This window comes from Pongo pygmaeus, chromosome 10 (genome assembly GCF_028885625.2).
Source record: "Pongo pygmaeus isolate AG05252 chromosome 10, NHGRI_mPonPyg2-v2.0_pri, whole genome shotgun sequence".
NCBI classification, from domain to species: domain Eukaryota; kingdom Metazoa; phylum Chordata; class Mammalia; order Primates; family Hominidae; genus Pongo; species Pongo pygmaeus.
The window spans coordinates 41,187,426-41,320,582 of record NC_072383.2 but is presented as its reverse complement, the minus strand read 5'-3'; the positions used below and the strand labels follow the sequence as shown (position 1 = coordinate 41,320,582).

General features: G+C 37.6%; 3 protein-coding genes across 24 annotated transcripts; 2 read left to right on the top strand and 1 right to left on the bottom strand.

Annotated features, from left to right (window-relative positions):
• The first annotated feature begins 12,126 nt into the window (after positions 1-12,126).
• On the top strand, positions 12,127-25,162 carry TWF1 (twinfilin actin binding protein 1). Its single transcript, XM_054443329.2, has 9 exons — positions 12,127-12,530; positions 14,185-14,262; positions 16,407-16,585; positions 18,345-18,440; positions 19,376-19,480; positions 21,049-21,174; positions 21,430-21,580; positions 21,781-21,902; positions 23,128-25,162. Exons 1-9 carry the CDS (start codon positions 12,404-12,406, stop codon positions 23,296-23,298), a joined length of 1,155 nt encoding a protein of 384 aa, XP_054299304.1. The 5' UTR covers positions 12,127-12,403; the 3' UTR covers positions 23,299-25,162.
• A 3,544-nt stretch (positions 25,163-28,706) lies between these two features.
• IRAK4 (interleukin 1 receptor associated kinase 4) lies at positions 28,707-59,381 on the bottom strand. Of its 16 annotated transcripts, none has more exons than XM_054443316.2 (15): positions 59,220-59,331; positions 57,256-57,303; positions 56,082-56,184; positions 54,781-54,935; positions 49,943-50,112; positions 46,859-47,004; positions 45,858-46,040; positions 45,144-45,304; positions 44,182-44,246; positions 40,457-40,571; positions 39,923-40,032; positions 35,764-35,947; positions 34,522-34,584; positions 31,661-31,819; positions 28,707-31,538 (listed from the first exon to the last, which is right to left on the bottom strand). In XM_054443316.2, the coding sequence occupies exons 5-15, from the start codon at positions 50,101-50,103 to the stop codon at positions 31,503-31,505; spliced, it is 1,383 nt and encodes a 460-aa protein (XP_054299291.1). In that variant the 5' UTR covers positions 50,104-50,112; positions 54,781-54,935; positions 56,082-56,184; positions 57,256-57,303; positions 59,220-59,331; the 3' UTR covers positions 28,707-31,502. The 16 variants fall into 16 exon arrangements, with proteins under 16 accessions (XP_054299291.1, XP_063528720.1, XP_054299290.1 ...); XM_063672650.1 differs by having other exon boundaries at positions 58,803-59,292; XM_054443315.2 differs by having other exon boundaries at positions 58,644-59,245.
• PUS7L (pseudouridine synthase 7 like) lies at positions 59,180-101,652 on the top strand. 7 transcript variants are annotated; one of them, XM_054443964.2, is made up of 9 exons: positions 59,180-59,506; positions 62,992-63,917; positions 69,658-69,817; positions 72,540-72,732; positions 76,206-76,304; positions 80,371-80,452; positions 82,098-82,378; positions 99,413-99,466; positions 100,490-101,652. In XM_054443964.2, the coding sequence occupies exons 1-9, from the start codon at positions 59,487-59,489 to the stop codon at positions 100,814-100,816; spliced, it is 2,142 nt and encodes a 713-aa protein (XP_054299939.1). In that variant the 5' UTR covers positions 59,180-59,486; the 3' UTR covers positions 100,817-101,652. The 7 variants fall into 7 exon arrangements, with proteins under 7 accessions (XP_054299939.1, XP_054299942.1, XP_063528719.1 ...); XM_054443969.2 differs by having other exon boundaries at positions 59,452-59,506; positions 62,992-63,036; XM_054443966.2 differs by having other exon boundaries at positions 59,480-59,535.
• Positions 101,653-133,157: the final 31,505 nt, after the last annotated feature.

The following is a 133,157-nucleotide window of genomic DNA, read 5'->3' as shown; positions in this document are numbered from 1 at the left end:
TCCATCTCAAAAAAAAAAAACAGATACAAATTTCAAAGTAAGAAAACTAGGTTAAGGTGGGTGGGATGTGGGAGTGGGGGGAGCAGATTGTTTATAAATTAGAAAAAAAGGTGTTTAAAAGTTCATTTTATTTTCCAGTAAATAGAAGGGAAAAATGTCAGTACTTACTTATATGTACTTTCTATTCTCACAGGAAATTTGATGCACTCAAACATTTAAAGCTTATCACATATAAATGGGTAGAAGTGAGAATGTATTTGTATAACTTTGTTTGCAAGTTTTAACGTGTATGGAGAGGGGAAAAATCAAAGTCCTTTATTTCAATAACAGTATGAAGGTGGACTTAACATTCTACAAACTCATCAGAGAGGCATCCTTGAAAAGTTAAACCTCTCCCACATTTTAGAGCTGCTAAATAAGTGCAAGTATATACCTGTGCTATAACTAAGTACATATTTTCAAGCAGTAGAAGTCAAAAGTGGACATGGAGTCTCCTTGTTTCTGTATATTTTTTAAAAATAGCTTCATCACTCATGAGATAAACTGAGATATGACTCTAAATTTAGTTCGCAAAACTAACCTCTCTGAAGAATAAAGCTTTTATGCTTGCATTAATATAGCTGATATGAGTACATTTTATGCAAGTGGAGAATTATGAAATAATTCATAGTCTAATCCTGAGCTTAGAAAAGAAGTGTATTTTTATTTTTTCTGCATTGATGCTAAGTGGAATCAACTAATCTAATAAAGTGTACCTTCAGAAATATTCTAGGATGACTGTGTTCATACACTACATAATTTATTGCCTGAAAAATAAAAGGTGATTTTTTTTTTTAACTCAAAGCAATGATGTAGTTCCTTGTAAGTCCGCTCTGAAATATTTAAATAGTTTCCTCTGCCTTCAGTAATGGAAGAGTTTCTTAGGTGCTGCCTAAATATATAAAAATCCTAAGCTCATTCCAGTCATTTAAGGTCATAAATTCAAGTTTTGCTTTTGTCAATTCAGGACTCCAAATGGAAATAAACAAATGTATATATTCTTTTCAATCATATAATCAAGGGAATATCTCCTAAATCATCCTCATTATTCTCCCAAGAGGAGTTTTTATTCAATCACTGTGTTTTCAAAACATAACTCTTATAGCAGAAATATATTTCCCTAACTAGCTCATTATCCCTTCAGGTAAGGCCAACACATTTGACAGAGATCCATAAAGGTTATTTTTCTGAGTGTAGGTTAACAGGCACAGTTTGTACCCAAACTGTTTTTCCTGAAAATTGAAAACCCTATGAATTTTTACTCAATTCTGTCACTTATTTCTATTTTTAGAAGAGCATATTAAAACCAATATTTAGATTCATTTAAATGTGGGCCTTTCAAAGGCCCTACATCTGCTCAGAATGCTGAAGAATCCAGTGTGCTCTTTGATGGCTGAAAGAGCTAGGCAGCTAGGATATTTCTGCATTCTTTCACAGTTCCCAGTTTCCAAATAACTTCAATTTATTCTAAACTCCTAATGCATTCAGGTTGTGCGAAATGTTAATTATACCATCTTGCATAAAATTAATATACATCAGATGTCAGATAAATTAATGCTGGCATCATATTATAGTTTGGGTCTCAGGTAGTTTATTTTCAATAACTTCAACAATACTGATGTTTCATTTTAGAGAATGTTTAGTTCATAGCGTAGTTATTTTAAAAGCCTGAGAAATTTGGAGGATTCTGCTTGAATCAAATCACCGAGGTGAAACACTGGCATATGATGGCTAAGCATCTTCTTTCTTTGCAGCTAGTTTCCAAATGCAGGGCCTATCAAAATCCCTGTTCTGCCAGCTACTCAACCATCTCTCCAGAGTTTTAGACTAGGTAGCCGACAGGAGGTGAGTAAAGTCATGAGTAGTGGATAGGAGGTGAGTAATCTTGTGGGTAGTGGACAGGAGGTGAGTAAATTTGTGGGTAGTGGACAGGAGGTGAGTTAAGTTGTGGGTAGTGGATAGGAGGTGAGTCATCTTGTGGGTAGTGGACAGGAGGTGAGTAAATTTGTGGGTAGTAGACAGGAGGTGAGTTAAGTTGTAGGTAGTGGACAGGAGGTGAGTTAAGTTGTGGGTAGTGGACAGGAGGTGAGTAAATTTGTGGGTAGTGGACAGGAGGTGAGTTAAGTTGTAGGTAGTGGACAGGAGGTGAGTTAAGTTGTGGGTAGTGGATAGGAGGTGAGTCATCTTGTGGGTAGTGGACAGGAGGTGAGTAAATTTGTGGGTAGTGGACAGGAGGTGAGTTAAGTTGTGGGTAGTGGATAGGAGGTGAGTAATCTTGTGGGTAGTGGACAGGAGGTTAGTAAATTTGTGGGTAGTAGACAGGAGGTGAGTTAAGTTGTAGGTAGTGGACAGGAGGTGAGTTAAGTTGTGGGTAGTGGATAGGAGGTGAGTAATCTTGTGGGTAGTGGACAGGAGGTGAGTAAATTTGTGGGTAGTGGACAGGAGGTGAGTAACATCGTGGGTAGTGGACAGGAGGTGAGTAAAGTCAGAAGTGAGCTAACTGTGGTGTGGAAAGAAATGAAGTGGTTTGGAGTATCATGAAGCAGAACAGAACACCTTGCCCACAATTACCCCCAACAAGCCAAATGGCATTTTGTCTACCTCCTCCCTTTCCCCAAACTGACAACCCCAGATAACTGCTCAAATGCCATTTGAAGTGATAGCCAAAGACTTTGAGCTTAGAACCCTTACAATTTGTGCACAAAGTAAGTATTTAAAAAAATCTTCACAAAACAAAAACTACCTAATAGAAAGCCTACTCAATATACACGAATATGCAAACAAATGCATGTTTTATTTAGACGTTCCAAAATTTAACGCAAAAAATTTGAAGCCCTAAACATTTGAAAAATACAACACATTTGAGTGTCAAACAAAAGGAATGGAGTTTTATCCTCCTTTCTCTTGCACTGCCTTCCTGCCCTTGTGCAGAGCCAGCTATCGGGTCTCAATTTATCATTGTCATCGGTGTTCAAAATGATGCCACTGATGGCTGACGGTGTTGTTTTGCATGTGTGCAAGTGTGGCAAAAAGACAGCTGCATGACCAGCAGTTCTCTCCATCCAGCATATGTGAAAAGGCAGCCCTTTGGTTTATGGCTGCAGTAGCAATTTTTACAGCCTGTTACTGTTTACGGCTTTGGGTTCTTCACCTTGTATGCTACCTGACACCTTGACTACAAACAAATGACCTACTTTTCACTTCATGATCTGCTGTTGCTGTTTCCTGGTATTTTATTGCCAGGCTGCCTCATTTGAAAATGTACCTCTGTGTATCCTTATAACACCTCTCCTGTGTCTTCAGCAATTCACTCTGCATCAGTTCCTCAGACAACTGATACTGGGGTATTCTATTGACAGAACTAAGACAACTGGTGTTGGTGAGAGGCAAACAGAAACTTCCCTGACTTCCTAAATGGCTCTTGCCAACTCGTCACAAGACTTAAAATTCTTAACTGTTAAGCCACTGACAATTTGTATCCAAAGTTAAAAGCATTAAAGGTCTCCATAAATGATAAGTGAGAAAGATAACCAATAATATAATAACAAGAACTATTTACTTAACATTGACTAGGAGCTAGCCACTAAATATACTTGTCCTTAAAACCCAACATCACCTGCAAGATGTTATTATTGTCCCCAGTTTACAGATGAGGAAAGTGAGACGTCTGGAAAGATTAAGGAATTTTTCCTACACGACACATCTAGCAAGTGACAGGGTAAGATTCAAACCCAGGGCTGGGTGTGGTGGCTCACGCCTCGTAATCCCAGCACTTTGGGAGGCCGAGGCGGGCAGATCACCTGAGGTCAGGAGTTCGAGACCAGCCTGGCCAACATGGTGAAACCCCGTCTCTACTAAAAATACAAAAATTAAATGGGCATGGTGGTGGGCACCTGTAATCCTAGCTACTCGGGAGGCTGAGGCAGCAGAATCGCTTGAACCTGGGAGGCAGAGGTTGCAGTGAGCCAAGATAGCGCCATTGCACTCCAGCCTGAGGGACAAGAGGGAAACTTTGTCTCAAAAAAAAAAAAAAAAAAGATTCAAACCCAGGACTGTCTGACCCCAAAACCCAAGGTTGCTGCATTGTACACTAGTAATGCAGCAGAACAGCCTTGGTCAGCCATTCACACCTCCACAGGAGCTGCAGTGCTCAATAAATGTTTGATGAATCAGTGAATGAGCTCCTCATGGTGAATTAGTTTACCAGATTGGCTTCCAGTTACCTGGCAAGTATTCTGAACAAGCGAGAGTCTGGGCAAGTTAGCTGTACTAGGAGAAAGGAAAGATGCAGCTCAGAACAGAGGGCCAGGACGAGCAGGGTTAGGTGAGATAACATCTAGAGAAGCCAGTGGGGAGAAAGTCACAAATATGCTATGATGTTAGAAGGATGGTAGGGAAGAGAATAGAAAGAAACAGCCCAGCAAAGATGAAACACCAAAACCAATTCTGGGATAACACTGTTGTTCAGATGACCCTGCTGCCGTGGTCCCTTCTTTCTCCCTTTGACCATCTCCCATTCAACATCACACAAGTAGGCAGTCGTGGAAGTGAGCTTTTTCCATAGGGGAAACACTGCTTCTCTGATGTGTACTCAAACTTTAAATTCCTCAAAGTGCAATTCAGCTCACTTACAGTTGTATTTTTTTTAATGAAAATTACATATAATTTCAAACATATTCCTGTTCCAGACCAGAGCTGTAGAACAGAAAGGTCTGTGTCCTTTTCAACGTTAGTCCATCTCCATTATAAACATCTAAGCTGTGCTGTCACAGTATGAATATACCTGAAAATCTACTAGGGATCTTTGCCCTCTACCCCACTTCACTGTTAATGAGCTAGAATAAATAGGAAATATCAGGGCACTGACAATGGTTGTAAAAGAAAGGAAGGGAGGGAGAGAAAAAAAGGAAGGGAGGAGGGAAAAACAGAGTTTAAAATGAAACAAAATTGAGGCTAATGTGAATTGGAGGTTACCTACTAGAGCCAGGGAAAGTGAACTGTGATTTAGCTGGACCTGTGCTATTGTTTGTGAAAGAACAGTTCAGGAGGAAACAACAGTCACTGAGTAAGCAAGGGCCTTAAAATGAGCTTCTTTTGAGAGTGTAGAAAACACTGCCTAGGGAAATGAACTGATGAGACTCATGTAGGCTGGCACAATGTGTGAAGAAATAAACTGTAATGTTATCTCAGAGAAAGGGAGGGAAAAAGAGTTCAGGATTTGAAGGGTAAGAAAGAAAACCAGTTCAGGGCCGGGTGTGGTGGCTCACGCCTGTAATCTCAGCACTTTGGGAGGCCGAGGCCAGGAGTTCGAGACCAGCCTAACCAACATGGTGAAACCCTGTCTCTACTAAAAAACACAAAAATCAGTCAGGCATGGTGGCAGGCGCCTGTAATCCCAGCTACTCTGGAGGCTGAGGCAAGAGAATTGCTTGAACTGGGGAGGCAGAGGTTACAGTGAGCCGAGATTGTGCCATTGTATTCCAGCCTGGGCGACAGAGCAAGACGCTGTCTCAGAAAAAAAAAAAAAAAAAAGAGAAAACCAATTCAGAAAACCTGAATGAAATAGCACCTAGGATCATGAATAAGGCCGGTAGGAGTATGACTATGAAGGCAAGTGGGATGGACCTATGGAGTCAGTGAGTCAGGGGAATCCAATCAGAAAAGTGCTCTTGGGAGCCTGAAGGGAAAATCTAATCTGGAAACTTGAGTGGCAGACTCAGATGCTGCTGGTGCTGCTGCTGCTTTTTTTTTTGGAGACAGGGTCTCACTCTGTTGCCCAGGCAGGAGTATAGTGCACATGATCATAGCTCACTGCAGCCTTGAACTCCTGGGTTCAAGCAACCCTCCCACCTCAGCCTCCCAAGTAGCTGGGACTACAGGCACATGCCACTGCACCCAGCAAATTTTTTTTTTTTTGTACTTTTTGTAGAGATGGGGAGTGGGAGGCCTCACTTTGTTGCCCAGGCTGGTCTCGAACTCCTGCCCTCAAGTAATCCTCCCTCCTCAGCCTCAAAAGTCCTGCGATTACAGGCATGAGTCACCGCACCTGACCTCGGCTTCTCTTAAAAAGAGCCCAGCCTAGTATAGGATCAAAGTCAACTGGCTTAATAAGATTGATCAAAATTGCCAAGTGCAAGGGCTAGTGTGGACCCAGGAGCAGAAACAAGAAGAACCTGGAAGAGTACAGTTAACTTGTGAAACCTTTGCTAACCTGATAATTGAATAGCACAAAAACAAGAATTTGACATTTCTCTCACTAGTGTGTAAATATATCCTTCACTTTCCTTTCTCTCCAAGGTGCACATTAATTGTAGTAAAATGTGCTGCATTGCAGTGAGTAAAGAGAAAGAACAGAAAGAAAAGGTGGGTCAAGCTCCATACTTCTGTGGATTCCTTGATCCCAGCCCACCCAATCCTCTAACAAGCTTGAAACAGGTCAAACATAACTGAAATGAAAGGCCAGAGAGAAATTGTTCCCGAGGGTTTTTTCTTTTAGGCGCTGTCTCTGAGAACTCATTTAAGAGAGAATAGTGTCAAGTCTAAGCCTGTAGGTAACAAAGAATGAAGTACAAACCAGAATTGTAAGATTACATCATAAATTCAGAGACTATTGATGTCTGTTCGCAGTACTATTCAGCTGTTTAGCAAAGCTACTCAACAAATAGAATCTTAAACTTTTTTTTTTTTTTGCAGATGGTGAATACTTTTTGGATTTTTATATAACCTTGGGATGAGTCAATATTTAATAAAAATGTTGAAATTCAGAAGATATATGTATCTCTTACAATGATTTCATTTACTGTAGTAGTGAATCTCATTAAAGTTTTAAGAATAAAGAAATACATGCTGAAAGATATACAGTATTTCTAAATCTGATAACCAAGGCAGATTTAGCTGCTTTTATGCAAAGGAATATTTTCAGGTCTCAGCTGATTTGCTTCTCTATTTAGCAAACTTATAGGAAACTTTTGCCACTATCTAGTTACATGCAAAGAATGTAGATTAATTTGCTGTAATTTCAACTTTAAAACTATATGTGTCCTTTGCTGCTCAAATTCTCACTAACTGCAATCTAAAATTTAGGAATCAAATGAATTTGGTAACACAGCATCCCTGTTGTACTAACCTGCTATGAAAGATTTCACTCTATGAACCAATGAACTGTATGATGAAGGATATTTTTACATAACAGTCTTGGTAAAACAAGGTGCCTCACTTACAAAATATATTTGGCTGCTAGTAACACAGACTGTAATTAACTGTGGCTTAAATAGAATGGAAGTTATTTTTCTAGAATGTAAGACAATTCTAGAAGGAGGCATGCCAGGTCCAGTAGGGGAGAGTGACAATCAACAAGGAGGCAGAAGATTCCTTTCTGTCTTTCTTTTCCACTATCCTAATTTGTGGTTTTCATCATTTAGATAGCCTCGGGTCCAAGACAGCAGCTGGAACTCCAGCCATCACATCTTCATTCCAACAGAAAACAGGAGGAGGTGAGGAAGGGAAATAGAAAAGGATCATCCACTATCTAGCCCCACTTAAGAAGCCTTTCAAGAAGACTCACCCAACAATTTTTCATATCATTGGTTGAAATTTAATCACATGGCCACATCAAGCTGCAAAGGAAGTAGAAATGTGAACTTTTAGCTGAGCACCCTGCCACATCAAATATTAGTTGTTCTGTTAAGGAATAAAAATTATTGTGTAGCAACTGTCTATCTCACCAAAAACTATCATTAAAGCATTACAAACACATATGAGCCAATATAATTATCTTAATAAATTACTTTTGAACAGTTCTTTTTCTGGGATTCATTATATTACTATTCCCATTATTAACATAAAATGTAAGAATTAACTCCTTCATTGGCACACCCCTAAATAAAGGTCACCATACTGACCTAGCCTATTCTGAAAAAACGTAACAGATACATTGAAGCTTTATGATTAAGTATTTGTTACGGAGCAGCACTTAGTGAAAGGGTTAATCTGTTTTGGATCCCAACCATGAGGCTATGATTTTCAGGCAGCTCCAAAGAGTAGTTTAGGCTGGAAGTGAAGGGGCTTTAACTCTCCCATAATCTCACTGAGCATCCCTGCCCTCTCGCCCTGCTTGTCAATTTGCTATGAATGCCTTTCTTGAATTTATTTTAAAAAATACAGCAGATCTGAACAAAACAAACAAATCCTGCTATGCAAGCTCAGCTCACAGTTCCCCTTGCACCATCTTCCCACCAGATTGCAGATTCCAGCCCTAAATTTATCTAATATGGAAAGTCTGGAGTGGCCTGTTAGCGATTACAGAAATACATAAAGGACATGGAAGGTTGTCTCCGTTTGTGGACTCTGTATGAGATAATATCTCCTGTACATGCTATTTAAACGTTAGGGAAGGTTTTTGGGTGTTAATTAGCATCACTAGCAAAGACAGAGAAACAGAGAAAGAGAGCAAGCAGTATGTTCAAAGTGATTTGCAAATATTCCTATTAGGCGTTTAAACCATCCTACCCCACATGACATGTTAGAGATAATGAGAAAGAGATTCAAGATGCTGTTGCTAAGGCACTTTTCCAACCCAGGGTGAAAATCTCACTATAAATAATACATCAAAAAGCTGGTTGCTTTGTGCTTTCCTGCACTTTGATTCCAATATGCATCCTTATCATTATCAACAATTCTTTTGACCAAAGTGTTCCCTGTTTCTTTCATTGGAAAGTACATATCATTTATTAATATTACTTCAGTCTAGATTTTACTTGGGAAAATAATAAAGAAATATCATTTGCTTGAACTATTCCTTAACCCAGACTCTCTGTTCTGTTTTCTGAAGCACCACTGAGTCCAATAGGAATGAAAGAATTTTATCTTATATATTCCATTTTGTGAGAAGTTTTAGCAATCTTGTCAGGTGTTTATTGTGAATTGTTGAGGGTTATAATTACATGCATATAATAAAAGTTAATTTCAGTCAAGGTATGTTGCTTAATTCTTGATCCTCATTTTTTATAACCCAAAGGGTTATTTTTCTTATTTAATGTTTTATAAATCTAAGGATGTGTTACACAAAACACAGCAGTTCACAGGGCCCAGCGATATTGTGGTTTTATGAACCTATATAAGAAATCAACTTTGGATTGCTGCTTTTGAGGTTTGGAAATTCAATCTAACTCCATTTGCTCTGTTTTAAATGACCTTTTATTTTGAAACATACTATATTGTAATGTATTGTGTTAGACCTAATTCTAACAAAATACGAAGCCCAACATACATTGAGCATTCACACATGTTAGAGCTTCATAAAATCATATTTCACTTGATCTTGATGACAACCATGAGACATGGGTATGGCATATAACAAGAGAAAAAATGGACACTTACAGAGGTTAATGTTGTTCATGGTCATACAACTTCTATGTGTTTTTAAAAATTTTACAGCAGGGTTTCTTCTCCAGGAAAATCTAATGCAAATAGTGCAGCTCTTTATAATTACCTCACCAAGTAAAGAAGAAATGAATCTATCAAAAAGGTTTCAAGTCAGAGAAGAAACAAGATGGATGGATGAATGATTTTTTTATAGCTTCCTGTGTATATGCACTATACACAAACATGTATACTGCTCATATTAATGTGGCACACATCATAGTCTCTTCTATCGTAAAAAGACTTTATGGAGGGTGTGATTTTAAAATGTCATTATTTGGCAATTGACCACACAGATGATCTAGGTCAGAAGTCCTAAACTACCATTTCATAGGTCAAACCTGACTTGCAGTTATAGTTCTCTTTTTGTTTTGTTTTCCTACATAATTGAAATAGAGATTTTACATAAAATCCCCGTTTCCAACATCACTTGCAAAACATAAGATTGGTCACCTTGTGCTTGAATTCCCACAGAGCATCAGGCAGTCAGAATTGAATTGAGTACTAGTAGCTCCTTTTTTTCCCCCCCTTTGAGACAGGGTCTGTTGCCCAGGCTGGAGTGTAGTGGGGTGATCATGGCTCATTGCAGCCTCTACCTCCTGGGCTCAAGTGATCCTCCCACCTCAGCCTCCTGAGAGCTGGGACTACAGGTGTCAGCCATCCCACTTGGCCTAGTAGTAGCTCATTTTAGATGGATCCTGTGCTCCCTCTCATTGCCACAGTCTCCATTTATTAGCTTCATTCATTTATGTTATTTAACTGACCCCATAAGCATTTGTGTTTTGTGACCACCATCTTAGGTTCTAAACATTACCTCTACCAAACTGTAAAAAGTAGGAATTCTACACCTGTTTCCCACACCCAAGATCCATCTCCCCTCCTGTGATAATTGCCTTTCACTCATGGGCAGTGTATATTGGGTAAACCAGCCAGCTTGGCCAAGAATGATTTGACACAAGCCAAGCAGGGTCATTCACATGCTTTCTCTTAGGAACTTCTTGGACTTAGAAGAGCTATGTAATCTCTGCATGCAGCTACAACTCTGTCAATTTGGAAAGTGTAGGGTAGCCATATTCAGCCATTTTGACTGCACAAGCAGAGAGATCTTATTTGGAGAAAAAGAAGAGAAAAGCAGAGGTGACAACCAGGTTGTCAAGATCTATCAGATCCTCCAATATCCTTATCATAAACCCTCTTATCTGCATACATTGTCTTCAAATGGTTTGTTTCTTACAGACACTTGTCTTAGCCTTGAAACCTGCTGACTTCCCAACTCTGTGGTTCAATTTCCAAACCTCTTAGAGTTAAAAAATAAAACCTGATATTTTTTTCAGCTTATCACACAGGATTATGTTGCTACTCAAATAAGTCTATTATATATTATTTGAAAACTGTAAACTACCATACAAATCTAAGGCATTATTCTCATGACAGCTCTGGCAAATGTTCACTAAATGGAGACACAATAGATGAAGAAAAGTGGAAAAATATTTGTGGCTACAGCAGAGCAAGGCACCCAAGACCCTTGCAGCTTTTAAGTCAAACTACTGTACTGGCAGTAAATAAGCACTTTCTGGTGGCTGTCAGGGTGGTCCCAACCTAACTAGACATTCCTCTTCTTCGGGACTGAGAATACAGTGGCCTTTCCCAAGCACGAATATGGAAGGATTATATTTTGCTCACCTGTACTTTTGAGCAATGCCAACTTCCTTAAGCAGTTTCCCCGAAGCACTAGGACATGAATCAGTCAAAACACTGCAAGTCAACTCTGCAATTTTCTCTCTGCTCAGCAATGTAGTCAAAAACTGGTAAATCAGGGTGAACCATTGTGTCAGGAAGAATTTGACTAGAATGAAACTCCTCCCTACATTTCTTAAATCCATACGAGTCATAAAACTCAGATTTAGTTTATTCCTGAATATGAGAATATGTCTGAAAAACAGAGATCAGATAACAGGGAATAGAACATAACCTTGTTTGCTGTGATCCTTGTAAAGAACAACAATTGCAGGCCTGTTAATCACTCATGAAAAATACATCGTATAGTATTTGAACAGTGATTAACTTGCACTTATATTATTGACCTGAATAAATTATTTGTTCATTAGCAGATTATAATTTTGTGTATGTGTCACTTCAAGGCCCTAAAAATAGCAGTAGAGAAGCAGTACCAAAAAAACCAAACCCCCCACAAAACTAACATTACCTTTCAGGAAGGAACTACATGTTTGTAAAAGCAGGAAAAGAAAAGATTTTTAAGTAATATCTGCTGCTACCTTACAAATCTGTCCAAGTGAATTCTGAATAATTACCGGATTAAATAATAAACTGCCAACCTAAAGCAGAGCAGGATTTGCAATGGTATAATCGACCACAGAGGGATACTCAAATCAGCTAATCTCTTAGTGGCTGTCTCTTTCTGGAGTGAAGAGAAAGATACACTGAGTCTCCAAATGTGTCCAGCTGAAAAGAAAAGTTAACAGTCTGAGATTAACAATTTAAAATCGTGGGAAAATTTGATGAGAGGCAGTCTATATTAATTCTTTCAAAACAATGGATCTACACTAAACGGTATCGATTATAGGAAAAGTAAACCAAGAAAAATAATGTGCACATCTTTTTTAAGCTGGAAAATGCCTATTTGGTAAAATGATCACTTCCGTTTTTGAGCATCCCTTTGCTCAGGCAGCGAATGGCGGCGTCGGCGGGGTCGTCAGAGAGCAGACGTCGGAGCACTGAGCTGTCTAGATTTTGCGGCATTTCCCCCCCAGAAGAAGCAGGAGGGGCGGCGGCAAGAGCAGAAGCAGGACCCCAAGCAGAGAGCTAGGATCGCGAGGCCGGGGGCTGGACCGCAGCCCGGCGGCCAGGAAAGGCGGCGGGGCGGCGGGGACGCTTGGGCACTCAGTCAACCTCACTGGGCGGGGCGGTCGCGGGTCGCGGGCGGATGACGCGCCGGGGCCGGCGGAGGAGCAGCCACTTCCTGGAGCCGCCGGCCGGGGCCGCTGGTTGCACTCAGCGCCGAAGCCGGGAGCTAGCGGCCGCCGCCATGTCCCACCAGACCGGCATCCAAGGTAACGGCGCCCTGCGCGACCCGCAAGGAAGGGGCTTCCGGGAGAGCCGGGAGAGCCGGGAGGGCTGCAGGACTGGCAGGGCTGGAGTCGGGCCGAGATCTCCGGAAGTCGGTCTCGCGGGGCGAGCCGGGCCTCGGCACCTCTCCGCGCTCGTGCTTCCCGGGCGCTGCCGGCCTGCGTCCTCCTCTAGCCCGGTCCCTGCTGCCGCCACGTTGCAGATTGATCCGAAATTCGGGGGAGCGAAGGAAATTGGCTTTCGAGGCGGCCTAGTTGAAGGGGGCGTGCCTTCCACCGTCCCTGACAGTAGCCCAACTTTCCCCCTTTTGGTCACGTAGGAAAGAGCTGGGACAGTGGAGGCGACTGGGGCTTCCCTACGCTGTCGAGAGCCAGGCGAGTTTTCCTTTTCATGGTCCAAAGGAGAGTATTACAGGACTTTAATTACAAAAAGAACCATGCCAGAATCTTTCTCACATCAGTAGGGGTGCTTCCCAAAACTCTCCCGCATTTTCTCCCCAAATAGGAAAGTGAGAGTTATGTTCTGAGAAATCTCGAGTGTAGCGTGTGTTTTGATCTTTTTCCTAGATACTCCCCAAGGGAAACTGATCTGTATGGTTGCATGTAATGCGTGCAGACAGTTCAATGTGCAGTTATATCTGACCTCCATTATTTCCTGGTTTGAAATTGGGCAGCCTGCAGGTGCTCACCTAATCAAGAATCAAATAATATATCCCCGGGTTACTCGCGATCACTTAACGAGTTCTAGTGTAAACTCAAGCTCTTACTGTTAATAGCGAGTCTTTCTCCCAGATGAACATTTAATTGTATGTTTTATTCGTAAAGATTTTTGACACCACCGCACACATCCCCCTGGACGCACGCAGAAGCAAAATAGTCTCAAATCTGAAAACGTTGTTTTATTTATCCGCATTAATTTCGATATATAAATATGTAGTTATTGACTCTCATGCTTGAGCCTTACAGCAAGCACTACCTACTTGTTCTTGCTGCTAATAGCGGTTCTTGCTGCTAATAGACAACACAGGAACGAAATTAGAACGAAATTGAAGCTTTAATAGGAACACAAGGGTTAGTTATTAAATACATATTTATTCAATGAGTTTAATCTAGCTTTTGAGAAATGCAAGTTAGAAAAATATAACCAGAATTAAGATTGAATGCATTTTATTGTCTTTTTCTTTAAACAAGTTAGTATATTTGATATTTACTGTTGTTTTTAACGGGAAAATACAGAAAGTGAATTTATGAAGGAGTGTCTGTCATAAGCTTGAAACTGAATTAGAGAATGAAAGCAGGTTTTCAATATTTTTGAAAAGAGCAAGAAAAGTTTTTCAAAATTGTAATTTGCTCATTATTGGGTTTGAGTAACTTCAGTATATTCACCCCAGTGTTATTTCTGCACAGAATTATGTAGCTAAAACATTAGAATTATTAACATACTTCTAAAATGCTAATATTTATATTTCTTAATTGTATAGTCTTCATTATTTTATGCGGTAAAGTTTTATAATACTGATAATAAGGATGCTACATGCTCCAGATTTTTTCTTTGAATTCTAATTAATTTTTCCAATATAGATAGGAAAGTATTTATATGTAAGTATAAAAAGTTTACTTTCTTTATCTTTTTCCACAGCAAGTGAAGATGTTAAAGAGATCTTTGCCAGAGCCAGAAATGGAAAGTACAGACTTCTGAAAATATCTATTGAAAATGGTTAGTTAAATATTTTAAAATATTTTCTGTTCCTGGATTAGTGGCTGTTGTATTTTTAAACTTACTGTGTGTTGTCAGTGATTTGGACTATTAATTAATGTGAAGCAAGTTCAAATCTTACCTTACGGTAACTTGGATTCCTCATATTTTGTGCAGGTCCCTATGGGCCCCTGATTTCATTCTGAATTATGGGACTATCAGGGAAACAGAAAGATGTTTTTTGATGTGACTTCTTCCTCTTTTACTTTTTGTGTCTTAGTTTCTGCACCACAGTCCATTTCTAATGTCAGTGCTTCCATCTCTGGAATGGAAATCACTAAACAGGTGATTATCAAAAAAAAAAAAAAATAGTTACTTGTGAATTATTCAATAAAGTTTGTTTTTAAATATAAACAAAGGATTTCAAACTCCCATTTTCTCCATTTGATTGCAACCTTTGCTACAGAAATGATCATTACCCTTTCTTGTTTTGGGAAAGTTCTGAGAATATAACAAACTACAAATTGATTCTTTAAAAATAATTCTGTAAACAGGGAATCTGGTTGAGTAGGAGAATCTTTTAAATCAGGCAGATTTGAATTTGAACAATTACTGTTATAGCTACTCAGTCACAAATGAATATATTAAAATATTCCAGCGGCCTAATTTCTTAAATATCTGAAAATATTTTGCTTTGGAAAAGTAACTTGTTCTTTCACAAACTGGAAGTAAATCTAATTTGTTTTCTATTTTCTGCTTATATAAAAAATAGCAGAATAGTTTGTATTCTGCAAAATATATGTATTCTGCAATATATTCTGTATCTGTATTCTGTAATACAGATAATCTGTATTCTGTAATACAGATAATCTGTATTCTGTAATACAATAATACTTGTATTCTGCAAAAATATATGCATTTGTTTACATATAACATTCTGTAGGAATATGTGTATATTGTAAAACAGCGTATTTTAAAAATACTGAGCTAAAATTTTTAATGCCATCACTTCCTAAGTGACTAGTTAAGGAACTAAAATGGAAAAGTTAATCTAACTAGCATCTCTACAGAAGGAAAATGGCACTACTTCCTAAATTATTATTTTCTGGTTTTACTTTTTTGTTTTGTGAAAATTTTTAAATAAGGAAAATTCCAAAGACTAAAATTGTATCATAAATACCTATATCTCCCCTTTATTAATAACTGCTAACATTTTATCTTATTTACTTCAAGCATTTTAGAAAATTCAGTGTTTTTCTGGTATAAGAGCATCCCCTTTAAACAATTTTGCTTCTGACCTCCTTCCCCTGGGGCAACTACAATTGGGAGTTCTGATACTTGTGCAGTCTGTTTTTACGTGTATCCCTAAATAGCATATAGTGCTCTTTGAGTTCACATAAACTGCTTGATACCCTCTTACTCTGTATCTTTCCTTTTTCTGAAAATGTTACATTTGCAATTAGTTTTGATAGCTCAATAATTCATTTTAAATCTGAACAGAATGTTATATGACTATGCCACACATTATTTTTCCATTCTCTTATTGATGAACATTGAGGCTATTTCCAGTCTTCACTGTTACTGTATGGTGCTGCAGTGAACACTTTTGTATTTATGTATAAGAGATTCTGTATGCATAGTAGATTCACAATTTTACTTGATTCTGCCGAATAGCATTTCAAAGTGGCTATACCAGTGTATGCATCTAGGCACATGTTTAAATCTGTAGCATTATGGCCAAATAAAAAGGAGTTAAACTTGGTTTTATTTAATATTTCTTACTGTACAATTCAATGTTAATGTCAGAAATTATACTTTTGAATGGTAGTTTAAATATATTTTGTTGATAAGCACAGACATTTTGGAAAATAGAAATGTAACCACCCATTATTTGACCATTCAGTTCAACTGTTATGATCATTTTTATATGTTTCTTTCTTAGGCTGTGTATATTTTAAAAATTTTAACCATGTTCATAAAAAGTTAACAGTTTTTATAATACTCTATGTCATAATTACTTTCTATGTTGCCACATTTTTCTTTTCAACTTTTTGATGTGAATGATAGTAACTGGGAAATGACTATATATTTATTTTTCTAGTCTTCACACTACCACTTGATATTTCAAACCATTTACCTATCTTTCTAAAAATAATTTTTCATAGAGCAACTTGTGATTGGATCATATAGTCAGCCTTCAGATTCCTGGGATAAGGATTATGATTCCTGTGTTTTACCCCTGTTGGAGGACAAACAACCGTGCTATATATTATTCAGGTTAGATTCTCAGAATGCCCAGGGATATGAATGGATATTCATTGCATGGTCTCCAGATCATTCTCATGTAAGTAACTTTTTTATAGTTTGTTTAACGTTAAATGCTAGAAAGATGTTTTTGAAATTTCTAGGTCAAATAAAGGTTAAAAAGCAATAATTATTTCCCATAGAAGGGAATGATCATGAGGAAAATCCTTGGATTGATAACGGAGAATCAGGAATAATGTGCTTAGATTCGGGAATTTTGCCCTTGAAATCAAAATAATTATTACTGATTTAAGATTTAAAAATTTGTGGCAATGGCAATTTTTTCTTTTTTTTTTTTTAAGGCAGAATCTCACTCTGTCGCCCAGACCAGCCTGCAGTGGTGCAGTCTCGGCTCACTGCAACCTCTGCCTCCCAGGCTCAAGTGATTTTCCCGCCTCAGCCTCTTGAGTAACTGGGATTACAGGCATGTGCCACCACGCCCAGCTAATTTTTATATTTTTAGTAGAGACGGGATTTCACTGTGTTGCCCAGGCTGGTCTCAAACTCGTGGCCTTAAGTGATCCACCCACCTGGGCCTCTCAAAGTGCTGGGATTACAGGCATGAGCCACTGTGTCCAACCTAATTTGTGGTAATTTTAAAATGACTCCATGGGCCTCTGAAAAATGAAGGAAACTGCCTGGCCCTGAGAGTAATAATTGTAATAAATCTGAGAGCTAATTAAACATAATATTAAATTTTGTTAGTATTATCATACATTTATTAATCGCTACCATTCAAGTGATGGGCCTGCATACAAACAAGTATTTTAGGAAAGCTGGTAGTAGATTGACTATATAGAACAATAGACAGAATTAATATATGAATATGGCCCAATATTTAAAAAATTAATTTGAATTTTTCTTATTAAAAAATAATTATTTTTAAAGTTATCTAGATATTGTTCTCAAAAGATCATTCCATTCCTCTTTAATTCCCCATGTTCTATCTGAAAGAAATACTGGGTTTGACCATGCAGGATTATGAAATTATTTGTTAATTGGTAGTTATCTTTAGTAGCTTGCCATAGATACTAGTTGACTCTTTAATTTTTTTTTCCATCTTTGTGTCCCTCCTAGAGTGGTATGTGCCATCGGTAAGCCGTGAATTTTGATTCTTAACAACTTAATTCGTAATCTTTGATACAGCTTTGAGAAGAATGTCACTATCAAAGTTACTTCATTTCAGTTTTCCTCATGTTTTAATTTTTTATTCTTGAACTTACGAGTTTGAAAAGTGAAGAATTTAAACAATTTATATTTTTTTCAGCTTTAAAATGTGGCCAGGCATGGTGGCTCATGCCTGTAATCCCTAAACTTTGGGAAGCCGAGGCAAGTGGATCACCAGAGGTCAGGAGTTTGAGACCAGCTTGACTAACATGGTGAAAGCCCATCTGTACTAAAAATAGAAAAAATTAGCCGGGTGTGGTGGCGCACACCTATAATCCCAGCTACTCGGAAGGCTGAGGCAGGAGAATCACTTGAACCTGGGAGGCAGAGGTTGCAGTGAGCTGAGATTGTGCCATTACACTCCAGCCTGGGCAACAAGAGCAAATCTGCGTCTCAAAAAACAAAAAAAGTGGCATTATACATTGAAGTCCATCTTAATAGCCATTGATAGTTTAGATGCCCATGTTAATGATGGTTATTTGTACACACGTATTTTACCATATTATAGTGGGTGGACTTTAGCTCAGTTTTGTTTTTAATGTGATTCAGGATATTAATACATTCAGAATGTGCTTGCTTTTGTAATGTTATGTTTTCATCTATAAACTAAGTAAACTTTCACAACTGAATAGGTTCGTCAAAAAATGTTGTATGCAGCAACAAGAGCAACTCTGAAGAAGGAATTTGGAGGTGGCCACATTAAAGATGAAGTATTTGGAACAGTAAAGGTATTATATTTGTATGTGGATTCTATATGTTGCAATTAAAATGATTAAAGAGGAACTCCTAGGTAATGGGTAATTGATACGAATTCAGATGGATAATCTGAAAACATGAGAATAAGAGAAATACTGTATTTCATATGATATTAAAGTTAGCTGTAATGAATATGTAACTTTGAGTTTATTCATTTGTCTCTATTTGACATCGACAATAAGTGGTATTGAAACATGCTGATTCTTCTAAAGTGTATGGTAAATATATGTATTTACACATATATACACCAATTGAAACACTGAAATATATTTTCGAAGTTTTTTGTTTGTTTAGAGCTTTTCTGATTCAGAAAATCATATAATCTAGTGGATAGAGCACAAGACTAGATGGGAATATATTGCTTCTTCACCATTAATTGTAAAGTGGGCCAGTTTCTCAATTTCATGAGTCTCAGTCTTCTAAACCACAAAATTTTGATGATAGGTAGACCTCTTTGTAGTATTTTTTTCTTTTGACATGAAAACTGTAATAATTTTCCATGAATAATTACAAAGAAATTATATAAAGCATTATAACCTAGTATTCAGAATCTGAATATGTTGATTATTGGATAATCATTGGGCAGTTTTCTCCAGAAGGTTAATTACAGTTGTCCTGTAGACGTACGGGATGACCAGGTTCAGTATTTCACTTTGCCAGTATGAAACTCATACAAAATATTTAGTAATTATGAAGCTTCATATAAAATGAACAGTGGGTACTCCCCTTAAAAAGTTTTGAAACTTAAAATTGAGGATTAAAGAAAAGTAAACAGATATTAAAATTCATAATGCTATTTATTTTCATTTAAAATCTTTTCTGTTAATGATTTTGTTTTTCCTAAAGTAACTTCACTGTCGTTTTACTTCTAGAGAATTACTGATTATAGTCTATTCTGTACTTACAGGAAGATGTATCATTACATGGATATAAAAAATACTTGCTGTCACAGTCTTCCCCTGCCCCACTGACTGCAGCTGAGGAAGAATTACGACAGATAAAAATCAATGAGGTAAGTTACAACTACAAAGTCTTTGCAAGATTTTAAGTGTTTGAAAATACTGTATTTTTACTTAATAGATGTGGGAGGATAACTAGAGATTAAAGAAGTTAGGTAGCTTAGGTTTATTACTTTTAGTTTAGAGAGAAGGCTATGTGCTTAATGTCTTTTCAGAAAAAAAAAAGTTAAAATGAATATTAAACTTTATATGCATTTTATAAATAGCTTTTCCTATAATCTTCCTGTCAGAATAGTAAATCTTCCTTTTGAAGTACAACTGTTGTGAACTTTGTACTTTGAATATTATATAGAGAAAAAGTGTATGTTACCCATTTAGTGCAAAGAATGTATCTAATAAGGTTGCCTGAAGCAGATTATTGTTTTGTTGGCTTTCTAGAGAGTCTACAAATTAACTTCTATGAACTCTACTTGAATAGAGATATATATGGAAGATTATTATTTTAGTACCTGTTGAGCATATTAGAGTCAATAAATTTCAGCCATATTATTTTGTAGTTTATCATTATTTTTAATGTGTTTTCTACAGCCATTCTAACATACTGGAATAACTACTGTATTTCTACTGGGACTTTACAGAAAAGAACAAGTGGCTGAAACCACTATTCATTAGCTGAAACCACTGTTCATTAGCCTGAGTCACAGACAGTAGGAATCAGTCTGGAGAATGGTTGAATATCATTTAATATTAAGCTGGTAGCAAGGATCTGTCATATTATTTTAATTCATATTATTTGAGTAGGGCTTTTTATGTGATTTTTTTTTTTTTTTTACAAGTTTGATAGTTTGTTTTATTCCTTGCAATCAGAGCCCAGAGGATCATATTGGGGTATGCATTCGCATATGTTCTATGATGTTTTCATTAACCAATATCATTTATGCTGTAGAATCTCCATTCATTTTTTTAAAAGTAAAATTTCTATTGGACTTTCTGTTGCAACACTGCAAATGAGACTCTCTACTAGCTATCATTTATCAAGTATAAAAATCTTAAACATGTGCATTGAATGCTTTCTTATCTTTCTCCTCTTCCAGTACATGCACACCATGTTCTTAGTAAAGAAATCTCTTAAGTCTGGAACTTCTGCAGTAGTATAACTTGTTGAGCTGTGTTGTCTTTGTACACTGTTTGTACTCCTTTCAATTCAGTGCATGGTGTTTGTGTTGCATTTTCTGTCCAACAGAATAAAGTAAAGTTCTATACATATTGTATGTAGATTGTTGTTTATAAATTCTATCAAGTAAAATTTTATAATCAGTGGTGTAATCTGATGACACTCTAAAGAAATTGTGCCAAACCAAACATAAAAACAAACCCCCCCAAACCCCACTAACTTTGTACACTCATTCAAATGTTCACTTCCAACATTGTCGTAAAGATGTGTCATGCACTCTGCATGTTGACAAAATGCTAGCAGGACCGTAAACAAATGTGAAAAATAATTTTAATTATAGGTTGGGCTAGGGTTGAGTGATACTATTTTATAGAGGTTGGGTTTTCTTATTTTTGCCATAGGATACTGCTAACTGCTAAACTTGTAAGTTAAATCTGTCATACTTAGGTACAGACTGACGTGGGTGTGGACACTAAGCATCAAACACTACAAGGAGTAGCATTTCCCATTTCTCGAGAAGCCTTTCAGGCTTTGGAAAAATTGAATAACAGACAGCTCAACTATGTGCAGTTGGTAAGAGATGTATAATGATTATTAAGTGGCTGCTCTTTTTGGTAGTTTATGGCTCATATAGGGTTTATTATTAATGGATTTTACATTTTAAATAGCTTTCTGATTTCTAAAATTCATTTTGTAAATGTTCATTGTGAAAAAGTCAAACAGTCCAGAACTAAGTTCCTCCTTTATCTCTTAGTCTTTTTATTATATGTTTTAACTTAATTTCCTTATATCTGGTTTTAATGAACATATTTTGTTTCTTATTGGCAGGAAATAGATATAAAAAATGAAATTATAATTTTGGCCAACACAACAAATACAGAACTGAAAGATTTGCCAAAGAGGATTCCCAAGGATTCAGCTCGTTACCATTTCTTTCTGTATAAACATTCCCATGAAGGAGACTATTTAGAGTCCATAGGTATATGATACATTGTTTTTAACACGTTACTTTCAGTTTATTGGTATATCAGCCCTATATTCTTACTTATTTCTTGCCCAGAGGGCTTAGCTGTAGTTTTATGAAGTTTCTGTACTTGTTTTTATGAAGTTTATGTATGTAGTTTTATGAAGTTTATGTATTGATATGCTAATTTTATTTGTTATTATTTGAACTTGCAGTTTTTATTTATTCAATGCCTGGATACACATGCAGTATAAGAGAGCGGATGCTGTATTCTAGCTGCAAGAGCCCTCTGCTAGAAATTGTAGAAAGACAACTACAAATGGATGTAATTAGAAAGGTAACCCACCTAGTTTAAAATCTTCAGTTTTTGCTAAATTTTTCTTTTCATTTCTATGTAGTTTATGATGTACTGTGATTTATAAATGAAAATATTTATTTTTCTTGTTATCATCCTAAATCCTTAGGATCTCCTCTAAGTGCCTGGGGACTACCTATCATGATCCCCATCTCTATATATATCTGTACTTTCTAGTAAGCCACGTGTGGCTGTTTAACTTTAAATAAGATTTAAAGTTCTGTTTCTTAATTCCACTAGCCTCATGTCAAATTCTTATTAGCTAAATGTGGCTACTGGCTACCGTATTGGTTAGTGCAGAATTTATAGGACATTTCCATCAGTGCAAAAAGTCCTATTGGACAGTGCTGCCAGAGCTACATACTTGTGATTATTTCTACTCCATATTAATAAGGAATTACAGTCTCCATTATGACTGAATTATGGGATGGTTGGGAGTCTTTCCAGTTTGGGGGAAGGAAGGAATAAGCATAAACATTTTAATTTTGGGAACTAAGCTACCAATTTTCTTAAATTAATTTTTTAAGTACAGATAAGGCATGGGGAAAGATAGATATTCTTGAGCCCTTAAACTCATAAAAATACAGGTCCTTAAAAACTACCAGTGTTTTTAGGTTCTGAACCCTTCATGCTTTTTAAGCTCCTAAGAATCAATCACTTTATCATGGGTAGCACCTTCTATAGCAGGGATCAGCTGATTTTTTCTACATAGGACCAAATAGTAAGTAAAGGCTTTGCCAAGCCACATATAATCTCTGTCATATATTCTTATTGTTGTTTAACAACCCTTAAAAAATGTAAAACAATCTTACCTTGGGCAAGATTTGGCCTTTGGGCCTTGGTTTGTTTACCTCTCTTGTAGAGGGCTTTCAAGTGACCCAAGTGATGAAAGGGTCATGAGTAAATGTTCCTTGAGTAAATAGTGTATCACAGCAACTTGAGAATATAGTGGTGGCTTCTAGTTTTAAACATTATTTAAACTGGAGCACTAAGAAAGAACCAAGAAGGTAGTGAATGTAGCTGATTATATATTCAAGTAACTCATTTAGCCCCTTCCCCCAAAAGAAGAAAGTGAAACTGTTTACATATGGTCCTTGATTCTGCCTTACTGGAATGGGTATTATTTGTGAGCATTCATATACCTGAAAACCAGCTTGTTGCTTGTATTAGGTTTTGAATGTTGTGCTTCTAATTTTATCTTTTACAGATCGAGATAGACAATGGGGATGAGTTGACTGCAGACTTCCTTTATGAAGAAGTACATCCCAAGCAGCATGCACACAAGCAAAGTTTTGCAAAACCAAAAGGTCCTGCAGGAAAAAGAGGAATTCGAAGACTAATTAGGGGCCCAGCGGAAACTGAAGCTACTACTGATTAAAGTCATCACATTAAACATTGCAATACTAGTTTTTTAAAAGTCCAGCTTTTAGTACAGGAGAACTGAAATCATTCCATGTTGATATAAAGTAGGGAAAAAAAAATTGTACTTTTTGGAAAATAGCACTTTTCACTTCTGTGTGTTTTTAAAATTAATGTTATAGAAGACTCATGATTTCTATTTTTGAGTTAAAGCTAGAAAAGGGTTCAACATAATGTTTAATTTTGTCACACTGTTTTCATAGTGTTGATTCCACACTTCAAATACTTCTTAAAATTTTATACAGTTGGGCCAGTTCTAGAAAGTCTGATGTCTCAAAGGGTAAACTTACTACTTTCTTGTGGGACAGAAAGACCTTAAAATATTCATATTACTTAATGAATATGTTAAGGACCAGGCTAGAGTATTTTCTAAGCTGGAAACTTAGTGTGCCTCGGAAAAGGCCAGAAGTTGCTTACTTCAAGTAGCTGTGCTAGCTCTGTCAGACTGTAGGATCATGTCTGCAACTTTTAGAAATAGTGCTTTATATTGCAGCAGTCTTTTATATTTGACTTTTTTTTAATAGCATTAAAATTGCAGATCAGCTCACTCTGAAACTTTAAGGGTACCAGATATTTTCTATACTGCAGGATTTCTGATGACATTGAAAGACTTTAAACAGCCTTAGTAAATTATCTTTCTAATGCTCTGTGAGGCCAAACATTTATGTTCAGATTGAAATTTAAATTAATATCATTCAAAAGGAAACAAAAAATGTTGAGTTTTAAAAATCAGAATTGACTTTTTTCTCTAAAACCATACATTTATAGGCAAATTGTGTTCTTTATCACTTCCAAGCAAATACTCAGATTTAAAATTACTTTAAAGTCCTGGTACTTAACAGGCTAACACAGATAAACACCTTAATAATCTCAGTTAATACTGTATTTCAAAACACATTTAACTGTTTTCTAATGCTTTGCATTATCAGTTACAACCTAGAGAGATTTTGAGCCTCATATTTCTTTGATACTTGAAATAGAGGGAGCTAGAACACTTAATGTTTAATCTGTTAAACCTGCTGCAAGAGCCATAACTTTGAGGCATTTTCTAAATGAACTGTGGGGATCCAGGATTTGTAATTTTTTGATCTAAACTTTATGCTGCGTAAATCACTTATCAGAAATGCACATTTCATAGTGTGAAGCACTCATTTCTAAACCTTGTTATCTAAGGTAATATATGCACCTTTCAGAAATTTGTGTTCAAGTAAGTAAAGCATATTAGAATAATTATGGGTTGACAGATTTTTAAAATAGAATTTAGAGTGTGTGGGGTTTTGTTTGTTTACAAATAATCAGACTATAGTATTTAAACATGCAAAATAACTGACAATAATGTTGCACTTGTTTACTAAAGATATAAGTTGTTCCATGGGTGTACACGTAGACAGACACACATACACCCAAATTATTGCATTAAGAATCCTTGAGCAGACCATAGCTGAAGCTGTTATTTTCAGTCAGGAAGACTACCTGTCATGAAGGTATAAAATAATTTAGAAGTGAATGTTTTTCTGTACCATCTATGTGCAATTATACTCTAAATTCCACTACACTACATTAAAGTAAATGGACATTCCAGAATATAGATGTGATTATAGTCTTAAACTAATTATTATTAAACCAATGATTGCTGAAAATCAGTGATGCATTTGTTATAGAGTATAACTCATCGTTTACAGTATGTTTTAGTTGGCATTATCATACCTAGATGGTGAATAACATATTCCCAGTAAATTTATATAGCAGTGAAGAATTACATGCCTTCTGGTGGACATTTTATAAGTGCATTTTATATCACAATAAAAATTTTTTCTCTTTAAGTTGTGTATGTTCTGTTGGTTTTTCTACTATAGTTTTGTTAATTGTTTATGTAATTTTGCATAATTCAGTACCTGGTGTTAGGTTAGAAATCCCATTCATTTATTTGTTAATTAGTCTGCCTAAGTCCAAAAAGGATTTTAAGTAGCTTTAAACCTAGGCAGGAATAATTGTGACCATAGAGTGCTTAGATTAAAAATTTGCCACTGTTGTAGCAATAATAAAAATGCCACGAGTTATTCATTTTCTGTAACAGAAGCACCCCAGTACCGATTTACTTGACACTAAACTCTTTCAGACTTGCCACTGTATTCATTCATCTGAAAAATGTTGAATGCACTCCTGTGTGCAATTTGGTTTCAAATCTTTTTTATTAGAGATGTGACAAAAGGGATGTCTTTGGTAGCAGGTTTACAAAAGATGCTGAAATAGCTTTAGAAAGGCTCATCGTTGGGCCGGGCGCGGTGGCTCACACCTGTAATCCCAGCATTTTGGGAGGCCAGGGCAGGCGGATCACGAGGTCAGGAGATCGAGACCATCCTGGCTAACACAGTGAAACCCCTCTCTACTAAAAATACAAAAAATTAGCCGGGTGTGGTGGCGGGCGCCTGTAGTCCCAGCTACAGGCTGGGCAGGAGAATGGCGTGAACCTGGGAGGCGGAGCTTGCAGTGAGCCGATATTGCGCCACTGCACTCCAGCCTGGGCAACGGAGCGAGACTGTCTGAAAAAACAAAAGGCTCATTGTTAAAACTTAAACATTTAAGCTAAGGCATTTCTACTCAGAGCTAAAATAATGTGCCTGAGGTACGTACTGTAAACAGTTTGGTGTATATCCTTTCACATTTTCTTTGCAAATAGAGCCATACATTTAAGGATGGAATTTTTGTTGTTTAGATGGAGTCTTGCTCTGTCACCAGGCTGGAGTGCAGTGGCACAATCTTGGCTCACTGCAACCTCCACCTCCCAGGTTCAAGTGATTCTCCTGCCTCAGCCTCGCGAGTAGCTAGGACTACAGGTGTACACCAACACGCCCAGCTAATTTTTGTATTTTTAGTAGAGATGGGGTTTCACCATGTTGGCCAGGATGGTCTTGATCTCTTGACCTCGTGATCCACCCACCTCGGCCTCCCAAAGTGTGGGGATTACAGGTGTGAGCCACCGCACCCGGCCTGGAATTTTTTTTTTAAATAAAATACTAATTCTGGGCTTCATACTAGATTTTGACCCAGTAGGTGGGTCCAGAATCAAATAGTTCTACAAATGATTCATGGCTAGCCATGATTGGGAACAGTTTACCTTAAATCATATAAATTATAGCTCTCTGCCACCCCAATTCAGCCAACAAACTGAAGTTTTACACTGTACTAGTTATGATAGTGGCACTATCTCATAGAAGAAAGTTTAGGTCTCACTGTTGCCCAGTAGCTCCTACATGGTTTGCCTGTGGCTCTCTACCTTCCTTGATCAGTCTGCTTCAGTTCATTGACAGCTCTCTGTTCCTCTAGTAGACCAAGCACAGCCTCAAGAGCACTGAATGTGTTCCCCACACTGGGTCACTCTAACCCGGTATCTACATGCCTTCCTCACTTACAGTTCTCTGCTCAAGTGTCAGTGTCATCTCCTTAGAGAGGTCTCCCCTAATTTCCCAATCTGATTGTACTCCTTGTTCCTCTCACCTTTATCCTGCTTTATTCCTCCTCATGGCACTTAGGTATTCTATATCTGTGCATATATTGTCTCTTCCACTAAAATACAAGTTCAATGGGGGCAAAAAGCTTAGTTTCATTCACTGCTTCATCCTTAGCACCTAGAAGTTTCTATGACACAGTGGGCATTTTTCAATTTGTTGAATGAATAAATGAATTTACCTTTCCTTGAAGAACAGCTGTGAAAGGAGCACATGCCAGCAGTGGTAGGTCACCAGAGGATCTAGCCTCCATCATTTTATTTCTGGCCACAGGAAAACTCACTAGCACTGGCAAAATCTCTTGCCCTGTGAAAGCCATGGGTTCCACCACACAAAATGCCAGTACTGACCCATTCCTGAGCATCAGGTCCCTTCCAGTAGGGATCCTCATTCAGCTGATTCTGTCCTCCAAAAAGATTGAGACCAGCCTCTACTCAACTGTCAGTGCTGCTGCATTACCACCCTCTTTTGCTAGGATTCAGCCAGGCTGTAGTTTCTTAGTGAACTCTGGATGGTTAATGGGAAAGAGGCAAGCCATGAACGGGGGTTAGATTACCTTTCTTAGTTTTCTAAATTACCAAGCTGTATTTATAATAAGACAAGCTGGGCCACATCCTCGTGTGTGTGGGTGTGTGTGTGTGTGTGTTTCTGACTGCCACTTACTGGCTACATGACTAAATCATGATTTAGTCATACTAATGCATAACAAACTGATTTTCAATGTGATTTTCATGGTAGCTTATACCTGTAATCTTCATTCTAACGAATAACAAACCATACCATACTAATGCATAACAAACTAGCCCCCAGATGTGATTTTCATGGTAGCTTATACCTGTAATCTCACACTTTGGGAAGCTGAGGCAGGAGAATTGCTTGAATCCAGGAGTTCAAGACCAGCCTCAGCAACATAGTGTGAGAGCCTGTCTCTACAAAAAATTTAAAAAAAATTTAGCTGGGCATGGTAGCACACACCAGTACTCCAAGCTACTCAAGGAGCTGAGGCAGCAGGATCACTTGAGCCTGAGAGATTCAAGGCGGCAGTAAGCCATGATCACACTACTGCACTCCAGCATGAGTGACCAAGTGAGACTCTACAAAAAAAAAAAAAAAAAAAAAAGTAGCAGTTTAAAACAACAGCTATCCTCCCTCACAAATCTACAGTTGGCTGACCTCTCATGTCTCATATATGTTTGTGATCAGCTGGCAGGTGGGCTGATTAAGGATGACCTCATCTGAGATGCCTTGTCTCTGTTTTGCATGGTCTGTCATCAGCAGCATGTTACCCTTGGCTTGTTCTCATGTCAGTGGCAGGGTTCCAAATGAGAGAAGTAGTGCATTAGTGCTTTTGAGGCCTCGGCTTGGAACTGACCATCACTTTTTCTGTAAGCAAGTTACAAGGCCAGCCCAGATTTAATGGTTGAGGAAATAGACTTTACTTCCTGATGGGAAAAATTACAAAGCCATATTGCAAAAGGCATCAAATATAATGAGTGGAGAACTGCAGTCTAATACAATGAACAAGGGAAAGAAGTTATTTAATCATTGAGGGTCTCAAAATTTCCTCAACAAGTAAAAGAACAGAACCTACATTGTAGATTTATCAATCAGATCATGCTTCTAAAACTCTTAGTACAATGTTTGGCACAATAACTTTCAACATATGACAGAGAAAATGATTATGATTAATATGATGCACAAACATAGTGTTAGTGGTAAAGATTGCAAACTGATGCCAGATGCTAACTTCTGCCATGCAACTTATTAGCTATATAATCTTGGGTAATTTCCTCATCTGTAAAATGTGAATATTATTACCAAATTCATAGGATTGTTATAAAAATTAAAGCACTTCAAACAGTATTCATAAGTGTTTAATGAAAACAATCTATAACTTAAAAATTACAAATTTACATATTGTTAGCCCATTTTGCATCACTAGCATGGCACCAATATTTGCCTGGCCTTTGATGAAGGCCTCAGGAAGGTTACAATCACAGTGGAAGGCAAAGGGGGAGCAGACTCTTTTAAGCCACCAGAGTCTCACACAAACTGAGTGAGAACTCACTCATCACCAGTGGCTCTAAGCCATTCATGAGGGATCTGCCACCATGACCCAAACACTTCCCATCAGGCCCCACCTCCACCTCCAACACTGGGGATTACATTTAAACATGAGATTTGAAGGAGACAAACATCCAAACAATGTCATTCTACCCCCAGCCCCCCAAATCTCATGTCTTTCTCACATTGCAAAATATAATCATCCCTTCCCAATAGTCCTTCAAAGTCTTAACTCATTCTAGCATCACTCAAAAGTCCAAAGTCTCATTTGAGACTCAAGGTAAGTTCCTGCCACGTATGAGCCTCTGAAATAAAATATAAGTTATTTACTTCCAAGATACAGTTGGTGGTACAGGCAATGAGTAAAACATTCTTGTCCCAAAAGCGAGAAATTGGCTAAAGAAAGGGGCAACAGGCTCCAGGCAAGTCTGAAACCCAGCGGGGAAGACATTAAACTTTAAATCCTGGCACTTTGGGAGGCCGAGGCGGGTGGATCACGAGGTCAGGAGATCGAGACCATCCTGGCTAACACGGTGAAACCCCGTCTCTACGAAACATACAAAAAAATTAGCCGGGTGTGGTGGCGGGCGCCTGTAGTCCCAGCTACTGGGGAGGCTGAGGCAGGAGAATGGTGTGAACCTGGGAGGCGGAGCTTGCAGTGAGCCGAGATCGTGCCACTGCACTCCAGCCTGGGCGACAGAGCAAGACTGTGTCTCATAAAAAAAAAAGCCCCAACATATTCCTTGATTCCATGTCCCACATCCTGGCACACTGGTGCAAGGGGTGGGCCCTCGAGGCCTTGGGCAGCTCCACTCCTGTGGCTTTGCAGGGTGCATGGCTTCCCTCATGGTTGAAGTTGAGTGCCTGTGGCTTTTCCAAGCTCAGAGTGCAAGCTGCTGGTGGCTCTACCATTCTCAAGTCTGGAGGATGGCAGCACCCTTCCCATAGCTCTACTAGGCAGTGCCCTGCTGGGGTCTCTGTGTTAGGGCTCCAACCCCACATTTCAGTATGTACACTATAAGCCTCCCACTGTACATGCTCTGTATAATTTCCACATACCCCTCAAATGTGGGCAGAACCTATAAATATCATGGGAAATCATCATGGGAAAAACATCATGGGAGAGTATCTGTATTTGTTTTCTATTACTGCATAATAAATTACCACAAACTTAAAGGCTTAATGTGACCTATTTATTTATTTATTTATTTATTTATTTATTTATGATGGAGTCTCGCTTTGTCACCCAGGCTGGAGTGCCTGGTGGCACTCCCACCCAGGCTGGAGTGGCACGGTCTCAGCTCACTGCAACCTCCATCTCCCCGGTTCCAGCTATTCTCCTGCCTCAGCCTCCCAAGTAGCTGGGACTGCAGGCGTCCACCACCACGCTCACCTAATTTTTGTGTTTTTAGTAGAGACAGCGTTTCACCATGTTGGCCAGGCTGGTCTTGAACTCTTGACCTCAGGTGATCTGCCCGCCTCGGCCTCCCAAAGTGCTAGGATTTACAGGTATGAGCCACCACATCTGGCCAATGTGACCCATTATCTCACAGTTCTATATATTAGAAGTCCAGCATAGCACAGATAGGTTTTCATACTGAGGATCACGCAAAGCTGAAATCTAGGTGTCAGCCCAGGCTGTGGTTATCATCTGAAGCTTGGAGTACTCTTCTGAGTTCACTCAGATTGTTGGCAGAATTCAATTCCTTGTGGTTGCAACTGAGGTCCCAATTTTTTTTTTCCTGCTTGCTCACAACTGGAAGGTAGGTCTCATCTTCTAGAGGCCACCTTTAGGGTTTAGCCAATGTGGCCCTCGCACATACTTCTTGAAGGCTTACAAGGAGAATCCTTCTTGCAAGGGTTCACTTGATTAGGTCAGGCCCTTTCAACAGTCTCAAAGTGAGTTGTTTAGGAACCTTAACTGCATCTGCAAAATTCCTTCAACTTTGTCATGTAACATAATCTAATAATGGACATATCATTATGGCAGTATCATCAAGGGATATTTTATTTGTGGTTAAATGATTGCTGTGAACACAATCTATAAATATATGACTAATAGGATTTTGTAACTGGCTCTATAAACTTTAAATTTTGTATCATTTTACAATTTACAAAGTGCTTGTATCTATTCTACATCATTTGATTTTCATGACTACCTGTCAGAGAAGCACAGCAGATATTAGCCCAATGTTATTAGTGGCTCACAGCAGCTAAGTGTGTGTCCAAAGCTTTACAGCAAATTAGTAGTGGAGTCAGTTGGGCTTCAGATCAGAGTGCTTCCACCCTACACACAGCCCAGGCTCTTTTTGCTAACCCTGTAATTTTCAAACTGTGTTTGGTGATGCTTGAAGGAGATTTCTCAGGGATTACTGTAAGAACTGGGGGTGATACTAATGGGTAGGGCTAAGTGTTGATATAGTGGCTCTATTTTTATATTTTGGAAGTTCAACCCATGCTTTAATAACCACTGTCCTGCAACAGCCTGTGCCTTGTTAAAGGTAAAGAAGAATATTTAGGAAAAAAATTAGTTAAAAAAATGGTTGAGATAGGTGTATATAAAAAGTCAAGAGTCTATTCCAATAAAGTTTTAAGAAGCTGTCATCTCTTGCAGCAGCTGTTGAACCTTTTAAAAAGAAAGAAAAAAACAAAAGAACCACATTATACAGTTGCTTTAAAATGTACACTCTGGAAAATATGATGAACCCCAGCCCTTTCACTTTTTAAATAAGTATAAAAAATGCATACCTTCTTAATGTCTGGTCTCTTATTTTTCTTTTCATGCAGACATTGACTAGCAACAGAGTACATAGCTTCAACTGAAGTGGAATCAGCATCATTCATCTTTTTATCAATATAATCTTCAATTGTCTTTTCTTCATCTTCAATTTCTTCTTTAATATCTAGCTTTAAAATGAGTGTTAAAACTTTAAGAGCTTCAAATCAAAGTGAAAGAAAATAGAATATATATTTTAATTATTTAAATTAATCTACTTTGTAATAACATGCACTCTCATTTTACTATCTTATCTTAAAACCTTATTAAGAATTGAAGACCCAGCCTGGGCAACATGGTGAAACCCTGTTTCTACTAAAAATACAAAAAATTAGCCAGGCATGGTGGTGCGCGCCCGTAATCTTAGCTACTCGGAAGGCTGGCAGGAGAATCGTTTGAACCCAGGAGGCAGAGGTTGCACTGAGCTGAGATGACGCCACTCCAGCCTGGGTGACACAGCAAGACTCTGTCTCAAAAAAAAAAAAAAAAAATTGAAGACATGCAGGACAAATCCTATGTAAATTAGTACAGCCATCCACCACAAAATGACATTTTGGTCAATTGGTCAATGACAGACCACATATAGATGGTGGTCCCATAAGATTATAATACCATATTTTTACTGTACCTCTTTTATGTTTACATACACAAACACTTACCAGTGTGTTACAATTGCTTACAGTATTCAGGACAGTATTATACCGTACAGCATATGTTTGTAGCCTAGGAGCAATACCATATAGCCCAGGTATGTAGCGGGTCATATCATCTAGGTTTGTGTAAGTACACTCTATGAGGTTCACACAATGAAACTGCCTAACAACGCATTTCTCGGAACGTATTCCTGTCACTAGGCAACACATGACTGGGGGTGTGTGTGTGTGTGTATATATATGGGTGTGTATATATATATACACCCATATATATGTATACATATAATATATATACATATAAATGTATATTTAATTATTTATACCTCCTAGATACTTCCACCCATTTGCCTTCCCATTTTTATATCTACGTTATGAGCTAATTGCTTATATGTTCCCATTAGCAGCATTTACTAGGTGGGCAGCACAGGGTGGTCTGCTTCTTGATGTGCTTCTAATAGCGCAATTCCAACTTTTGGACCCTGACTCCTCCTCCCTGTACCCAACAAACTTCTCTATGGGTACTAAGATTGTTGAATCAAAGAGAAAAAAGGAGGGGAAAAATGGGGAGCAGGCCATGATAAAAAAAATTAATAGGGAGAGAAGTGTAGGAATAAGATAGTGGAGTTGGGTGAATCATGGTCCCCCAAAACATGTCTATGTCATAATTCCTGGAACCTGTGAATGTGCTCTTATTAGGAAAAGAAGGGCCCTTTTAGGTGTAATTAAGTATCCTGAGATGAGATCATTCCGGATTATGGATAATCCTGGAGGTAAGCCCTACATCCAATGAGCAAGGCAAGATTCTCTCTGGAGCCTCCAGAGAGAGCATAGTCTTGCCAATACCTTGATTTCAGACTCTGGCCTCCAGAACTATGAGCAAATAAATTTCTGTTGCTTTAAGTCACACAGTTTTTAGTATATTTTTATAACAGTCCTAGGAAACTAATACAGATTAAAAAAACTATTCATGAGAGGTAGGATGTAAACTCTTCAAAAACACTTTCAAAGATAAATTCTGAAAATGTTTGACAATGGCAGAATCTAGTGACATAACAGTTTTTCACATGATCATTTTTTTTTTAAACTGTGTTTGTATGAAAATCTTATTACTTTAGAGTCACACCACAGTCAAGCCTTACGAATGGGTGAAAGAGTAAAACCTTCTCCAAAGATTTATGATTTTCACTATTATATGATGAAACGCAAAACTTGTGACTGAGATAGAGCTTATGTTTTTCTGCATTTCATTCTTACTCAAGCCAAAGTTTTGAGGCTTTTATATATTTTGAAGGAAAAAGTCTTAGGCAAAATGATGGAAAACTTAGGTAAAGTATATGCTGCAACTTAGTGAATCAATCTGGGTTCAATCTTGAGCCCTCCATACCCACACAGGAGGTCATAGGAACTCCAACTTGAAGGCAGTTGGTCAGAAGTTCTGGAGGCCTAAACTTACGACTGGTGTCTGGTGAGATGGCAGTCTTGGGGACTGAGACCTTAACCTGTGGGATCTGACTCTGATGCTATGTCCAGGAACATAGTGTCAGAATTAAATTGGAGGAGATCCAGCTAACTTCCGCTGCCAAGTAGATTGCCTGCTTGTTGGTGGGGAGAAACCCTCCCCACTCACATTTGGTCACAGAAATCTTCTGAGTTGATTGTTGTTGTGGTGTAAGAGCAAAGGAAAAACATGATATTAATTTTTCCTAACAATAGCAAATTTGGTATGTTTTTTATTGTAACTTTGTAAATAAAATACCCCACGATAGAAATAAGTAGATAACTTTTACTAGCAATTTTATTCTGAAAGAAATCTGAATGAAAGCCTTTTTTTTCCCCTTCTGAAAATGCTGGAAACACTGTTATTAACAGTAGCCACCCCAAAAGTGACAAAATAAACATAAGCTAAAGAGGACCTCAGAAATCATTTAGTTCTATTCTCATTTTACCCACAAAGAAATCAGAACAAAGAATATAGAAGTGACTTTTCTAGGTTTCACAAATGCTTCATGGGAGAGCTGAGAATGAAAAATATTTAATGCTTTTTCCATATGCTATCGTGTAATAGCCAATGGAAAGACTGCCAATAGAAAATGTTATTTCTAGATGTCAAATTTATCCATATAAATTTAGACTACAAAAGCAGAGAAAAAAGGATTGAGGAAAACGAATATTTCAATTACCAATAACTGAGGTTCACGATGTTCATCCACGGCTGGGAGTCCAGTTATTATTTCTAGTAAAACCTATGAAGACAAAAAAAAATCATTAATATAATACACAAGATAGGCTGGGCACAGTGGCTAATGCCTGTAACCCCAGCACTTTGGGAGACAGATGTGGGAGGATAACTTGAGCCCCGGACTTCACGACCAGCCTGGGCAACAGGGAGACCCTGTCTCTACAAAAAATTTTAAAAAAACATTGGCTGGGTGTGGTGGCACACACCTGTAGTCCCCGCTACTTGGGAGGCTGAAGTGAGAGGATCACTAGAACCTGGGAGGTTGAGGCTGCAGTGAGCCATAATTCCACCACTGCACTTCAGTCTGGGTGACTGAGTGAGATCTTGTCTCTCTAAAAAATATATATATTATACATGATACTAATAAATTATATATATAATACTCAAGACAAAAATAAACTAGAATGAATATGAATCTTGCTTACAAAATTTGATTAATCATTCTATACAAAGCTATGTCTTTTAGATATTAAAGTGGAAAGAACATGAGCTTTGGGCATTTCTCACCAACCCTCCTTCAGGGACATCTTGGACCCCATCATGACCATAAGCAGCTCTTTTCTATTGGCAACTTACTAAAGAGTCAGCCCCACTCAACATATGTTCTGAGAACTCCCAATCCTTTTCCTGCCTTTTGGGGATTCTTCACAAGAATAATTTTCTCTGGCTCTTAGGAGAATATTATTTTCTAAACATTAGGCATATTCTATAGCCCTATGCCTTATTTTCACAGTGCTATGAAGTTAAATTTCCATATATGAAACACATATGAAAAAATAAAATGAAGAAAAAGCCCCTGGTTTCTTCAACCACCCACACCTATCTCTTGCTCCATCTTAAAAGTTATTGAGAATAGACAGGTAGATTAGTAAATGTCAAAAAATGTGAGACTAAAGTATATACTGTATGACATGATTCATTTAATGCATTAGGTGTCATGCTAATTCATAAAGACAGATGGCAAGAAAATCATTTCTTGTAGTCATTTCAAAAATCAACTCAAAAGTTTTACACATTGGAAGAAGTTTGTATAAACTTTCTGGTGTAAGTAGAGGTTAATGTGAAAAACTTATATTGTTACATAAGAGAGATAAACAAGATGGGTATATTAAATAATATTCTACTTCATTTTCACAATTATAGCAGAATGATTATTTTTAATAATTATGTATATGGAACTTACCACACCAAAGCTGTAAATATCAGATTTGGGTGTTATTTCTCCTCGCAAAGCTTCAGGTGCCATATAAGCTGTTGTTCCTACAATTCTGCTAGTCATGACTGTCTGGGCAAACTTCTCAGAAGCCCGTGCAAGGCCAAAGTCAGATATTTTAGCAGTGAAAGCTTCATCTAGTAAGATATTTGCACTGAAAAAAATATAAAGTTTGAAGAAAAAAATGTTTTTTCCACCCCAAAAAAGTCAAACAGTTCCTTAGCTAGATGTATGTATGTATGCATGTATATACGTATATGCATACATGTATACGTACATACATATTTACAGAGTGTAACATTTTATAGTATGCATCATAAAAGCCTAAAATTTACAGAAATAAACCTAGAATTCAGATTATAGCTAAAGAGAAGCAACTGTCCTCTTTTTTTATTTTTCTTGAGGAAAACATTTAGGAGAATAAAAATGAAATAAAACTGTCTACATTAGTAAGAGATATTTTCATTATTCCACAAATCATTTATTATAGGGTAAATTACTACAAAGTCTTCCAAGGCACCTTTATTAATTCCTTTCTTAGTATGTATCAATTCATTTCAAAACAAATTTCCAACCAAAGTATCTCAGTTATGCATTTCTTTATTCTTTTGTTCTGTACTATCTGGCTTTTGAAGAGAAAAAAATATGGCCAAAATATCTCAATTAATTCATTATGTGTTTTCATACTTTAATTCAACACAATCTTATTGAGAACTCCCTATGTTGTATAGTATTTAAGCTCACTGCTGGGCATGAGGGAGTCTTAAAATCTTGCCTGTGACAAAGGCATAAATAATTTTTTAAAACAATGGTAATATTAGGTACAAAATGCTGAGAGAACAACCATGTGCCTGGAAAAAGTAGGAAAAATTTCAAACAGAGGGTGAAAAGTGTGCTTAGTATTGAAGGATTATTAGAAGTTAATAGTTATATGAGGGAAAGAAAGGCACTCCAGGCAAATGGAGTAACAGGTACAAAGTGACAAAAACATTATATGGTATACATGGAACGAGTGTCCAAGAAACACGGAGATAATTTGAATTTTATCCTGTGAGCAACAGGATACCAGCTAAAGTTTTCACAGTAGGAAACTGATGTTATTAGACTTAACTTTTAGGACCATGACCTGGTAGTGTGGTAGTGAATAGATGAGAACTGATAGGCTGGATTTAGGTTGACTACGAAGGTTTGTAACAAAGCAAATGAGAGACAATGAGGGTTTAAATGGTCATAACATGGGATAAATGGAGAGTGAAAATTTTGAGGCTCACACAACAGAATTTTGTAATTAGCATGATATAGAGAATGAGAACGTCTCCAGCTTGAGAGACAGAATGAATAGTGACTTCATTGGATCAGAAAGGAAATGTGGTAAGACTTTAGGTTGGGAAGAGCTGATGAGTTTGATTTCTGATGTGCTGACTTAAAGGCTACTGTGGGATACCCAGATGAAGTGTTTTTGGTACAGGGATACTAAAAATCCAGGATTGGAAGCTAATAATACAGAGTCAAAAGACACTCACATATAAGTAGCAGTTAAAATCAACATAATATTACTCAGCAAAAACATACGGAGAGAGGCCGGGTGGATGGCTAATGCCTGTAATCCCAGCACTTTGGGAGGCCAAGGTGGGCGGATCACCTGAGGTCGGGAGTTCAAGATCAACCTGATCAACATGGAGAAACCCCATCTCTACTAAAAATACAAAATTAGCAGAGCGTGGTGGTGGATGCCTGTAATCCAAGCTACTCAGGAGGCTGAGGCTCGAGAATCTCTTGAACCTGGGAGGCGAAGGTTGCAGTGAGCCAAGACCGTGCCATTGCACTGGGCAACAAGAGTGAAACTCGTCTCAAAAAAAAAAAGAACATACAGGGAGAAAAGAGACAATATATAAGAACACAAGAAAGTACCAATCCATGAAGGATAGGAGATGGTGTTTCTTTTCTCATCTAGGGTCAGTTCCTCTGCTTGAGTGCTTTCTACATTCTCTGGAACCCTACTGAACACATCATCTCATTTCTGTCTTCCATAGTATCCTCTCCCTCTTAATCTGGATCCTTCCTACAGGCACATAAGCACAGTTTAATCTCTGCCATCTTAAAAAAAAAGTTTCCTGAATGACATATCTATTTCTAGCTGTCCCCTTCACTAGTAAAATGTCTTAAAAAGACTTGTCTATACTCCTATCTCAGTTCTCTAGCTCTTACTCTCTCAACTACAACATGATTTCTAAACCAACTACTACCTGGAAATGGGTGTCCATAAAGTCACCAAAGACCATGGTGATGCTAATCCAATGATTAAAGCACTTGACTCTTTTTGACTACTCCCTCTTGGGAAACACTTTCTTTCCTCATTTTCAGGGACTCCACACTCTCCAGGTTTTCATCTTACCCTTCTCTTTATGTGTACTTCCTTAGATTCCTTTTTGTGATCATCTCTTCTATTTGGCCATTAAGTCTTAGGGTTCCTCAAGACTTAATCTTGTGACCTTTTCTTAATCTACATCTCCCCTCAAGTGAATACAGTCACTTCAGTTATCACCTGTATGCAAGTAATACACATTTATATCTTCAGCTCAGACCTTCAGCTCCAAATCTGTATATCACACTGTCTAACATCTCTACTACTACATCTTAAAAGCACCCTAAACACAACATGTACAAAGGAGAATTCACATTTTCTAACCATCTCTCTAACCCCAACCTAACCAGGTCTTTTTTCAGTCCTTTCTATATAAGTGAATCATGCCATAATCATTCCAGAATGCAAGTCTGGATGCCATTATTCCAGGAGTCATTCCTGATACTTCCCTCTTCCTGAACCCCTGCATAGCCAAGGCATCAACAAGTTTTGCCATTTTAATCTTTCTAATCTGCTCACCTCTCTTCTTATGAACTGCCACCTATGATAGCCTACTAACTGCCTCTTCTTACAAACTGTTCTCTACACTAGAGTCAAAATCATCTTTGCAAAACTTAAATATGATGCTATATTCCTACTTAAAATTTTCAACGGCATCTCATTACACTTGTGATAAAACTAAAAGCCTTACCTTGATCCATTAAGTCCTATAGGACTTAGCTTCCTACACGTCTCTGTAGTTTTATCTCCAATCTGCCACCCTATAACTTTCTGCATCTCAGTCATACTGCATTTACTTCATTTTTTTTTAGACAGAGTCTTACTTTATTACCCAGGCTGGAGAGCACTGGCACAATCATAGCTCACTTCAACCTTGAACTCCTGGGCCCAAGTCTCCTCCCTCCTCAGCCACCCTAGTGTCTGGAACTGTAGGCATGCACTACCACGTTTGACTAGTTTTTTTGTAGAGATGAGGTCTTGCTATGTTGTTCAGGGAACATAGTCAGGTCTGCTACTCCTGGCCTCAAATGATCCTCCTATCTTGGTTCCCAAAGCATATTTCATTTCTTGTAACTCATCATGCTCCCATATTCTGTCTCACCACTGGTCTTACAAATGCAGTTCCTTCTGCCTAGAATGTTCTTCTCCCCATCATCCACTCTACAGTTACCCTCAAATTGTGCCTACTTATTTCCTGCTCATTCTTTGAATCTCTGCTTAAATATCACTTTCTTGGAAACCCTTCTTTATATTAATCCTATGTGCTATACTATATATAATAATACATATAATATATATGTGTACTGTACATATTAACATTCTATATTTTGTGATTATTTGATTGATGTTGAGCTCTATATATTAATATGTTACTTATAGTAGGTAAATATTTAACTAGATAAATACACAAGAAAGAAAGAGAACTGAAAAGTACTCATGGAGGATGAAGGTGATTCAGAAAAGAATAGTGATCCATAAACTAAGAAAACAACTAATTTCCATAAGGCAAAAGTGTCAAGAAGAACAGAATAAACTACTATTAAAACAAACAAAAAAGGTCAAGTAGGATGAGTACTGGAAGTAGGTCACTGGGCTTGGAATAAAGGCGATTACAGATGTCCTTATTGAGAAGAGCTTTCATGGAGTGATGGGAAAAAAGTCCAGATGCTCTAGGTTAAGACATGCATGTGAATAGTGAATAGAGTGACAGCAAATTATTCTTTAAAGACAGCTTTCCAAAAGCTTTTAAACAGTAGCATTTACCTTTTAATATCTCTATGAATATGATGATTTTCATGTAGAAAATTGATGCCATTAGCTGCATCCTGAGCAATCTTGCATCTCATGTGCCAAGAAAGTGGTGGAGTACCATCCTTTTAAAGAAATAAACCAAATTAAAAACAAGAAAGAATAATATAAAATCTACAGGGAATATATAACACAGAATATTTTTCTAGGCAACAACTGAAGATGATGTTATAGCACTAATAATTTAGGACTACATTTTTAAGTTATTAAAAATAATATCTAAATAAGCTCAAATGGGTGTTTACATTTGTTATTTGAAGATAAAAATATATAAAAGCATCTTCCTAGTATAGTCTTAACTGAATTTTACATTTAAGATTACCACATAATAAAATGGCAACCCACTTGTTGACATATCAACTGTATAATTTTCATAGAGCAGGAAAAATATGAAAGTTAATTTGGTTTAAATAATCCAGTAACAAAATGAATATTAATATTCCAGCATATAAACAAAAAGTCAAACAATCTGATGAATAAATAGCTTACCAAGCAAGAGAGTCTGTCTAGCAATGAACCATTAGGCATGTAAACATATACTAAGCAGAGGTCATCTCCATCACTTGAGAAACCAAGTAGTTCTACTAAGTTTTCATGTTGACACCTGTGACAAATAATTTTTCATGCAAAATTATTATAATAAATACTTATATATTCAATTGTAGGTTGGAAGTTATTCAAAGTTTTAATAGAAAAAAAGAGCAAAAAAATAGTATGTTATATATCATTTCTAACTTGATGTTTATGTTTATATATGTTTATTGTAACTGTTTATAATTTTCTGCAAATACTTCTCTTTTCAGCCAATATTAATCAACATTAGAAGTAAAACCTCTTTTTCTTTTTTTTTTTTTTTGAGACAGGGCCTAACTCTGTTGCCCAGGCTGGAGTGCAGTGGTGTAATCACAGCTCACTGTGGCCTCGACCATCTGGACTGAAGTGATCCTCCTGCCTCATCCTCCCAAGTAGCTTGGACTACTGGTGTACACCACACTCAGCTACTTTTTAAATTTTTTTGTAAAGATGAAGTCTCACTGTATTTCCCAGACTGGTCTCAAACTGCTGGCCTCAAGTGATCCTACCACTTTGGCCTCCCAAAGTATTGGGATTACAGGCGTGAACCACTACAGCTGGCCAAACCTCTTTCTATTTTACAGTAAAAGCTAAATAATTCAGATTATTGGAACTTGTGATAAGTTTGGTTAAGGACTAGGCTGATGCTCACTTTCTTTAGCCCAATTTTCAATGATGGCACAAATAAGATTTCAAGAAGTCCGTTGAATTTTCATGCTAATACTGTCAAGAATTTTCTAACACACTGAAAGCACTGATTTACAGACATGATCTTGAATCACATCTAATTTGCATGTTTTTGATCTTTAATCACACTGGATTATTTATAACCTAATTTGAGTGTCTTTATATACTTGAGAGTAATAAAACTAAAGAGACCTACAGTCTAATAAAGTGGCAGCATCTGTGGTAAGACAAAAGAAAACAGGGTTCAGAGTTATACATCCTAAATTTAAAGTCTAGTTCTGCCCCCTCCTGGATATGTGACCTACAGCAAGTTAACAGCCTTACTGAGCCTCAGCTCCTTTATCTGCTAAATGCAGAAAATAGTATGTAATATGGATGCTGAGACAATTAAATGAGCAAATGTAAACATGACAGCCTAGAAACGTATCTGGCACATGATAAGTGTTTTATTATTTAAGTGCTTATTCATTTTGTTCATTCAAAATAATCCACAATTCTAGCAGTTCATTATATCAGTTTCTCCTAGTCTCATAAATACTTGAAGAAGTGCAAATTAAAGCAGTAAGTGTCCCATTTTCCACCAAACGGGCACATTTTAAACATGAGTAGTTAACATTTGCTGAGTTTATACTATATACGAGGCACTGTGGCAAGTGATTTACCTGTTTTATTTAATCCTCACAATAACTTAAGTAAGTACTATTGTCCCATTTTATAGATGAGAAAATTAAGGAATAGAAAGTTAAGAAACTTGGCCAAGTTCATTCTGCTAGTAAGATCCAGAGATTGGCACTTATTTAAAAATTGTAATAATAGGCCAGGCGCAGTGACTCACGCCTGTAATCCCAGCCGAGGCGGGCAGATCACGAGATCAGGAGATCTAAACTATCCTGGCTAACGTGGTGAAATCCCGTCTCTACTAAAAATACAAAAACAAAATTAGCTGGGCATGGTGGCGGGTGCCTGTAGTCCCAGCTACTCTGGAGGCTGAGGCGGGAGAATGGTGTGAACCTGGGAGGCGGAGCTTGCAGTGAGCCAAGATCGCACCACTGCATTCCAGCCTAGCCAACAGAGCGAGACTCCGTTTCAAAAAAAAAAAAAAGTAATGATATTAAATGAAGGTAAGGAACCAGTAAAGTTTGAAATTGTAATACATTGCTGGTAGTAACTTATCTCAAAAGCCATTTGAATGTGTATTTAGAAAGTCATTAAAAAGTTCATGCATTCCTACCTAGTAATTCTTTTTCTAGGACTTTACCCTAGATGATAAAGTAAGTATAACTGCATTTAAAGATTTATGTGCAAAGAACCTTAAAGAACCTTTATTTTTAATACTGAAAATTAGAAACAAACCTAGCTATGGTTAAATAAAATATGATTTTCACATATGCTAGACTGTTGTACAATAATTTAAAATGTTTTCAAATTATTTTTAATGACATGGGAAAATGCTACACACACATCGTGAAGCAAGTATATAAAAATATTAGCAGTGATTATCTCTGAGTGATATATTTGAGAGATGGTTTGTATTATTATTATTAAGTTCCAGGATACATGTACAGAACGTGCAGGTTTGTTACACAGGTAAACGTGTACCACAGTGATTTGCTGCACCTATCAACCCATCATCTATGTATTAAGCCCTGCATGCATATAGGCTTGTATATTTTAAAAATATTTTCCTGTATTTTCCAGATTACCTACTGTGAACAAGTTACTTTTAGAATTGGAGAGTAGGGGTAGGAGTGGAGAAAACAAATCCTGAAAAAAAAAGTTTGATCTTTTTTCAGCGTGTATCATTTTTACCGTGCATAAATCAGTTCTAGTCTATTCTTCTTACTTGAGGTTAGGTAACTATGATTGGTGATTTACAGCAGTGGGTTTAATGGGTATAATCTGGTAAATCTCATTAGGATTCAGATCAAAAGTTCAGGCTCTGCAATCAAACAGATCTGGATTTCAATCCCATCTCTAACACTTACTGGCTATGTGATCTTGGACAAGCTATTTAATGTTTCTAAATCTCAGTTAACAAACAAAATGGGCAGTTGTTAACAGTTGTAAGGGTTAGACAGACAATGCACATAAAGTACATAGCACAATGTCTGGCATGTTGCACACACTCAAATATCAATCACTATTAATCACTATAATAATTAGAATACATTTCCTACTTTGTCCCTCCTACTTTTCCTGATGATGTCCAACAATTTTCCAGCACACAGGATCAATGCCTTCTAAGCATCCTAACAGATAACATGACTCTAGTTGCTCTATAGATGCTACTTTATATGTAAGGGCCTATTACTCTATAGATAGTTTTTTTTAAGTAGCTCTGCAATTGATCTCTCATGAATTCTGGAAGTGGAAAACATGATAATGAAGGACATGATAGTGAAATTCCACGTAACTTTGTTGTGACTTAAAATAATGACTGAGGCCAGGCACGGTCATGCCTGTAATCCCAGCTCTTTGGGAGGCCGAGGCAGGTGGATCACAAGGTCAGGAGATCGAGACCATCCTGGCTAACATGGTGAAACCCCATCTCTACTAAAAATACAAAAAAAAATTAGCCAGGCATGGTGGCACACACCTGTAGGTCCAGCTACTCAGGAGGCTGAGGCAGGAGAATTGCTTGAACCTGGGAGGCAGAGGTTGCAGTGAGCCGAGATCGTGCCACTGCACTCCAGCTTGGGCGAAAGAGAGAGACTCCGTCTCAAAATAAATAAATAAATAAAAATGACTGCTATTTAATCTCCAGGCATATGAGTATATGTAACCATAGAATTATGGAGCCAAAAGTACTTTCAATTTCTCTAATCTAAACACTTTATTTTAATTTCATATATGTGCAAACATTACTAGTTCATGGCATACTCTAGAGTGAACCAGGTTCCTTACTCCTTGTCTTTTTTCTTTCCACTACACCGCACTGCCAAATTAAGACTTACTTTGCCATTACTTTTATTTCTTGATCAAACTGCTGTTTCAGTTCTTCAGTAGTAATGTCAACCATCTGAAAAAATAAAATATACAATGTAATACTACACAATTCTAAGGTTCTTAATGCTCAGAGGGATCAAGAGATCAGCTGGCTCATCTCCCTTTCTTTAAAACAATAATGTATTATTCTCCCAATTCTACAGAATAACTGAGATCTAGAAATACTAGTGATTTCCTCAAGGCCCATGGCTGGTTAGTGGAATGAAAAATATATATAAATTTCACTGAGTTGTGGAAACAAAATGAAATAACATGAAATTTCACTACACAAAAAAATTTGAAAAAAATTCTAGGAAACAGAAAACATAAGCAATTTAAGTGCAAAATGGAAAAAAAAAAAAAACCCTACAAAAGCCCTGCAACGTATATGACAAACAGTGACTATCTTTATCACATACATATGCATTCTATTGATATTTTTAGGCTCTAACAAAAGATTTGGAATATAACGAGTCAGTAAGTAAAAGGTGAACACCTCAGTAGAAATGGCAACAAAGGACACAGATAAAAAAAAATTTTAATGTTTTTTCTTAATGTATACTCCCTAAACTTTATTTTTAAATGGGAAAAGTAATGCAAACAAGGTTTTTTTTAAATAGTTTTCCTGGTATCTTACCATTTTAATCTTGATTACACATGAAGCACTATGTGGAGCAGGGCTTCTCAACTTTAGTTTGTGAATCTCCCAAAATTTATGTATGATCGTGTGTACATGTACATAACCACATTTTTCTAGGGGTAGGGTCCACAGTGTTCAACAGATTTTAAAATTTTAAGAACTACTATTTAGAATGATGTTTAAAGAAAATACATACTGAAATAATGTATTTCCTAAAGATTAACTTTAAAACCTATTATAGAGCACACTATGAAGCAACTCTTTCTTTTTATTCCTGAAAATATAACTTACTGCTGCAAGCTTCTTCACTGCCACAGTTGTGTTATTTACGTAGCCTTTATATACAACTCCAAATCCTCCCTCTCCCATTTTATTACCACCAACAGAAATGGGTCGTTCATCAAAGTTATTTGTAACATTCTTCAATTCATAAAATGAAAAACTGTGAAAACCTGTAATGTCAAAATAAGAAAAACATGCTTAAATTTTAAAAATTCGTTTTAATAATTCTAATATTTTCTCATTTGAAGATTTCACATATATGCAAATATTTATGATTTTGAATTAGACAAGATGGGAGAAGATAAAACCATTTCTAAAATACAAATTATAAGTTTTTCTTGAGAATTCTGTTTGGTGATCCTACCCTCTGAACACTATAGTCACCCGCCCAAAATTCTAGTCACACATTTGAGTGGGTCTAGTCTACCTACCCAAAACTCTAGTCACATATTTTATTTTAAAAAGTGACCCTTCCAAGTTATGTAAATATTTACTTTTTTTTTTTCATAGCTTCTCTGGTTGTTTGCATTTCCTATTGCCTGTAATCACTGATTAATACAATGAAGATGGTTCTTAATATATCAGGAGGAAACAACTCACAAAAGAGCTATTGCCAGTGTGCCTGTGATTGCTGCACAAACAAAAGAGCAAGAGCTTCCTTTTAAAGCACTGGTAGTCTTAATGACAAATCCACTAGTGGAAAGCACTGAAAATGTTACTTACGTGTATCACTAACTTCTAAACTTTTATTTTCTGGACTTGAGGAGTCAGGTGGCATATAGCTTTGTTCAAGATTCTGCACAGGTGTCATCAATGTCCTCTCTTTGTCATAGAAAGGCATCTGTTTTTGCTGAACTGTTACAGCTTCTTTAGAAGGTAGTGTATTAGCAGTTTTGGGAACAGCATCTAACAAATGAAGTAAGATACAAGTGGTTTTTCAGTAAGAAAAAGTGGTTGTGAAAAAGTTAAACTAGAAACTTGGTTCATTTAGTATCATTCCGGTTTCTACAGGTTGGTCTCATATTCTCATAGCACACACAAGAAGCTGCCTAGTAAGAATCTGTAAGTTATAATGAAGATGGGTAAAGAGAGTAAGGCAGTGTTTTCAAACAGTGATCCATGAGCCACCTATATCAGAGGCACTGAAGCACCTGTTTAAGAATATAGACCTTAAACCCAATTCCAGAATTCTGATTACGTAGATTTGGAACAGACCCTAGGAAACTACATGTTTAACCAGAACTTAAGTGATTCTTATGCATGATAAAGGTTGAGAACCACTGGTGTGAAAGGCATCAAAGGAAAAAAAGAAAGGTTATAAGGAAGGCAACTAGACACTACCACATCAGAATACAATTTTTTAAAATTATGATTATAGAGTCCCATCAGGGCAGAAGTTGAAGATGAAAAAAAGCAAGAACTCAAAATTATAATTACTTTCTTACAGCCTAAGCCAGATGTATGAAGTCTTTCCTTCTAAACTTTCTGTTGGCACAAAACTATCTAACTCTTATGAAGCTTCTATCACCTTAGCAGCAGAGTCCACAGTGTCCTTTGTCTGTGCTGCTTTTTAAAGAGTTGAGGAGTGCTGAAAGAAAGAAAGGGACTCTCAAATGTAAGCTTCATCTACTATGAGAAAAAAGGAAGAGTAAGAAGAAACATTTATATTTCTGCCATTTGTCTTTCCACCCTAATTGTGGACACCCTGGTCACAATCGGTTTACCTGGGAGCAAAAGACTCGCAGGAGCAAAAAATTCATTTTGGATCAAAAGATCCACAAGATCACCAACTGTGCAATTTGTGGTGCCCCAGTCAAACAGTAGTTCAGAAGTGGGACTTTTTCCAGTTTGAAGTAATGCTTCAAATCTCCTTAAAAGTAAGTAACAAAGAAACAAAATTAGTCTATTGTCTTAGTCCATTTTGTGCTGCAATAATAGAATACCACAGACAGGGTAATTTATAAGCAATAGTTAATTTGGCTCACGGTTCTGGAGGCTGGGAAGTCCAAGATCGAGAGGCTGCATCTGGTTAGGGCCTTCTTGCTACATCATCTCATGGTGGAAGGGCAGAAGGGCAAAAGAGCATGCACACGTGCATGTGAAAGAGAAAAAAAAAAGAGAGAGAGAGAGAAAGAAAAATAGGGCCTAACTTATCCTTTTATCAGAAACCCACTCCTGAGATAACTAACCCACTCCTGCCATGACAACATTAATCCACTCATAAGGGCAAAGCCCTCATGGCCTACCTACACTTTAAAGGTCCTACCTCTCAACCCTGTTGCAATGGGTATTAAGTTTCTAACACATGAACTTTTGGGGACATATTCGAACAATAGCATTTATAAACTGAGGTCCTATGAAAATAGGTGTTGATCTCCCCCGCCCATTTTGCTCACAGCATCTCCTATAACATTAAAGAAAAGGGACAACAAGAGAATCAGCAAGAATTACAAAGAGACAGGAAAGATAGGAGGAAAAAAGATGCCAAAGATGATGATAATAATTTACTGGGTACTTACTGGATATTTACTTAGTGGGTTATAGGATGCACACACATGAGCGTGTTCAAAGATATTATGATTATCATATGAATTTACTAGTGAAAAAGCCAGGCTTGGAGAGGTAGAGTAACCAGCCCATAGCCACACAGCCAATATGATGTATCCAAGTTGAGGTACAAATTCAGATCTCATTTGACATAAGAGTGTATTCTTAATCTACTAGAAATATTACTTCCCACATGACTTAAGAATCTGATAGCTATATAATTTTTAACAAATCCGCCTGCTTAATTAAAGAAACAGAACACACAAAAACTTAGGAAATTATTCCTTTGATCTTAACTGTAATTCAATTAAATTGAAAAAAAATCACAAAGTCAGCTTTCAACTCATTTCTTTCCATTTCTTTAAAATCAAAAATTAGTTTTGAAAAGTAACACTTAAAAATTTAACCAATATTGTTTTTTTCTGTTTTTCCTCTAAAGATTTTATTTTAAAAAATTCAAACTTACAGAAAAGTTGAAAAAATTCTAGAATAAACAACCATTCACCTAGATTCACCAATTGAATAATTGATAAAATTGTGCCATATCTGGGCTCTTGTGCATGCTCTCTTTCAATCTGTGTCTGTGGGTGTGTGTGTTTTAGAATACGGGCCAGATGTCTTATAGAATGGGTCTAACAGCCTAGATTTATCTGACTACTTTCTCATGATTAAATTCAGATTAAGCATTTTGGTAGAAATACTACATAGGTATAATGTGCCCTTCCCATTGTATCACATCCAGGGGTACATATTGGCATTTTGTACCATTATTATTGGTGCTAAAGTTTGATCACTTGAAGGAAGTGTACTTCAGATTTCCTCATTAAAAATTTACCCTTCCCTTTCATACTTCACAAGTAATTTGTGTATAATACTTTTTATCTATCTATTGAGGGAATCTTGCTCTGTCACTCAGGCTGGAGTGCAGTGGCATGATCATGGCTCACTGCAGCCTTGGCTTCCTGGGCTCAGGTGATCCTCCCACCTCAACGTCCCAAGTAGCTGGGACTACAGGCGTGCATTACCACACCCAGCTAATTTTTTGTAGAGATGGGGTTTTACCATGTTGCCCAGGCTAGTCTTGAACTCCTGGGCTCAAGCAATCTGCCCACCTCGGCCTCCACAAGTGTTAGGATTACAGGCATGAGCCACTGTGCCCAGCCTATAATACTTAAAATCTTGTGCATATCCTGCTCATATGCTTGAGAACAACCATCTTTCACCTTATGTTTTTAGGTTCAGTGATGAGCCTTGCATGAATCAGTTACTCATTGGTGGTTGCAAATAGGTATTTTTCTCATTCTACCATTCTTTTCACAATTATTTGCAGGTATTATTCTGTAAAGAAGAGCTTTTTCTGTCACAGGAATGAGTCTTCGAAAAAAGAAAAAAAAGGGAAGAGCTTTATCTTCCTGCCACCACTGCCCCAATTATCTTCCATAAGTTTTTAACAGTAATATCAAAAAATTATCTTTAAACATTGACTTAACACAGTTTAAACTTAGCTTCTTTCAAGTAATTTAACATGTTCGCTTTTCTTATGAGGAAACATTTCCTGCAAGGGAGCCAAGGCTTTTAGGTTCTTTCCCAGGTTAATGCTGAAAATAACAAACAGTCTTCTTTTCCTTTTGCTACCAAAGAAACATTTTGACATAAGTTTTAACTGCAATGACTGACAAAAATAAAATCTGCATGCATATTTTACACTAAATCGAGCAGAGATGAGTAAAAAGGAAAAATTGAAATTATCTGAAGACAGCACTGAGAAATCCTGGCTAAGATTTAAGAATTCTGTGCACAGAAGTGTACACTTGCAAGCAACAACTTTAAAACATCAAATTGAAAAACTCCCGAAATACATTGTTAGAGTGCATTAGAGATTCACACACTTTGAAGTTTAAGCTCTAGATTTTTACTAGACATTCTTGTAACATTCTTATTTTCCTTTAATCTGGAAATGAGAAGTGTGAGGCAGAGTGAACTTCACTTTGCTTGCCAAACAGGGAACCACAGAAAAGGTGGGAATCTTCATTCTAACCCAAAAAACTTATTTGAGAGATCACAGTATTAGCCGTATTGACATATTGGACAAAGACAAAACTGCAAAAGGAACAATCAAAAAGAGGTTACCTACTACCAATGTCTCCTCCATAGTGGAGAGGTTTACTTTCTAAACTGCCATATTAGACAGTACTTATACCAATTAATCATTCCATATTGTGATGTAAGAATTTAAAAATACAAAGAATTTTATCTGTTACCTTATGTGAAACTGATTGTATCTATCATCACCAGATGGTTTTTTAATAGCTACAGCTAACTTCTTCCATCCTTCTTGAGGATCAATAAAATCTGACAGCTTCCTAATTAGTCCAACATTGAGGCAGCGCACATATGTTGATGATGTTATGGGTTTGTTCATCTTCTATTCCTAAAATATGGAAAAATCTCATTAAAATTTTACAGTACTTTTAGAGATGACATCTGTAAGCTTATATATCACACTTTGCTATATCATATGAAATGTCAGCAACTGATTATACCATAATAAAGAAACATTCCAAAGTCAAGTCATTGATACCCTAAGATGAAATTAAAATTGTAATTCATTTGTCCAATTATCCTCTGGGTTTGCTTCCTTTTTCCACCTATTAATAGCAATAAAAATCGGAAGACTTTTTTCTGACACTGATATTTTCCAAGTAAAATTTATAGAAAGGGGCAAAAAACTTACCAGAAAAATTCTTCTTAAGAGTAATATCAACAAACTATCAGAATTAGCATATTCAGAAATCAAATCTATTAATAAAAACATTTACCTTTCAATTTAATATATGTTTCTCAATCAGTACTTATTTACAATTAAAAATTTATGCAACATTCTTTGGTAGAAGTAAAAAAAAAAAAATGTACTGAAATGATTTGTGTAGCATTAACAGATATGGTCCACCCACCCACTTTTCACATAGTTTGCTCTTCCTTGACCTCTGCACATTTTTTGAGTCCATGAGATCTGCCTGACCACAATTCATTTGCTACTACGCCAAAATCTGTGCTTCACCATTTCAACTACTCTCTAGACAGAATCTTTATTTCCGTAATCCCCCTTTTCTTCTGCTACTCCACCCTGGAGAGCTGCAGCCAGGGATAAATCTAACAACTTTACTTGTACACCAGAGTTGCTGATGTGAATACAAATTTATGGTAACCCCCTTTCCAAAGGGCCTTCAACACTGCCGTTAATCCTTCCACTTGTCTTCTCTCATAGTCCTTAGTGACTGTTTCATCCTTTACTTCTTTCTATGTGGATTTTACTTGTTCTGCGTGTCCTTCATTCTCAATAGGAAATGATCTTTCCTTCCAATTAAGACAAATAGACTCAGATATTCTTCTGTCAATTATTTTTGCTTCCCTATATATATTTTAAAAATACAATTTTAGAGTAAATAATGTGTTCATATGGAACAACATTCTAAAACTATCAAAAAGAGTAAAAAGCGAAAAGCTTCTCTGTATCATAGGCTTCTATGTTAGTATTCACTTCTTCTCTTTGGACTTCTTTGACCACATCTAAATAGGTCTAGCTGCCCTTCATCTAATTATCTTTCATCATTGCACAATGTATGTGTAATCATATACTTATTTGTTTACCTGTTTACTGTCTCCCATATTAGATTTTAAGATCCATGAGTTCAGGACCATGCTAATTTTATTCATGAATATATACCTAGTGACTTGCATACTGTAGATAATGGTGTTGTTCAGTATTTATTTTAGGAACAACTAAATTATTTCGCAGTACAATTTTATCATCTCCATTTTACAAAGGTGGTAAGTCAGAGATTCAGGACTTACAATTACGTCTGACTCCAAAAGTCACGCCGTACAACTCTGCTTTTATAACACAATGCATTGTTCATGCCATTCTCTATTTCAGAAAGACCATTCCTTTCCTTTCATTCATGAATACATTCAGCAAATATTTATGTCAGTCTTTGTACTAACAAATGGGAGCACACAGAAGAGAAAATCTTTGTTTCCAAGCTGTTCAGTATACCAGGGGACACAAACAGTGACAGGGAGTGATAAATGCTGCAAGAGTATTATGGGGCCCAGAAAAGGGGCATCAAGCAGAGGCAGTCTGGAGTAGGGATATCAAGACAGATTTGTTTGGAGTAGGAGGTTGGAAGGATGAATGAAAGGGAATGAGGATAAGCCCAAAAGAAAATTCCAGGCAGAGGGAATAGTGTGGGAAAAGGTAGGAGCACGTGTGTCTCAGGCAAAGAGCTTGCTATGGCTGGACCACAGGATGCCTGTGATTAAGTGACAAGAGATGAGGATGGAAAGGTAGCAGGGCCAGATCATCATGTACCTCATATGCTAAGACAAAGTGTTTGAACTTATAAACTAAAAGTTACAGGAGAGCCACTTTAGGATTTTTAGGAGGGATGTTAAATAATCTTATATGGTTAAGTGGATTCCTGTGGATAAAAATTAAAGGGATGTATATTGAGGCAAGAAAATTAGTTTGAAAACTTCTGCAATAATCCAGGTGAGCAGAAATGAGAGCTTGGAAAAAAGTATAGGGTGGGGGAATGGAGAGGTAAAACGTCAAAACATTTAGGAGGCCAAATCAAAACAATTTCACTAGAGATGAGCAATTAGAAGAAAGGGAGATAGAATAAAGTTTTTTTTTTTGTTTTTTGTTTTGGCTCATGTTAAATGTGAAATACCTACCTTTGGCACTATCTAGGAGCCTTCATACCGAGTACTTATATATGTGGTCTGGAGCTTAGGAGAGAGGTTTCAGCAAAGAATGCTCATTATGTAAGTATTCTCATATATAAGGGGTTTTCAAAGCGTTCATGGAAAATGCATATGGTGCAAAAACCATGCATGGATTTCCATTTTTTTTTTTGCAAAACATATTTCCAAAATAAACTCATACTAACTTATCATTCATGTCTAAACAGGATGTAGTTTGAGACACTAAGAAGAATAAGACAGTTTGAAAAGAACCTCTACCACAGCAACATGAATTCTGCTAAAAGTAAAGCAAGAACAAACACCACATTTATGGTGGAGGTTGGTTGGAAGAATGGTGAAATCACTGATGCTTTATTTATGGGGACAATGCCCCCCAGAAAATCAGCAGTGTACAAATCAGTAACTCATTTTAAGGGATGAGATGATGTTGAAGATGAAGGCTGCTGCGGCAGACCATCCATATCGATTTTCGAGGAAAACATTCATCTCGTTTGTGCCCTAAATGAAGAGTACCTATAATTAACAGCAGAATCAACAGTGAACACCATAGACAACTAGTTCAGCCTATACAATTCTGACTGAAAATTAAAGTTGAGCAAACTTTCCACTTGATGGCAGCCCAAACTGTTGTACCCAGATCAGCTGCAGATGAGAGCAGAGCTTTCAATGGAAACTTTAAACAAGTGGGATCAAGATCCTAAAGCATTTCTTCAAAAAATTGTAACAGGAGATGAAACATGACTTTACGAGTATGATCCTGAAGCACAATCAAAGCAGTGGCTCCCCCAAAGTGGCAGCGGTCCAATCAAAGCAAAAGCAAACTGTCAAAAGCAAGGGCATGGCTGTGGTTTTTTTGGATGCTCAAGCTATTTTGCTTGTTGACTTTCTGGAGGGAAAAAGAATGGTAACATCTGCTTATTAGAGAGTGTTTTGAGAAACAGTAGCTTTTCCAAGTGTTTCTAAACTAAAACTTTTCTGTTAAAGCTTTAGTCAAATGTTTAGCAGAAAAACACCTGGGAAAGCTTCACCACAGAGTCCTTCTCCATCACAACAATGCCCCTGCTCTTTTCTCTCATCAAACAAGGGCAATTCTGTGAGTTTCAACTGGAAATCATTAGGCATCCACCTTACAGTCCTGATTTGTCTCCTTCTGACTTCTTTTTGTTTCCTAATCTTGAAAAATCTTCATAGGGCACCCATTTTTCTTCAGTTAATAATGTAAAAAAGACTTTATGGACATGGTTAAATTCCCAGGACTCTCAGTTCTTTAGGGATGGCCCAAATGGCTGGTGTTATCCCTTACAAGTGTCTTGAACTTCATGGAGCTTATGTTCAGAAATAAAGTTTACAGTTTTGTTTTTGTTTTTGTTTTTGGAGTCTCGCTCTATCATCCAGGCTGTAGTGCAGTGGTGCAATTTTGGCTTACTGCAACCTCTGCCTCCCAGGTTTAAGCGATTCTCCTGCCTCAGCCTCCCAAGTAGCTGGGATTACAGGTGTGCACCACCACACCCAGCTAATTCTTGTATTTTTGGTAGAGATGGGGTTTCGCCATGTTGGCCAGGCTGGTCTTGAACTCCTGACCTCGGGTGATCTGCCCACCTCGGCCTCCCAAAGTGCTGGGATTACAGGTATAAGCCATAGCGCTGACCCAAAGTTTACATTTTTTATCTTTTAATTCAATTTTTCCACAAACTTTTTGAAATGCCCTTATACAAATTAAGAGCATATACACATATACGGTTGAAGCAACAATAAAATGAGGTTGCCTATTAGGAATGCTTAGAGTGGAAAGGAATGACGTGAAAGAAGAATTTTAAAAAATACTGCTTAGTCATGAAGGCAAGAAAAAAACCAGGACAGTAGCATACCAGAGACTTCTAGAAAAGGTGGCAGGTTGGTATAAAAGACTCAGAGAGGTCAAATAGACACTGATGGATATGTTAGACTCTGAAATCAGAAGGCCATTGGTGACTTGGGAACAGCTATAGTGAAAAAGTGAGTGAATGGCAAAAACAGATTTTCCAAGAAATCTGGTTATGAAGGGAAGGAGAAAGAGAGAGGAGTGTGAGGGGAGGTAAAACGGGGGTGGAGGGGTAGGGAAAGAGAGGGAGGAGGGCATGCAAGAGAGTAGCAGTTTTCAAATTTGGTCTCAGAACCTTTTACCCTCTTAAAAACAATTGTAGACCCCAAAGGGCTTTTGTTTATGTTGGTTATATCTACCAATATTTACCATAATAAATTGATGCAGAGAAACTTAAAAATTACTTATTAATTCATTTAAAATAATCATAAATATACATGTTAGCATATATATTTTAATAAAAATAATTACCTTTTCCTCAAAAACTGAAGAGCAACATTGTTTTAAAGTTTTGCTAATCTCTTCAATATTTAACTTAATAGAAGAGAGCTGAATTCTTGTATCTGCTTCTGCACTCAACCCACTGCAGCATGTTGTTTTGGTTGATGTATATGAAGAAAATCCAGCTTCACACAGACATATAGTTACAAAGAAAGGTGTATTTTAATAGCCTTTTCACAAAGTAGTAGATATTTCTCTTTGATACTACACTAAAATTTGACAAGAAATAACTTCCTAAAGGTAAGCTGCAATGTGGAATCTGAAGCTGTATAAATTAACTTGGAACATTAAAATCCATTGCACTCTGAATGAATCTTTTAACTATACAGGATTTTGACCTTACAAATCTCCTGAAAGAGCATTAGGGACTCCAACCAGACTTTTGAGAACTGTTGGTGTTAAGGGTTTAAGACTTAAGCTGTTTGGCAATACAAATGGGATAATGAATAGCATATAGGGTGAATAAATCAGCCTGGAATAGAGAGAAACCTCTTTTGAATCTAGAAAGAAGGAAGCAGAGGTTTAAATACAGATATATTTGAAGGGAGAAGAGTTCCCACATACTGTTATTTTTTCTGTGAAACAGGAAGTGAAGTCATCTAGGGCCAGGTAAAAGAATAGCCCACGTACCTTAAAGGCCACCTGGTAAATGCCTATTATTCCTTCAAGCCCAATTCAAAAGGCACTGTTAGCTTCCCCTGATTGTCATCTCTTTTGCTCCAAAATGTCACCTAGTCATTCTTCTGTTATAATAATAATTATGTTTTACTGTTTATGTGTCTGCTTTCTCTGTTAGATGGGTGCTCTCCTGGGCTAGGACCCAACCAAATTCACCTCAGCAATGACTCACAACATTTGTGTTGAATGAAAGGCTGATGATTTTTTAATTTTAATTAAGAAATCGTATCTAGGTTACCTATAGACTCTGCAGTTGCTCTCTTCAAGTTATTTTTCCTTACTAAGATTTCTCTCTACTGTAAGGTATATAACATGATTGACAAAGCTAGAAAAGATAGAACTGCTTAGTAGTCTTATAAATTAGAGCTAAATACAAGGAATTGAGGAAAAAACCCAGACTATCTAAAGGCCAGGGATAAATTTGGCAGCTCTCCTGCACCCAGACTTCCAGCAGAGGTGATAAGTGTAGGGATACTAGGAAAAAGAAGGCCTTCTGCAACTCTTCCACACATGTGCCCAGACGTTCAAAATCCCCAAAATTAAAACTTTACTTTAAATGTACATTCATATACCACTCCCAACCACATACTTACAAGAACATAAGCCAAAATATTAATGTGGTTATCCCTTGGTGACGATTTTTATGATAGTTTTGTTTTCATTTTGCTTTTCTGAATTTTCAATAATGAAAACAGACTGTGCAAAAAAAAAAAAGTGTCATCTCTTTCAAACTGTTCAAGATTTACTTTAGTACACTTAGGATTAACACAGGTGGAACAGGATATGTTGCTTACAAATAAATAAGTAAATACCTTCATGACTGTTTCCTCATACCACTAACTCTCATAGTAAAGAAAACCCATTCATATTTTCAAATAAGGCAACTCAGACAAGTATAAAAGGTGGAGTGGTGATTGAGAAATATACTAAAATCAGCACCTGCTTATGGAATCCAATGCCTTCCCAAAGTACTGTGCCCAAAACAGGAGGGCAAAAGATTCTTGTCAAATGTGTTAATAAAGTTTTAAGACTGCTTCATTAGCACTTTGATCAGAGGAAACGATTGTGCAGGGGTGGATGGAAGATGAACTTTGAGGTTGCACAGGCCTAAGTTCTAACCAAAGCCAACTGTGACCAGAGCTAGTAAATACATTTCTCTGGACCTTGCTTTTCTTTATCTGAAAAACAGAGATAGTAATACCTAACAATTGCTGTAGGAATTAAAATCAACACATGCAAAGGGCCAAATCTTGTCACATAATAGGTGGTCAAAAAAAAGGAGCAATTATTATTTTCTGGCAGAAATTATTCTTATGTCACATTATTTTTAAAGATATGTGCAGATTGTATTTAGGTTCAATTTCCAGAACAGTAGTGAGGATCTACTGAAAGCATACAAATAACAAGTCTGAGAAAATAGCTAAGCTTTTGAGATGGTGGCAGTCTTATTTGATCAACCATGGTAATTTTAATATATTTATATCCTTTCTAAAATACACTATTTACTTCCATATATTCTTAGCAAAATATGCTGTATAACCATTAATCTTTATTTTTAGATACTTTAACATCATCATTATGAACAAAAGCTGGTGAGGCCTTCCAGAGCTATTAAATTAGATAGGGCTGCCTATTACAAACTGGGATATGTGCTGGTGTACCATAAATTAAACTTAACATATCTTTCTTGAACATTGATCCAACACAGCAGTAATTGAAAATGCTTTGCATATATTTAAAAAACAAAATATAATACCATTGACTCACCAAATATTTACTGAGTGTCTACTTTGTGCTAGATACTGCTCCAGGCCCCTGGAGATGAAGCATTAGGAAAATTAGAGAAAAAAAAGAACAAAAACCAAAACCTGAATTCATGGAGTTTATATTCTAATGGAGGAAGGCAGGCAATAAGCAAATAAATAAACTCTATAGTATGTTAGATGGTGCCAAGTGAAATGAAAGAACAAAACGAAACAGAGAAAAGGTTGCAATTATAAATAGGGTAGTCAGAGGAAGCCTCAATAAGAAGGTGCCATTTGATTAAAGGTCAAAAAGAAGGAGAAAGCCAGCCACTGGACTATCTGTGGGAAAAGTTTGCGGACAAAACGAAATGTCAATGCAAAGGTTGGAAGTGGGCCCACTGGGAAACAGCAAGGACATGGTGAGACTGCAGAGGAGGGAACAGGCAAGTAGCAGATGAGGTCAGACAGGTAAAGGGGCCAGGTCTCCAAGGGCCTTAGAGTTTTTGTATTGACTTTGTTTAACCTCTGGGTGAGATGTAGAGTCTGGAAGTTTTGAGAAAAGAGACATGCTCTATACTCATGTCTTAGAAGGATACTGGGGCTGCTGGGAATAAAGGATGTTGGAGTAAGGACAGAGAAGCAAGAAAGAAGCATTTAGGAGAGCCTACCAATAAGCCAGGTGGGAGGTGCTGCAGGCTGGGACCAGGGTCGTAGCAGAGCAAGTGCAGAAGTCCTAGGAGTCTGAGGTGGAGCCAATAGAAAACTATGGGCTGATGTGGAGAGTGAGAAGACAGCACCAAGGTTTTTGGCATAACCAAGTTTCCCGATATTTACTGAGATGGAGAAGGCTGAGGAAGGAGCAAGTTTGGCCTGGAATATCAGAAGCTCAGTTTGGAGAGGTAGAAGGCAAACTTCAAATGAACAATCTGCACGAAAACAGAACATATTTGAACTTCCCGGTAGCCCTCTTCAAGGACCACTCCAAGAAAGGGAAAAGGCAGAGTTTAATATCCTCTGCTTACAAGGGGCCTTGGGCAGTTACGTTTTTGAAGCACTAACAGCGCCGTTTGTTCCCATTCTAAATGCTCAAAGTGCTTTCTCGCTTTCTCAGGGTTTGCTTTTTTTTTTTTTCTTTTGAGACGGAGTCTCCCTCTGTTGCCCAGGCTGGAGTGTAGTGGCGCGATCTCGGCTCACTGCAACCTCCGCCTCCCGGGTTCAAGCGATTCTCCTGCCTCAGCCCCCGGAGTAGCTGGCATTACGGGCGCCCGCCACTATGCCAGCCAATTTTTGTATCTTAGTAGAGACGGGGTTTCACCATGTTGGCCAGGCTGGTCTCGAACTCCTGACCTCAAGTGATCCGCCCGCCTGGGCCTCCCAAAGTGCTGGGATTACAGGCATGAGCCACCGCACCTGGACAGGGTTTGCTTTTACCCCTTTGTCTCTCTCTGGCTTCCAAGCTGACAAGTACACTTTTTTCCCCCATCTGCGAATGTACTCATCTGATCCCATAAGCCTCCTCCACTTTCTAATTCCCTGGAAGCTTGGAGGCCGGAGAAACAAGCGAATTACAATCGTGTGGAGGCTCCGCGAGCTGTCCGCGCCACAGGCATCTGTCAGGTGCTGGCCTGACTTCCTGGTTCTGGGGACAAGAGACTTCATTTCGCAATCGGGTTCACGGAATCCAGGGCCTGGGAGCTGAGAAACTTGAGGTCCGACTGCGCCCCAGAACAGCTGGGTGACGTCCCTCCAAGCCTCAGACTCTTCCTCAGGGCCGACGAACTTCTTGATTCCCGGGGACCTACCCAAGTCTTTCTTCTGGAGTAAGCTCTGTCCAAGGAACCCACTTCCTCTCTAACTTTTCTCACGGATGATAAAGAGATTTCCGTTCCGCAACCTACGCCAGCAACCCTGGGGCAGAGGTGCCGAGGCCTGGAAGCGGACCTCGGACGACGTCTGACCGAGGCATGAAGGCGGGGAATGCCTTACCTGCCCGGACGCGGGCTGCTGAAGCCGGCGACAGAAGAACCAGCCGAACTGGGAAGCGCCGCGGAGGGGCGGGGCCTGTCGGGTTGGCCCCGCCCCACTTCCCTGATGGGCTTCATCTTGGCGCCTCCAGGCGGCTCCACAAAGTGAAAAACTCCACGTCTTGCGTAGGGCGCGTCTTTACGTGCGCGCCTGCCCCTTTAATTACGCCCCCGTCGGAGGCTGAAACACTTAAGGCTTCCGGGCATGCGCACAGCGTTGCGCAAATGAATGCCTTCCACTGAACCGAGGTAGACCGGGTCGAGCTTCTTGCGCGATGGTGGGCTTGTATGTGGGGGGGGGGGTGACGAGGTTGGCATTGAGGATCCATACCCTTTGCCCCCAAAGAAAGGTGACGTGGGCTAGTGTCGCGCCTTTGGACAGGCAGAGTTAGGGGAGGGAGAAGAAACAGGGAGCGCTGCTGGCCTTGTCGCGGACACCTTTGGACGTGCTGGAGGGCAACGACGCCCTAGTTTTCTGCGAAGTTAAGTAGCTTCTGCAGGACTGGGTTCAGTATTTCTAATACCTTCTCAGGATCCCTCCTCAGCCAACGAATTCCTCAACCACGGGCCAAGCAAACTACTCCCCAACGCCCCCACTCCCCCCCCGCTCCCCCCCCCCGCCCCGTCATCAGCAGTCTCTGTTGAATGGGAGGGAATACTGCACCTTCAGGCTTAACGCCACGTGGACTCCTTCGCTGTCCTCCAGGTCGGTTCCACTCTTTTACCAGGATGCTGGAATTACATTCTCCCCAAGTTTCCCTACCTGTTTCACTTGCTTAGAATGTCTGTCTTCCTCCTTTTTTCTGGGAGAAAGAAAAGATCATTATTCTTTCGGGGCCAATCCCTACAGCTATGTTCTTGACCATGCTGTTTTGTTTTTGATCTTCTCTAACTGTTATTCCATCGGATACATCCTGCTCATTTCCATCAGAATCATCTTACAATTCCAAAAACTTTTTTTGGAATTGTGTCACTTTTCTACTCAAACACTAACAGTAGCCATCCATTGACTACCCAATAGATTCTAAGTCCTTGTCAGGGCATTCAACATCTTCCGTAATCTGGTACTAACTCAGCTGCATTTTCCAGCACTGTACTCTCCCTGCATTCCCATCCCCACTGCTCTGTATCTGGACTGCTTGTTTTTCTATCACACATTGCATGTTTTGTTTGTACATTACTTGTGAGGTCTCTGCCTCATTTCTATCTCTTGAACTATGGAGGACTTAGATGGCCACTTCTTGCATCATGCCTCTCCTAATTATCTTCCACTTCATTCCTACAGCTCTTATTTTGTACTAGTTATTTATTTAACAGTAGTATTTATTGCAGACCTACCATGTGCTTGACACTGTTCAAAATGTGGGATCATCAGTAGTAAATAAGGCAGACGAGGTTACTCCTCACGTGGAACTAACATTCTCTTTGGAGGAGATAGACAATAAATAATAAAGAAAAACTTTACCTAGAACTGCTATGCAGAAAATTAAATAGGGTTTTGTGAAAGAGAATCACTTGCTGGGCACGGTGGCTCATGCCTGTAACCCCAGCACTTTGGGAGGCCGAGGTGGGTGGATCACGAGGTCAGGAGTTCAAGACCACCCTGGCCAATATGGTGAAACCCCGTCTCTACTAAAAAAATTCAAGAATTAGCCGGGCATGGTGGCGCGCCCCTGTGGTCCCAGCTACTTGGGAGGCTGAGGTAGGAGAATCGCTTGAACTAGGGAGGCGGAGGTTGCAGTGAGCCGAGATCATGCCACTGCACTCCAGCCTGGGCGACAGAGTGAGACTTCGTCTCAAAAAAAAAAAAAAAAGAGAGAATCACTTGCAGGTTCCTGTAGATTATTGGTCGGGAAAAACTTCTCTGAGGACATGAATCCTAAAAGATGCAGCTATATGATTGGGGAGGGAACAATTTAAACAACAGGAACAGTTAGCACAAAAGTGTTGAAGGCCAGAGTAGCTGGAATATAGTGGGTAATGGGGTAAAGGTACAAATGAGTTTGGAGAATAAACAGGGTCCCTAATCTTACACATCCTTGGAAGCCAGGGTGAGTAATTTGGATTTTATTGCAAATGAGACTAGAGGGTTTTAAACTGGATTGTGATATGATTTAATTTACCTTTTAAGACACCATTCTGGCTGGTTTGTGGGCTAGTTGTAGAAGCAGGAGTTAGGGACCTTGACAACATCTAAAAGTTTTTGGCATGGAAGTATTAAAGTAGGTGTGATAAAGGACATTGGGAGTGATAAGAATCAGATGCTTAAGGTTAATGCAGTTTTTGGAGATGAGAAAGTCAAAGTTATGACCATGACAGTGGATGACCAAGATGAAGTAGAGGTGTGAGGTTGAGGTTGAGATTGAGGACTTGAGGGTCCAAGACATTGAATGGATGATCCATATAGATGATCATGAAAATCATTTTGGATAAGAAGGTAGTGAACCAGAGATCAGTGAATGAAGCAGAATTGTCTGGGGATCTGAGAGAGGATGACAGCAGATGGTAAAGCCCAATGTCAGGCTCTTCAAAAGAACTGGGGTTTTTGGAGGTAGTAGAGGAAGAAATGGCTTGCAAGGAACAGTGACAAACATAGACCAATATTTACAGCCTCCAGGTCCTAAGGTAGATGGGTGGGAAAGAAAAAATAGTCTTCACTTGAGATGACTAAAGAAGAAGCAGCCTGAAGAAATAGCCAGGTTTCAATTAGGGTAAGAAAGTGAGGGAGCTGTACAGGGAATTAAGTACTTAAGGAAAGTAAATATATCTTATATATTCCTTAGGAAATTAGGATATGGAGAATTTGTAGTGATTTCTCTATGGCATGATGGAAAGGATTGAGAAGGTATGATTTGCTAAATTAGTTCAGATTAGTAGAATACATTATAGGTATGAGATGATGGTCCAGATGGTGATAAATTACTTGGAGAATGTGGAGGAAACACAGAACTCAGTAGTGTGGGGCCCCTGGGCAATTTATCTTTCCTGCAGCTCCATATGGTATGGTAGCCATGGGTTTGTGTGAAAAGTGAGAGATCAGAGTAGCTATTCTCTTGCATAGTGTTCCCAGGAAGCTCTGTAAGGGTTTCTTCTGTCTGATGCCAATTATATCGTTAGAACTTTCCTCTAGGTCAACCTTGAAAGCTTCTATTTGTCCTAATGGGGGCATTAGAGAAGGCCCAGGACTGACTTAATCCTACCTTGAAATATAATCAAATTACAAATTTGTATTTAGAACTTCATTTACCCATCAGTTTTCCTATTGTCTTTTTGTCACCTCTCCTGTCAGTAACCACTAATAATATAAGAAGACTTAGCCACGTGTTCTCTGGAATTAGCTGGAAATTTTAGGCTCCAGGAATGGAATTTGGACAAATCTTTGTTTTATAGTCCTATGTTCTCACCTCTTCTTATGGGCCTACAAATGATATTTTTAAGATAAAATTGACTCATTTTAATCCTGGATAATAGGTACAAATCTGGAGTGAGTGAAGATACAAGTTAACAAATCTTTAGCTATACCAGAAATAGTTTGCCTATTAATTCAGCTTGGTATAGGAGAGTCAAAGTACACAGGAAGTACATATAGTTATAGATTAAGTTAATGATACCATTTAAGAAGACTCAGAATTAAAAGAGAGACAGAATTAACTAAATCCTGCAAACCTGTTCCTATTTGGTCATCCATAACTTCTCTTTCTGTTAACTAACTACCTCTTTGTTTTGTTTTCTAGGCACTATTATAGAAGAATGGAAGAAGATACAGATTATAGAATCAGGTTTAGTTCTTTGTGTTTCTTTAATGATCATGTTGGATTTCATGGCACTATAAAAAGCTCACCAAGTGACTTTATTGTTATTGAAATTGATGAACAGGGACAGTTAGTTAATAAGACCATTGATGAGCCTGTTTTCAAGATTAGTGAAATACAACCTGAGCCAAATAATTTTCCCAAAAAACCGAAACTAGATCTTCAAAATCTGTCCTTTGAAGATGGAAGAAACCAAGAAGTTAATACTTTGATTAAGTACACTGATGGTGACCAAAATCATCAGTCTGGTTCAGAAAAGGAAGATACTATTGTTGATGGAACTTCCAAATGTGAAGAAAAAGCTGATGTTTTAAGCTCCTTTTTGGATGAAAAAACTCATGAGTTACTGAATAATTTTGCCTGTGATATAAAAGAGAAGTGGCTTTCTAAAACAGAGCTAATTGGACTGCCTCCTGAATTCTCAATAGGCAGAATCCTTGACAAAAACCAGAGGGCTAGTTTACACAGTGCCATTAGGCAGAAATTTCCATTTTTAATAACTGTAGGAAAAAACAGTGAAATTGTTGTAAAACCAAATCTTGAGTATAAAGAACTTTGTCATTTGGTATCTGAAGAGGAAGCATTTGACTTTTTTAAATATTTGGATGCAAAGAAAGAAAATTCCAAATTTACCTTTAAACCTGATGCAAACAAAGACCACAGAAAAGCTGTCCACCATTTTGTCAACAAAAAGTTTGGAAACCTTGTGGAAACCAAATCTTTTCCTGAAATGAATTGCAGTGCTGGTAATCCGAATGTGGTGGTAACAGTAAGATTTCGGGAAAAAGCACACAAGCGTGGGAAAAGGCCTCTTTCTGAATGCCAAGAAGGGAAAGTTATATATACAGGTACTTTAGTAAATCATCATCCATTTTCTTGGATAAGCTTAGTTAAATTTAAAATTGTGAAAATGAATTGAATAGACTTGGCTAGAGAGATTGGAAAGAATATATGATTTACCTTTAGGGAGAGGAATTGCTGATAAGCAATTTAAACAACTCTAGGAATTCTTATTTATTCTGTTACTTACTGGAAGATGATAAAACCTTTCAAATTACACTGAATTTAAAAATTAGCCTTACTGATAACCTGGGCATTTATATTAGCCTATTCACAAATATATAAAGTTGAAGCAGTTGGTTTGTGTTTAATAAGTTTTATTGAAGGTAAATCTTGATTTCATATTTTGGAAGTCATCTCAATTAAAATTAAGTTTTTAGAGATTAGAAGAATATATTTACTGTGCTTGGGAAAGTGAAGAGATACTTTGCAATCCAAAATAAATTATAGTTCCCTACCCAAGGTAGGGAACCTGAAAACTTGGTCCTGCTGGTCTTCTAGACAAGATGTTCTGAAACTTTAGCATGCATATAACCATGAAAAGGTCTTATTAAAACAGATTTCAGAGCCCCATTCTCAATTTCTGATTCTGGGGCTTTCACAGATTTCCAGGCAGTGTTTTTTCCTGGTCTGCTACGTTTTGAGAATCACTGTTTTAGGGTCTGTGTTTAATTCCCAGGGTGGCTGGAACTGATGAACTCTCACTGTAAAAGTCCAGCTGACTAGGTTTAATTGGCCTCAATTCTACTTGAAGGATGAGAACTGTTTCAGATGATCATAATTTAATAAATGTATTTAGCAAGGTATTTTAAGATAAAACCAGGAACCTAAATTTGCACAGTGACACAGAAATAGAATGGTGCCATGTAGGGACTACAAGTGCAGATGAAAAGAGTTTGGACGTTGGAACTATGTGGGTTTGATTTGATATTATGACTTTTAGTTCACAAAAAGACTTATGAAATTTTTAACCTCTTTAAGATTTGATTTCACAAATGTAAAAATGGGAAGAATAATACCTTGGGCAAGTTACTTAATAATTCATAACTTTTGGTTGTACTTGAAAAATGGGGTAATAGGAAAGCCTGACTCACAATGATATTCTAAGGATTGAATGAAATAATGAAATTGTTTACTATGTAATAGTTACTTAATATTAGGCATATAGTAAGTATTAACAGATATATCCATTTTTAAGGAAAAACAATACTAGTTTTACTCGTAGAAAGAGGAATTGCTGGTGAGTGATTTAAGCAGCTCTAGGAATTCTTATTTATCTTATTCTACTTGAAATTCTAACAATATTAATTTGGGTTAATGAGCAAAAAAGTTATAGGACTTTATATGTTAGTTTAAATTCATTTTTCTAAAGTTGTAAATAGTTGGAGGCGTATGTTAAAAGAGGAATGATGGTTCAAAAAACTTTTTATTTTTAATTTTAAATTATGTTAAAATATATATAACATAAAATGTACCATCTTAACCATTTTTAAGTATCAGTGGCATTGAGGACATTCACATTGTTGTACATCCCTCACCACCATTCATCTCCAGAATTTTTTCACCATCCCAAACTAAAACTCCATATTTATTAAATAATTCTTCCTCCTCTCCCGCTCTGAAAAATGGGAACCACCATTTTTCATTCTATCTGTATGGATTAGACAACTCTAAGTATCTCATATAAGTGGAATCATACAGTATTTGTCCTTTTGTAATGGGCTTATTTCACTTAGTATGTTGTCGAGATTCATCCATGTTGTAGCATGTGTTAGAATTTCCTTCCCTTTTAAGGCTGAATAATACCCCATGGTAGGTGTATGCCACATTTTGTTTACCCATTCGTCTGCCAGTGGATGGGATATAATGGTCAGTAAAGCACACATGATATTTGCTTTGGAAGCATTCAGCCTTGGAACTTGGAAAGAATTTGAAGGAGAATGTGGATGTGAAGTGACTTCTGAGGCTAGGTCATAAAAGTATTAAACTTCTTGTCATGTTCTTGGATTGCTCACTCTTGGGAAAGCCAGCTGCTGTACTGTGAGGATACGCAAACAGCCCTTTGGACAGGAACTAGAGCTTCCTGCCAACAGCCAGTACCAGCCTTCCAGGAGCCCCTTTGGAAATGGATCCTCCAGTTTCTTTCAGGCTTTTAAATAACTGCCCATCAGAGTGAACAGGCAACCTACAGAATGGGAGAAAATTTTTGCAATCTACTCATCTGACAAAGGGCTAATATCCAGAATCTACGAAGAACTCAAACAAATTTACAAGAATAAAACAAACAACCCCATCAAAAAGTGGGCAAAGGATATGAACAGACACTTCTTCAAAAGAAGACATTTATGCAGCCAACAGACACATGAAAAAATGCTCATCATCACTGGCCATCAGAGAAATGCAAATCAAAACCACAATGAGATATCATCTCATACCAGTTAGAATGGCAATCATTAAAAAGTCAGGAAACAACAGGTGCTAGAGAGGATGTGGAGAAATAGGAACACTTTTACACTGTTGGTGGGACTGTAAACTAGTTCAACCATTGTGGAAGACAGTGTGGCGATTCCTCAGGGATCTAGAACTAGAAATACCATTTGACCCAGCCATCCCATTACTGGGTATATACCCAAAGGATTATAAATCATGCTGCTATAAAGACACATGCACACCTATGTTTATTGCAGCACTACTCACAATAGCAAAGACTTGGAACCAACCCAAATGTCCAACAATGATAGACTGGATTAAGAAAATGTGGCACATATACACCATGGAATACTATGCAGCCATAAAGAATGATGAGTTCATGTCCTTTGTAGGGACGTGGATGAAGCTGGAAACCATCATTCTCAGCAAACTATCACAAGGACAAAAAATCAAACACAGCATGTTCTTACTCATAGGTGGGAATTGAACAGTGAGAACACTTGGACACCGGAAGGGGAACATCACACACTGGGGCCTGTTGTGGAGTGGGGGGAGGAGGGAGGGATAGCATTAGGAGATATACCTAATGTAAATGACAAGTTAATGGTTGCAGCACACCAGCATGGCACATGTATACATATGTAACAAACTGCATGTTGTGCACATGTACCCTAGAACTTAAAAGTATAATAAAAATATATATATAAAAAAGTAAAAAATAAATAAATAAATAACTGCAGCCCTAGCCACATCTAACTGCATGCAACCTCAGGAGAGCCTGAACTGGAACCACCAAACCGAAGAGTTCTTGAAGTCCTGATCCACAGAAACTACAGGAGATGAATGAATATTGTAAGCCACTAAGATTTGAAGTGACTTGTTACACAACAATAAATAATACATAGCATTTAACCATAGACATGCACAAATTACTGATCAGCAACAAACTCAAGGAACCATTTATGTAGATTTGTGGAACTTCTTCTCTACAAAGCTTTGTCTTATCAGGTACTCTCCCTGTGAATTCCAGCCCACTCAGCCTTCCTGAATTCCAATATCTACCCTCTTAACTCAGCAAAACTCCTGTGCTCTACCTGGATTCTGTCTGTGCTATGTTCCAGAATGTACTTCTAGGCAGAAAATTAAAGTATTTTAGGACTCCCCTCGTTTGTTTTTCTTTTCTTTTAGATTACAGTTTTGTGGTACCTATTCGCCAGTCTCTAAAAATGGCTGTTTCATATGTTTTGTTTAGTTTTCTATTTGTTCACAGTGGGAGGTCATCTGGTATCAGTTATTCCAACATGGCTCAAAGTGGAAGTCTCTAAAATGGAATTTTAAAATTCAGTATAATTGACTTTGTTTTTAAATATGTAATTGTTCCAAGTAATTAAGAAAATGTTATAAATCTTATACATTAAACTTATAAATTTAGTGACCCTTAAGATTTTGTAAATGTTCCCATATTGCTTACTAACTTAAATAAGATTCAATGTAAAAAGACAAATCAATTAAATATTTTAAATTGGAACTACAAGTTTCATTCTCTTAAACATTCAAGTGCATAAACTTTTATGTAGATACAGATTAATATTAATACAATATCATGGATTTGATTCTCTTAAATATATTTCTATACTAAATTCTAAATCTTTATGGGTGAAAAAATGCTTATCCACCTAGGCTACTATCAGCAACAAACTGATATCTCAAACAAGTTGGGGATTTCTTTTAAATTGCTGAGCTTTTGAATGACATGTCCAAAATTGTCAGGGCAAATGGCTGCTGCTGTTGGACCTTCAAGAATGCATAGAAGTAAGACAAATAATAAATGGAAGGAACACATTTTATTTTTTAATTTTTATGTTAGTTTCAGGGGGTACATGTGCAGGTTTGTTACAAGGGTGTATTGTGTGATGCTGAGATTTGGGGTACGATGGAACCCATCACCCAGGTAGTGAGCATAGTACCCAATAGGTAGTTTTTCAGCCCTATGCCCTTCCTCTCTTCTACTTCGTATAGACCCCGGTGTCTATTGTTTCCATTTTTATGTCCATGTGTACCCAGTGTTTAGCTCCTACTTATAAGTGAGAACATGAGGTGTTTGGTTTTCTGTTCCTTTGTCAATTCACTTAGGATAACGGCCTCTAGCTGCATCCATGTTGCTGCAAAGGGCATGATTTTGTTCTTTTTAATGGCTGTGTAGTATTTCATGGTGTATATATACCACTTTTTTTTCTTTGAGACAGAGTCTCGCTCTTTCACCCAGGCTGGAGTGCAGTGGCACCATCGTGGCTTGCTACAGCCTGGACCTCCTAGGATCAAGAAGTCGTCCCACCTCAGCCTCCTAGGTAGCTGTGACCACAGGTGTTTGCTACCACACCTGGCTAACTTTTTAATTTTTTGTAGAGATGGGGTCTCCATATGTTGCCCAGCCTGGTCTTAGATTGTTTGCTCTTGAAATCCTTCTGCCTCAGCCTCCAGAGTGCTGAGATTACAGGCATGATCCACAGTACCCAGCTACATTTTCTTTATCAAATCCACTGTTGTTGGGCACGTAGGTTGATTCTATGTCTTTGGTATTCTGAATAGCGCTGCAATGAACATACAACGGGAACACATGTTTTAGACAGAGGACTTAAATGTATGAAAGTACAAAACTGTTGAAGGCTCTAGTTAATCCAAGGATTACAAGAAGTTCTCTGTGGCAGGGTTATAGGATATGTGAAGGGAAGTGGTGCACTTGGAGACAGGAAAGGTGGATTTGGGCCAGATATGAATACCAAATTAAGGAATTTGGATTTTTTTGCCTGTAAGCCTTCAATGAGCCAACCAGCAGTTTAAAAATAACAGCTGAAATCTATCATGCTGATTTTGTATTTTCATTAAAAAGTACTCCTTACGGCTGGGCACGGTGGCTCATGCCTGTAATCCCAGCACTTTGGGAGGCCGAGGCGGGTGGATCATGAGGCCAAGAGATCAAGACCATCCTGGCCAACATGGTGAAACCCTATCCCTGCTAAAAATACAAAAATTAGCCAGGTGCAGTGGTGTGTGCCTGTAGTCCCAGGTACTCAGGAGGCTGAGGCAGGAGAATCACTGGAACCCGGGAGGCAGAGGTTGCAGTGAGCCTAGATTGCGCCACTGCACACAGCCTGGTGACAGAGTGAGACTCCATCTCAAAACAACAACAACAACAGCAACAAAAACTCCTTACATTAATAGTTTGATTCATTATACTAATCCGTTAGTCAGCTAAGAATGTAATTGATATATGGTAGCTGCTTTTTTTGTGATCTAAGATTTTTTTTTTTGTTTCAGCTTTTACCCTACGAAAGGAAAACCTGGAAATGTTTGAAGCAATTGGTTTTTTAGCTATCAAACTTGGTGTTATTCCTTCGGATTTTAGTTATGCAGGCCTCAAAGACAAGAAAGCCATCACCTATCAAGCAATGGTTGTTAGAAAAGTGACTCCAGAGAGGTAATAAGATATTACTTTATAAGACTGAACTTTGGCCGGGCGCGGTGGCTCACACCTGTAATCCCAGCACTTTGGTAGGCCGAGGCAGGTGGATCACGAAGTCAGGAGATCCAGACCATCCTGGCTAACACAGTGAAACCCCATCTCTACTAAAAATACAAAAACAAAATTAGCCGGGCGTGGTGGCAGACGCCTGTAATCCCAGCTACTCGAGAGGCTGAGGCGGGAGAATGGCGTGAACCCAGGCAGTGGAGCTTGCAGTGAGCAGAGATAGCGCCACTGCACTCCAGCCTGGGCGACAGAGTGAGACTCCGTCTCAAAAAAAAAAAAAAGAAAAAGACTGAACTTTACTTTCATACTTCATCCAATAAATACGTATAAGATCAAAAGCTCAGAATAATACTGGGAGCATATTAACCTCACTATCAATATTCACTGATTACATGCTTATTGAACAGCACATTCTATATTCATAATTATCTTCTAAATAGAGATATGTCTTAAGTTTACATTGAAAATATAAGAAATTTTAGGATAGAAACTTTGAGAAGTGGAAGATTTAAATTGTCTAAATTGTTTCTAAACATCCTGTACTGTATTCAAATATGCATTTATATTCAGAAAAGTGTCTCATAAATCATGTTTTCCTAATTAATTATATTATGCCTTTATTATCATGGATCCTTACGTTTAAAATAAATCCTTGTGAAATAGAATGTAAAGTACTCAAATTTAGCCTCCGTCAGCTTAATCAAATTTTACAAATATTTTTTGTTACTATAAAAGACACATATTTATTATAGAAAATAGAAAAAAGTTTTTTAAAAATGAAGTTACTGGTAAGCCTACTACTCAGAAATAACTGCAATAGGCTGGGCATAGTGGCTTATGCCTGTAATCCCAGTACTTTGAGAGACTGAGGCAGGTGGATCACTTGAGGTTAGGAGTTTGAGACCAGCCTGGCCAACATGGTGAAACCCCATCTCTACCAAAAATATAAAAAATTAGCTGGATGTGGTGGCGTGCGCCTGTAACCCCAGCTACTTGGGAGGCTGAGGCAGGAGAATTGCTTGAACAGGGAGGTGGGAGTTGCAGAGAGCAGGGATCATGCCACTGCACTCCAGCCTGGGCGACAGAGCGAGACTCTGTCTCAAAAAAATAAACAAAAATAAATAACTGCAATAACATTTTTCTCTATTTCTCTCTAGACCTTTTTCAGAGACTACATCACACGGAAACTTTTTTTTATTATTTATTATTTATTATTTTTTTGAGATGGATTTTTGCCCTTGTTGCCCAGGCTGGAGTGCGACGCACAATCTTGGCTCACTGCAATCTCTACCTCCCATGTTCAAGCGATTCTCCTTCCTCACTCTCCCGAGTAGCTGGGATTACAGGCACCCACCACCATACCTGGCTAATTTTTGTGTTTTTAGTAGAGATGGGGTTTCACCATGTTGGCCAGTCTGGTCTCGAACTCCTGACTTCAGATGATCCACCCGCCTCAGCCTCCCAAAGTGCTGGGATTACAGGCATGAGCCACTGCACGCAGCCAACATTTATTATATATATGAAAATCATACTGCATATACAGTTTATATTTTACTTTATAAAATAAAATAATATTGTTAGATGAAAATTTATATCATGAAATAAATTATGTCTATCATATAGACTAATTTGTTTAACATTCCCTGTTTTTGAAAATTGAAATTCTTTCCAGCTTTTCACTGTAAATAATACCATGATTAATATTCTTATACTTAAATCTGTAACTTATAATTTCCTTAAGATAAACTTCAAAATGTGAATAATTGGGTCAAAATTCAGCCTAATTAATGTAATATCGATATATTAATTCTTAGTTAACACATGTTTAAGTATCCACTATGTGCAAGTAGACTTTTCTGAGTGCTTCTAAGCTCTTATATGGGGGACAAAAAAAAGTGTTTGATTTTGCTTTTGTGGTCAAGAAGTGCAGGATAGGGCAGAATGAAGAACTTTAGATGTTAAAGTGTATTTAAAATGAAAGCTCCCATCTTAGGAAGAGAGATTACTTTAATTTAGCTTATGAGTCTGGAATTTTAATTACATTTCAAGTAACAGTAAGATTTTAGCAGATGCAAAAAACTAGAGATATATTTGCGGGCAGTAAACTCAATAGTCTGTCACGTATATAATTCCTATAAGGACTATGGAAAAAATGGGTATAAAGGAAATTTTATATCAGCCCTTATAGGGTCATACAAGTTACTCTAAAAATATTGAAAATATTAATTCTTTAGGTGCTGGGAAGAATTGAAAGTTTGAGTAAGGAAGTGGTCAGGGCAGAATTTCAGGAAGATCCTCTGGTGCTAGTGATTTTTCTTGGTAATGTTGGGTAAAGAGACTGAGAAGGAAAGGAGCAGAGTTGGGGACAGGAAGATCAGGAGAACTGCTAGGAGGTTCTGTCACTCGAGCTAAGGAGAAGTCAGAAGGCCTACATAGGAAGAGTGATAACATTAGTAATATATGTTCAAGTTTTTAAAATAATTCTGTTAATGCAATCCTATAATAATGGGTATTAAGCACACATTTGGTGAAATAACTAACTTCAGAATATTCTTAAAAAATTGTATTAGTATTCTCATATAAGGGGTTGCTTGGCAACTGCCACTTAAAACCTTATTTTAAAGTAATTTTTAAATGTAAAATTTAACTGAGTTTATATGATGTATTACAGGTTGAAAAATATTGAAAAAGAAATTGAAAAGAAAAGAATGCATGTCTTTAATATTCGGTCTGTAGATGATTCCCTGAGACTTGGTCAGCTCAAAGGAAATCACTTTGATATTGTCATTAGAAATTTAAAAAAACAAATAAATGATTCTGCAAACCTGAGAGAGAGAATTATGGAAGCAATAGAAAATGTTAAGGTAAGAAAACTTAATTTTAAAAGAGCATCCAGGGAAATCTTCATACTCTCTTTCTCTACATTGAGGCAAGAGGGGAAACTTCTTTTTCTTTTGTACCTTTTTATGGGATTTTAAAAAGTGATTAATTATTTTCTAAAGTGATAATTAGGGCCATTTGGCTTATATTTTATTTTCAGCTTAATACATTTTTGTATTTAAAACAAAATATGTAAACATGATTTTAAAAATGCAGGGTATGGTGTCCTCCAGAGAAGAAGGGACAATCTACATTCATAAGAGAGATTTTTTTTAAGTATCTGCTATGTAGAGTAGTGTTTAGTCAGGGGAATTTATTTTTTGGAAATTTTGATGTATACACATTATAAATCACACACACTGTATTAGTCCATTCTCACGCTGCTAGTAAGGACATACCTGAGACTGGTTAATTTATGAAGCAAAGAGGTTTAGTTGACTCACAGTTCAGCATGGCTGGGGAGGCCTCAGGAAACTTATAATCATGGTGGAAAGGGAAACAAACCCATCCTTCTTCCCATGGTGGCAGGAAGGAGAAGTGCCAAGCAAAGGAGGAAAAGCCCCTTATAAAACCATCAAATATTGTGAGAACTCACTCTCTATCATGAGAATAGCATGGGAGTAACAACCTTTATGATTCAATCCCACTGGGTCTCTCCCATGACACTTGGGGATTATGGAAACTACAGTTCAAGATGAGATTTGGGTGAGGACACAGCCAAACCATACCATAAACTTTATGTTTTACAGTAAAAAATTACTTAGCATAAGTTTCTAAATGACATTTTCTAGACATTTAAATGTGCACATACAACTATAGCTTTCAAGACTAGACCATCTTAGATCATCTAGACATCAGCAAGCTTTACACTGTAAAGGGCCAGATAATAAATATTTTTGACCTTTTAGACACATGGTTCCTCTTGCAACTAATCTACTGCCATTGTATGGAAGCAGCCACAGACAATATATAAGTGAATGAACATGGCCGTGTTCCAATAAAACTTTATTTACAAAAACAGGTCTTGGACCAGGTTTCATTTTTGGGCTATAGTAGTTTGCTAACCCCTGATCTAGATGAGTAATTCTCAACCTGAGGAGCTTTCAAAAAATTTCACCCATTGATATCTACTCCTGAACCAATTAAAAAGAACATTTGGGGATGCAGGTTAGGCATTAGTACTTATTTTTTAAAAACTTCTTAGATGACTCTACTTTAGAGCCAATACCGAGAAACACTGATTCAAGTTTCTGACCACAAAGACCTTTTTACACAATTTTATACCTCTCCAACAGGGAAACAAACAAAAACTGGTTATTAATCTGCCTTGTAGTTAGGAAAATATCTTCCAACTAAAGATCTTTTAAATCCAGCACTTCCATCCGTATATGGAAGTTATCTGATTATATACTCTTTATATGTTGTGTTAGTTCATTCTCATGCTGCTATGAAGAAATACCCGAGACTGGGCAATTTATGAAGAAAAGTGCTTCAATTGACTCACAGTTCCGTATAGGTGGGGAGGCCTCAGGAAACTTACAATCATGGCAGAAGGCACCTCTTCACAGGGTGACAGGAGAGAGAATGAATGCCAGCAGGGGAAATGCCACTTATAAAACCATCAGATCTCGTGAGAAGTCACTATCATGAGAACAGCATGGCGTAAAACCGACCCCATAATTCAATTACTTCCCACTGGGTCCTTCCCATGACATGTGGGGATTGTGGGGATCACAATTCAAGATGAAATTTGGTGAGGACACAGCCAAACCATATCATATGTTGTTTTACCTTTGTTTTCCTTGACCCACCTAAAATTGTACTTTTTTTCCTCAAAAGCTTTTACAAAAATGATATATCTTTAAAAAGGTAGAAGTTTCTTTGAACTCTGATAGCATTTATTCCCTGTCTTTCATTTGTTATTTATGAATATACAGCTGCCTATTACAAAATTCCCGTTAGAAACAATCTTAGTTTTAGCCAACTTCCATTAGTTCTCATGATGTGAGAAAGGAATTGAGAAAACCTGAAAATAAGGAGTCTTTGAAGTTTTGTTTCAAGGGGTTATATCTCTGTTATAAACCTTTTGTTATATCTAAGTACTTTGAAGGGTTAATTTAAAACTCTTCTGGTTACTCTAGGACATCATCTGATGTTATTTTTTCAAATTTGAAATAACTAAAAATATTTATGAGATTTAATTCAGGGAGTACTTATTCTATCTGCAATTAAATAATTTTTTTTTTTTTTTGAGACAGAGTCTCGCTCTGTCACCCAGGCTGGAGTGCAGTGGCATGATCTCGGCTCACTGCAAGCTCCCCTTCCCGGGTTCACTCCATTCTCCTGCCCCAGCCTCCTGAGTAGCTGGGACTACAGGCGCCCGCCACCATGCCCGGCTAATTTTTTGTATTTTTAGTAGAGACGGGGTTTCACCGCGTTAGCCAAGATGGTCTCCATCTCCTGACCTCGTGATCCGCCCACCTTGGCCTCCCAAAGTGCTGGGATTACAGGTGTGAGCCACCGCGCCTGGCCTGCAATTAATTTTTTAAATGACATGAGATAAAGTTGCAGTTGCTTTTGTACCATGCTGATAACAAATTGGCTCAGCATCTTTTATTAAAAAGTTCTTGAGTTGGTATTCAATAATAATTGTTGACTGAATAAATGCATACTCTCCTCATAAAGTAAGTGTGGGGGACTGTTGTCTTTCCAGAAACTGTCTGGGCCTGGTGTTTTCTTTGTGAGCACATGTTTAAAGACTGACCAATTTCTTTAATGGTTGCAGTAGTATGTTACAGTTTTCTATTTCTTCTGAGTAATGTGACGGTTTTAAAACGTGGCCTGAAGGGTTCACCTCCAGCAGGAAGTAAAGTCTGTATTCCTCCCCTGGAATGCAGAGTTCCAGGTGCTGGAATAGCTGGACCGGTAGAGTACTGCTGAAGTGGCTCCATTGTCTCAGGTCAGCCTTTAAGAAACTGAGATGAACTAAAGAACAAACGTTATGTAGAAAAGAGCCAGGATGTGTGGGGTTTGAAAGTAAGACTGTTCTTGACTCCCAACATCTCCAGACAGCCGAAGAATCTCAAAATAAGAAAGAGCATCAGAGTAGGGATCAGATCTTGGTATTAGGTGATCAACTCATTTTGGAAGCCCAGAACTTTTCTGACTTTAGCACTGAAAATCTCACATCCCAGGAAATCCCTCAGTAACATGAATAGAAAGCTGACATATTTTTAAAGTTTTCTTCATTGGTTTTATGTTCTAACTTCGAATTCTGTGTTTTCTTTCCTTTTCTTTATTGGCACAGCATTTCTCAGACCATTTGGTCCCTATGTGTCTACTGCTGATTACAGAGTTATTCTATTAAAATAATTATGAAGAGAAAAATTCAATTGTGTATTTTGACACATAATTGTATTTATATACTCTTAATTTGTTGATTATTTTGTATACATAGAAAAAAGGCTTTGTGAATTACTATGGACCACAGAGATTTGGGAAGGGAAGGAAAGTTCACACAGACCAAATTGGACTAGCTTTGCTGAAGAATGAAATGGTATGGATTTTGAAAAATGTAATCTTATCTGTTTCTGTCAATTATACTTACTACATAATCCAGCTCCTTGCTTTCTTAACTCTAGCATATAAATGCATGTAAACACACACATACCAAATATATTACATCACTGAACATTTAGTAAGCTGCTGCTCTGTCCTTGATATCACATTACAAGAAAGCCAACTGTGTGAGTGTCCTTGTGGTTAGTACATATTTGAGATTTGACACAGAAATGACCATCACTTTCCAATTTTAGTGAACTGAATAGAAGATTTAGAGGAAATTTTGACCCTACAATCCCAGAAATCAGATATCAGATCATATAAAAGATAGGAATCCACATAAGTCCAGAGACTAAAAGGGGAGCAGCAAATTTGAGAACAAAATCTGACTAATTCAAAATGAAGCTAAAAATGCATGTTACAACTAAGAAGCTGCATTTGCTGAAATATTAAAAGCATATGTGTGTATATCTAGTTTTAATTTATATTTTTATATATAATTACATATTTTTACACTAAAATGGAGTGCACATAATGGAGGAAAACTACAAAACTATAAAAATTATATATTTGAACAAATGCAAGATTATTCTTATGATAGTATGTTGTTCACTCACCTGTGTTCTAATATGATTTCTTGAGTGGAAGAGAAAGAAGCAGTAAAAGATTTTGTGAGAAGCTTAGTGCATTGAACATCATCTTACATATCAAATATGTAAAATGTTCAGAGCTGATGATTTAGACCACATCTGCAAATCTATAATTAGTTCTGGGTTTCACATTTCAAAGGAGATTTTAGCAACTGGAATATAACTGATATGATAAAGAGTCTAGAAATGTTTACCTCAGCAGTGGTTCTTCAGTCTAGAAAACTCTGAAAATTAACTTGTAAAATGTTTAAAATTTTGTCATACAGAAGAAGAACTTAATAGTTTGGGGCCTGTTGGATGCAGCAGATGTTCTACTTGAGTTCTGCCATTTGCCACATGTGCTACTATAGGTACTTAACTTTTCCAAGTTGCTTAACTTTTCCAAGCCTCAGTTTCCTTATCTGTAAAATGGAGATAGCATATATGTCACAAGATTTTTCTGAGAATCAAATGAAAGAACTTTTGTGAAGGCAGCTAGTACAGTGCCAGACAAGCATGCATAGATGGGATGGGCTAGATATTTAAGGGACTTATAGTCCAGCATAAGAAAGACTTTTTCTTAACAATTGTTCAAATAACTGGAATGTCCTGTTTCTCATAACATTTAAGCAAAAGCTCTACCCCTTTCAAACCTCATATTGCATGCTCTTGAATTTTTAAAAAATTTTGCTTTAGTAGTAATAATCAATTATTGCTGTGTAACAAATTACCCCAAAACGTAGTGCTTGAAGACAACAAGCATTTATTATCTCAATTTCTGAGAGTCAGGAATTTGGGAGCAGCTTAGCTGAGTGGCTGTGGATCAGGGTCTCTTGTGAGGCTGCAGTCACACAATTGGCCCGGGTGTGTAGTCTCTGAAGACTTGACCGGGATGGTGGATCTGCTTCTAAGCTCATGCTCATGGTTGTTGGCAGGAGTCTTTATTTTCTTGCTTTAAGACTATTTGTGGCATGGCTTCTCCTAGAGTGATAAGTCAAAGGATGCAAAGGAGAGAGAGAGAGACAACAGATACCGCAGTGTGTTTTATAACCTAGTCTCAGAAGTGGCATACTTTCACTTCTTCTGTCTTCTGGCCACACAGACCAACCCTGATAAGTGTGGGAGAGGACTACAACATGTGTGAAGACCAAGTGATGGAGAGCATTGGGGGCCATCTTAGAAGCTGGTTCCTGCAGCTAAAAAGCTATATCTTCTTTCCTTTGCCTGAAGCACCCCCTCCCCAACCTGTATATTCTTTAGGTCTCAGTTTAAATATTCTCATTCTACTCCCCAAGAAAAAGTGAATTCCTCTTATTTTGTGATCCTGTATCATCTTGGGCTTCCCATCTTAAGTTTTATTATATTTTATTGTTATTGCTTATTTAATTTTGTCAGTAGGCAGAAAGTTTTAGTTGAACAGAGACCATGACTCTTTTACTCAGTGCTCTGTCCCTAATACCCTATGCAGTACCTAGCATGTGGCAGATACCTAATGATATTTGTTTGAATAAATGAATACTGTAAAAGAAAATTGAGTGGGAAATTGGGTCAAATCACCTATTTAAGATCCTTTCCTACTCTAAGACACGTGCTTTAGAAATAAATCCCAGTGCTAAAGACAGTGATAAAATACATGAACTAGTAGATACCATTTTAAAAAAAAGGAACATCTTTTAATCTATTTAGGATTTAAAATATTAAATTTGGCAACTTTTTCATTAAGATTTTGGCAATTATTTTTAAGTCCAAAGAATTCAGGAAATTGAGGGCACAAATGAAATTAAGGGCTTGCCATTCCCCTCTGCTTGCTACTTCCCTATTTTTGTCATGTGTGTTGGTCCAGTCTGAAATTTATGTCTTTATTTTTACCCTTGTGTTCTTAGCTCAATAATAGAGATAAAGGATGACAGAACTGTAGGTTGTCTGTCAATTGCCAATGACAATAGAATTTATACTGTGTACTTACTTTGATAGTACTCTCGATATAACCTCTTCTCCAATTTTATGTCTCTCTTTATCTTTTGTCTTATGAATCCTTTTTGGTTTTAAGGGAGAACCATCTTTTATATTTCCAGCATCCTTTTCTTCTTCAAGGACTTCTAAGTCTTGAGAAATAAAAAAGCCAGTTAAGATATTTGTGGTGAGGCAGGAGTATCACAAGGTCAGGAGTTCGAGACCAGCCTTGCCAATATGGTAAAGCCTGCCTCTACTAAAAGTACAAAAATCAGCCGGGCATGGTGGTGGGTGCCTGTAGTCCCAGCTACTCAGGAGGCTGAGACAGGAGAATAGGTTGAACCCGGGAGGCAGAGGTTGCAGTGAGCTAAGATCACGCCACTGCACTCCAGCTTGGGTGACAGAGCGAGACTCCGTCTCAAAAAAACAAACAAACAAAAAAGATATTTGTGGCTGTGAAATGGGTGAAACATAACATTAATTCATTTAATCCTAACCTGAAAGTTATAGCTGTGTTTTCTTTGGAAACTTCTGAGGCTTCTTTTTTTAATGTTGTCTTTCTGAGCGATTTTCTTTACTTTTGTTCTGGGAGCGAGGCATTCTACATCTTCAGAGCTACTTCTTTTCTTCTTCCCTTTTTTAACTCAGGTAAGTTGGATACTGAAAATCTTTCTTGTTTTTTTCTTTTTCCTTGAGGGTTGCTTTTTGAGTTCACTAGTTTCTACTTCTGAGCCCTCAGAGTTGTTCTTGATCTTTCACTTTACAGCTGCTTGCATTTCTTGTGTCCATATTTAACTCTTTGATCTGGACATTGTCTTCCTTTTTCATTTGCGCTTTTTTTTTCTTTTTTCTTCTGTAACAATACAAACATTGGTTTAATTTTACTTCTACTCTAGCCATTTAAATATTAAGTATTTTCAAATACATCTATTTAAATATTAAAGAAATATTTAATATTTATTTTTAGGCCAGAAGGGGCTCAGTTTTCACTCTTAGGAAATATGGTACGTTTTCTTGGTGCTTCTTCTGGTGGGTTGTTAAGAACCTGAAATGATTGCAAAAAAGTTTTACTATTTATAATACCTGCTAATTTTTTTGCTTTTGGAAACAGTTTAAAAATAAAGGTTTAATACATTTAGCCTAAGCTTTTCAGAATTCTTATACCTTGCTAAGAATGTCAATACATTTTAACTTTAATATTTAAAAAAATGACAAAAGTAAAATTATGGAAGTGATAGGGAAATACTTTTTTCTGTCCATAATATTTTAAACCTATATATAAAATTCTTTCATGCAGAAGGCTTATTTCTACATTTAACATTGACTGTTTAATTTTTGCAAGCCTAAAGAGAAAATTGCAGCATCAAGTATAATTATTAAATCCCTATTCTTTTAGGATGCTAGAGAATTTGCATCTTTTTTTTAAGAAAGTAATTTGACATTTTTATTAACACATGTTTACTTGCTTGATTTTTTAAGATGAAAGCCATAAAATTGTTTCTTACACCAGAAGACTTGGATGATCCTGTAAATAGAGCAAAGAAGTATTTTCTTCAAACTGGTATTTACATTTCTTTATCCTGTACATAGCCATGCAGATACAGATACACACTATAAATGTTCTGTCAGCAGGAGAGCATTTATTGTAACATAAATGTGATAAGAAATAGATTATAGTATATTATATACTGAATACTTTTATTACATGACTTAGGCACTCACTTCGTTTTTGGTCAGATTTGGAAGTTTTTTTTGTCTATGCTAACTCTTGTCTAGGGGTAGGGGCAATGGGAGAAATAGTTTCTTAGTTTTTTGTGGCTGAAATCCTCTGAAGAGAGAGAAGTTCCAAATTCTAATCTGGCACTGATGGCAATATAATTAATTGCAGCTGGGGGAGATACAAACACAAATAAATAAAAGTTCATTTATGATATTCCAAACTTTACACATTATTTTCATTCTAGTTGCCAATTAGCCCTGTCAGTTTTTAAAACTTTAGGTCAATATGATGGAATACATATAGAATGCTTGATGAAAACCACTAAGGAAAAGTGGTTATGAGTATGGCTTGAGTCAGACTGCATGGGGTTAACTCTCAGCTTTAATACTTCCCAACCGTATGATCTTCTGCAAGTGATTTGACGTCATTGTGTTAGTTTCCTTATCTGTAAATTGAAGCAAATCACAGTACCTTAAAGAGTATTATGAGATTTAGATATGCCCTTGGAATAATGCCTCGTGTGTACTGCATACAGATAAATATTACCTTTATTTAAATAATATTATTTATAATATTATAAATATTACCTTTATTTAAATAATAAAAACAGCAACCACACCATTTCAGATTCATTCAGATATCTGACCGACATACTGAATTTCACTTACATTGAAATAAAGGATGTCAGTTTTCAAATATTTATTTATTATTTTTAATTATGTACATATTACATATGTGCAGCTATTCACAGGAAACTAGTATTTTTGCACCACACCACAATGTGTAGACAGTGTGGACACTTCTAACTCTTACGAGTAATTTAAGTAATACTAAGGAAAATTCAAAGTGATTTGTTAGTGTCTGTTGTAGAGTCCCGAGATGATAATTTCCTTATGGCAATGATTCTTAAACATTCATGTGCATAAGAAACACCTGGTACATCTATTTCAATGCCAATTCTAAGGCCATACCTGAATAAGCACCTTTGTGGTAGATTCCAGTCATCTACATTTCAAAGTGCATTTGTGAGGCATAATAGTGTGCCTGAAGGCTCCAGATCTCAACCCTTTCTTAGTAAAAAAAATGTGTTTATGTCCAGAATAGCTCTTTAAAAAACTCTAGTCTCTGCTAGCTCAGCAATTAAATTATTTAATCCTTTAGGTTTTTTGTTTGTTTGATTTTGTTTTAACAGTCCTGTGAATAACTTCATTAGTTTATCTCTATTCTGAGGTAAGGGACTTTAGTAAGCTATTACTAATGTTGGATTCTTGTCTTTTTTTTTTTTAGTAGCAGGGAAAGTGAAAGTAGGGCCATATTATGCTTATTATTTTTTTAAAGCTCTTCAAGTGTAGCTAGGTTTAACTGAAAGTTGAATATCATCTTAATACCCATGTTCATTGCCTCAGTTTGAGATTAGAACAAGAGCCTTTATAACTGGCCTTTAAATAAAAGTGGCTAACTATACCTGATTTACCCTTTGTTTCAGAGGATGCTAAAGGCACGCTTTCATTGATGCCTGAATTCAAAGTGCGCGAGAGAGCATTGCTGGAGGCATTGCACCGCTTTGGCATGACCGAGGAAGGTTGTATCCAGGCATGGTTCTCTTTACCCCATTCCATGCGCATATTCTATGTTCATGCATATACCAGCAAAATTTGGAATGAGGCGGTATCTTACAGACTTGAAACCTATGGAGCAAGAGTGGTGCAGGGTGATTTGGTCTGTTTGGATGAAGATATTGATGACGAGAATTTCCCAAATAGTAAAGTAAGTATCGTTCCATCAGAGTTTTCCAAAAGTAGTTACTATACCAGAACATGAATTTTCAAAAGCCCTGATTATAGAAACACTTTAAACATACCTGTAATTTATTTATTTGTACTTATATTTACTCATCTCCTGCTTCAAGTCTGCTGTCACTTTAGGCTTAACACATGTTGGTAAATGGAAAGATAAAAATAGTGGTATGGAGTGAAAGATATATAGGTAGTAAAGCTTCCTTTAAAAAACCCATTTTAAAAAAGATTACACAAATAATGCACAAAACAGCCCATAAAAATAAAAATCAAGGCCAGGCGTAGTGGCTGACACCTGTAATCCCAGCACTTTGGGAGGCCAAGGCGGGCGGATCACGAGGTTAGGAGTTTGAGACCAGCCTGACCAACATGGTAAAGCCCCATCTCTACTAAAATACAAAAATTAGCCAGGCGTGGTAGCACACGCCTGTAATCCCAGCTACTCAGGAGGCTGAGGCAGGAGAATTGAACCCAGGAGGCGGAGGTTGCAATGAGCCGAGATCACGCCACTGCACTCCAGGCAGGGTGACAGAATGAGACTGTGCCTAAAAATAAAAATAAAAATGTTATAGATGAGGCTGCCATCCCTGCTAGTGTCCTAATGTGATTCCCTGTGCTTCCTCCAGAGACTCAACCTCTGTTGTTTGTTATGTGTCTTTCTAGACCTTTCTGTATGTTTTCACATAAATATCCATTGAAAATCTATTTTTATTCTATTAGTTAACACTGAGAAAAGAAAAGGTAGAACTTAGAGACTCAAAACTTAAAATATGGAGAGGAGAAGAATATTATTTTTATAATGGTATATGGAACATGTAATGTGTGTATTTCTTTTATAGAAATGTGATTTTATCTAAATATGATTCATAATTTCCTCTTAACAATGTCTTAGAGACATTTATATTAGTGAAGTTATAATATAGTTTATATTATAAAGTTTGGTGCTTCCATTTCCTCCTTGTCCAGTTTATTTATTTATTCATTTTTATTTATTTATTTATTGTTATTATTATTATTATTTTTTGAGACAGAGTCTCGCTCTGCCACCCAGGCTGGAGTGCAGTGGCACAATCTTGGCTCACTGCAAGCTCTGCCTCCCGGGTTCACGCCATGCTCCTGCCTCAGCCTCCCAAGTAGCTGGGACTACAGATGCCTGCCACCAGGCCTGGCTAATTTTTTTGTATTTTTAGTAGAGACTGGGTTTCACTGTGTTAGGCAGGATGGTCTCGATCTCCTGACCTCGTGATCCGCCCGCCTTGGCCTCCCAAAGTGCTGGGATTACAGGCATGAGCCACTGCACCCAGCCATCCAGTTATTTTTATCTCTGTCAGTTTGAACTAATGAAACTGTGTTCCATAAATCATGCAAGGAAATTCATTTGATAGTACTGTAATGCAAAAAGAACAAATTATTATTCTCTAACTTTATCATAAGTCAGTCTCAAAAATTTTAAAAATTAGTGAAAATTTGAATAACACTTTCATATGTAACATAATAAAATCATTCAATTTTAGAGAAGAAAAGGATTTTAGAGACACTCTTTTTTAATTCCCATTTTATAGAAATGAAAATTGGGTCCAAGATTGGAGAGTAGACAGATTCAGAGTCACACAGGTAGTGGAATTAAAAAGACCCAGCTGCCTAACTCCTAGCCCTGTTTGGTCTCTACCAGAAAAATCATGGAGTATAGAGAAGTAGTCTGTAGTGAGAACTAGAACATGGTCCAGTTTTTCAAAAATAGAGGTAAAACAGACTCTGAACTCTACATAAAGGAAACTTTATCTAAATTAATGTCAGAATTCTTGACATATTAATTAAGGTTTTTTGGTTTTAAGTAATAGAAACCCACCTCAAACCCACAGTAATTTAAAGAAACACGGGAATTTATTGGCCCTCATAACTGAAAGCCCATGATTGATTCAGGCGCAGCTGTATTTGGGACACAAGTGTCCTAAACAATCTCCTTTTTTTCATCATTCAGGTCTGCTTTTCTCTGTTAGACCCATTCCCAGTCTAGCTTACACCTTTGGTGACAAGATGGTTATTAATGACTCTAGGCTTATTTCTCACCACTCTAGACTTGCTTCTCTGCAGAAAAATGATTTTTCTTTCCCAACAGTGTCAACAAAAGCTGTGTAATTGAGTCTCAGTGGCTAGGAATGTCGTGGCCTGGATCATATGTACAGAACCAAACCAGAAAGTGTGAGCTGCAGTATGTGATTGATTAAACCTGCATTCCTGGGGCTCCTTCCTGGGACCCTAACCCACATCTGGTGCCTGGGAGAGGTCCCCTGGAAAATGAGAGTGCCGCTACTTGAAAAGAGGGAGTAAGGATTGCATAAGCCAGAACATCAGATGTCAGCTTCACTGTTTCATTAAATGGATGAATAGGCAAAAACTGCAATTACTTTTGCTCCAACCTAATAGGAAAGAAATGATAAGAAAATGGTCACTAGGAGGCAGCATATGTTAATAAGAATGGTAATTTAATTGAGATACAGACTCAAACTCTGTGTGAAAAGAAATCTAGTAGCATTATAAGTTTTATTTTACCTCATGTGGGGGAGAAGAAATATGTCAATGATCCCCTTTTGATAAATAATAAAAAATCATTATCATTTCTTAACACCTCCCAGGAAACATGTCCATTTAAATATTGGAAATCACACTAATTAGTAGGTCATCCATTTCTAATTCAGATTTTTGGAAGTTAAAGATTACTTTGACAAGATACAGCAACAATTTTTGAAATGCATGAGTTTTATAAGACTTCTTCATTCAGAATAACATTTACAAGGATAGTTTTGTGATTGGAATTTTAGCTGCTTTCTTTTTGGAGCTATAGGAGAAGAGAAAACATTTTCTCCTACATATTTTGCAGAATTTCCTTTTATGAGCAGCAAAAACAATGTTTCTATATATTTTGAGATCGATCACTTATTTTATTAGTTAGCACTGAGGAAAGAAAAGGCAGGACTTAGAGGCCCAAAATATAAAATATGAAAAGGAAAAAGAATAAAATTCATAATAAATGGTGTATGGGGCATGTAATATGCATCTACAATTAAAAATTATAGAAAACTAATCTGATTCCTCATTTTGATAGGATTACTAGACTAACAGATGTATCTACATTTCAAATCACTTGGTAACTTTTCTTTTTTTGTGTGTGTGTGGGAAAGATGGAGAAATGTGAGTTAGACAATTAAAAACAGGTGAATTTATAGTTGGGGAGCAGCCATACAAGGGAAGCATGTTTGTTCATGAATTGCTGGATATCAACCTGGAGGGAATTCTCTAAAGACAAAGCATGGTGTTTTATACCTGACCATGTTTATTCAATGTTTTCATAAATTACTTAAATCACAGTATGTAGGTATATTTCTGACTCTGTGAAAGAGAAAAGGCTAGAAATCATGATGCAAGAGAGATCATAATTCCATGTAGTCTGTCTCTTGTATTTTGATCAGATCACATCTGGAGCTTTGTATCTGTTTCTGAGGGCAGTCATTGAAAGAGGTTAGTTACCAGTAAACGAAAAAACCCCAAATTAAGAGTGGAGCCAAGATGACCAAATAGGAACAGCTCCAGTCTGCAGCTCCCAGCATGAGCGATGCAGAAGACAGGTAATTTCTGCATTTCCCACTGAGGTACCGGGTTCATCTCACTGGGGAGTGCCAGACATTGGGTGCAGGACAGTGGGTGCAGCGCACCGTGCGTGAGCCAAAGCAGGATGAGTCATCACCTCACCCAGGAAGTGCAAGGGGTCAGGGAATTCCCTTTCCTAGTCAAAGAAAGGGGTGACAGATGGCACCGGGAAAATCAGGTCACTCCCACCCTAATACTGCACTTTTCCAATGGGCTCAACAAATGGCACACCAGGAGATTATATCCCACACCTGGCTCAGAGGGTCCTACACCCACAGAGCCTCGCTCATTGCTACCACAGCAGTCTGAGATCAAACTGCAAGGTGGCAGCGAGGCTTGGGGAGGGGCGCCCACCATTGCCCAGGCTTGAGTAGGTAAACAGAGTGGCTGGGAAGCTTAAACTGGGTGAAGCCCACCACAGGTCAAGGAGGCCAGCCTGCCTCTGTAGGTTCCACCTCTGGGGGCAGGGCACAGACAAACAAAAAGACAGCAGTAACCTCTGCAGACTTAAATGTCCCTGTCTGACAGCTTTGAAGAGGGCAGTGGCTCTCCCAGCACACAGCTTGAGATCTGAGAATCAGCAGACTGCGTCCTCAAGTGGATACCTGACCCCCGAGTAGCCTAACTGGGAGGCATCCCCCAGTAGGGGCAGACTGACACCTCACACGGCCGGGTACTCCTCTGAGGCAAAACTTCCAGAGGAACTATCAGACAGCAGCATTTGCAGTTCACCAATATCTGCTGTTCTGCAGCCACCGCTGCTGATACCCAGGCAAACAGGGTCTGGAGTGGACCTCCAGCAAACTCCAACAGACCTGCAGCTGAGGGTCCTGTCTGTTAGAAGGAAAACTAACAAACAGAAAGGACATCCACACCAAAAACCCATCTGTATGTCACCATCATCAAAGACCAAAGGTAGGTAAAACCACAAAGATGGGGAAAAAACAGAGCAGAAAAACTGGACACTCTAAAAATCAGAGCGCCTCTCCTCCTCCAAAGGAACGCAGCTCCTCACCAGCAACGGAACAAAGCTGGATGGAGAATGACTTTGATGAGTTGAAAGAAGAAGGCTTCAGAAGATCAAACTACTCTGAGCTAAAGAAGGAAGTTCGAACCAATGGCAAAGAAGTTAAAAACCTTCTTTGGTTTTTAACTAAACCAGACCTTCTTCGGTTTTAACTAAAAAAATTAGACAAATGGCTAACTAGAATAACCAATGCAGAGAAGTTGTTAAAGGACCTGATGGAGCTGAAAACCATGGCACGAGAACTACGAGACGAATGCACAAACCTCAGAAGCCGATGCGATCAACTGGAAGAAAGGGTATCAGTGACGGAAGACAAAATGAATGAAATGAAGCAAGAAGAGAAGTTTAGAGAAAAAAGAATAAAAAGAAATGATCAAAGCATCCAAGAAATATGGGACTATGTGAAAAGACCAAATCTACGTCTGATTGGTGTACCTGAAAGTGACGGGGAGAATGGAACCAAGTTGGAAAACACTCTGCGGGATATTATCCAGGAGAACTTCCCCAATCTAGCAAGGCAGGCCAACATTCAGATTCAGGAAATACAGAGAATGCCACACAGATATTCCTCAAGAAGAGCAACTCTAAGACACATAATTGTCAGATTCACCAAAGTTGAAATGAAGGAAAAAATGTGAAGGGCAGCCAGAGAGAAAGGTCAGGTTACCCACAAAGGGAAGCCCATCAGAATAACAGCTGATCTCTCGGCAGAAACTCTACAAGCCAGATGAGAGTGGGGGCCAATATTCAACATGCTTAAAGAAAAGAATTTTCAACCCAGAACTTCATATCCAGCCAAACTAAGCTTCTTAAGGGAAGGAGAAATAAAATACTTTACAGACAAGCAAATGCTGAGAGATTTTGTCACCACCAGGCCTGCCCTAAAAGAGCTCCTAAAGGAAGCACTAAACATGAAAAGGAACAACCGGTACCAGCCACTGCAAAAACATGCCAAATTGTAAAGACCATCGAGGCTAGGAAGAAACTGCATCAACTAACGAGCAAAATAACCAACTAACATCATAATGACAGGATCACATTCACACATAACAATATTAACCTTAAATGTAAATGGGCTAAATGCTCCAATTAAAAGACACAGACTGGCAAATTGGATAAAGAGTCAAGACCCATCAGTGTGCTGTATTCAGGAAACCCATCTCACGTGCAGAGACACACATAGGCTCAAAATAAAGGGATGGAGGAAGATCTACCAAGCAAATGGAAAACAAAAAAAGGCAGGGGTTGCAATCCTAGCCTCTGATAAAACAGACTTTAAACCAACAAAGATCAAAAGAGACAAAGAAGGCCATTACATAATGGTAAAGGGATCAATCCAACAAGAAGAGCTAACTATCCTAAATATATATGGACCCAATACAGGAGCACCCAGATTCATAAAGCAAGTCCTGAGTGACCTACAAAGAGACTTAGACTCCCACACAATAATAATGGTAGACTTTAACACCCCACTGTCAACATTAGACAGGTGAATGAGACAGAAAGTTAACAAGGATACCCAGGAATTGAACTCAGCTCTACACCAAGCAGACCTAATAGACATCTACAGAACTCTCCACCCCAAATCAACAGAATATACATTTTTTTCAGCACCACACCACACCTATTCCAAAACTGACCACATAGTTGGAAGTAAAGCACTCCTCAGCAAATGTAAAAGAACAGAAATTATCACAAACTGTCTCTCAGACCACAGTGCAATCAAACTAGAACTCAGGATTAAGAATCTCACTCAAAACCGCTCAACTACATGGAAACTGAACAACCTGCTCCTGAATGACTACTGGGTACATAACGAAATGAAGGCAGAAATAAAGATGTTCTTTGAAACCAATGAGAAAAAAGACACAACATACCAGAATCTCTGGGACACATTCAAAGCAGTGTGTAGAGGGAAATTTATAGCACGAAATGCCCACAAGAGAAAGCAGGAAAGATCCAAAATTGACACCCTAACATCACAATTAAAAGAACTACAAAAGCAAGAGCAAACACATTCAAAATCTAGCAGAAGGCAAGAAATAACTAAGATCAAAGCAGAACTGAAGGAAATAGAGACACAAAAAACCCTTCAAAAAATCAATGAATCTAGGAGCTGGTTTTTTGAAAAGATCAACAAAATTGATCGCTAGCAAGACTACTAAAGAAGAAAAGAGAGAAGAATCAAATAGATGCAATAAAAAATGACAAAGGGGATATCACCATCTATCCCACAGAAATACAAACTACCATCAGAGAATACTATAAACACCTCTACGCAAATAAACTAGAAAATATAGAAGAAATGGATAAATTCCTAGACACATACACCCTTCCAAGAGTAAACCAGGAAGAAGTTGTATCTCTGAATAGACCAATAACAGGCTCTGAAATTGAGGCAATAATTAATACCTTACCAACCAAAAAAAGTCCAAGACCAGATGAATTCACAGCCGAATTCTACCAGAGGTACAAGGAAGAGCTGGTACCATTCCTTCTGAAACTATTCCAATCAATAGAAAAAGAGAGAATCCTCCCTAACTCATTTTATGAGGCCAGCATCATCCTCATACCAAAGCCTGGCAAAGACACAACAAAAAAAGAGAATTTTAGACCAATATCCTTGAAGAACATTGATGCAAAAATCCTCAATAAAATACTGGCAAACTGAATCCAGCAGCACATCAAAAAGCTTATCCACCATGATCAAGTGGGCTTCATCCCTGGGATGCAAGGCTGGTTCAACATACAAAAATCAATAAATGTAATCCAGCATATAAACAGAACCAAAGACCAGAACCACACGATTATCTCAATAGATGCAGAAAAGGCCTTTGACAAAATTCAACAACCCTTTATGCTAAAAATTCTCAATAAATTAGGTATTGATGGGATGTATCTCAAAATAGTAAGAGTTATCTATGACAAACCCACAGCCAATATCATACTGAATGGGCCAAAACTGGAAGCATTCCCTTTGAAAACTGGCACAAGACAGGAATGCCCTCTCTCACCACTCCTATTCAACATAGTCTTGGAAGTTCTGGCCAGGGCAATCAGGCAGGAGAAGGAAATAAAGGGTATTCAATTAGGAAAAGAGGAAGTCAAATTGTCCCTGTTTGCAGATGACATGATGGTATATCTAGAAAACCCCATTGTCTCAGCCCAAAATCTCCTTAAGCTGATAAGCAACTTCAGCAAAGTCTCAGGATACAAAATCAACGTACAAAAATCACAAGCATTCTTATACACCAATAAAAGACAAACAGAGAGCCAAATCATGAGTGAACTCCCATTCACAATTGCTTCAAAGAGAATAAAATACCTAGGAATCCAACTTACAAGGGATGTGAAGGACCTCTTCAAGGAGAACTACAAACCACTGCTCAAGGAAATAAAAGAGGATACAAACAAATGGAAGAACATTCCATGCTCATGGGTAGGAAGAATCAATATCATGAAAATGGCCATACTGTGCAAGGTAATTTATAGATTCAATGCCATCCCCATCAAGCTACCAATGACTTTCTTCACAGAATTGGAAAAAACTACTTTAAAGTTCATATGGAACCAAAAAAGAGCCAGCATCGCCAAGTCAATCCTAAGGCAAAAGAATAAAGCTGGAGGCATCACGCTACCTGACTTCAAACTATACTACAAGGCTACAGTAACCAAAACAGCATGGTACTGGTACCAAAACAGAGACATAGACCAACGGAACAGAACAGAGCCCTCAGAAATAATGCCGCATATCTACAACTATCTGATCTTTGACAAACCCGAGAAAAACAAGCAATGGGGAAAGGATTCCCTATTTAGTAAATGGTGCTGGGAAAACCGGCTAGCCATATGTAGAAAGCTGAAACTGGATCCCTTCCTTACCCCTTATACAAAAATTAATTCAAGATGGATTAAAGACTTACATGTTAGACCTAATACTGTAAAAACCCTAGAAGAAAACCTGGGCAATACCATTCAGGACACTGGCATGGGCAAGGACTTCATGTCTAAAACACCAAAAGCAATGGCAACAAAAGCCAAAATTGACAAATGAGATCTAATTAAACTAAAGAGCTTCTGCACAGCAAAAGAAACTACCATCAGAGTGAACAGGCAACCTACAAAATGGGAGAAAATTTTTGCAACCTACTCAACTGACAAAGGGCTAATATCCAGAATCTACAATGAACTCCAACAAATTTACAAGAAAAAAACAAACAACCCCATCTACAAGTGGGCGAAGGATAGAAACAGACACTTCTCAAAAGAAGACATTTATGCGGCCAGAAAACACATGAAAAAATGCTCATCATCACTGGCCATCAGAGAAATGCAAATCAAAACCACAATGAGATACCATCTCACACCAGTTAGAATGGCAATCATTAAAAAGTCAGGAAACAACAGGTGCTGGAGAGGATGTGGAGAAACAGGAACACTTTTACAGTGTTGATGGGACTGTAAACTAGTTCAACTATTGTGGAAGTCAGTGTGGCGATTCCTCAGGGATCTAGAACTAGAAATACCATTTGACCCAACCATCCCATTACTGGGTATATACCCAAAGGATTATAAATCATGCTGCTATAAAGACACATGCACACGTTTTTTTTTGGTTTGTTTATTATTAATATACTTCAAGTTTTAGGGTACATGTGCACAATGTGCAGGTTAGTTACATATGTATACATGTGCCATGCTGCTGTGGTGCACCCATTAACTCGTCATTTAGCATTAGGTATATCTGCTAAAGCTATCCCTACCCCCTCCCCCCACCTCACAACAGTCACGAGAGTGTGATGTTCCCCTTCCTGTGTCCATGTGTTCTCATTGTTCAATTCCCACCTATGAGTGAGAATATGCGGTGTTTGGTTTTTTGTTCTTGCGATACTTTACTGAGAATGATGATTTCCAATTTCATCCATGTCCCTACAAAGAACATGAACTCATCATTTTTTATGGCTGCATAGTATTCCATGGTGTATATGTGCCACATTTTCTTAATCCAGTCTATCATTGTTGGACATTTGGGTTGGTTCCAAGTCTTTGCTATTGTGAATAGTGCGACAATAAACATACGTGTGCATGTGTCCTTATAGCAGCATGATTTGTATTCCTCTGGGTATATACCCAGTAATTGGATGGCTGGGTCAAATGGTATTTCTAGTTCTAGATCCCTGAGGAATCGCCACACTGACTTCCACAAGGGTTGAACTAGTTTACAGTCCCACCAACAGTGTAAAAGTGTTCCTATTTCTCCACATCCTCTCCAGCACCTGTTGTTTCCTGACTTTTTAATGATTGCCATTCTAATTGGTGTGAGATGATATCTCATTGTGGTTTTGATTTGCATTTCTCTGATGGCCAGTGATGGTGAGCATTTTTTCATGTGTTTTTTGGCTGCATAAATGTCTTCTTTTGAGAAGTGTCTGTTCATGTCCTTTGCCCACTTTTTGATGGGGTTGTTTGTTTTTTTCTTGTAAATTTGTTTGAGTTCGTTTTAGATTCTGGATATTAGCCCTTTGTCAGATGAGTAGGCTGCGATAATTTTCTCCCATTTTGTAGGTTGCCTGTTCACTCTGATGGTAGTTTCTTTTGCTGTGCGGAAGCTCTTTAGTCTAATTAGATCCCATTTGTCAATTTTGGCTTTTGTTGCCATTGCTTTTGGTGTTTTAGACATGAAGTCCTTGCCCGTGCCTATGTCCTGAATGGTATTGCCTAGGTTTTCTTCTAGGGTTTTTATATTTTTAGGTCTAACTTGTAAGTCTTTAATCCATCTTGAATTAATTTTTGTATAAGGTGTAAGGAAGGGATCCAGTTTCAGCTTTCTACATATGGCTAGCCAGTTTTCCCAGCACCATTTAGTACATAGGGAATCCTTTCCCCATTGCTTGTTTTTCTGAGGTTTGTCAAAGATCAGATAGCTATAGATATGTGGCGTTATTTCTGAGGGCTCTATTCTGTTTCCTTGGTCTATGTCTCTGTTTTGGTACCAGTACCATGCTGTTTTGGTTACTGTAGCCTTGTAGTATAGTTTGAAATCAGGTAGCATGATGCCTCCAGCGTTGTTCTTTTGTCTTAGGATTGACTTGGCGATGCTGGCTCTTTTTTGGTTCCATATGAACTTTAAAGTAGTTTTTTTCAATTCTGTGAAGAAAGTCATTGGTAGCTTGATGGGGATGGCATTGAATCTATAAATTACCTTGGGCAGTATGACCATTTTCACGGTATTGATTCTTCCTACGCATGAGCATGGAATGTTCTTCCATTTGTTTGTATCCTCTTTTATTTCCTTGAGCAGTGGTTTGTAGTTCTCCTTGAAGAGGTCCTTCACATCCCTTGTAAGTTGGATTCCTAGGTATTTTATTCTCTTTGAAGCAATTGTGAATGGGAGTTCACTCATGATTTGGCTCTCTGTTTGTCTGTTATTGGTGTATAAGAGTGCTTCTGATTTTTGCACATTGATTTTGTATCCTGAGATTTTGCTGAAGTTGCTTATCAGCTTAAGGAGATTTTGGGCTGAGATGATTGGGTTTTCTAGATATACAATCATGTCATCTGCAAACAGGGACAATTTGACTTCCTCTTTTCCTAATTGAATACCCTTTATTTCCTTCTCCTGCCTGATTGCCCTGGCCAGAACTTCCAAGACTATATTGAATAGGAGTGGTGAGAGAGGGCATTCCTGTCTTGTGCCAGTTTTCAAAGGGAGTGCTTCCAGTTTTGGCCCATTCAGTATGATATTGGCTGTGGGTTTGTCATAGATAACTCTTACTATTTTGAGATACATCCCATCAATACCTAATTTATTGACAGTTTTTAGCATGAAGGGTTGTTGAATTTTGTCAAAGGCCTTTTCTGCATCTATTGAGATAATCGTGTGGTTTTTGTCTTTGGTTCTGTTTATATGCTGGATTACATTTATTGATTTTTGTATGTTGAACCAGCCTTGCATCCCAGGGATGAAGCCCACTTGATCATGGTGGATAAGCTTTTTGATGTGCTGCTGGATTCGGTTTGCCAGTATTTTATTGAGGATTTTTGCATCAATGTTCTTCAAGGATATTGGTCTAAAATTCTCTTTTTTTGTTGTGTCTTTGCCAGGCTTTGGTATGAGGATGATGCTGGCCTCATAAAATGAGTTAGGGAGGATTCCCTCTTTTTCTATTGATATGAATAGTTTCAGAAGGAATGGTACCAGCTCTTCCTTGTACCTCTGGTAGAATTCAGCGGTGAATCCATCTGGTCCTGAACTCTTTTTGGTTGGTAAGCTATTGATTATTGCCACAATTTCAGAGCCTGTTATTGGTCTATTCAGAGATACAACTTCTTCCTGGTTTACTCTTGGGAGGGTGTCGAGTAATTTATCCATTTTTTCTAGATTTTCTAGTTTATTTGCGTAGAAGTGTTTGTAGTATTCTCTGATGGTAGTTTGTATTTCTGTGGAATTGGTGGTGATATCCCCTTTATCATTTTTTATTGCGTCCCTTTGATTCTTCTCTCTTTTGTTCTTTATTAGTCTTGCTAGCGGTCTATCAATTTTGTTGATCCTTTCAAAAAACCAGCTCCTAGATTCATTAATTTTTTGAAGGGTTTTTTGTGTCTCTATTTCCTTCAGTTCTGCTCTCATCTGAGTTATTTCTTGCCTCTGCTATCTTTTGAATGTGTTTGCTCTTGCTTTTGTAGTTCTTTTAATTGTGATGTTAGGGTGTCAATTTTGGATCTTTCCTGCTTTCTCTTGTGGGCATTTCGTGCTATAAATTTCCCTCTACACACTGCTTTGAATGTGTCCCAGAGATTCTGGTATGTTGTGTCTTTTTTCTCATTGGTTTCAAAGAACATCTTTATTTCTGCCTTCATTTCGTTATGTACCCAGTAGTCATTCAGGAGCAGGTTGTTCAGTTTCCATGTAGTTGAGCGGTTTTGAGTGAGATTCTTAATCCTGAGTTCTAGTTTGATTGCACTGTGGTCTGAGAGACAGTTTGTTATAATTTCTGATCTTTTACATTTGCTGAGGAGTGCTTTGCTTCCAACTATGTGGTCAGTTTTGGAATAGGTGTGGTATGGTGCTGAAAAAAATGTATATTCTGTTGATTTGGGGTGGAGAGTTCTGTAGATGTCTATTAGGTCCGCTTGGTGCAGAGGTGAGTTCAATTCCTGAGTATCCTTGTTAACTTTCTGTCTCATTCATCTGTCTAATGTTGACAGTGGGGTGTTAAAGTCTCCCATTATTATTGTGTGGGAGTCTAAGTCTCTTTGTAGGTCACTCAGGACTTGCTTTATGAATCTGGGTGCTCCTGTATTGGGTCCATATATATTTAGGATAGTTAGCTCTTCTTGTTGAATTGATCCCTTTACCATTATGTAATGGCCTTCTTTGTCTCTTTTGATCTTTGTTGGTTTAAAGTCTGTTTTATCAGAGACTAGGATTGCAACCCCTGCCTTTTTTTGTTTTCCATTTGCTTGGTAGATCTTCCTCCATCCTTTTATTTTGAGCCTGTGTGTCTCTGCATGTGAGATGGGTTTTCTGAATACAGCACACTGATGGGTCTTGACTCTTTATCCAATTTGTCAGTCTGTGTCTTTTAATTGGAGCATTTAGTCCATTTACATTTAAAGTTAATATTGTTATGTGTGAATGTGATCCTGTCATTATGATGTTAGCTGGTTATTTTGCTCGTTAGTTGATGCAGTTTCTTCCTAGCCTCGATGGTCTTTACAATTTGGCATGATTTTGCAGTGGCTGGTACTGTTTGTTCCTTTTCATGTTTAGTGCTTCCTTTAGGAGCTCTTTTAGGGCAGGCCTGGTGGTGACAAAATCTCTCAGCATTTGCTTGTCTGTAAAGTATTTTATTTCTCCTTCACTTATGAAGCTTAGTTTGGCTGGATATGAAATTCTGGGTTGAAAATTCTTTTCTTTAAGCATGTTGAGTATTGGCCCCCACTCTCTTCTGGCTTGTAGGGTTTCTGCTGAGAGATCCACTGTTAGTCTGATGGGCTTCCCTTTGAGGGTAACCCGACCTTTCTCTCTGGCTGCCCTTCACATTTTTTCCTTCGTTTCAACTTTGGTGAATCTGACAATTATGTGTCTTGGAGTTGCTCTTCTCAAGGAGTATCTTTGTGGCATTCTCTGTATTTCCTGAATCTGAATGTTGGCCTGCCTTGCTAGATTGGGGAAGTTCTCCTGGATAATATCCCGCAGAGTGTTTTCCAACTTGGTTCCATTCTCCCCGTCACTTTCAGGTACACCAATCAGACGTAGATTTGGTCTTTTCACATAGTCCCATATTTCTTGGAAGCTTTGATCATTTCTTTTTATTCTTTTTTCTCTAAACTTCTCTTCTTGCTTCATTTCATTCATTTTGTCTTCCGTCACTGATACCCTTTCTTCCAGTTGATCGCATCGGCTTCTGAGGTTTGTGCATTCGTCTCGTAGTTCTCGTGCCATGGTTTTAAGCTCCATCAGGTCCTTTAACAACTTCTCTGCATTGGTTATTCTAGTTAGCCATTTGTCTAATTTTTTTAGTTAAAACCGAAGAAGGTCTGGTTTAGTTAAAAACCAAAGAAGGTTTTTAACTTCTTTGCCATTGGTTCGAACTTCCTTCTTTAGCTCAGAGTAGTTTGATCTTCTGAAGCCTTCTTCTTTCAACTCATCAAAGTCATTCTCCATCCAGCTTTGTTCCGTTGCTGGTGAGGAGCTGCGTTCCTTTGGAGGAGGAGAGGCGCTCTGATTTTTAGAGTGTCCAGTTTTTCTGCTCTGTTTTTTCCCCATCTTTGTGGTTTTACCTACCTTTGGTCTTTGATGTTGGTGACGTACAGATGGGTTTTTAGTGTGGATGTCCTTTCTGTTTGTTAGTTTTCCTTCTAACAGACAGGACCCTCAGCTGCAGGTCTGTTGGAGTTTGCTGGAGGTCCACTCCAGACCCTGTTTGCCTGGGTACCAGTAGCAGTGGCTGCAGAATAGCAGATTCTTGTGAACCGCGAATGCTGCTGTCTGATAGTTCCTCTGGAAATTTTGTCTCAGAGGAGTACTCGGCCGTGTGAGGTGTCAGTCCGTCCCTACTGGGGGGTGCCTCCCAGTTAGGCCTCGGAGGTTAGGGGTCAGGGCCCACTTGAGGAGGCAGTCTGCCCGTTCTCAGATCTCCAGCTGCATGCTGGGAGAACCACTGCTCTTTTCAAAGCTGTCAGACAGGGACATTTAAGTCTGCAGAGGTTACTGCTGTCTTTTTGTTTGTCTGTACCCTGCCCCCAGAGGTGGAGCCTACAGAGGCAGGCTGGCCTCCTTGAGCTGTGGTGGGCTCCACCGATTCGAGCTTCCAGGCTGCTTTGTTTACCTAAGCAAGCCTGGGCAATGGTGGGTGCCCCTCCCCCAGCCTCACTGCCACCTTGCAGTTTGATCTCAGACTGCTGTGCTAGCAATCAGTGAGACTCCGTGGGCGTAGCACCCTCCAAGCCAGGTGCGGGATATAATCTCCTGGTGTGCCATATTTTAAGCCCGTTGGAAAAGCGTAGTATTGGGGTGGGAGTGACCTGATTTTCCAGGTGCCGTCTGTCACCCCTTTCTTTGACTAGGAAAGGGAACTCCCTGACCCCTTGCACTTCCCGAGTGATGCAATGCCTCACCCTGCTTTGGCTCACGCACGGTGTGCTGCACCCACTGTCCTGTGCCCACTGTCTGGCACTCCCTAGTGAGATGAACCCAGTACTTCAGATGGAAATGCAGAAATCACCGTTCTTCTGCATCGCTCACGCTGGGAGCTGTAGACCTGAGTTGTTCCTATTTGGCCATCTTGGCTCGAGACCGCACGCGTTTGTTTATTGCGGCGCTATTCACAATAGCAAAGACTTGGAACCAACCCAAATGTCCAACAATCATAGACTGGATTAAGAAAATGTGGCACATATACACCATGGAATACTATGCAGCCATAAAAAATGATGAGTTCATGTCCTTTGTTGGGACATGGATGAAATTGGATATCATCATTCTCAGTAAACTATCGCAAGGACAAAAAAAACAAACACCGCATGTTCTCACTCATAGGTGGGAATTGAACAATAAGAACACATGGACACAGGAAGGGGAACATCACACACCAGGGCCTGTTGTGGGGTGGGGGGAGGGGGGAGGGATAGAATTAGTAGATATACCTAATGCTAAATGATGAGTTAATGGGTGCAGCACACTAACATGGCACATGTATACATATGTAACAAACCTGCACTTTGTGCACATGTACCCTAAAACTTAAAGTATGATAATAATAAAATTTAAAAACAAAACAAAACAAAAACCCCAAATTAAAAACAAAAAAGGAGCAACATTATTGATAAGACTAGGGAGAGTTGTGGGGAAAGAAGGTAGATTTAGAGGGACTTTAGTCACTGTAACATGTGATGAATGCTTTAGGAATTTGTTAGTGTTGTGAAGCCTTGTGGAGAGAGAATAGCTGCCTTTCTGATTGAGCTTCATGTATAAAAGAAAGCAGAACTGCTTATTCTGTGATATCCTAGAGCAACATTTCATAGAGCTCATCTGTCATGCACGTTTTTTTCCTCTTGTATGCGACACCTGTTACCATTCTATGAAACAAATGCTGAGAAATACCAGTTCTTTAATTTTTTTTTTTCAATTTTATTTTAAAGACAGAGTCTTGCTCTGTCACCCAGGCTGGAGTGCAGTGGCACCATCATGTTTCACTGCAGTCTTTAGCTCCTGGGCTCAAGCAGTCCTCTTGCCTGGGTCTCTTATGTAGCTAGCACTACAGGCATGTGCCACCACACCTGGCTAATTAAAAAAAAATTTTTTTATAAAGACAGCATCTGCGTATGTTGTCCATGCTGGTCTCAAACTCCTGGCCTCAAGCGATTCTCCCAAAGCACTGAATTACAGATGTGAGCTACCACATCCAGCCAAAGAAACATCAGTTCTGTATAGAGTATTATATTTTCAGGGGACAGAGATTAGTGGGGATGTGGAGTGGGTTGATACTATAGAAGCAGATTTTTGATTCAGCCTAATAAAGAAAAACTTTGTGATTTAGAAAAAGATTGCTGGTGATTGAGGTGAAAGTATTGCCTCAGAGTTTTCAGCAGCCCACCTTTCTCCCTGTTATCCAACTTCAGTGATTAGTGGTTAAAGCAGGAAGAATCATTCTAATTTTTATGTAGTATACTCCTCCAGAAACAAATTATGATAAGATCTTGTTTGGCTTTATGTATATTCAGTGTAGGAACTGATTTATATATAATAGAGTTAGGGAAAATTGAAAGTGGGGGAAATTTGGAACATTTGGGAATCATTAATATTTTCATGTTTTTTAAAACTAGATTCACCTGGTAACTGAAGAGGAGGTATCAGCTAATATGTATGCAATACATCAGGTAAATTTGCTTAAAAATTACTATCACTTAGATCAAAGTGTAGACATTGTCCCCAAAAAGCAAAATGTTGACTAGTTCCCCTCCTCTTTTTTTTTTAAACAACTTTTAAATTAAGGTAAAATTTATATACAATTAAATTCACTTAGTTTACAATAGTATAGGCTTTGATAAACATATTTTTGATAAATGTAGGACTGTGTGGACACCACAAACATCAATCATAAAGAACAGTTTCCTCCCCTCTCCAAATTTTCCTGTGCCCATTCCCATCCCTCACCCCTGGCAACCCCTGATCGGTTTTCTGTCACTGTGATTTTGCCTTTGAAATAATGTCATATAAATGGAATACTACAGTATATGGCCTTTTGTGTCTGGCATCTTTCACTTAGCATAGTGAATTTCAATTCATTCATATTGTGTATATTTGATTTTTTTACCTTCTTCCTTTCTTGACTACCTTTTGGTACTGTTCAAGAAAACTGTCTAGAAGACACCAGCAAAGGAAGAATACCCCACAAAATGCAGTGTTTACTCACAAGCAGCTAAGAAAATAAGCATTGAATATGTTGCTATGTGTTTGCTTTCTTGTTTTGGAAGAAATAAGAAAATTTAAAATTGTCCACCAAAATACCGGTAATGTGATTGAGCAGTAGAGGTTACTCTTTGTGTTACAGAAAGTACATGCTTTATTTTATAGAGATTAAGGCTTTATTTTATAGAGATTAAGTCTTTATCAGCTAATTAAATGTACCTAAACTTCTTAAATAGTGGATTGTTTAATAATATGTGATTTGAGTTGGTTACCTTAGTTATTGTGAGTCCTTGATTTTAGTTAGCTATTTTCTTTGGCAGCATAAAAATATCATAGCATATTATTTAAAACATGTTTTAGGCTGATTGCAATGTTTATATTCTGAGACTATTTTTACAAATCCAGGTCCCAGTCATAAAAGTACATTAAAAATATGATCATGTATCTTTTTGAAGGCTATTTTCATATTTTTTCCCTCTTTTCTTTCACAGGTGGTTCTTCCAATACTTGGTTACAATATTCAGTACCCAAAGAACAAAGTAGGGCAGTGGTACCATGACATACTTAGCAGTGATGGACTACAGACATGTAGGTTTAAAGTACCTACTCTGAAACTGAATGTACCAGGTTGCTATAGACAGATTTTGAAACATCCCCGTAATCTCTCATACCAACTAATGGAAGATCATGACATTGATGTCAAAATGAAAGGTTCCCACATTGATGAAACAGCTTTGTCTCTTTTGATCTCTTTTGATCTTGATGCTTCATGCTATGCTACCGTTTGTCTGAAGGAAATAATGAAGCATGACGTTTAAAACTGATACCCTTGGTATAACCATATATATGTCACTCTTTGAAGGAAAGGGGGCTAAAATGTCTTAAGCACCTTCCATGTGTTAGGAGCTTCATAATTGTTATCTCTTTTAATTTTCACAGCATCCTGAGAAGTTAAGATTTGATACTGTAATTTTATAGAGGACATGTAAGTGTCAGGGGTCATGTGACCCCAAAGCCTGTTTTTTTTTTCTATTATATATTTCAGTGACCTTTATTCTGTGTCATAAAGTTACAGTCTTTTAAAACCATTAGGAATATATATAATACTGCAAGATAACGTTTAAGAAAAAAAGTTGTGAATATTCATATCCTCCAGCTCCTTGCTTAGAACACTGGTAAAATTAGGTCACAGTGAAGCAAATGTTGGAGAGAAAGATAGATGAAGCATTTTGCTAATTATTATTGTCCTCCTTTCCTATTTTTGAAATTATTGATCAGAACAATATACAAGGGAAATGCTATACCTCTGTTTGTGATAGGTACCCCGGAGTAGTTATTACCTCTTTGTGAGACAAATAACCTTTGATGAAGATTGAAATACAATTTCTCATCCAATTTTTATATCTTGGCATACGCTGACCCTCTTGACCGTTCGTAATTTTTTCATATTATCTAAAACAGGTGTTAGAGTCAGACAGATTCATTCTTAGATTCTAGCTCTGACACTTACTAGTGATTTTGAGTATGTTGTTGATTTTTGTGTGTGTGGTTACTGATAGAATCAAGACAATTACAACTTCATAAATGACAAATAATAGGATTATCTCCATATTTTCCATTGCTGGAGGAATAAAACATTGTGCCCATTTGAAAATTTTGGTTTTTGTTGGTTTAACTATCCCACATTATAAATCATCCTTCACCATTTTATATCAGTTAAATGTGGAGGTGGGTGGGGGAGGAATGACTGACATGTAGACATGTATTGATTTAGGAAAATCTGAGCATTTCTTTCATTGTTGGGAAGATATAATGATGAAATTTAAAAAGCAGTATGGAGCATTATATATCAGTAATGTGATATATATATACTTTAGCCAGTTTAACCATTTTGGGAAATGTTAGCATAAGGAAATAAAATCCAAAAGAAGGAAGAGAAGCTATATGCAATGCAAAATTTGCTTATTGCAATATTTTCATATACAATTAAAGACACTAAAAACAGTTTTCAAAGTCCAGCATTACGTAACTAAAGTAAGTAAAATGATATGTATCAACTTGATGGTAAAATATGTAGTTATTTAAAAAAGCAATGAACAATTTAGTTTCATGAGAAAATGTTGCCCCCTAAAAGTAGAACACATATATTACAACTGCAATAATACTCTGAATTCATCTTTCACAAATAAGAGACATGTTAGCATAGTGATTAAAAGCACAGATATTGGAGACAAACTAACCCAGTTTGAACCCGAGCACTGCCACGTATAGCACTGAAGCCTTGGGAAAGTTATTTAAACTCATGGGCTTCAGTTTCAACATCTGTAAAATGGGCATGTGAACATTGCCTACCTCATAGGATTACTGTGAGAATTTTCTAAGTTAATATATGTAAAGCAGTTTTAAAAAGTGCCTGGCACTTAGTTATTGTTAAATAAGTGTCTGCAGATGCAAGTTTGGAAGAGAAAAGCAAATAAATGAAAATGCCTTCCTGTTAAGATGATGGAGTATTTGGATTTTTTTTAATACTAAAAAGTTTTTTTTGTTATATGTTTTGGCAATAAATAATTCTCAATACACAAAATTGGATATTGTAGTACCATTGATTTTCTTTGGATTACTGCCATCATTTTAATGTTATATTAAGAATGAAGTGATGCTCTATTAGGTACTAAAAAAAATTTAGAAAAAATGTTTTATTTATATGATAAATCATATCCTATAAATGTAATCATAAAATGAGTTATATACATTATTAAATCCTAGTTTTTAGAAGTTTTGAATAGCAATCAGAAAATAGGAAAGCATGAAAATGTATCATTGATTTTACTTTCTTTGCCTACAGATGGCACTATAATTTTAGACATTTATTTATTTATTTAGTAAATACTTCAGCACTGTATAAAGGATCACTAAGTTTATTTCATCACCATAAAATGTATTGAGATATCATTCATGTGGAATATTATTTTATATGCCAATAAGACGCCATGTTAAATTTTTTTTGTTTAAGGATTTTTATTATTAATAGTATGCTTTGGACCAACTGATGACTAGTCACTTAGGTTTTTGCAGTTTTGCTGGGGCATTTCAGACCTTCATAAGCATGATCTTTGGATTAGTTTTTTTTTTTCTTCACGTCATTATTAGGAGATAATTTATTTTTAAAGTGTCATCTTAAACTGCAAGGATGTCCGTTAAACATCACATGCTAATTAAACATGCCGAAGGAGAAGCTATGTCATCAAAATGCCCACTTAACCTACTCAAACATCTCAAACCCACCCTTTGCTGACCTTCTATAGCCCCATTTCCAAAGTTTTGCTTTATTTTTATTTTTTCTTCCAACTTTTATTTTAGGTTTGGGGGTACATGTGCAGGTTTGTTACATGGGTAAACTGCATTTTGTGGGAGTTTGGCATACAAATTATTTAATCACCCAGATAATGAGCATAGTACCTGATAGGTTGTTTTTCTATCCTCATCTTTCTCCCACCCTCCACCCTCAAGTAGGCCCTGGTGCCTATTGTTCCCTTCTTAGAGTCCAAGTGTACTCAAAGTTCAGCTCCCACTTATGAGTCAGAACATTTGGTATTTGATTTTCTGTTCCTGCATTAATTTGCTTACAATAATGGCCTCCAGCTACATCCATGTTGCTGGAAAGACATTATTTTGTTCTTTTTTATGACTGTGTAGTATTATCTGGTATATATGTACTATATTTTCTTTATCCAGTCCACTGTAATGAGCATCTAGGTTGGTTCCACGTCTTTGCTATTGTCAATAGTGCTGTAATGAACATATGCGTGCGTGGTCGTTATGGCAGAACAATTTATATTCCTTTGGGTATATAACCAATAATGGGATTGCTGGGTCAAATGGTATGTCTGCTTTAAGTTCTTTGAGAAATCTTCAAACTGCTTTCCACAGAGGCTGAACTAATTTATATTCCCATCAGCAGTGTATAGCATTCCCTTTTCTCTGCAGCCTCCCCAACATCTGTTATTTTTTGACTTTTTAGTAGCCATTCTGACTGGTGTGAGATGGTATCTCATTGTGGTTTTGATTTGCATTTCCCTAATGATTAGTGATGTTCAGCACTTTTTCATATGCTTTTGGCTCATGGATGTCTTCTTTTGAGAAGTATCTGTTCATGTCCTTTCTTCCATTTTTAATGGGATTATTTTTTGCTTGTTAAGTTCTTCATATATTCTGGATATCAGACCTTTGTTCATGCATACTTTGAAAATATTCTCTCCCATTCTGTAGATTGTCAGTTTACTCTGTTGATAGTTTCTTTGGCTGTGCAGCAGCTATTTAGTTTAATTAGGTCCCATTTGTCAATTTTTTTTTTTATTAGATGGAGTTTCCTTCTGTTACCCAGGCTGCAGTGCAGTGGTGCAATCTCGGCTCACTGCAACCTCCACCTCCTGGGTTCAAGCCATTCTCCTACCCCAGCCTCTCAAGTAGCTGGGATTACAGGTGGCTAATTTTTGTATTTTTATTAGAGACGGGGTTTCACCATGTTGGCCAGGCTGGTCTCAAACTCTTGACCTCAAGCGATCTACCCACCTCAGCCTCAGAAAGTGCTAGGATTACAGGCGTGAGCCACCATGCCCAGCCTTCACTTGTCAATTATTGTCTTTGTTCCAGTTGCTTTTGGAGTCTTTGTCATGATATCTTTGTTAGGTCTTTTGTCCAGAATGGTATTTCCTAGGTTTTCTTCTAGGGTTTTTATAGTTTCAGGTTTTACATTTACGTTGTTAACCCAACGTAAATGTAAGTTGATTTTTGTATATGGTAAAAAGAAGGGGTCCAGTTTCAATCCTCAGGATGTGGCTAACCAGTTATCCCAGCACCATTTATTAAATAGGGAGTCCTTTCCCCATTGCTTGTTATTGTTGACTTTAACAAAAATCAAGTAGCTGTAGGTGTGTGGCCTTTATTTCTGGGTTCTCTAACCTGTTCCATTGGTCTATGTGTCTGTTTTTTGTACCAGTACCATGCTGTTTTGGTTACTATAGCCTTGTAGTTTAGATTGACGTCAGGTAGTGTGATGCCTCCCTCTTTGCTATTTTTGAATTAGTTTTAATTCCCAAGGTTGTTTGAAGCTGAGCTAGCAGTAGTGCCTGGGAGTCGGTTAGGTGAAACAAATTGAGGTCTTTTACTAATATTAAGATTAAAACACCTTGATTTTTTTTGTGAGTTGTAAAAATCTGAAAGTCATATAACTTTTGATTTAACTAACATTTTCTGAGTATCTATTATGTCAGTATCTCACACTTTAATCCATATTCCCACCCTGTGTGGAGGTATTATCTTCCCTTATTTTGCAGATTGGAAACATACCTGAGTAGTTTACTAACCTAATCAAGGTCAAACAAAATAGCATGTGGTTGAGCTTGATTATGCTTCCTAAATCAGTACTGTTTTCATCTACCTAACATTTGCCTTCTGAGAACAAGTTTTTGGATAATAACTTCCATTTAGGCCAGGCGCGGTGGCTCACGCCTGTAATCCCAACACTTTGGGAGGCCAAGACGAGTGGATCACGAGGTCAGGAGTTCAAGACCAGCCTGGCCAAGATGCTGAAACCCTGTCTCTACTAAAAATACAAAAATTAGCTGGCCTACTTGGGAGGCTGAGGCTGGAGAATCTCTTGAACCCGGGAGGTGGAGGTCGCAGTGAGCCAAGATTGCCCAGCCTGGGTGACAGAGCGAGGCTCTGCCTCAAAAAAAAAACCTAAACTAAAAATTAAAATATAACTTCCATTTCTACCAACTTGACATTACTTGCCATAGATTTAATAGGCATATTTGGGCATGTCTTGGGAGAGACAATATACCTTTTGAGATTCTGAGACCAAAATATAAAGTAAAGGGGATCCCTTCAGGAAATCCCCAAATCATTTTGGAGTTTTCCCAAAGTATTTTGGGATTTGTGTCACAATAATATGTAAAATCATTATAGATCATAGGAGGTGTTTTAGATGGTACCTGGCACAAACATCATTGAAAAAGCATAGTGAGAAACTTGTTCTTTTTCAATATACTTTCAGTCCTCGCATCAATCATTCTGTTTAGGGAAGGAGAAAGCTGATTGATACTATTTACATATATTAACATTTGCTGATTTACCTTTTTAGCCAACTATGCAGGCCTCAGGCTCAGAAACATCAGCAGGCAACAATATAATATGTAGCTAGAATGTAATAGGATTGCATTGTTTTATTGAATTTATCTTCCTTTGTATTTATGGCAATCAATTCTGGCTTCCTGTTTATGTAATGGTATTATGTTTCCTTTAAAACTAAATTTAATTTTAAAGAGGTAGAATCAATTTAAAGGTATTAAATAAATAATAGTATAGACATAGCAGTAATTATGATACCAATACATGAATGATTAGAGTATGGGAAATATACTGGTACAGTTGAGAATCCCTGAAATCAGAGATGGGCTCTACCACTGCTTTAATATGCGGCTTTAGTAACCCACTGATTCTGTTGTAGAATTCTTGGACTTGAAGTACTGTTAGTTATCATTTTTCAGTCCAGTATAGTATTGCATCAAACAAAATTATGAAATATATACAAATTTGAGACATTATGAGCAGAGGCATTGATGATCACATGCTATATCTTAAAATTTTACTGATAGTTGATTTTAGCAAGTCTTATGAAACACTAAGAACAATGTCTGGTGCCTAGCAAATTCTCAGTAAATTTCAGCTAGTATTATTACAGTTAGTATTACGTTACTATGCTCCCTGATAAAATTTTTATAATAAAATGGTTAGTGACTTTCCACTGAGGTCTGATCTGACTTAGTCTTAGCATAAAGTAATTACAATTCATATTTTTAGAGTTTTTTTTTTTTTAGTAGTAGAAACAACTATTTTTAAATCTGGGGATTCAGTAGTTCATTCAAATTAGGATCTTTAAGAGCTGTCTGGGTCAGTGTTCCTTAACGTTTTCTACCTGGGAGCAATCTTTAGTAAGAGAACAAAAAGAAAATGAAACTCTATATAATTTCATGCAAAGTTTTTTACATTAATATAAGGGTAGGAAAAGAGGTTGGAGGAAGATATGGGGAGGTAGGAAAATAGGACTTTTTTCCTCCATTTACTTTTGATGTTTGAATTTCAAACATGAGTATATTTGTGTATTATTTTGCAGTTAAAAACATTGAAGATTACATAAAGATCAAAGAGGGAAATTTAAGGGAATTAATGGGTTATGATTGCATTTGTTCAGAATGGTTTTGTTGGCTCATGACAACATTTTGAGAGAGAGAGATTTTTATGCGTTGTACATTTTAATGGCACCAACGGCAGCTAGGATAACTAGTTTAAAGTTTAGGGCCTGTGTTAATAGATTTTGCTTTCTAGTTTCAGAAAGATTCTGTCTTATAGTACTGTTTTAATCTGTTTTTCTAAGCCATCTGATTTATGTATATTTAATAGGCCTCAAAGTAACGTCAAATATATGGCATAATAACCAACAAATATTTGAATATGTGAAAGGTACTGTACAAAATGCTATGGGAAAGACAAAAATAAACAATATCCCTTTCTTTGAGGGATTAACAGTGTTAATATCCCTTGTTTTCATTTGATTTGAAATGCCACTTGCAAATGGAATATGCAGACTAAATGGTAAAGAGAAAAACAAGCAGCATCTTTTCATTTCACTTACAGCTCACTGTATGACCAATAATATGTTACTTGACCTCTCAGCACTCCATTCTAAATCCTTAAATGATATTTATTTAGCATTTCTAAGCATCTTGAGATCTCCTCTTAAAATATGCTTTGAACTATTCAGTCTAAATGCTGCTTTCTAAAAAGCTACTAGTTTAAAGAATGAGAAATGGTGTTAATGGAGTTAATCTTGTGTAATTTCAGTGTGGGTTGTCAAGAATACCTCTAAGTAAAGAAAATGACTCTAATCTTCTTAAGCAATTCATTTTCTCAGCAACTTTGAGGCAGGAGTTAATTTACTCTGCCTGTGTACATAGGCCGTCTCTTACAAAAGAAAAATTTTACTATGGAAAGAAGTCAGAATAGCCATGAAATTATTTAAATTTAGTCTTTAGAACATATTACAAAATATAAGATATATTAAATTGTCTTTTTTGTTAGAAACTCAGCTACCAATGTAGAAATAAAACTCCTGCTGCAAGGATGGAGTTTAGCCATGGAATCAAAACAAGAGCTATTTGGTTATTTTAAAAGAGAAGAGATCAAAGAGCTGGTCACTCCTTAACTAAGGGTGTTTGGGCAGCAGGATAGGGTGAAGAGTGGAGGGGGTTGAACTCAATTCTTTATGCTTTTATACCAAGCCTCCCTTTTCTAATAAGCCTTACTGGCATTTCCTTAGACTAGTTAAGTCAGGATTCTGAGTTTTTTAGTACAATAGGGTTTTAATCTGAGCTGATCATTGTTTCCAATGCCTCCCCTGTGGCAGGGGAACATAAAGGACTAGAGTTCTTTTCTAAAAAGGGAAGATGGATATTTTTCTATAACCTTTATAATTCCCTTATAATAAAATGAATGATAGCTTATAATAAAATGATTTTTTTGCATATGATTTTCAAAAGGAAACATTTATTTTTCTATAAAATATCGCAAAGGAATCAAACACATTTTTATTCTATGTAAATAATAATGTAATTTTCACATTTAGGAGGCAATAGCAAATCTGGGAAGCAGTTATTCTAAGTTGGAAGAGCATTCTCCCAATGCATTGAAAACATTTGATGACTATTTTTTATATCTTCTTTATTTTGATGATTATAATAATGTACTAATTGGGTGGCCTTCGTTTTTCACTCTAGTCAGTCCATCTTGTTTACTATGTCAATTATTCTCCAAAAAGTAGAAATGTCATTGTTATGGGGCCATAGAACATTTCAGAAGCTTCCCAGGATCTAGGCAGTAACAGTCCAAACCCCTCAACATAGCATGTTTACACCTGCAAGTACGGCCCCAAATCTTCAAGTGGCGTCTGTCACTACTCCATAGTATATACCCTTTCTTACAGCTGTTTCACAAATACAGGTTGAATTCCCTTATCTAAAATGTTTGGGACTAAAAGTTTCAGATTTCAGATATGTTTGGATTTTGGAATATTTGTACATGTATAATGAGATACTCTTAGAGTTGGGACCCAAGTCTAAACAAAATTCATTTATGTTTCATATATACCTTATACACATAACCTGAAGGTAATTTATTTTTCCCTTGGGAACACTGAATAGACTATGTGTTGTGCACCTACATTTTGACTGTGACCTATCACATGAAGTCAGGTGTGGAATTTTCCATTTGTGGCATCATGTCAGTACTCAAAAAGTTTTGGATTTCGGAGGATTTTGGATTTTGAATTTTCAGATTAGAGATGCTCAGCCTAATAGCAGATGTTCCCATGTTATACACCTCAACCTCCCATTCCCATTGGCTGGAACATCTCTGCTTATATTAAATGTCTTTTCTGTGAAATCTGTGTTCTCATATCCTTTTGTATAGTTCTCTACCATCTCATTGCTCACATTGTATTGTACTTATTTGATTAAATATCTGGATCATCTACTGTGAATTATTCAAGAGCATTGATCTTTATACCTCTAGCACCTATCAGTGCCTGACATATAACAGGGTTAAAAATGCTGAGTGAATACTGCAAATATACCTTAGCAAATTTATTTGGTGAATACACATCTCAAGAAAGTTCTGAAATAGTTCTTTCCCCTCATAGAAAGTTTAGAGTATTAAAATTGGGTATCATTATAATGCTCTTTCTTTTGTAATAGTTTCATCTTTGCCTTTTATTGAAATATTAAATGCATTGTAGAATTTCATTTAAAATTTAGAACAAGCTGTCAGGTATGATAACTATTCTTATTTAACAAATGAGGATTCTAGGGCTTGAAGAAGTTAAGTAGCTTCCTCTAGGTTGTAAAGAGAGTTTAACCTGGCCTTTTTTGGTTTTAAGGCCATGATGATAACCACTTTGCTCTACTGATTTCTAATGGAAAGTGCTTCAGTTTTCCACTTTGCCTAGCTAGTGATTAATTTCTGCTTATCTCTGAATTTATCTGCATATTTCTAAAACTTTAAGGAAAGTTGGGGAAAATTCACTTTAAGTGTTGTAATGACAATAGCTATCAATCATTGAGTACTGTGTATTAAGCATTTTGTATTTTATCAACAAGTACTTACATGTGGGATAAGTACTGTTATTATTTTCATTTTATAGATGAGGACACATAGAATGCAGTTAGGAAGCTAGAGAAAGAGAAAACATGGAGAATTATCTGGAACTAATAAGACAGTAAAGTATAGATTTAAGAAGTTCAGTGAATCCCAAGCAGTGTAAATTAAAAAACTACATTGAGATACATCATAGTGAATATGCAAAACATCAATAATAAAAAGAAAAACCTTAAAGGCAGCTTTTACAGTATACTGAATGACCAATATACTCAGCAGCCACAGAACCTCCATTCTTTTAAAGCATCCATGGAACATTTATAGAAATTGACTATGCACTGGACTATAAGCATATGCAATAAAATTTCAAATGACTGAAACCATATGAGTATATTCTTTTGCCACAACACAATTAGGCTAGAAATGAACAACAAAAAGATAACAGGAAAATCTCTATATATCGGAAATTAAGAGATACACTTATTTATTTTTTGTTTTTTGAGATGGAGTCTCACTCTATCACCCGTGCAGTGGCACGATCTTGGCTCACTGCAACCTCTGCCTCTTGGGTTCAAGTGATTCTCCTGCATCAGCCTCCCAAGGAGCTAGGATTACAGGCGTGTGCCACCATACCCAGCTAATTTTTGTATTTTTAGTAGAGACGGGATTTCACCATGTTGGCCATGCTGGTCTCAAACTCCTGACCTCAAGTGAACTGCCAGCCTCAGCCTCCCAAAGTGCTGTGATTACAGATGAAGAGATACACTTCTAAGTAATCTATATGTCAAGTAAGACATAACGAAATTAGAAAATATTTTTAAGTCAATGATATTAAACCATACTACACATCAAAACTTGTGAGATGCACTTAAAGCAGCATGTAGAGGGAGATTATATTCATAAATGCTTATGGTAGAAAAGAAGGAAGGCTGTACATTATGTAGCTATGCACCCATCTAAAGAAGTTAGGAAAATGACATCAAATAGAACATCAAAAGAAAGAAGGAAAGGATAACTTAAAACAGAAATGAATGAAATAAAACCAGAATAGAAGAGACGATCTACAAATCCAAAAATTGGCTTATTGAAAATACTAATAGAGCTGACATACCTGTGGTGAGACTGATGGAAATAATGCAGTTACAACTAGCTAATATCATAATTGGAAAGGGAATCACTATAGGTGCTATAAAAATTAAAAAGATAATAGAATATTATGAACGATTTTCTGCCAATATTATTGAAAGTTTAGATAAAATGGAAAATTCATTTAAAAATATAATTTGACAGTATTATGTTATGTGAATACTATAACGATAATCCTGTAATCATTAAATGAACCAGTAGTCTAAAATTTTTCCATATAGGGAAGGTCAGTCCCAGATGGGTTCAATGGTTGGTTTTACTAGACATTCAAAAAAATAATAATTCAAGTCTACACAAACTTTCCTGAGATTAGAAAAAATAAAGAAGAGTCCTCCCACCTGTTTCTTACTTTATGAGACCACACCTAAAAGATAGAAGACTGCTTTGCATCCAAGAAATCCTTCATGAACACGTCTTTAATCACAAGTCCTCAACTCCAAGGTTAGCTTTATTTCAACTTTTTTAATACTTTTCTTACTTTTCTTGATAGCTTTACCACCCATGTATTAATTCCTAAAAAATGCACAGTTTTGTCTGATTTTGAATTTTATGTGAATGGAATTGTACATGTCTGTGTTTGCGTCTTCCTTCTTTTACTCAATACTGTTTCTGAGATCAATCATATTATTTGTTAATATTTTGTGTAGGATTTTTGCATCTCTATTTCAGTGTGAGTTTGGAATGTAAATTTCCATTCTCAGACTATCTTCTGGCCTGAATTTGGTTACATGAGTTACATATGTTCTAAAAATATTATTTACACTTTCAATAAATTTTAAGGACTTTTATATTGTTATGTATCAAATTTTTTAGAATGCAAGAATAAATATTATAAAACATCCTTTGGTTTGAGGAAACTACTAAATCTGTTAATAATCCTTTCAGCTCTATTGAAACAGATTCATTTTTTAAAAGCTGCCCTGTTTTTGCTTTGGGGTTTGGGGAACACACACACACGCAGATGCACACAAACGAACACATATGTTGAACTTGCATATATATATATTTTTTTTCTTGAGATGGAGTCTCACTCTGTCGCCAGGCTGGAGTGCAGTGGCACAATCTCGGCTCACTGCAACCTCCGCCTCCCGGGTTCAAGCAATTCTCCTGCCTCAGCCTCCCGAGTAGCTGGGACTACATGTGTGTGCCACCACGCCCAGCTAATTTTTGTATCTTTAGTAGAGATGAGGTTTTACCATGTTGGCTAGGATGGTCTTGATCTCTTGACTTCTTGATCTGCCCCCTCAGCCTCCCAAAGTGCTGGGATTACAGGTGTGAGCTACTGTGCCCAGCTGGTGAACTTGCATTTTAAATGTAATAAGGGAGTAGTCTATCCTCACCTTCCCAAAGTGCTGGGATTACAGGTGTGAGCTACCGTGCCCAGCTGGTGAACTTGCATTTTAAATGTAATAGGGGAGTAGTCTATGAGAAAACCCTTGGTGATTACCATGACAACAAAGGAAACCATCCATAGAATGAAGACACAACCTACGGAATGGGAGAAAACATTTGGAAACCATACATATCATAAGGGATTAATATCCAAAAGTAATTAATAGCAAGAAAAAAACTTGATTAAAAAATGGACAAAGGACCTGAATAGACATTTCTCAAAGAAAGACATATAAATAACCAATAGGTATATGAAAAAATGTTCAACATCGCTAATCATTAGGGAAATGCAAATCAAAACCACAGTGACTATCACCTCACATCTGTTAGAATGGCTATTATAAAAAAAGATGAAAGATAACAAATCTTGGAAAGGATGTGGAGAAAAGGAAATCCTTGTACATTGTTGGTGGGAATGTAAATTAGTACAGTCATTATAGAAAATAGTATAGAGGCTACTCAAAAAATTAAAAATAGAACTACCATATGCTTCAACAATCTTACTACTGGGCATATATTCAAAGGAAATGAAGTAAGTATATTGAAGAGATCTTTGCACTCCCATGTTTATTGCAGCAGCATTCACAATAGCCACAATACAAACCAACCATTCAGCAGATGAATGGATAAAGAAAATGTGGTACATATACACAATGGAATACTATTAAGCCTTTAAAAAGAAGGAAATTCTGTCATTTGCTATAACATGGATGAACCTGGAGGACCTTTCAATAGCTGTAAACTTTGGATGACTCTAAAAGAAGACTAAAATTTTCCAAAAAATTTTATATGCAGTTAAATAGCATTTACTATTTGCTAGGCACTGTCACAAACACTTTGCCTGTTATTCTTTTAATCCTAAGTTTAGCCAAGAAGTGTATGTACCCATTGCACACACAAAACCCACTATTAAAGTATTATGGTCAGAAAAGCAAGCTCGAATGTCTCATTAAAATTGCAAAAATACTTTATTTTGAAATTTTATACAAATTCTATACTTAATATCTTCCCTAGTAGTTGTATTTTGTTTTTCTTATAATTATGTAAAGAAAGGTAATCATTTTTTCCCCCACTAATACCCCTAATCCTCTCCAGTCTACTTTAGAGTGACACAATTATCGTTTTCTTCATGTGAGGGGAAAAAGTTGGGGAGCAATACACTATATGGAGTCAGATAAAATAGAGGAAGAAGCTGAAGGCAAGATTCCTCATTATTATTAACCATTCTGCATTTTCAGGGTATATTAAAAATAAATAATGTTATAAAATATGATGTCCATATAAAAATGACATTTATTGCCCCGTGTGTTTCTTCTTTGTTTTTCTCTCTCTTTTTGGTCCATGCCCCCATGCTCTCAGCCTTCACTGGACTTGATCAGTTCCACAGCCACAGAAAGCCATAGGTGGTTAGTTGGCTTCATAAGATACTTCTGTGACCTTTGTACTGATGATTACTTAGTGTTCCCAAAAGACAGCTCACTAGGAGCCATCCTTCAACTTCAATGCCTGCTCTAATTTCACAGTGAAATATATCCTTGCACTTATAACCCCCTCATAGCTTATGTAACTCTACTAGGTATACTTGCATGGCTTAGTGCACTAAGAAAAGCTGGGGGCTACTCTACAGTTCACTCTGGCTATTTCTGGAGTTTTAAGGTGTTTATTTTTATTATGCAATCAGTTTTTAGATGATGAATTAAAGTATTTTGATAATCAGCTGAATAGCTCTAGCAATTGCAGTTGAATAGAATTTCTTTTGGTAGGAGCTACTGGGAAATATTCTGTATATGTTCTTTGATAAGAAAAATTAGCAAACTTAGCATTTTCAATCCTTGACTACTGCGTTTACAATTGTATTTCATGTTATCCAAGAGACTAGATAAAACACTGTCTTATGAGACATGAGTTAGAATTTAGATTTCTGCCAAAACACCTTTAGGTGACTTTGATATGAACATAGCTGTGTAAGTGGGGATTTTTCCCCCTTCTGGAAGTCACACAAAAGTAATGAGAAAAATGACGTTAAAAAAACCCCTACAAACAATGTAATAAGCAAATTTAACGAACATCTATGAGCTACCAAGAGCAGATGAGACCTGAAAATTTGCATAGTAGAGAATGAAAAAAGTGGCAAGACTGTTCAATAATAGCGGATCTCAAAAGCAGCAAAACTGCTTTTTCTAAAGAAAAAGAGTTAATTTGCTTATTGTCAAGGGTGTACAAAATTAAGTAAGCAAAACTGGCAGCAGAAACCCTACTGAACCTGACTTGGGGCTAAACAAAGCATCACAAACAGTGGTGTGCTATATTTGTAGAAGTAGAAGAAGGAATCTTTGAGTTATAAAGCTTAGAAGATTTTCTCGGCCTCTCCCTCCTAATCAAGATCTTCCTACAAATAGCTGGTCTGGGAAATTTAACTCATTGAATTACTAGTAATAAAGGATACTGGCATGGCCTCAATACATAGATACTGTAAGATAAACATGTGGAAGAGAGCAGCAAAATTTACCAACAGACTACACAAAGGTGGCCATAAAGAAGATAAAAAATGTGATAAACATAAATTTTTTGTAAAACAATTTCTTTAAAGGATGACTATAAAAAAGAAATGGATCAAGTATAAAAACACAGGAAAGATATGACAAGACAAAAGGAGGAGGAGATGAAACCTGAGATAGTGGATCTTAGGAAATGCAAAAGACAAAAGCAAAATCATCAGAAAAATGGAAATAAATTGAAAGAAGCACAGGTAACAATAGACAATGAGGAAAACAAATTAAGAGAAAACAAAGACTACCACTAGAACAAAATTGAGCTCTCTCAAGTATGAAGATTTAAACATACAACAGATACCCACAAATGCAAGAAAAACAATAAAATGAAATGTTAATGGGTTAGGATATAAAAGACTACAAAAGACCTTTATGTTTGTGTTAACAAGAATCTCTGAGACAAAGCAAAAATTATACTTTCCCATGGAATTACAGAGGGTATTGAATTTAAGGAAAGCTTGATGGACTGACTATAAGGGTAACATAATTTTTTTTTCTTTTTTAAGCAACACAGTCTTGCTATGTTGTTCAGGCTGGAGTGCACTGCCTATTCACAGGTGTGATTATCATAAGGCACTGCAGCCTCAAACTACTGGGCTCAAGCAATCCCCCTGCCACAGTCTCCAAGTAGCTGGGACTACAGGCACATGGCACTGCCCCAGGCTGACATGAATTATTTATGGCTAAGCAGAGAGCCATATTAGCTCCCATTCTAAGGGTAGGTAAACTCAACCTAACATAATCTGTGTACCAGCCTAAGCTCTACTCAAACTCTAGAAAGAGTCAGAATAAACAGCCTTTCTTCCAACAGCCAAATAAGGAAAGAGCTTGTACTGTTTGGGAAATAAATAAAACAAGACACCACTGATATCTTATACTCAATGTTGGGAATTTAATTTTTAAAACAAGGCATTTAATGAAGCAAAAAAGTGTGATCCATAATGAAGAAAACACTTCATGTTAAAATATTGAAGAGCTTCTCCTAAAAGATCGGAAAGAAGGCAAAAATGTCTGCTGTCACCACTTCCATGATAGTAGAGGTCCTAGCCAGGGAGATAAAGGAAGGAAAAGAAATAGCATGTAAATACATAAAGTTTGGAAAGGAATAAATTTTTATCTTTGGAAGACAACATGATGGTGGACATATAAAATGCAAAGGAATCTACAAACAGCCAGAACTGATCGATGCTTTTAGGAAGTTCACAGACTAAAAGGTCAAAGTGCGAAAGTTAACTTTATTTCTGTATAATAGCAACGAATAATTGAACAATGAAAATTTAAAAACAATAATATTTACAATGGCATAAAAGTATAAAACAAATAGGAGTGTATTTAACAAATGGTTACATGTTCTCTACACTGTTAACAAAACATTTCTGAGAGAAAAATTTAAAAGACCTAAATAAATGGATAGATGTATGATGTTCATTGACTGTAAGACTCAATGTTGTTAAAATGGTTTACCCCAAATTGGTATACAGATTAGATTAAATGCCAACCAAAACACAACCTCTGTTTGACAGCCTGTTGTTTGTGTGAAAAATGGTACAAATCAGCAGTCTCCAGCCTTTTTGGCACCAGGAACTGGTTTCGCGGATGACAATTTTTCCATGGACGGGGCGTGGGGATGTGGGGAAATGGTTTTGGGATGAAACTGTTCCACCTCAGATCATCAGGCATTAGGAGCCCAAAACCTAGATCCCCTGCATGCACAGTTCACATAGGATTTGCACTCCTATGAGAATCTAATGCTGCTGCTGATCTGACAGGAGGAAGAGCTCAGGCAGTAATGGTGGCTCGCCTGCCACTCACCGCCGGTTATGTGGCCGGGTTCCTAACAGTGCAGTGCCAGTACCAGTGGGTACCAGTCTGTGGCCCGGGAATTGGGAACCCCTGGAACAATGATTTGGAAAATTGTTTGTCATTTTCTCATAAATTTCACACACACTTACAATATGATTCAGTAATTCCAAACTAGGTATTTACCAAAGATTAATGAAAATACATGCCTACACAAAAGAAGGATAAAAAATGTTCATGGTAACTGAGCTGTGCCGCGGTGGCTCACGCCTGTAATCCCAGCACTTTGGGGGGCCAAGGTGGGCGGATCATGAGGTCAAGAGATTGAGACCATCCTGGCCAACATGGTGAAACCCTGTCTCTACTAAAAATACAAAAAGTTAGCTGGGTGTGGTGGCGGGTGCCTGTATAGTCCCAGCTACTCGGGAGGCTGAGGCAAGAATATCACTTGAACCTGGGAGGTGGAGGTTGCAGTGAGCTGAGATAGTGCCACTGCACTCCAGCCTGGTGACAGAGCGAGACTCCATCTCAATAAATAAATAAATAAATAAATAAATAAATAAATAAATGTTTATGGTAACTTTATAATAGTCAACAACTGGAAGCAACCCAAATGTCCATAAAAGGAACATGGATAAACAAGTGATGGTATAGTTACGTAATGGAATAAAAAACAATTTTAAACTACTGATCATGCTACATGTGCGCATATTAAAAACATTATGTTACATGAGAGAAGCCAGAAGCAAAACAGAACATGTACTATGATTCCATCTATATGAAGTTCAAAGCAGGCAAAATAAACTATGGTAATAAGAATCAGAACAATGGTTGCCTCAGTTTGTAGGGGGGAGGAAAAACCAGTGTTCAGAGGGAAGGAGGTTTGATTTGATCCAAGGGCCACAGGGAATTTTTCGTGTGAAAGAAATGTTTGGTACCTTGTTTGAGATGGGATAAATGGATTTATTAATTTGTCAAAACTTGTTACACTGTACACACTTAAGATCTGTGCATTTCTGCATGTAAATTATACTTGAATAAAAATATTATAAAATGTGTGTGGTAGCCGTGGCAATTTTTCACTCGAATACTCCTCCAAGAGTCAGATTGGCAGGCAGCATGCAGTTAGCTACAGGCCTGCATTTAGTTACCTACATACTTTCAGGATGTGTTGCAGCATTGATGACAAGGACATGTTCTCTCCTGCAACTCCACCAGTGCCTAGCAGGGCAGGGATATTAAGGCCACATCTCTGCCCAATGTGAGGCTTCTCTAATGCATAATCTTTGTTCTGGAGCTCCCTGTAAGGTTGGCCATGACTTTTTCAGAGCTGCACTGCAGTCAGAGGATCTTTCTACCCAACTGTCCTTTCCTTCCCCTCCCTCTTCTCAAGTTTCAGACCCATACCATGGTCTGAAGGCTTTCCTGCCTACTCTTGCTCCTTCTCTTCATTACCTGTCAGTCGTTAGCCCCCAAAACATTTTGCATGTTTAATTCCATCTTGGCTTCTGACTCAAACTGTCAATTTAAAATAAAACTGTGAGGAAAATGAGGCCATATATATGTCATATCATAGCAGAAAACAAATCTCACTCTATCCTGTATGATACAAGCTCAACTAATACAAATAGATTCAAAGTGCTCATATATAAAGTTGTGAACAAAGGCAAATATGAACAGAAAGCAAAGGTCATAGTTAATATCAGTTTAAGAATGAATTCAAGTCAAAATACATTAAATAAGACAAAGAAGGATGCTTTATAGTGCTAGAACTTCCAGATTACAAAATTATAATGAGCTGGAATAGTTATGTATTGAATAAAAGGAGTTTCATCAGTCCAAAAGCAGGTATTATATAAATAGAAGGAAAGATAGAAATATACTACTTTCAGGACACTTCACTTCCCTCCATCCATGACAAGGTAAGTGGGAAAAAATATGTTTAGATATAAAAGGATTATGTTAATTCATAAATTATATATTTTATATAATATAAAATGAGCTATATACATGGAGAATACAGAATAAAACTTGTTTTCATTGCCAATGTAGCAGTCTATGGAAACTGGCCATATATTTACAAACATAAAAAATTAAATCCCATAACATTGAAAGAGTGGAAGCATCTTTCTATCATAATTTAATACAAGTAGAAATGATTAAAGAGTATGGCAAAAACAAAGGTACTATGAGGTCCCATGAGAGCAGGGACATTGTTGGTTTGTGGGTTTTTATCATTGTATTCTCAACACCTGGCACAGTGCCTGGCACATAGTAGGTACTCAATAATTCTTATGACTGAGTAAATGAAGAATAGAAGACAATACTATTGATGTAATTCTTTGTGAAGGACTACAACTAAACTTATTCCATGTAGATGAAAGTCTCTCTGGAGGCAGAGAGATGATATGCTCATTGATTGATTTATTTGTTCATTCTACAAATATTTACTTACATGGCAGACACTAGGCTAAGCATGAAGCAAACAGTGATAAGGGGAATAGACGTGGTTCCTGACCTCAAAGAACTCACAGCCTGGGAGATAACTGTTGAAGAACTTAGCAATTCTCTATTTCTAATATTTTATGTAAGACTGTAATTATATATTTGTAATGGTGCTGTAATAGAGGGTTCTCACAACTATTTTCTTGATTCTCACAGTACAGATGTTGTATCCAATATATAGATAAAGAAACAGATACTTAAAAAAGTTATGCTTTGTATTTCATTTAATTTAAGAAATATTTATTGAGTGCCCACTATATGTCAAATATTTCTCTAGGAGCTGGAGACACAGAAATGAACAAGACAGAGGATGATCCTTCTAGTGAAGATGGTGGGAGGGGGCTGGTAAACAATAAACAAGTAAGTTTAAAAAATCTGGTATTACAGAATAAACAAATAGATTGATGCAAGTAGAAAGTGACTATAGAGAGGGAATTCAAGGAAGGACTTTCTTAAGGTGGTGACATAGAAACTGAAAAATAAAGAGTTAGGGGAGGGGAGTGGAGCAAGATGGCAGAATAGAAGCTCCACCGATTGTCTCCCCCCAACAAGGACACCAATTTAACAACTATCTACACAAAAAAAGCACCTTCATAAGAACGAACAGTCAGGTGAGCACTCACAGTACCTGGCTTTAACTTCACATAACTGAAAGAGGTACTGAAGAGGTAGGAAAAACAGTCTTGAATCACCAACACCACTCTTTCCCCATTCTCTGGCAGTGGTGGCATGGTGCGGAGAGCATTTCTGTGCACTTGAGAAAGGGATTGACTCAGTGCTGCCCTATTATAGCAGAAAACAAAACTGGACCAAATTCAGCTGATGCCCACCCACAGAGAGAGCATTCCAATCAGCCCTAGCCAGAGGGGAATCGCAGATCCCAGCGGTCTGAACTTGAGTGCCCACAAGCTTTGCCACTGTGAGCTAAAGTGCTCTTGGGCCCTAAATAATCTTGAAAGGCAATTTGAAAAGATTGAAAGGACTCACCTGAACTCCTAGCTGAGTCTTAATGTGGAACTGGGCCCAGAGCCAGTGGACTGGGGGGACATGCAACCTACTGAGGCACTGGCAGGGGCAACCAACAGAGTGCTGGCATCACCCCTCCCCTAACCTCAGGCTGCACAGCTCGTGGTTTCAAGACTCCTTCCCTCTCCTTAAGGAGAAGAGATGGAAGAGTGGGGAAGACTATGTCTTGCATGTTGGATACTAGCTCAGCTACAGCAGGATAGGGCACCAGCCAGAGTCGTGAGTCCCCCCGTTCCAGGCCCCAGCTTCTGGATGATACTTCTAGATATATGCTGCACCAGAGGGGAACCTGCTGCTTTGAAGGGAATGATCTAGTCCTTCAAAGGATTCATCAACTGTTAACTGAAGAGCCCTTGGGCCCTGAATGACCAGGAGCAACATTCAGGTACTACATCAGGGGGGTGAGCCTCTGAGACTCGCTGGCCTCAGGTGAGACTCAGCACATTCCCAGATGTAGTGGTTACATGATGAGATTCCTCCCCTGGTTACAGCTTGAGAAAAATGGAGGCAAAAGCAAAGGAGACTTTGTCTTGCACCTTATGTGCTAGCTTGGCCACAGAAGGGTAGGGCACCAGTTGGGCTCTTGGGTTCCATGATTCCAAGACTTGGCTCTTGGATGGCATTTCTGGACCTGCCCTGGGTCAGAAGGGAGCCCACTGTCTTGAAGGGTGAGTCCCAGGCCAGGCAGCATTCACCATAAGCTGACTTATGAGCCCTTGGGCCTTAAGGGAACATCAGTGGTAGTCTGGCAGTACTTCTTGTGGGCCCGTGGTGGTAGTGGCCATGGTGTGAGGCTCCTCTGACTTTAGAAAGAGAGAGAAGAGTGGGAAGGACTGCATCTTGTGATTTGAGTGCCAGCTTAGCCTCAGTAAAATAGAATACCTGGTAGACTTCTAAGGTTTTTGACTCTAGTTCCTGGCTCCAAGATGGCAGCTCTGGACTCACTCAGGTCCTGAAAAAAATTGCCATCATGAAAGGATGGACACACACCTAGATGACTTTGCCACCTGCTGATTGTAGAGCTTGCAAGCGATAGCCAGGGAGTAGTTACAGGAGGCCTTGGGTGAGACCCAGTGCTGTGCTGGCTTCAGATCTGACCCAACACAGTTCCTGTATTGGTGCCCACAGGAGAGCTTGTATCACTCCACCCCCAGCTCCAGTTGGCTCAGAAAAGAGGAGAGAGAGAGAGAGAGAGAGAGAGAGAGAGAATCTGTTTGTTTGGGAGAAAGTAAGGGAAGACAATCAGAGTCTCTGCCTGGTAATCCAGGGAAATCTTCTGGACCTTTCCAAGACCATCAAGGCAGTACCTCTGTGAGTCTGCAAAGAAGCACAATATTAAAGGGCGTGTGGTGCCCCTTAACACAGATTCAGCTTAGATCACAATACCCACATCATTTCAAACATCTGGAAAGACTTCCCAAGAAGGATGAATACAAACAAGCCCAGAATGAGAAGACTACAATAAATCCCTAATGCTTTAATGCTCAGACACAGACAAGCATCTACAAGTTTTAAGACCATCCAGGAAAACATGACCTCACCAAATAAACTAAATAAAGAACCAGGGACCAATTCTGGAGAAACAGAGATATTTTACCTTTCAGAGAGAGAATTCAAAATAGCTGTGTTGTGGAAACTAAAAGAAATTAAAGATAACACAAAAGGAATTCAGAATTCTATCAGAAAAATTTTATCAGACAAATATGATAGATAAATTTTATTAGAACCAGGGACCAATTCTGGAGAAACAGGATATCCGACGTTTTAGACAGAGAATTCAAAATAGCTGTGTTGAGGAAACTCAAAGGAATTCAAGATAACACAGAGAAGGAATTCAGAATTTTATCAGACAAATTTAACAAAGAGATAATTAAAAAGAATCAAGTAGAATTCTGGAGCATAAAATGTAATTGGCATATTGAAGAATGGATCAGATTGTTTTTAACAGCAGAATTGATCAAGCAGGAGAAAGAATCCATGAGCTCGAAGACAGGATATTTTAAAATACACAGTCAAAGGAGATAAAAGAAAAAAACAGTAGGAAGAATGAAGTATGCCTTCAGAATCTGGAAAGTAGACTCAAAAGAGCAAATCTAAGAGTAATTGGTTGTAAAAAGGGGTAGAGAAAGAGATAAGGGCTGAAAGTTTATTCAAAGACATAATAACAGAGATCTTCCCAAACCCGGAGAAAGACATCAATTTCCAAGTACAAGAAGGTTATCAAACACCAGGCAGATTTAACCCAGAGGATACTACCTCAAGGCATTTAATAATCAAACTCCCAAAAGTCAAGAATAAAGAAGTAATCCTAAAAGCAGCAAGAGAAAAGAAGCAAATAATATACAATGGAGCTCCACTATATCTGGCAGCAGACTCTTCAGTGGAAACCTTATAGGCCAGGAGAGAGTGGCATGACACATTTAAAGTACTGGAAGAAAAAAAAATTTAACCCAGAATAGTATATCTGGCAAAAATATCCTTCAAACTTGAAGGAGAAATAAAGACTTTCCAAGACAAACAAAAGCTGAGGGATTTCATCAACACCAGACCTGTCCTGCAAGAAATGCTGAAGGGAGTACTTCAATGACAAATAAGAGGATGTTAATGAACATTAAGAAATCCTCTGAAGGTGGAAAACTCACTGGTAATACAAAAGCACACAGTAAAACACAGAATATAATAACACTGTAACTGTGGTTTGAAAACTACTTTTATCTCAAGTAGAAAGACTAAACAATGAACAAATCAAAAATAATAACTACAACAACTTTTCAAGACATAGGTAGTATGGTAAGCTATAAATAGAAACAACAATAGTTAAAAAGTTGGGGGACAAACTTAAAGAGTAGAGCCTTTAGTAGTTTTCTTTTTCTTGTTTGTTTGCCTATACCAACAGGGTTAAGTTGTTATCAGTTTAAAATCATGTGTTACAAGATAGTATTTGCAAGCCTTGTGGTAACCTTAAACAAAGAAATATACAATGAATACACAAAAAATAAAAAGAAAGAAATTAAGTCACATCACCAGAGAAAAATCACCATCACTAAAAGGAAGAAAGGACAAAAGGCAGAAAGAAAGAAAGAAGAAAGAAAGAAAGAAAGAAAGAAAGAAAGAAAGAAAGAAAGAAAGAAAGAAAGAGAGAAAGAAAGAAAAAAGAGAGAAGTACAAAAAACAACCAGAAAACAAATAACCAAAGTCAGAAGTAAGTCCTTACTTATCAATAATAACATTGAATGTGAATGGACTAAACTCTCCAATCAAAAGACATAGACTGGCTGAATGGATGAAAAACAACACCGAATGATGTGTTTCCTACAAGAAACACACTTCACCTATAAAGACACACATAGACTGAAAATAAAAGGATAGAAAAAGATATTCCATGCCAATGGAAATCAAACAAAAGAAGGAGTAGCTATACTCATCTCAGACAAAATAGATTTCAAGACAAAAACTATTGACAAAAAAGGCTACTATATAATGATAAAGTGGTCAGTTCAGCAAGAGGATATAATTGTAGATATATATTCACCCAACAATGGAGCACCCAGATATATAAAGCAAATATTATTAGAGCTGAAGAGAGAGATAGACCTGAATATAATAATAGCTGGAGATATCAATACTTCACTTTCAGCATTGAGCAGATCTTCCAGACAGAAAATCAATAAAGAAACATCAAACTTAACAGATATTTACAGAATATTTCCTTCAACAGCTGCAGAATAAACATTCTTTTCCTCAGCACATGAATCATTCTCAAGGATAGATCATATGTTAGGTCACAAAACAAGTCTTAAAGCATTAAAAAAGTTGAATTATCTAGCATCTTCTCTGACTACAATGGAATAAAACTAAAAATCAATAACAAGGAATTTTGGAAACTATACAAATACATGGAAATTAAACAGTATGCTCCTGAATTACCAGTGGGTCAATGGAGAAATTAAATAGGAAATTGAAAATTTTCTTGAAATAGCAATTGTAAGGCATTGAACTCAGTGCTGTCCTGTTAGACCAAACTCACTTGACGTCTACCCACAGACAGAGCATTTAAACCAGCTATAGCCAGAGGGACATCACAGATCCCTCTGGACTTGAGTTCCCACAAACCTTGCCACTGAGGGCCAAAGTGCTCCCACTGTCTAAGTAAACCTGAAAGGCAGTCTAGGCCATAAGGACTGCAGCTCTTAGGCAAGTCCTAGAGCACTTGGCCCAGAGACAGTGGACTGGGGTTACATGTGACATACTGAGAGACTAGCTGGGGCAGCCAAAGGAGTGCTGGCATTACTCCTTCCCTAAGTCCAGTCTGCACAGCTCAGGGCTCCAAGAGACATTCTCCTGTTTGAGAAGAGGAGAGGGAAAAGTGGGGAGGACTTTATTTTGCATCTTTGATACCAGCTCAGCCACAGCAGGGTAGGGCACTGGTCAGAATCATAAGGCCCCTTTTCCAGGTCCTAGCTCCCAGATGACATTTCTAGACACACTCTGGGACAGAAGGGAACCTGCTACCTTGAAGGAAAGGACCCTGTCCTACCAGACGAGATTGGGCCACTGTACTCCAGCCTGGGTGACACTAGCGAGACCCTATCTCAAAAAAAAAAAAAGGACTCCATGAAGAAACTATTAGAACTGATAAACACATTCAGTAAAGTTGCAGGATATGAAATCAATATACAAAAATCAGTAGCATAGCATTTCTTTCTTTCTTTTCTTTTCTTTTTTTTTTTTTAGTTTTAAGGAGCAGGGAGTTTAATAGGCAAGAAAGAAAGAAAGAAGGGGGAAGAAAAAATAAGAAGCTCCCTTGTACAGAGACAGAGGGAGGGGGGCTCCAAAGCTGAGAGACAGAACCCCACCTGCCATTGCCCATATGCAGAGGCTGGAGGAGGTGGGGTCTGTTTTTCATAGGGCTCAGGGGATTGGTTTGACTAGGCATGTCATTCACATAGCAGGTGAAAAAGCTGGCCCTTTCACCCTGGCCTTTTAATATTGCAAATGGAGGGTGCCATGGTGTTCTCCACACATGGGGATACGTGAGGGAAGCCATGTTGTCAGGAACATGTGGGGCAAGGGCAAGAAGGCCGTGAGAATCTCCATGTTGGGTGGACCCAGTTTCTAACAGCTGGCATTTGCATATTAAAGGTTGCTGGCCTGGCTCTAAGAGCCGGGGCTTTACAAGAAACTTTTCCGGAGATGCTTTAAAAAATGAAAACTTCCCAAGACCACTTTTTCTCTATATCTGCCTAAAATAATTTCTTAATAATTTCTTATTAACACTTACAACATTCCTCCCTGTGGAGATGCCACACTGACTGCTGTTAGGGGGTTTTGAGTGATGACTCTTTCTGGCTACTTCATGCTGAAAAGGGGCGTCAAATGGGGAACAGCAGCTAGGGCTCCTGGGGTTGATTTAAGGGTCCTCAGAAGAATGGCATGTCCATGGGTGGTTCAGTTTGCAGCACCATTTGGAGTTTGATTGCTTCTAGGTGAGAAGAAACAATTCAAGTTATAGTATTGAGTATACAAGGTCTAAATATTAATACAAGACATATAAGCAAGAGAGGACTTAATAAAGTGACTAACCAATTCCATAAAGAAGACTGGAATTCATTAAAGAGGGATTGTAGCCACCCAGGGCTGGAGCTGGCATTTTCTCTGAGCCTGTTAATAATTTTGATTTGATTTTTAAGTACTTGTAGATTTTCCTTTACTTTACTAGAGGTGTTAATCCAAAAGCAGCATGTTTCATTTAAAAGTGCATCAGTAAATTCAATAAAAAGTCCTGGCAGACTTAATGATAGTAAAACTTTTATGCTTCATTTTTGTTAGTAACTATTATCCCGGTTATAAGGTTAATAATTAAGCAAAATACGAAAGCAATGGAAACTCTCTGTCCAATATTTTAGTTAGAAGGTGCTACCGTGTATAACCCTATTGCAAATAGTAGAGTGAGTATAGCTATTCCCACAAGTGTGGTGTAGTAAATAATTTCCATTTAAAAATTTACTTGAAAAGATATAGAATTTTCCTTTGGGGGGAGGTCTATGAAGTTCCTTGGTTTTATTTTCCTAAACAAAGAAATCTTTGGGTTTTGGGCACGCTATTCACTTTCATTACCTGGCAGAGTTTGCAAGATAATTGCCAGAACTAGTATATTGATCCAGATATTTACATTACCCATCCCTTCTTGTTTCTTCCAAGGTTCAGGAGATCACCACTTGATTCACAGGAATAAGCAGGGTTAGTCTAAAATGCAGGCAAACAGCTTAAAAACAATTAATGACTAGGATTTAATGACAAACGTATGATAAGCTTTGAAGCAAATTTTTTCTCTTCAGTCCCATTTTTGGTAAAAACTAATTATGAATAAACTTCAATTTTATACTTGGCCTGATTATTTGCATAAAGTGCAGCAAGAATGGTTATTTTTACATAGGCCTTTTGGATTGGCTTTGATGAAACTCTGTTTCACAAGGAATCTCAGATAAGACCTTTAAAGCTGAGCCCAACCATGTGTTTGTATCCTCTAGTACCTGCGAGTTGAGTAATCCTCTCCTTGTGAGGTCCCAAGATAAATTCAGAGCTCCCAGACCTGTTAGAAAGTGACACTCTTTACTGACCACAGGTTAGGAATCCTGTGTGGGGACTGTGTAGACAAGGTATGAGGCCAGTTTTCCCCAAGGGGCTTTTATTGGCTTTGCATGTCAAGCTTGATTCCTTAAAGGGAAACACACCATTTCAGTTAAAGCCTTGGTAAAATAACCAGTTTTTCCAATTGTGTCCTGTTGACAAAGAAAAATGGATTCTTATTGCACCGTTGCGATCAACTATATTGCCATAGGTTAAGAGTACTTACAGGTGGTCTCCAAATTTTAGAGGAACCAGGCAGAGAAAAATTGAACATGTCCCAAATTTTATTCACAGTAGTATAGCTTACTCAATTATTAAAGGCCATAAATAGTTTAAAATAAGTTTCCTTGACTCTGAAAAACAAAATAAGGATTAGCAATATTCCAAGGAAAAGTTGAAAAGGTTGCTTAAACTTTTTGAGTGGAGTCCACTTAGTGAACTCTTGTTTTACTTGATATTTGTGAACATGTCAGTTCTTTAGGAGTCTTGTATGTTCTTTCTCTATTCCAGTGTTACAATCTTCAAAGCTATTAAAAACCTGCTTTTGAGAACACCTGTTAAAGTCCTTAATATGGCTTGATTATAAACCATCTTTTGAGAAGGTACAAAGCAAGACAACAATTATCTGTGAATGGCAACATTTCCAGGATAGTTAACAGTTAAAAGCTTGACTGACAAAGAAGTTTGTTTATCTTCGTGGTTTACAATAACTTTACCCTTAATTATGATTGATAGCATAAACTTAGACATTAGAATTTTAGAAATCTCATACAATATTTGAACATATATTAGTATTATTCACCAAAATATAACTTGAAGAAGACTGAACATCATTTTGGCAATCTCATGTGACTAAATATGTCAAATAACCCTGTTTATTTCTTTTTTTAATGTTTCAGGGGCCCTCTGAACCATCTAAAAAGCCAGGCATCAGGAAGGACAATTTCCAGATTGCCATGAATTATTTTGCCAAAATGATTACTCAAAAGGTGAAAACTTTTCATTAGCCTCTACTATGACATGAAAATCCTGTTCAAAGCCAAATTTTACCCTTGCATTAGTTTATTAATGTTAACCCCAATTTGTTTAAATGAAACCTTATAGATCATTTCTTCTTATTTTAATCAATTTGACAATGAGGTGAAATCTTTACAAACCTTTTATAACCCTTTTACTAAAGGGCAGATTAATGTCTTAAAGCCCTCCTTGCTATGCTTTTATTTCAATGCTCAATTTATGAAAATACCATATAGATACTATGGGAGAGGACAGTATAGTGCTTTTACCATGGATTTCATTGCAAGGCAACCCAAAGTTAATTGGCTTATTTTGTAATCAGCCCATCCCTGATGGGAGTCTCATCTCCCAGTCAGGGGTGGGGATGTTTCCCTATTTTCCAGATGGCTAAGAACATGCTTCTCTGATTTATAACTACTATTAGCCATCCTTTACAGTGTATTTTCTACCTAGTTATTACACACCAAAGCTCTCTCATAATGCGAAGTAATTTCTGATACCCCCAAAACTCAAAACTGTCAGATAACACAGTGCAAAACAGAACAGAGCCTTTGATTTTGAGAGAGATCTATCTCCTTTAATTCCTGGGGTTTCCTGAGGAAAACAGAGGTTTTTTCCCAAATCAGGGTCTGGAGTCTGTGGCACCTCCTCTGTTTTTCCCCAGGAGTCCCATATAACCAGAACTTACTTTAGGGCCTCTTATGCATGCATTAAGAGTGATAAGACAAAAAATGGAGAAAAATAATGCAGTCAACTGAGAAGAAAACAGCCTTTTTCCAGAAAAACAAGATCCAAGAAGAGAAAAACATAAAGGTCTTTTAAATATACGTATAACTTGAATATCCACTGTTAATTAAGCTAAGCATTCTTTAAGAAAATCCTTTTAAATTCCTTGTTACTTGACTTCAGCCATGCCAAGCAGTTAAGATTTTTGGCTTTTGAATTTTACAAAAAATAACCTCACAGGTGAAACCAACAAGTCTTAATTAAGTTACGACTTAACCACAAGTATAGAAGGTATTTTTAAAAGTGTGATCGGCAGCTTTTGAAACTGTCATTGCAAGTTTGTGACAGTGGAAGAGAATGGACCTAAACAGTTCCATTTTTTTTCCAACCCCTAAGCTGTCCTTGCCCATCCTGGGCATACACTGAACCAACTTTGGGAGGAGCCTGGTTTACAGTTTATAGTCTAAAACAAGATGATAACAGGCACTTCCCAAGATACACTTCCTTCTTTCCTGGGGACCAGACCAATGAACTAGGCACAAGATTAGAAACCATGGCCCAGAAGCCATGCAGCTAGAGGCTACAAGATTTTTGACCATCCCTAAACTACTCTCAAGATCAGTGCTTAAGATATTTTGTAAACCCTGCCCTTGATGGATCAGCTGGCACCACCCAGATTGACAAACTGGCTTATCTGATTTAGCACAAGAAGAGGATACTTCCTGTTGAAAAATGGCTGAGACTAAAACAAAGTATTGCCACATGGTTACAGATTATGTTCCCAAGGACATGAAATAAGATGGAGACCCGTAGCCAAATTTGTTACTGATTATTTTGCTTGGTTGGCTTGAACAGCAGGCCCATGGGATCCTGGGCCTGGTTTCTAATCTTATCCCTTTTACCAGTTTGCACAGGTAAAGAGAAGCCAAAAGCCCTAATGGTAAGAAATTTTTACCCTTTCACCAGCATGTCAGACTTCTGGGTTCCTTCCCCCAGCTCAACTCTAAGCCAAGCATTTTTAAGGTTTGGAAAATTAACTTCTCCCAGGTTGGAAGAACATTATAAAAGAGATAGAAACCATTTTAACCCACAAAAGAAGGAAAAACACCACAAAAAGGAGTTCCAATTAGGGTTTTTAAGAGTTATTGCCTCTCTTCCTATTGGGAATGGTGTTTCTCCTATTTCTTTGCCTTCCCTATTTTCTCTTTTCCCTTTTGGCCTACTAAAGGAGGCATATTGCTCATGTCCAAAATTTTCTCCTGCTGGCAGAGCTGCCTGTTTTAACCGTAGTTAGGGTTTGGCTTAGCAGCAGCATAACATTCCTGCATGAGAGGTCAAACACCTGAGTTAAATTTTGGAAAGCTTCTATATACCTATCAGAGTCATCAGAAAAATGACCCAAGTCTCCCTTTACTTGCCTAATGTCCTGCAATGAGAAGAGAACATGAAGGGGCCCCAAAAAAGGGGGACCCTCAGATGATTTCCCTGAAAGTTCCCTTTTTTTAATTTTGAGGAACTATTTTCCCTGGGCCTGCCCGATATGGCCACAAAAGAAAATAAGCCACTTTTTCTTCAAAGTTTCAAAGTTGAAGGAGTCCCAGTGCTTCAAAATACACTCCAGGGGAATGCATGTTGAAGACGATCTGTTATCCATCTAGAAAAAGAAGTGAGAAGAAAAGCGTCCTTTTCGTCTCTTTCCTTTCGGTATGTGATCAGGATGGAGGAGAAATTAGTAGGAGGCGTCCATCCCCCCAACTATTTTCTCTCCTTCTTTCCTGGATTCCCGGCACCCATTTAAATGTGCCGCCCATGACTGCGGGTGTGACCCTCCAAGCCATGGCACCAGAGGAACTGAGTTTGGACCTTAGTCATACTGTCCCCAAGCAATCAGTTCCCTGCCTTTTATTTCCCTTTGACTTTCTAGAGTTGTGTGACCTTCTGCCTTTCAAAACAATGAATTTCAAGAAAAAACACGTAATTGGGCAAGACCCCTTTAAGGGAGAGGGCATGCTAGATTGAATTCTATATCCTGCTATTATAGCACATGCTAAAGCATTTACCCTTTAAAAAATGGTTCCGGTTAACTTCCGGACTTAAAATCCCTTACTAATTAAGTACTCTCTTAATAGGAGACAAAATTGATTCCTTAAAGGAACTTAGGAACCAAATAGCCGTTTCCCTGCCAGTGGGACAATATTGAGACTAAAATTTGGCTACTGAAGACATTTTACTTCTAACTGCTAAAGGCAGAAACCTCCTGTTCCCAGAAGAGCCTAGACTCTGATTTACTTCCATGAGGTGATGTTGTCAGCTTAGGAATGCTATGTGTTTGCCAGAGAAGTGGTAGCAAGTAAACTTACTGTAGGGGAAAATGGGAAAACTCTATTCCCAGACTGTAAAAATCCTTGCACATTTAACACAGAGAAACAGTAAGAGGCTGTGGATAGAGAAGGAAGAAGAGTTATGCGACAGGACAGTTGAGGTTCTCTGCCAACACCCAGGATGGGCTGTCAGAGGCTGTGTCTGGTCCAGAGGCCTTTGAATCACACCATGGTGTGCCCTGGCCAGAAATTCTCAGTTGCCTCTGAACTTTTCCCAGCCTCGTGCAATGGCAAGGTTCCCCATGAAAAGAAACTAGTTCAACATTGGCCAACATTCCCAATACCCATGGGTAATGGGGATTCTCCACGTTCTCCCCAGCAAGCCTCACATCCATGACTTGAGTACAGCAGCCAACGCTAAGTGTATGTACTAGGCTGACCGATGCCGGTTGATTTATTGGATTTATTTAAATATAGAGTCAAAGAGCACTTCAGAATGATAGAACAGATTTTAAGCTTGCTCCCATACTCACCACTCCAAAGAAGGCTGTACCTCAGGTTCCGAGCCAATGCACCAAAAGATATGGCTCTGATGAGTGGAGGAATGCCAGGGTCTTCACCTTGAGTTGAATTAGAAAAAACGACACAGGCACAGAAGGAGCAGTTTTAAGGAGCAGGGAGTATAATAGGCAAGAAAGAAGGGGGAAAAAGAAAAGAAGAAGCTCCCCTGTACAGAGACAGAGGGAGAGGGGGCTCCAAAGCTGAGAGACAGAACCCCCTTAGTAGCATTTCTATATGCCCATAGTGAACAATCGGAGAAGAAAATATAAAGTAATGCCATTTACAATAGCCACAAATAAAATTAAATACCTTGGAATTAACCAAAGAAGTGAAAGATCTGTTACAAAACTGTAAAAGACTGATGAAGTAAATTGAAGAAGGCACCAAAAAATGGAAAAAATATTCCATGTTCATGGATCGGAAGAATCAACATTGTTAAAATGTTCCTACTACCCAAAGCACTCCACAGATTCAATGTAATCCTTATCAAAATACCAATGACATTCTTTACAGAAACAGAAAAAAATTCCAAAAATTTATATGGAACAACAACAGACCCAGAATAGCCAAAACTATCTTAAGCAAAAAGAACAAAACTGGAGGAATCATATTACCTGACTTGAAATTATACTACAGAGCTATAGTAACCAAAACAGCATGGTACTGGCATAAAAATAGATACATAATCCAATGAAACAGAATAGAGAACCCAGAAACATATCCACATATCTACAGTGAACTCATTTTTGACAAAAGTACCAAGAATATACACTGGGGAAAAGACAGTCTCTTTAATAAATGGTGCTGGAAGAACTGGATATTTACATGCAGAAGAATGAAACTAAACCCCTATCTTTCACCATATACAAAAATCAAATCAAATGGATTAGACTTAAATCTCAGACCTCAAACTATGAAACTATTATAAGAAAACATTGGATAAACTCTCCAGGACATTGGTCTGGGCAAAAATTTCAGCATAGGCAACTAAAGCAAAAATGGATAAATGGGATCACACCAAGTTAAAAAGCTTCTGCACAGCAAAGGAAACAATCAACAAAGTGAAGAGACAACCCACAGAATGAGGGAAAATATTTGTGAACTACCCATATGACAAGGGATTAATAAACAGAATATATAAGGAGCTCAAACAACTTACAGGCAAAAATCTAATAATCTGATTAAAAAATGAGCAAAATATCTGAATAGATATTTCTCAAAAGAAGACATACAAATGTCAAACAGGCATATAAAAAGGTGCTCAACATCAC

Coding starts and splice junctions, on each gene's coding strand:
- TWF1 (XM_054443329.2), top strand. CDS start 12,404: ATGACGCGCCGGGGCCGGCGGAGGAGCAGCCACTTCCTGGAGCCGCCG. Junction 12,531..14,184: donor CCACCAGACCGGCATCCAAG/GTAACGGCGCCC, acceptor CTTTTTCCACAG/CAAGTGAAGATGTTAAAGAG. Junction 21,175..21,429: donor AGCTCAACTATGTGCAGTTG/GTAAGAGATGTA, acceptor TCTTATTGGCAG/GAAATAGATATAAAAAATGA.
- IRAK4 (XM_054443323.2), bottom strand. CDS start 50,103: ATGAACAAACCCATAACATCATCAACATATGTGCGCTGCCTCAATGTT. Junction 46,041..46,858: donor TGCGAGTCTTTTGCTCCCAG/GTAAACCGATTG, acceptor TTCATTTGTTAG/ATGCTGTTCCCAAAACTGCT. Junction 40,033..40,456: donor TAGACAGACTCTCTTGCTTG/GTAAGCTATTTA, acceptor TTTCTTTAAAAG/GATGGTACTCCACCACTTTC.
- PUS7L (XM_054443964.2), top strand. CDS start 59,487: ATGCCTTCCACTGAACCGAG. Junction 59,507..62,991: donor ATGCCTTCCACTGAACCGAG/GTAGACCGGGTC, acceptor TTTGTTTTCTAG/GCACTATTATAGAAGAATGG. Junction 69,818..72,539: donor AGAAAAGTGACTCCAGAGAG/GTAATAAGATAT, acceptor GATGTATTACAG/GTTGAAAAATATTGAAAAAG.